General features: G+C 43.2%; 1 protein-coding gene and 2 pseudogenes across 3 annotated transcripts; all 3 read left to right on the top strand.

Annotated features, from left to right (window-relative positions):
* The first annotated feature begins 36497 nt into the window (after positions 1 to 36497).
* VEGFC (vascular endothelial growth factor C) lies at positions 36498 to 108950 on the top strand. Of its 3 annotated transcripts, none has more exons than XM_066632543.1 (7): positions 36498 to 36757; positions 80243 to 80462; positions 86354 to 86544; positions 92583 to 92734; positions 96324 to 96433; positions 96704 to 97037; positions 107694 to 108950. In XM_066632543.1, the coding sequence occupies exons 1-7, from the start codon at positions 36611 to 36613 to the stop codon at positions 107806 to 107808; spliced, it is 1269 nt and encodes a 422-aa protein (XP_066488640.1). In that variant the 5' UTR covers positions 36498 to 36610; the 3' UTR covers positions 107809 to 108950. The 3 variants fall into 3 exon arrangements, with proteins under 3 accessions (XP_066488640.1, XP_066488639.1, XP_066488641.1); XM_066632542.1 differs by having other exon boundaries at positions 80240 to 80462; positions 107694 to 108949; XM_066632544.1 differs by lacking the exon at positions 36498 to 36757 and adding an exon at positions 38454 to 38499 and having other exon boundaries at positions 80240 to 80462; positions 107694 to 108949.
* Positions 101018 to 101134, top strand: LOC136656636 (5S ribosomal RNA; annotated as a pseudogene).
* Positions 108951 to 115444: 6494 nt separating the features above from the next.
* On the top strand, positions 115445 to 115564 carry LOC136656603 (5S ribosomal RNA; annotated as a pseudogene).
* Positions 115565 to 144179: the final 28615 nt, after the last annotated feature.

The following is a 144179-nucleotide window of genomic DNA, read 5'->3' as shown; positions in this document are numbered from 1 at the left end:
GACTTGCCAACAAAGCACACACTACATTTGGGGGGGGGGGGGGAGAGAGACAATCATGGAGGTCTTGTTAAGGTAGGGAATATTTCCTTACTCTGGGCCAAGCCTGCACTGCCCCATTGAGTCTCCTCAGATCAGCACCAACCATTTTGCCGGCGCAGAACCGAGGAGAGTAAAGAAAAGCTAATGAGGGACAGAATGGGGATAGGATCCTAGCGCATGCTGGTGCTGCCAGGATCTACCCCATTACACTTCCCACCCAACCCCCCCATTCCGTCACTCCCCCATTCCTCTCCCTCCCTGCCCCATTTCTTCCACCTCCTGCCCTCAGTGCCAACTTATCAGCACTGGCAGTGGTTGATTCCTCTGTTGGCGTGTGCAAGCAGCCACCAGCCATGTGCAACATTGCAGCAGCACTTCTGCCATGAAAGCAGCTCTTCCATGGGCAGAATGCTTAGTTAGGAGTGGGACATAGTTTATGTAAGGTAGGCATTAATCTGTATGCCCAGATATTTGAACAGTTTCTAGCAAATTCATATATGAAAACTTCATGGTTTCATTCCAATTTAGATGAATATTTTTATGCTTTGGAAAACTGTGACCTGGAAAATCACAGTGAAACAGACACTTGTTATTTCCAAAATAAAACAAAAGCAGTAATTAATTAGGCCTGCCAAAATGTTTGGATATAGTTCAAATGGGAGACTACTTCTCTTAAGCCCCCTTCTTACATCTAGTTCTACTATGCCATTCATCCTTCGTTAGACTGCTTGATTAAGGTATACTGGATACAAGTGAGCACTAAAGAAAAGAGAGAGAGAAAATGGAAGTAGTTCTTTTGTAAAAAAAATTATATATGATTTCCCTACTGCCAGGAATATTTCATTATTATGCAGGACATAATATTCTTTTTTCAGGACAAGAATATAGTTGTGGACTGCTTCACAACCATTCACTTAACGACGTACCACATATATGACAGTGGTCAAAGCACAACAAAGAGGCTGTTAATGAGGCAGTCAGGTCTCCCATAGCCTGCAGCAGGGTGTCTGTTTACACCACAAAGAGGCTCTTAACGCAAAAAAGAGGCAGTCTATCCCCAGTAACCTGTGCAGCCAGGGAGTGTCTGTTCACACAGCAAAGGTACTAGATTGGGTTGAATGTTCACTTAATGACCTAATTGCATAACAACATGGATTGGAGAATATATCCCTGTTGTTAAGTGGTGCACACCTGTATTCTCATGAATGCAAGACTATGCAAGTCTTTTTGCATAGGTGTTAAGGTACGATTTGCTACCTAGACCATCAGTCCATCTAGGCCAGTATAGTAGTGTCTTCTAATAGACAATCATTCTTCAGAGTCTTATAGGTCATTTGCACCCTACTACTTAAGATTCCAGGATTGACCCTGAGACTTTCCAATTGAAGTAGAGCCCCTCCCTAAATTTCTTAAACTATCACTGTTCCTAAACCCCCCACAGATACCTAAACCCTCAGATAATGAAATCTGTGGGTCCTCACCCACAGAGCCTCCAAACACGACTAGAGCCTCATTCCAGTCATGTATGGATCCTTAATGAAGTCTGTAGAGGCAGTATGTGGCCTCTATGGACTTCGGAAAGACATGTGGAGGTCCTAGAACAGCACTTCTGGTTTTTGGTTGAAAACTAGAAGTGCCCTTCTAGGCATCTGGAGGCCTTTCTGAGTCCAACAGAGGCCAAGTGTGGCCACTGTGGGTCTCAGAAATGCTCCCAGGCATGACTGGAGAACATCTCTGCTTGCATCCAGGAGCTCAGGTCTGGCCCTAGACCATGGGTTTGGAATCCACAGTCTATTAAACCATGGATAATGAATCTGCGGATAATGAGGCTAAACCTGTAAATAGCTTTCCTTTCCTTACCTTCCTCCCCGCCCCCCTAAAAAATCTGCTTCTGGAGGACAAGACCATAGGCATAGGACATGATGGGGAAATCAATCACCTGTGTGCTCACAAAAGAGCCTTCCACATGCACAAAGCAATGTTTGGGAAAAAGCTGCAGTTCTATACACACCTGCTTGCATCATCACTACACAATATGCATGCAAGTTCAGGCTAAAAGACTGCAATTCACTCATCACATAAGTTGGCAATGAATACACAGGTTGCTTTCTTAACTTCAGTAGGTGTAAAGCAGCTTGAGTGCAAGTACTTTGATTTAAACAGCGCCTGGAGGTCATGGCCTTTCTAGCTTGATGTAAAAGATCAAGAGATAGCATTTCCAATATTGCACAAACTAGTGGAGGACTAGCTACCATTTCAGTAACTGGTAATTATTCATATTCTTTAATGTTGGCTCTCTTTTGACTTCATAATGAAAGTATGTTTCCAAGCTTATAGACAAAGAGATACATTTATGTTGACTGTTCAACTGCACAGCCTTAAAGTTGGTTTTATATGAAATGAGGTCTCTTTTTTTTTTTAGCTAAATCTCTTCAGCTTTATAAATGCCCCCGAACAAATCCTTCCTGTTTTGCGTAGAAATAGGTGATGAATACAAAGCCTCAAGCCTATCAGCAACTTGGAACTATTTAAAATCAGGGATAAGCAGCAAATTATAGGTCAATGTTTAACAGCTGAGCTTGGATATATAATATGTACCAAAGAGTACCAGGCACTCAAGACATCAAATGTCAAAGGGTCCCTTTAAGATGCTTGTACAAATTGCCGCATGATTCTGTGATCGTTAACAGATTTGTAAGATTACAGGGAGTGTGGTTGCTGCTGAAATGCCAGTACCTTTATTCATTTACCAGCCGCTTTTTGAGAAAAAAAAAGTCTGCTACACATGACACAGAAAAAAAAAGATTATGTATTCCCTAGAACAGTGTTTCCCAAACTGTGAGTCGGGGCCTGCTAGTGAGTCACAAGCCAGTTTTTGGTGGGTTGTGAAAAGCTTTTGAAACAAACAAACCTTTGCAAGCATCCTTGCCTGTTTTGTAGAAGAAAACTGTTAGCTGGAATGCTAACCTTTGATAACAGGTAATCTTCAAGCCCCCAAATTAAAATGTCACGTTTTCCAATTTTCTGTAGTAATTGTCATGCCGCAGATCACATGTGAACCTGGTTTCAACCTTTTGTCTAGCCTGGAAATGCCAAACTGCGCATCTTCCTCTCCGTTTTAGCCTTCTGGGTTGGAATGACACTAAAGGTTTGGGGGGGAAACCCCATTTCTAGGGAGAGTCTAGCATCCTAGGGAGCACAGGACCCTGATTATTAAATAATAATTTATTATTAGTAATAAATAAAATATTTCTTTCTAGATTCCTTTTTTTTTTTGTCTAGTGGATCAGGATAGATTTTTGCTTTTTAAAAAGGGTCCTGGTGCTAAAACGTTTGGGATGCAGTGCCCTAGAAACAATGGAATCAAAACTTTATTTATTGCATAGAAGGCCTTAATTTGCATAAAGCAATGCAGTGCTCCTGCAACCCTAGCAGCCATTAGGTCAGTAAATGTAGTCAGGATGCAAAACAAAGTTGGCAGCCAAACCAGACCACTTTAAGCAAGTGATAAGATAGCAAAAACAGCAGACACTCCTACATTGACCACGGTAACACAGTGACACCCACCAGTCATGGTGTTGCATGCCAATTAGAGCCCCGAATTGCCCATATGAAGAAGTAAAGAACAAGGCCACATCCAGATCCTAACCCCCTTTTCAGCAACTAATCTGCCCCTTTTCTCTCCTAAGACTTGCTCCAGCTGTTTCACTGATGCAGTCTGAGGAGACCCATTGCAGACTGGAAGGCTTACAGAAGCATAAGGGAATTTAAATTCCCTTTCGCCTCTGAAGCCTCCCAATCTTCATAGGTCTACTCGGATCTGCGCCAGCTGTGGTTTTGTGGGACCACTTAATCAAAAAAAAAAGTGCAGTTTTTAGATTTCATAAACATTAAATCTCTGAAAAATTTATTCTCTTAATCCCTCTCACCCATTTACAAAATATTTATAGTTTCTAAAAGCCTTTGTTGGTCTGTTTTACCTCTTCTTGATGATCACCAATGGCCTCCCTCTTTCATATAGTAAATCACCTCCAATGAATATGCTGCTTAGTGGTAAACTTAATGGCACCATGAGATGACAAGTAACAGATAGGGAAGAAGGAGAAAAACAGGAGATAATACTGGGGGGGGGGGAGAAGGGGGTGATTAAAAGGTAAGAAACAAAATTATAAATTAGACCTTACTAGGTTTAGTCATCTCTCCTATTTGAAAGAGAAAAATAGCTTTAAGCATTTAAGAAATTTAAGCACGGCCAATAGCAGCCTATGACATTTGCCACTCAAGATAACAAATAATTATTAAGAATATTTATATACTGCTTTTCAACCAAAAATAGCTCAGAAAGCAGTGATAAACAAATAATGTGTAATCCTGGGGAAAAATAACTATCTGTATTTATATTCTTTAATGTTCACTGTTAGTTTAGAAATATAATTAAACTGAACAACAGAATGGAAAATGGAGGGTTGATCTCTGCTAAACAAAATAGTGGTGTCCTCAGTTAGAGTCTTTTGGAAGCATTCACTGAATATTCATGCAGAGGAGAGAGGGGAGTCCCATGGAATCCAGCAGTGATGCAGTGTGTGAGAGGTTCGTGGGAACCACACTGCTGGCATGTACAGCAGCTGATAGCAATCTATCCAGGCTGATAGTATCATGCTGCCTGGGTTGCTGGAGACCTCTTGCACAGGCTCAGCACTATAATATCTGTACAGCATGAACTCAACCCTCCCACCACAGTAGTGCAATTGGTAACTGTGTCATCATAAGAATTCATGAGTAGCCTTGCTATATGGAAATATACACTCAGTCCAGCATTGAGTCCCCAACAGTGGCCAACCAAATGTCTCTGGTAAAATCACAAGCGGCCAGGCTTTGTGTTGATAGCTATATCCCAATTTATTTGCCTTCTACATTTGTTAGGACATATCACATGCAGGCTCCACTTAGTCATCATGGCTAATAACTATCGGCCAATAGTTACTTCTTTACAAAGAAAAGATATACTGTTTAGGACTTTTCAGCCTGGGGAAAAAAGGTGATAAAAGTGTAATTGAGGCTTATAAAATGATGCATGATGTGGAGAGAGAGAGAGAGAGAGAGAAGTTTTTCTCTTTCTCGAAATATGGAACCAGAAGCCTTACAATGAAGCTGACCGATGGGAGATTTCAAATGGACAAAAGGGGTTCTTCACATAGCACACAATCAGTCTATGGAATTTATTATCATAAGATACGGTAATGGCCACTAGCTTAGATACTTTAAAAGGAGGATGAATTTATGGAGGCCAGGTCTACCAATGGTTACTAGTAATGATGACTATGCACCTCCTTCAGGCTCGGTGGCAGTATGCCTCGGAGTATCAGTGAGTTTTCTCTCCTGCTTGTGGCCTTCTCAAAGGCAGCTAATGGGTTCCTGTGGGAAGCAGGAAGCTGGATCAGATTGGAATTTGACATAATCCAGCAGGGCATTTCTTATGTTTTTTTGTTTTTGTTTTTTTGATAGACCAGTCCTTCATGAATTTGCCAACTCCTTTTTTTAAAGTCATCTGGGGTAGTGGCCAAAACCACATCTTGTGATGATGAATTCCACACATTCATTATGTCCTATCTGCAGAAGCTCTCCCCTCTCAAACTACCACGAAAGAATTCATACTCATCTGCCTCTCAGTGGTATCTGAGATCGAGAAATTCAGCCCCCTATTCTCTCTCTCACACACATAAACACACACACACACACACACACACACACACACACACACACACACAAGGACTATGTGTATATCCTTGTGTAGCTTGAGGTTGAGGTTGAGGTATGTGTAGCTTTAGAACAGGCATTTCATTATGTGACATTTTAGATAGACAGACTTCGAAATCTTCGTTCCCATTTCAAATTAAGTCTATTAGCTCTAAGGTCACCGCTCAAGCATTACTTAAAAGGTTTAAATAGACTTCCCAAGGAGGCTCATTTCAATTCCAATGAATCTTTGCACAAGCAGAACTGCACCTTGTTTGTAATGCCTGGTGGGGCACTTAAAGCTTCTTTTGTTTATGAAGTAGTCCAGTGTAAGTAATTTGCTTGAGTAAGAGATCTATAGCGTGTAGGTTAAAGGTCTTGCTGGCCTGTGACCCAGAAACAAGAAATGCCCGTCCTTTGTGTGTACATAATGTTTGGCCACTTCAAATCTGGTGCGTAATCATTCGTGTGCTTGTGCGTCTACAGCTTTGTGCCATCTCAGTTGTAATTGTTCCTCAGCGTTCCTTTTAAACAGCCCCATAGCAGGGGCTATTGCACCTTTGAAGATGCAGTAATGCGGAAGTAAATGTCATGTTTAGCTCAGCATTTAAGATCTCCAAGGTAAATGATATACTGATGATTAATGCTGGCAGGGCCCCAATGGGTTAGGTCAGGGGTCTCCAAACCCCGGCCTGGGGGCCAGATGTGGCCCGCAGCAAGCCTCTTTCCAGCCCAGGGACAACCTCTTGTCCCCTGAATACCTCTGGCCCACTCAACTGAACATGACCAGAACTGTGCTCTGATTGTGTCTGGAGGGTGTTCTGAGGGCCAGAGAGGTTGAATGAATGAGCCCATTCATTCATTTATTCATTCATCAAAGTTCCATCTCTAATTTATTTATTTAAATTTTATATTTAAATTTTTTTTCCGGCCCTCAACACCATGCCAGATATTTAATGTGGCCCTCTGGCCAAAAAGTTTGGAGACCCCTGGGTTAGGTAATCAAGCGGTAGCCTGTCCATTCACTGGTCACAAATAGCGTTTCTCTTGGAAAAATTCTACAATAAATAAAGCCATTGGATGACTCCTGAATAAAACCTCATTGACTTGTCTGCCTAATTTTGGAAGATCTAGACTTAAGTCATTTCAGGAATATAATTGGAAAAGCTACTATGCCATGGAAAATGAATTTGAGATTGCAGAAAAAGTTATCTATTCAAACAACAGAACTGCCACGAGTCATCCTCAGGGTATCTGCTGGCAAATATGACCAGGGCTTTTGGGCAATTGGGGCAATTTTGCCCAATTGGACCGTGCACATGGTGGGGGCCCTGAGCTGCCCTTCTGCCCACCATGTGCCCACCACCCACGCTGCTTCCAAATGGCCTGAAACTGGATCACTTTAGAAGAAACTCCCTCCCACTGCTGCTTCAGATTGGCCTGAAATTGGGTCATTTGGGGAGTAGCTCCCACCCACCTCTGTTTCCAGTTGGCCTGAAATTGGTATCATGCAAGTGGCAGCAAGCACGCTTTGCTCTTTCGCCAACCTCTTAGCTCTCAGCACCATCCTTTCCACTGTCTTGCTCTGGAGTGGGCTGCTGCAGATGGGGCAGCGACAGGCGAGAGTCAAGGAGCACTGCAGGCTGGGTGTGCACTATAGCACTAAAGCAGTGGCTCTCAAACTCTCTGGAAGAGTTTGGGAGCTACTAAGTTCTTGCGTGGGTGGGAGGGGAGGGGGGAGGGAGCAGGGGTGTGGGAAGGCAGCAGCGCCTTACATTTACCCAAGCCCCTACAGCCTCCCGGGGGTGCAGGGAGCCTGGCACGACCTGCAGCAGGGCTCCCTGCAGCAGTGAAAGTACATGCGGAGCGATGTAGTGAGTAGTGCGATCCTGGGGATTACGACACTGCCTCCTCCCTGCCTCCAGGCTGCCCCTGCCCCTTAAGGGGGCAGGGGCCAGGGCTCCACTAGTGCAGAGGTTGCTGTACCAGCCTAGAGTGTAACAAACGTGCTGTAAGCACATTTGCGACTACTCTGACAGTGCTGGTGGGAAGGCTTGTGCTGGCCTGCCAGCATTGTATCTGAAGGAAAGGTCACTGATGGAGGTGTTTACTCCACCGTGTAGTGCATGGGCAGAGAGGGCAGCAGGAGTGTGGAACGGAGGCAGGGAGGTGGCATAACAGAGCGGAGGAAGGTGGAATAGGGTGAGACAAGCCAAGGAGGGGGTGGAATCGGCAGAGGACACTTTCGTTGTATCCTAACCCCCTTCCTAGGCCTGGAAGCACTACATGGAGCTGCTCAGATTTGTGCCAGTGATTTATCTGGTGCAGATCCAAGTAACCCTATTGGACAGGCTGGACATTACACAGGTTAAGGGGAAAAATTTCCCTTAATTAGACATCTAGTCTCCTTACCTGCACTGCATAGGCCATGTGGCCTCACTGCATCTGCGCAGGTTCAGGTTGGGCTGCCCAGCTGAAGTTTTGGTGACAAAAAGGACACTTCCAAAAAAAAAAAAAAATCCAGGCTGATCTGAATTCCTTTCAACACTAATAGACTGATGTATAAAATCTGAAATTTGCAGGAGCTTGATGCAACATAGTTTGACTTCCCCTTGATCTCGCTGGGAATTAATGTAGTTCCTAGAGAGGAAGTGCTGAAACATCCTTAACTACTGTGTTGCTATGTCCGTGAAAATCGAGCATAAATTCATCTCCTGAAATACAGACTGTCCTCCCGTCGATACCCATACTGTAAATTGTCTATAAAAAGTCAGCTGTTTATTACTGACATATGGTTTGGATTCAGCAAAAGGGTAATAGACACACCCTACCCCCAATAGCTTGCAGCAATATTCCAAAGATTTTCACAGCAGACACTGATGTTTAAAAATAGCTACATGCAGTTTTTGTTTTTGTTTTCATCTCCAAACAATATTGTAAAACTTATTTGGAGACTATACTAAACCCCAAAGAAGAATGCCATTCCATATTTTATTCAGTGATTACTCAGATCACTTGCTCCAGAGCAACAGAGACAATGGAGACCTGCAGCCCAATCCTAACATGCTCTGGAACAGGCAGGCCAGCATGCCTGTGCTGTATCCAGTGCAAGTTTCAGGCAATCAGAAGCTCAACCAGGGCAAATTTTCCCCTTACCCCAAGGAGAGTCACTGCAGTCCCAATAGGGCTACTTAGATCCGCGCCACCTCCAGAGGTGGCACAAATCTGAGCAGCCTAGGACTGCCCTGGGTCACCTGGGAACGGGTCAGGATCCGACATAACTGCCAGGTCCTGGCCCTGCCTCCCGCTCCCTGGTCACCCACCCTCCACCTCCCCGAAAATGCCTCCCTCCCTCCTCTACACCCTCCCCACGCCTCCCTGACCCCTGCACTGGCCAATGCAAACTTACCTTTCCCTGGGGCCCACGTTGATGTGGGGAGGCTGGCGTGCCTCCTTGCACCTGTCTCCCTCCTCTTTCGGTGACACAAAAGTGCATCTCCTTTTTAGGACTGCACCCCTGGTTGGATGAGGCAGGAGAAGGTTAGTCTTTCCCAGCTTTGTCCTCCAGGTTTCTGAGTGATGCAGCAGTGAAGATTACAGGAGCAGGGAAGTGGGATTGTGATAATCTATCACAACTCTTACCTTCCTTTCAGGTGCCCTGTTCAGTAGTTCACTGGGTTTGAGTATCTTCACCTAATTCTGAAAAGGCGAGGCAGGATTGAGATTCTGTTGATGGTCTATCCACCCTGGCTCATCAGTCTCCCCACTGATTTGGTTGGGGTGATCTTTGGCATGTTGTTGGAGTGCCTTGCATGTTGGTGCTGAGAGACTTAAACATCCATGCCAAGGTAAAAGAGCAGTTCAGGATATACCCACATTTCACGGGCCTGTCTCAGTTAATTTCTGCTCCAACACATGTGGTGGAATACACATTAGTATTGGTGTTCACCACTGGGCAGATGGATGATGGTCTGGGTGTGGAGGATATTAAAATCTCTTCTTTGGCATGGACAGATTGCTTTCCAGTAGGGTTTAGGCTGGTCATGGTTCCTCATCTTGACAGGAATGGGGGACCAATTTGTATAGTTTCCTCCAAGAAACTTATGGATCTCCATGGGCTCCTGTGGCTGTGGGGAATTTTCCCACTGCTAGGGCTGGACTTTCATCCAAAATCGTGGTTGACCTCTGGAATGAGGAATTGGGTAGGGCCATGGATTTTATTTCTCCTGACCAACCTCTGCCTTGTTGTGGAGCCAAGGGCCTGCCCTGGTTTTCTGAGGAGCTGCTGGTAATGAAGCAGTTTATCTTGAACAACAGTGGAAAAAAACTTTGATGACCAAACACAGGTTAGAGCCCATTTTAGGGCCTACTCTGGTGGTGATGGCAACAAAGAAAGCTTTTTTTTTCTGCCACCATTGCATTTACAGAGAGTCATCCAGCCAAAATGTGTGAGGTTGTTTGGGCTTATTTCATCTAGCCAGCTATGGTGGGAAGGTGACAACCTGGTGTCTTGATATGACCAGTTTGCTAAGAACTTCACGTTAACAGTTCCGGTCCCTTTATCATGTACTGCTTTAGGATGTGGATAGGATTATTTTAATTGTGAGGCATTCTGCTTGCCCTCTGACCCTTCTCCAGCTTGGCTCATTAAATGTGCCTGGGGAGGGATTAGCTGAGTGTACTGGGTGGGTGGTTAATTCATCCCTGAAGAAATACTGCCAGTAGCACTGAAGTGGGCTGTGGTTCACCCTTACTGAAGAAGTGTTCCCAGAGCCCACTATCCTAGATAATTATTGGTCAGTCTCAAATTTCTCATTTAAATTAGTAAACAAAGTGGGTAGTAAAGTAAACAAGTGGGTAGTGGTATCTCTGATTATCCAGGCCCTGTTCAGTCTGGCTTCAGATCTGGTTTTCAGATGGAAACTGTTTTGGCTGCCTGGAAGGATATTCTATACCAGGTATTGTTCAGAGTTTATCCTTGTTGCTCTTGCTGGACTTCTCAGCTGCTTTTGACACCATTGACCAGGCTGTCCTCTATGGTGGCACCACAATTATGGAACTCCCTCTTTACTGAAAAGGGAGAATCAACATGGCTTCTGTAAGGGTAAGTCTTGCCTCACGAACCTTATAGAATTCTTTGAAAAGGTCAACAGGCAGGTGGATGTGGGAGAACCCATGGACATTATATATCTGGACTTTCAGAAGGTGTTTGACACGGTCCCTCACCAAAGGCTACTGAAAAAACTCCACAGTCAGGGAATTAGAGGACAGGTCCTCTCATGGATTGAGAACTGGTTGGAGGCCAGGAAGCAGAGAGTGGGTGTCAATGGGCAATTTTCACAATGGAGAGAGGTGAAAAGCAGTGTGCCCCAAGGATCTGTCCTGGGACCGGTGCTTTTCAACCTCTTCGTAAATGACCTGGAGACAGGTGTGAGCAGTGAGGTTGCAAAGTTTGCGGACGACACCAAACTTTTCCGAGTGGTGAAGACCAGAAGTGATTGTGAGGAGCTCCAGAAGGATCTCTCCAGACTGGCAGAATGGGCAGCAAAATGGCAGATGCGCTTCAATGTCAGTAAGTGTAAAGTCATGCACATTGGGGCAAAAAATCAAAATTTTAGATATAGGCTGATGGATTCCGAGCTGTCTGTGACAGATCAGGAGAGTGATCTGGGGGTGGTGGTGGACAGGTCGATGAAAGTGTCGACCCAATGTGCGGCGGCAGTGAAGAAGGCCAATTCTATGCTTGGGATCATTAGGAAGGGTATTGAGAACAAAACGGCTAATATTATAATGCCGTTGTACAAATCTACGGTAAGGCCACACCTGGAGTATTGTGTCCAGTTCTGGTCACCGCATCTCAAAAAAGACATAGTGGAAATGGAAAAGGTGCAAAAGAGAGGGACTAAGATGATTACGGGGCTGGGGCACCTTCCTTATGAGGAAAGGCTACGGCGTTTGGGCCTCTTCAGCCTAGAAAAGAGACGCCTGAGGGGGGACATGATTGAGACATACAAAATTATGCATGGGATGGACAGAGTGGATAGAGAGATGCTCTTTACACTCTCACATAACACCAGAACCAGGGGACATCCACTAAAATTGAGTGTTGGGAGAGTTAGAACAGACAAAAGAAAATATTTCTTTACTCAGCGTGTGGTTGGTCTGTGGAACTCCTTGCCACAGGATGTGGTGCTGGCGTCTAGCCTAGATGCCTTTAAAAGGGGATTGGACAAGTTTCTGGAGGAAAAATCCATTACGGGGTACAAGCCATGATGTGTATGCGCAACCTCCTGATTTTAGAAATGGGTTATGTCAGAATGCCAGATGCAAGGGAGGGCACCAGGATGAGGTCTCTTGTTATCTGGTGTGCTCCCTGGGGCATTTGGTGGGCCGCTGTGAGATACAGGAAGCTGGACTAGATGGGCCTATGGCCTGATCCAGTGGGGCTGTTCTTATGTTCTTATGAATTAAGAATTGTGCCCTCCCTGTTGGCCTTCCAGTGGAGCTTCAAGGTGTTTCTATTCTGTCCTGCCTGCTCTCTGCTGTGATTGATGGTTTTTGGTTACTGTTTTACTTACTTTTTGATTTATTGTATTTAATATTTTGTGGTTTTAGTGAAATTTATTCTTGTAAGCTGTCTTGGGCCCTTTATTGTAAAAGGGGCAGGTAGGATAAAAAATATTTTTAAAACATAAATACATTTTGGAGCACAAGCCTGAGCGTACATGTGGCTGTCGCAAATCCCTTTTGCTGGCCTGGAACTGTCACAGACATGTCGTAAGGTGTGTTTGTGCCTCCTTAGGAGTAAGGGAGGCCAGTGCATGGACATGCGCTGGCCTCGTCGCACCATATCCTTGCCAGGCAGGCGTGAGTTCACACTGGCCTGGGGAGGCTGGCATTGGGGGTTGGAAAGGATGTGGGAGGGCAAAACGGGGGTGTTTTATGGCACGGGGAGGGCAGAGTTGGGCAGGCAGTGGGTGGACCAGACCTGAGAGGAGTGTGGGACTGGCCTGGCCTCCAGCATTTAGGCCAGATCCTAACCCCCGTCCCGAGCAGCCCAGAATGACACTGGGCTGCTTGGATTTGCGCCAGCTATTTCACTGGCGCAGATCCGGATAGCCCCATTGAGGTGGTTGGGGTTGTGCTTGCTCCACCTTCAAACCTATGCTGGATACAACACAGTCCAACCTACCTGCCTGTTCCAGCACTGGTTAGGATTGGGCTGTGGCTGATTGAAGTAAGAACTGCTCTAGAATAAACTCTTTAAAAAGTATGCATGTTGCTTGTTTCACAACACAGGGATCCATTGCAGTCTTGAGTCGTCGTTACATTGTTACCATATTACTTCATGCTTATTTTTCTTTACAAGACAATATCTTCCAGTTTTAAACAAGCTTAAGAATAAAAGCCATTGAAAAGGAACTAATACAATGACTGCACTTTGAACAGGAATTATTAAATTTTTATTATTTTCAAATGTGTCCACTGAGATGTAGATGGTTGTTGTTGTTACAAACTTAAGTCTCTTGGAAGGCATAAAACTAAATACATCCATATGATTCTTTTGGCACGTTTATGGGGCGGGGGGTTAATGGCTTTTCAGTCGTGAATGAATACTGTTGCATTCATATAAAAAAATTGAAAAAGGGATTTTGTGTGAAAAGTGTATCACATCTACATATCCTACATGTTTAGTTCCTTTACATAAATACGTAGTTATTGAAGAAATGTATGGGTGCAGTAGATAGGAACAGGAATGTGACTGGATATTGGACTGAATGAAACCTTCAGTCACTTCGATCCTGATATGTTGGTCAGTGTCACATTTTCTGGTATCCCTGAAGAATGAAGCATCTCAAACATTCCTCTTAATAAAGTAAATGGCAAGGGATGCTTTTTGTAGGACAGCACAAAATGTTCTTAGGAATGTAGCCTTTGGGCAACAAGAGGGTTGTGCCATCTGGAATTCCCCAGTCTGCTTTAATTGTATATTAAATTATTAAGTAATACAATTTTTGAGGGGGGAAAGAAGTTACAAACACAAACAGATCAGTTCACAAAAATCTAGGCACTAGTACCAGTATAGTTTTTTCCCCCCAGATGCAGTTATGACAGATTAGGGAGGGTCCACATATACTCATGTCATCATTAGGCGGGCTGTTTTCAGTTCAGATATGCATGTGAGAATGTGTTGTGCAACTCTGCTTTCAGCCAGTTGCCATGACCTAAAGCTGCTGTACATGATCGACTGCACTGAGGGAAATTTTGCACAAACAAAAACTTCCACAGGCACAGAACAGTCTGTTTAAACTGAAAACTGTCAAAAATATAGTTGTGTGAAATGGCTGTTACATGCTGGAGAGCTCTCTCTCTAGCTTCCAAATAGGGCTCAGAGGATTACAACTCATAGTGGTTGACATTGTTCTTCAGCTATTGGGTCCTTATGAAATTGTACATCCAATAGTATGCAAACTTTGTTTTTGCTAGCTTTAGAATGACCATCAGAATTTGTGATAGTTCAGTGGGAAGCCAGTGTATTTTTCAGAATATAACACTGGAACCTGATGGTTACAGCAATCTCTGTCAATTAGATGAAGTGTGGCAAGTCATGTCTATAGTCACTTTGATTTTTTAAATGTCTGAGGAGAACTTAAGCAAATTCCTTCAGTTTGTAGAGCTAGAATAAGCGAATGAGTCTCCTCAGACTGGCACCAGTGATTTTGCTGTCACAAGTCTGAGGACAGAAAAGGGGTGGGGCAGCTGATGCCAGAGGGAATAGAATCTGGTGTGTATCATTGCCACCAGATGCACCCTCTCCCACAGCCTTCCTGCCCATTACGACTGTCACAAAAGGCAACAAGCCATCCTGCACAGCCTGCTTGCTGCCACAAGCAGAGATCAGCCAGAGTGGACTAAGGATGCCCACCAGCACTGGCAAGTCGGTACAGAAGGTTGGCAGGCAGGGAGCAGAATGGAGTGGGGAAGGGAAGGAACGGAAAATGGAGGAGGACAGATTGGGGCCAGGAAGGAGGTGTTAGCACACACCAATATCCTGTCTCTCTTCCTGTCCTCAATCTGCCTTTAAGGAAACATCTCGTTTTGCTCTTAGTTGTGAGAAAACAGACATTAAATAAGGAGCTGCTAAGGATACCAATGCATGTCTATGATTACATCCAGCCCACTACAGTCTTCCTTGATAGACAGAAGGCCTTCCAAGGCTAAAACATAGACCTTTGCCAGGCCTACAACCAAAACACCTGCATTCTGGAAATACCAGATATGGGATCTGAACAATGCAAAACATGTATTTTGCTACTTTTTTCCAGTGTTCTTCAACTTTAGGGTCAGGACCTCAGTGGGGTTCACAAAGCCTCATTTGTGAGGTCACAGCAACTTATGGAATGAAAAAAATTTAAGACCACCAGACTAGAGCGCCACCAGGTAAAGGGGGAGGCATTTGGTGTATCCCTTCAGGTACCAGGAGATTTGTGTCCCAGTCCTGCTCAGGTTCTGAGCAATTGTGCTAAAATAGCTTTTGCTAGTACCAGGCTTCATGGTAACCTTTTCTGCTCTCTCTAATAAGAATATTTTGATACAGTGAACAGTGCTGGAAGGGTATTACGGGGATGGGGAGTGGGCAGTGATGGAGGCAGGGGTGGGAGGATAGTGTTGGGGGGGCAAATTGATGGTGGGCCCTCAGTTTCATACTTTGTTTGTTTGTTTGTGTTTGTTTGTTGGGATCATGGCATGAAAAAGGTTGAAAACCGCTGCTCTAAAGCAGGGATGGCAAACATTTTGGCAGAAGGGCCACATCATCTCTCTGACACTGTGTCAGGGGGCAGAAGAAAAAGAATTTACATTTCAAATTTGAATAAATTTACATAGATGAATGCATTAGAGACAAATATGAATGAATTTTACTGACCTTATTTATAATACACATGAGAACTATAATATAAGCACACAGAACCACATGAGAACTATGGACGGTTTGCCACATACCTCTTGCACAGTGAAAACATACAGACCAAGCCAGAAACACATGAAGACATAGGTTGTTCAGAGGCAATTGGGGGATGGTGGTTTAAAATAATGTACAGGAAAAAGCAGAAGACACATGCAGACTATAAAAGGCCTTGCTCTAACTCGACCCACAGTTTGCATTCGGCATTCATGACCAGCAGTTGTGGGTCAGCACAGGCTCCAACAGTCTCTGGCGGGCCTGAGACTCATTGGAGACTGGGGGCTCCATGTGGGCTGGATTGGGGGTCCCTGCTAATGGCCAGTGAGCCAGGATTTGCCCACCCCTGCTCTGGAGTAATGACCATCCTTAATAGCTAAAATTAGAGGCAATAAGATTCAGGTCTTTAAAGTAGACACAACCTCTGCTGGAAGTCTTTGATATTCATCTCAGATGTTTGGCGACCCACTGAGTTTAAGATTACACTGTTAATTCATAATGACGATTTTGTTATTAGAATTTCAGCTGTAATTTTGCACACTGATGACTGGACTGGACTGATTTTGAAAAGTACTCATAGTCCATCTCTCTCTCTCTCTCTCTCTCTCTCTCTGTGTGTGTGTGTGTGTGTGTGTGTGTGTGTGTGTGTGTGTAGGCACTTTTAATATCTAAATATTCTATATGCTCATGATACTGGTATCTGCTTGCTGTACCTGCCAGCATTAAGATAATTGCAGGCCAGTAGACATCAAGTATGGGACATTGTAAGAGTACTCAGAATACGTCATCCTTGGCACTTTTTTATTAGCATAGCAAATCTTTGGATCAGGCCATAAGTAAACAGAGATATGGAACTAGGCAGAACATGTAAGTAAGGAAATCATCTTGATCTTGTTAACGTCCTGCTAATGTGATACGTTAGTGTATGATGTACAGAGAAAAATCTGTATAAATAAGTAATATAATTGAATCTTTCTGAATGCACTAGACCTAGGAGTAACAAATTAAAAGTGGTAACCTATTTTGTATACAGTAAATTGTACATATTTTATATTTAATTGTTCTGGTATAATATCAATTAAAGCACAACCCTATTGGGCTTGTACACTGGCAGAATGAGTGTTCCACCAGCACAGACTGTGCAGAGTAATGTGCTGCTGGTGAACTGGTACGGAGGTTGGAGCCTTCCTCCAAATGCTGATGGGTTCGCAAAAACCCGTCGACACAGGTGGAATTGCAAGAGAGGCAGGACAGGGTGGGCGAGGGCAGGGGAAGGTCATAATGGAGTGGAAGAGGACAGAACAAAGGCAGAACAGGGTGTGCAAGGGGGAATGGGGTGGCGATGGAGCAGGGGAAGACAGGTTAGGTCTGGGAAGGGGGTGGGTTAGGCTTCAGCTGCTGAATCCAAATCCCCTTCCAAGAACCGAGTGGACCTGTGCCAGCAATTTCACAGGTGCAGGTCCAAGCAGACCCATCCACACCACAGAGGCTTACCACAGGGTAAGGGGGAAAACTGTTTGCTTACCCAGAGAAGATCTTGGCAACTGCCTCGTCCTCCCAGCAGGATGCAGCAGTAGCCATTATAGTGATGGCTGCATTAGCAGTTGGAAAGGATAGGATTGGACCATGAGTGACTGAATAGTATGATACCAGTCATGTGACAGCAAAACATTATTATTATCTATTACGTATTGAGGTACTTTCATGGTTTCTGACCCAGGACCCATTTGGCCATACTTTGGCTGCCACCATTCCTTCCAGGGTTCTCCAAACTTTTCAGTACGAGGGCCATATCATAGCCACATCATATATTCTGTACATTTTGGTGGGCCGAAAAAATTCAGTTTTATGAATGAATGAATGAAATTTAAATGAATGAATAAGTTTTCTTTGGGTCTTTATGTAATCAGCATGATATGATTCACAACAAAAGAAAAATGTGACAATTACAGAGAAATAATGCTATGCTTAAACTAAGAAATGAGTAAAATCTACTGGTGGGCCAGGTATGGCCCTCAGGCCACAGTTTGGAGCCCCTGCCCTAGCTTACCAGGGCTCCACTCTCTACAAGGCCTTGAGAGACTAGGAACTCTTCTCTTGTGGGTTCTCAGCCCTTCCATCTCACCCTCTGGAAACCTGAAACTCTGCCAGAACTTATGTCAGAAATGAAACAGAATCAATGCAACTCTTCAAATGAAATTGGGGACAGTTTGGCCAATATTACAACTTTGGCAGCAATATTTCTCTCAATTAGTCCAATAATACAATCCAGCTGTGCTATAGCTCAGTGATTTCAGCCCTATCATTTAGCTCTTCTCTGCCAACTCCAACGGCGTTGATGCAGTCTTTAAGAGTGCTTAACTCCTCCCCTTAGACTTTTGAGAGGGAAATTCAATACTAAACTGCTCTTCCTGCCTTTTTCAAACTTAAAGGTTTTGTAAACTCATAGCTGAATTTCTGACTATTCTTTAACCTTACCCATGACACTTTTAAAACACTATCTTCATGCATGGCACTTTATATTCAGAGAAAGTTTAAACAAAGCTTCCTGAAACAAAAGGGACAGATCTGTGACTGTGATAATTGCTTTTAGGGTGCAATCCTAACCCACTTTCCAGCACTGACATAAGGGCAATGCAGATCCAAGGGAACGAACATTCCCTTACTTTGAGGAGGGCTCCATGAGTACCACCCAACTGCAGGGTGCAGCACATGTCCCATTGGCACTGCTATGCCAGTTCTGGAAAGTTGGTTAGGATTTGGACCTTTAAGGGTGAAATCTAACCCCTTATGTCAATGCTTTCCAGCACTGACAGAAGGCCAATGCAGCTCTGAGGTAAGGGAACACATATTCCCTTACTTTGAGGAGGCCTCCGTGAGTGATACCCAACTGCAGGATGCAGCACACGTACCATTGGCACCGCTATGCCAATGCTGGAAGACACTGACATAAGGGGTTAGGATTGCGCCCAAAGTCAGTTAAAATCTGACTTGTGGCTTAGATACAGTTGGCTGTTGTGCATGTTGATTAATGTTTGTATAAACCATAAGCTCCTTGGTTATAGGACACATCTTCTTATACTTTGTAAAATGCCAGGTTCCTAGATGGCATTTTACAAGATGACATGAATGAAGTGAATAATCTGAAATTGTCAGACATAAGGTTGTATCCAAGGAAAGTGAGTTCTGATGAAGTACCACTGAAATCAACAGGACAAGTTAGTCATGAGTAACCTAAGTCCCATTAATTTCACTGGTGCTTAGTCAGGACTCGCTTTGTTTGGGTACAACCCATATTTAAAAAAAATTAAACATGACTAATAAGTATCACAAACTTTCTGTAAGAGAATCATATAATTCTGGGCCTTTAATAGTGCAGTCTTTTGATGTATTCATTATGGAGCACAGTAAGTATGACACTGATGTATTTGATTCTATTGTATTTGCCACACAGTATTAAAAAACAAAAGAAAATAAAATAAAGAAAAACCTTCTTTGGAATAAGATATTCTATTGAAGGCACATTTAAACAAACCAAGGGGTAAAGCTGCCTGGGAAAATGAGATTTAAGTGTCTAGAAAACTAGATTAGCTTTCTCCACTTCATCTTTGGTGAAATAAAGTAGAACTGAGATGTTTCAAAGCTGGCAGATCATGGTGAATTCCACTTTATCTTTGCATTAGTGAATCGGAGAGCAGAGGCCATAGGCCCTGTGGCCCTTTTATTGTTCCCTGGTTCCGCTGAGTTGAGTCTTATGTGAGAAATTCTATTACGTATGTCTACAGAAAAGTTAAGGCTTCACTAATCGCTTTGCAGTTTATAATGGCCCTCTGCCAATCCTATCGACTCCTTCTGGTTATTGGAGAGCCTCAAGTCCTTATGATTAATGGCATGTGACATCTGATTTTTCTTTTTTTAACTTCGGTGAAGAAAAAGCAGCACATACAAACTGGATCACAATGAAGAAATCCTCTAAGTATGTACTTCATTTCAATGCTCAGAATGTCATAAACAACAAAGCATATTTGAGCAGCTTTTATCTGCAATGCATCTACTCTTGAGAGAGTCCCATTACTCCTGAAGACTTACAGTGTCATATCATACATTTCTGGTTAATTAAATGCTGAAAAAAATACAGAAATCATGGCTACTGTTTTTTATAAATTTGCTTCTAACATTACAAAGCATATATCCTGTCCTTTACTCAGCTTGGTTGATTTTTTTTAACACACAATCTGAAATGTTTATAATTGTAAATAAGAAAGCATAAGCGACTCTCAAGTAGTTTTACCTAATCACCGTAATTCTGAGAATGTGAACACAGATTTATGACAGTTGTTCATCTGCAGCTACATTTTGTGATACTCTCTACTGGGGGTTTCAAAGATTCTATCATTAACCTTCTAACATTCTCCCACTGAATTTCTATTTAGCCCTATTAGAGTCAATGAGATTATCATTGGCCACAGTCCAGATACTGTGACTTAAATGATTTGTGGATTGGACTTTAAGTCATGATGTTACACTAGACACAAAGATAAATGGGTTCTATAGGTGGTTGTATAACTATGATGATTAAGTCCCAGTGGCTTATTAGATGCTAGGGAGAAAAGTTGATAATTTATGTTTGACTTCACTTTTATGTCTATGTGAACAAATAAGTTCTTCCTGCTCATCCCCTTTAGTTCCTTCATTGCTATTCATCAGCGTCTGACATCTAAAATCAGCCAACTTTGTATTTCTTGACAGGCTGTAAACCACTGTTTCTCATGTGGTTTTTAATTACACACAACAAAAAATGCGTGCCATGAATAAAATGAATTCATTTTTCTGCTGGTTATTGTAAAGGCTAGGAAATGAGAACTCTATATCCTTAACAAAGAGCAGTGTTTAATTTTCTGGTCAATAAAAAAAGTAATTATTTTGATATCTTTTGATTTTCTTTTTTGGGGAGCGCACTTTTCTCAGAGTATTTATAAGAGAAAATGAAATAATAGACTTTATTAGATTCCACTTCAGATCAACAGCTCCCACTGGTACTAACTGCTAATACAAAGAAGTGTTTGAAAATGGCATTACAGTATTTACTCAGAAGTAAGCCCATTGTGTTCTATAAGACTTAAGCTGGATCCTATCTTACTCAGCAGAAACAAACACCTCTACACTGTCTTCCCCAGAATATATGGTTTATACAAAAGTGTTGACTAAAAAATAATAATAGATTTTTTGAGCTTTAATATAAATTCATGTCATCTATGATGGTACAAAGAGTGGGTTGAGGATAAAGTAAGGTCATGGTAGCCCAGTCCTATGCTTACTCAAAGTTACAGGCCAAAGTTACAGCTGCTGAAGCAAGCATTCTGGTGATGTATGGCACTTTCTGGCAGTTGCAAAACATGACATGACAAAAGAGAGGGACTAAGATGATTACGGGGCTGGGGCACCTTCCTTATGAGGAAAGGCTACGGCGTTTGGGCCTCTTCAGCCTAGAAAAGAGACGCCTGAGGGGGGACATGATTGAGACATACAAAATTATGCATGGGATGGACAGAGTGGATAGAGAGATGCTCTTTACACTCTCACATAGCACCAGAACCAGGGGACATCCACTAAAATTGAGTGTTGGGTGGGTTAGGACAGACAAAAGAAAATATTTCTTTACTCAGCATGTGGTTGGTGTGCGGAACTCTTTGCCACAGGATGTGGTGATGGTGACTGGCCTGGACGCCTTTAAAAGTGGATTGGACAAGTTTCTGGAGGAAAAATCCATTATGGGGTACAAGCCATGATGTGTATGCGCAACCTCCTGATTTTAGAAATGGGTTATGTCAGAATGCCAGATGCAAGGGAGGGCACCAGGATGAGGTCTCTTGTTATCTGGTGTGCTCCCTGGGGCATTTGGTGGGCCGCTGTGAGATACAGGAAGCTGGACTAGATGGGCCTATGGCCTGATCCAGTGGGGCTGTTCTTATGTTCTTATGACATGTTGGAGTGTTGGGCTGGCTGCAGCTGCAAGCGGCCCAGAGCCTCTGGACACCTGCCAGCCCTGGTAAGCAACCCTAGGAGGGTTGTGCAACCCTAGAGGCAGGGGAGGGTGGCACGGGCAGGGTTGGATGGAATGGGGCAGTGATGGGGCCGGAGTGGGTGGCAGATTGGGATGGGAAGGGGGCAAGATCCGTTTCAACAGTGTCCACTGAATCCATCCTCTTTCCTGGCCTCGATCCACCTTCATAGATCCATCGCTTGCACTAGCAATAGCACTGGCATAGGTCTGAGTAGAGTTGATGGGCTACCCTGGGCTTACCCTGGGGCACCGGAACAAATATTTCTTTACCCAAAGGAGGTTTCCAGTGGCTGAAATGCCCCTGCGGGATACAGTAGGTGTCACACTGGTGCCATTGCATCGCCACACTGAGATTTATGATTGGGCTGTAAGTTTCATTGATTGAATGCAACATACTCCCAGGAAAACGTGGATGGGATAACAACCTAAGCATAGCACATTGAACTGACCTGTCTAGCTCTTTTTCTATTACTTACACACCTTGAGTCCATTAGTGCATGGGAACAGATGTACAGGGTTATGCCAATATCCACGTTTCCGATAAGACCAAAAGGTTTGTAAGGATGCTGCTTAAAAACTTCCTTCCATATAAAAAAAAACTAGAAGAATGAAGATACTACATTAAGGCTGCAATCCTATCCACACTTGCCTGGGAGTAAGCTCCATCAACTATAAAGGGACTTACTTCTGAGTAGATACACATAGAATTGGGCTCTAAGAAAACTATGGAGAAGGGTTCTTATGTGAACTACACCTGTAATCTGAAATGGTACAGCCCCTATACAGATTTACCATTTCAGTTTAGGCCAGAATATGTGAACAAGGTTTGCTAAGGCAGACAAAACATTTTGCAGAAGTTTTTGGATGGATATTAGAAGTGTTATAAAATGTTCCAGGAGATCCACACTCCTCAGTTCCACTGATGGTTGTGCCTCCTACATAAAAGTATATGACCTTGGGGAATTGGAGTACCACTTCTGTGGCAGAAGAAACCCTACTGGTGAATTGGGAAGAAACAAATAAACCAATCCAACTTTTCCATGTTCATGGTAAACCTCCCTCTGTGCATCTGTTAACAACTCTGTTCTCTTCTTTCTGTGAAGGGCAAAGGTTAACTATCCCCTGAGGTTTTTAATTGCAGATTCTTTATTTTGTTACTTAAAAAAAAAGCTATTAAGTTGATATGGCTAAAATTACAACAGTTTAGTTTAGCGCTTGTGGAAACAAGACAATCTCACATAAGGTCAAGTGCTCAACCCAACCTGAAAGAATGAATAGTGTTTCAATAATCTCAGCACTGTGCATATATCACTCCAAAAAAATTGGTGAAAATCTGAATATTTTCCTCTAGTATTGACTTCTTTATTGTGTGAACAAGGAATGTTTTCTTTTTTTAGTTTACTCTGTTTAGTGAGTCAAAGTTCTGTTTGACCTTCACTAAGGCTGCAATCCTATATAATCCTGTTTAATCCTGTTTAACCTTCACTAAGGTTGTGATCCTATATAATAGTGATTCCCAAACTGGTGGGTTGCGACCCACCAGCCAAGGTAGCCACTTTAAGAAGTGGGGAGGGGAAAGGTAGCAATGCAGTCCCCAGGATCGCACTGCTGCTGGGGACGGGAGGGTTTTTTTCACTTACCTGCAGCCAGCACTGCAGTTCTGGGGGGAGGGTCTAGGAGGTCCTCCGCAGGTTTCCCCAAGCCTCTGTAAGTCTTAAAAAAGAAAAAATGAGCACTTCTGGCTTTCACAACAAAAGGATAGTGAAGAAGATGCATTGAAGCTGGTTTATCAAGAAAATACGCTGAATACTGGAGATGGTGATAGAATAACAACAAAGCTGGCTTATAAAAAAGATCTAATGAAGATCAGGAAAGAAAAATGGCAAAGCAAAGTGCCCCATGGCTGTACATAAAAGACACTGCAGGAAATGCTGACAACAATAAAACCTAGCACTGGCTAAGAACAGGTAGATTGAAGAAGGAGACAGAGGGATTAATTTTGGCTGCCCAAGACCAAATGTACTAAGAACAAATGTACTAAGAACAAATGTATATAGAGCCAAAATTGAGAAAACATCTACGGACAGCAAATGTTGCCTGTGTAAAGATGCTGATAAAACCACCTGGTCAGCTGCTGCAAGAACACTGTGCAGACTGACTACAAAGAAAGGCACGACAGAGTTGTGACAGTAATTCATTGGAACATGTGTAGAAAGTATAAACTGCTTCAAGTAACAGCTGGCGGAGCCACAAAATTGAAAAGGGAGTAGGGAATGAAGAAGTCATTCTCTGGGATTTGTGCTCTGGGAGTGCTCTGGGATTTTAGAATACAAACCAACAAATATCTGCCACACAACACACCAGACATAACCATCATTGATAAGATGGATAAGAAAGTCTGGATGGTAGACATTGCAATACCTGGCAACAGTAGAGTAGAAAATAAAGAACTGGAAAAAATCACCGAAAATAAAGATCTGCAAATAGAAATTGAAAGACTGTGGCACAAGAAAACGAGTAATACCAATAGTCATAGAGGCCTTGGGTGCTATTCCAAAACAGCTGGAAAAGCACTTGAACATCATTGGGATGAGCACATGTACTATCAGTCAATTACAAAAGACCACCCTTCTAGGAACAGCACATATTATTAACAGTATTTATATACCGCTTTTCAACAAAAAGTTCACAGATAAAAATCAAATAACTAATGGCTCCCTGTCCCAATAGGGCTCACAATCGAAAAAGATGAAAAGAACACCAGCAGGTAGCCACTAGAAATGAAAACCAAAAAATAGCTAGCTGTCCTAGCGAAGTACTCAAAGGGTGGATATAAACAAAATCCAGTCAAAAATAACATGACTGTGCAAAAATATAATAATAATGTTATTGTTATTCCAATACATACATTCCATACATTCCAATACATACATACATGCCCAAACGCATCCAACAGATGGGAACATTTCAAGAATGCCGTTTACAACACCGCCTTGTCCATATTCGGCAAGAAGACCAACAAGGCGGCAGACTGGTTTGAAGCCCACTCTGAGGAGTTGACACCAGTCATTGAGGAAAAGAGGAGAGCTCAAGCAGCATACAAGGCCTGTCCCAGTGAGCGCAACCTGCAGGTCCTCCGAACTGCTCGCAGCAAAGTCCAACAGACTGCCAGGAGATGTGCTAACGACTACTGGCTCCAGCTCTGTTCCGAGATACAGATAGCAGCTGACACGGGCAACATCAAGGGGATGTATGATGGTATCAAGCAGGCCCTAGGTCCAACACAGAGGAAAATTGCCCCTCTGAAGTCTGCCACAGGCAAGGTCATCCAGGATCGGGCGCAGCAGATGGAACGCTGGGTGCAGCACTACTCTGAGCTATATTCCAGAGAAAATGTAGTCACCAAAGAAGCACTGAACAACATTGAGTGCCTACCTGTGCTGGAAGAGCTTGACAGTGAACCAACCCTAGAAGAACTTCACGTGGCCCTGGACTCCCTTGCCTTTGGCAAGGCACCTGGAAAAGACAGCATCCCTGCTGAAGTCCTAAAATGCTGCAAAGAGATCATCGTCACTGAGCTGCATGAAATCCTCTGTCTCTGCTGGAGAGAAGGTGGAGTACCTCAAGACATGAGGGATGCAAACATCATCACGCTGTACAAGAACAAAGGTGACAGGGGTGACTGCAACAACTACCGCGGCATCTCTCTCCTTAGCGTTGTAGGAAAGCTGTTTGCCCGAGTTGTACTAAAGAGGCTCCAGATACTTGCAGAGAGCGTCTATCCAGAATCGCAGTGTGGATTCCGAGCCAACAGGTCCACCGCTGATATGGTATTCTCCCTTAGACAACTGCAGGAGAAATGCAGGGAACAACGACAGCCACTCTTTATAGCCTTCATAGATCTCACAAAGGCTTTCGACCTGGTCAGCAGAGAAGGCCTCTTCAAGATTCTCCCCAAGATTGGATGTCCACCCAGGCTCCTCAGCATCATCAGATCTTTCCACAAGGACATGAAGGGCACTGTTTTCTTCGATGGCTCCACATCAGACCCTTTTGACATCCGAAGCGGAGTGAAGCAGGGCTGTGTTCTTGCACCAACCTTGTTTGGGATTTTCTTCGCTGTCCTGCTGAAGCAGGCCTTTGGAACTGCAACAGAAGGCATCTATCTCCGGACCAGATCAGACGGAAAGCTCTTCAACCTCTCCAGACTGAGAGCAAAATCCAAAGTCCAGCTGAAATGTCTGCGTGACTTCCTCTTTGCCGACGATGCAGCTGTCACTACCCACTCTGCCAAAGATCTCCAGCAGCTCATGGATCGTTTTAGCAAGGCCTGCCAAGATTTTGGACTGACAATCAGCCTGAAGAAAACACAGGTCATGGTTCAGGATGTGGACTCACCTCCCTGCATTACAATCTCTGAGCATGAACTGGAGGTTGTCCATGACTTTGTGTACCTTGGCTCAACGATTTCCGACACTCTTTCTCTCGATACCGAGCTAAACAAGCGCATCGGTAAAGCAGCTACCACGTTTTCCAGACTCACAAAGAGAGTCTGGTCCAACAAGAAGCTGATGGAACATACCAAGATCCAGGTCTACAGAGCTTGCGTCCTGAGTACACTTCTGTACTGCAGCGAGTCATGGACTCTTCGCTCACAACAGGAGAAGAAACTGAGCGCTTTCCACATGCGCTGCCTCCGACGCATCCTCGGCATCACCTGGCAGGACAAAGTTCCAAACAACACAGTCCTGGAACGTGCTGGAATCCCTAGCATGTATTCACTGCTGAAACAGAGACGCCTGCGTTGGCTTGGTCATGTCGTGAGAATGGATGATGGCCGGATCCCAAAGGATCTCCTCTATGGAGAACTCGTGCAAGGAAAGCGCCCTACAGGTAGACCACAGCTGCGATACAAGGACATCTGCAAGAGGGATCTGAAGGCCTTAGGGATGGACCTCAACAAGTGGGAAACCCTGGCCTCTGAGCGGCCCGCTTGGAGGCAGGCTGTGCAGCATGGCCTTTCCCGGTTTGAAGAGACACTTTGCCAACAGTCTGAGGCTAAGAGGCAAAGAAGGAAGGCCCATAGCCAGGGAGACAGACCAGGGACAGACTGCACTTGCTCCCGGTGTGGAAGGGATTGTCACTCCCGGATTGGCCTTTTCAGCCACACTAGACGCTGTGCCAGAATCAGAACCACCTTTCAGAGCGCGATACCATAGTCTTTCGAGACTGAAGGTTGCCAATATGTTATTCCAATATTTCAGACAATGTAAGGTCCTTCTTGGCACAGGGGCAGGCTGGGCCCTATTTATTGCATCCTGCAAGGTCACTTCTGACAAGGTCATCATTCCTTGATGGGTCTTAGGAGAGATGTGCTCCTTTAAGCATCTCTTCAGGGGAGAAGGGCGAGCTGTGTCAGACCTTAGATCAGATCTTAGGTGAGTCAGATCTTAGGAACCTCAGAGGGAACCCCATTGTCCTTCTCCACTGGCCCAAAGTAGCTCCATCAATGGCCAGGCTGGGGTTGCATCTTGATTGCCAGAGGGAGCCTCCAAACCAAGCCCTCTAGCAGCATCTCCACTAGCCCCACACCACAGATCAGGCAGGGGTTTACATCACCTTCTTGGGTTTCTGCCCCTTCCTGGAAGGCCCTCCTTGGCTCTATCCCAGGCTGCCCATAACCCTCATCCTGCTTATTCACTCCCTATCTCCCTCTTTCTGGTCTCTGAGCCTGTTTTTATTAGCTTTGAACTCCTTTTAATGTTTTTATTTAACTGTTTTCTTGTATTTTATTTTTTGTTGACAACCACTTTGAGCACTGGAAAAGCAGTATAAAAATTTTTTGAATGAGTGAATGAATGAAAGTGCAGCACTGAAGGGGTATGCACCACCCTGGAAGAACTCTGCATCCTTGGCCTCCTGGCAGGGCCAATGCCCAAACCAGTCAACTGGTGAGCCCAGACAACTAATATTGTGTCAAGTGTCACTGGAGTTCTCGGAGCAATGCCTGGAAATCTGAAGAAATACCCCAACATTCTTGGCTTTGAGCAAATTACACTAGTTCAGTTCCAGAAAACAATGTTGCTTGGAACAGGAAGAATCGAATGACAATACCTGTGCCATTAGCCAGGGGTCTATTCAATCGGATATTTAGGATTGAATCCTAAAGAGGCCCAGCGCTAGTGCTGGGCCCTAGTGCAGGTGCTGGGTGCCATAAATGCGCGTAAAGCATGTTTATGGCACCTGATGAGTAGGAAGTGCTGGTGTTTGGGCCTGCACCAGTCAAGCGCTGGGCCCAGTGACAGCAGAAGAAGGACACGCTGCCCCGGGGTGAAAGCAACCACCGGAAAGTGGTGTGGTCTCTGGGGCACAGGGGGAGGGTAAAACGAGGGTGGGGGAAGGAACTGGGGTGGAAGGGGCGGAATTGGCGGAGAGCTCCGCAGTATCCTGAGCTCAGTGTTGAGCTGAAAGGCAAAATAGCCAGCACAGACTTGAAAATTCCCATTTTAGGGCTTGGGGTTTTCCCCCCGGGGAAGGGGAAGAAAATCCCCTTCCCCTGAAGAGACCTCCAACTACTTCCTGGCACCTGCTGGATACAAACAAAGGTAGCCACATTGGTGCCACTGCTCTGCAGGCAACAAGAAGCTCAGGACTGAGCTGCTAGCCCACTGACTAATCCAACCATGCATTTGATATTACAATTTCATTCGAACACATTTATTCATACCTCAATTACAATAAGCTAAAGCATGGAAAATGACTTTTAGAAATATTAAATGGGGTTAAATTTTTGCTCTAAGAATGAATAAAACTAGAAGCTGTATTAAATAATATGTTTAATTGAAAGGAGTTGTGCAGGTTATGATATAATCTGTTCGGTGTTCTGCGGCTTTGGGGCACACTGTATAGGATTTCATGTTTTGGTCTGCAAAAGGGTTAGCTTATTTCCTGCTATTCCTTTTGTATTTCTTCCATGAACCGAAGTGCAGGAGTCAAGAATTAGCTCATTACATCTTTATTGAAGCGTAAGGTGTGGTATTGTTAGTGATCTGTTCAGACTTGCTTTTTTTATAAGGATAAATCTAAATCCCTGATACAAATTATTTCTATAATATCATAATGACCTATTATTTGTTCCTTTACAGGTCTGCCTATGAATGGCATATATTGTTAGTACAACAATGTTTTGTTTTTTTTATCAATATGTTACTGTTACAAAAGGGTGTCACCCAAGCATGAGATTAATTAGACAATAGCAACAACAGCTGAAACTCAAAGTAGGGACATGCAGACAACCCACATGCAAATACTGTTGAGGAGGCAAGCCACTGTTCAGTCTATAAAACTACTTGTCTTCTGGGGAGCTGCAACACAGAACAGAAAAAGCAAAACTACCACTGTGCATGCTGTTCTTTGTCATGCTTACAATCCCTACTTTGCATTCCATCTGTTGTTACTGACAAAACTCAATGCTTAGTGCTTTGTCTCTTTTTGGAACAGCAAACAAGGCCTCAGTTGTATCTATGGCTCTCTTCCAAGCATGGAAGAGAACCATAGAATCTCAGCCTATGATCACTACACTTGATGCTTAGGATATCAGCCTAAAGTAGTGTTTCTCAAACTGTGGGTCAGGACCCACTAGGTGGGTCCCCATTCATTACAATGTTTATTTTTAATATATTAGACGATGCTACCATGGTATGTGACTGCCTTTGGGTAAATGTTACAGAGCTGTGCTACTATGTAGCTACTATGCATATTATTTTAACAATGATAGTAAATGGGACTTACTCCTAGGTAAGTGTGGGAAGGAATGCAGCCTAAGATTTTTAAAAAATTTTCCTGCTTGATGATGTCACTTCCAGTCATGACATCACTTCTGGTGGGTCCTGACAGATTTTCATTCTAAAAAGGGCATAAACCTAACCAGTTCTACTCAGAAGTAAGTCCTATTTTTTCAGTGGGGCTTACTCTCAGGAAAGTGTGGTTAGGATTGCAGCTTGAGGCCCCAATTCTATCCAACTTTCCAGCAGCAGTGCAGCTGCAATGCAGCCCTGAGGGAAGGAAACAAATGTTCCCATACCTTGAGGAGGCCTCTATGACTACCTCCCCATCACAGGAAGCAGTGCATACCCTATTGGCACAGCAGCACTGGCACTGGAAAATTGAATAGGATTGGGCCCTAAGTCACTGCACTTGATGCTCTTGAGCTAACAAGTGAACCAACACAAAATAAAGTTTATGAATAGTGATAGTTCAAAACAAAATTAGATTTAAATACTGTCTTATAACCACCAAGCAGCACAATAGACACAGTTTGCATAGTGGAAAAGGAATGAGAAAAGCAAAGAACACAGATAACACTTGTTATATGTTCTGACTTCAAGTTTAGATTTAGCATAGTGCTTAATAATTGGATAGATATTTGTTTTCAGTCCCATCCTTTTTCTATCTTATAAATACTAGTGGTGGGTGGGACAAAATCTTTCAGTCAGTAATTTGCATGTTTGAAGAGCAGCATGGCAAGAGTTGTAAAATGTTATGGGAGAATGTGTGTTGTTATATTACCTCCAAAAATTTTCCCTAAGGAATCTGGAGCTATTTAAATCACTGTATGGTTCTGATTAGGTACTACAGCAATTGCACATGTCTTTTTGGTAAAAAGAAGTACACCTCAGGGTTAAGTTTTATTGCTTTTATTCTGGAGTTTTGATTCTGAACTGCATCACTATATAACATTTTTAATTGGCTTTCAGGAAATTAAATCAAATTTTCAAGAAGTATACCAGGACTTCTACAGAACTTCTAGCCTCACTAGCAAAAGCCTGTGTTGGTGGATATTTTCATAGGTCACAAAAATATTGTGATCCTGTTGGCCAGTAAAACAGAATCCTTGTCTGATTTCTGACATCAAAAAAATCAGGGCCACTTGTCTACATCTGATCATGATCATCAAGAAGCAACTAATTTCACATGCTACAAAATTAGACCGGTTACCTTCCCCGTCTATCTCTAATAAGCCTAGATCAGTGGTTCCCAAACTGGTGGGTTTCGATCCACCAGCCTAGGAAGCACATAGATCTGGCCCCTTAAGGGGTGGGGAGGTGCAAAGGCAGCAATACGATCCCCAGGATTGTGCTGCTGCCAGGGGGAGGGAGTTTGTTGGATTTTGGGAACCACTAACTTAAATATTTCTGACCTGTCTAATCCAAAAAGACCTTGTTGGAATTGGCTTGCTATTTTTGAAGATTGCTCTGAATGGGGGTGGGCAGCTTGCTTTGTATTACAAATAAAAGATCGGTGGTTGAAAATTGGCATATTTTAGTTGCTGGTCAAACTTCAGGCAATGAAAGTTCACAGCATATGTAATCATATTACATTTTTTTACAATTTTCTTATGGTGCTTTCAGATGTGAAAAATGTGAGCCAGCCCACAAATATATTTGCAATATGTTATTTTGCAATGTTCGTGACATGAGGGCTAGAAACACTTTTAAAGAAGCTGAAGTTGAAATTCTGTCAAAAACATGTAGGTCATATAAAATTGTTTCATGGGCTGCATGTTGCCTGTTCCTGCTCTGAAATCTTTACCCAGAAACCCTGAAAATGATTATCATTTCCAACTGAAATAAAATTATTTGTAATAGTACTCAAAATATTTGTTTATATTTTCTGTGTAGTAAAGAGAAAGAAAAGAACTTCTAGAGGTGGCATACATAAAGATGCTTCCAAATGGCAGCCTCTTTGCAATGGTGGCATCAAACTAAAAACTATATCAAGGAAGAAGAAATCAGTGAGAGAGAAGGTTGGAGTTGCCACAGCCAATACAATAATACCTCCAATAACACAGTTTTGCTTAGTGCTAATTTGTTATAGTACTGTTTGTCCCAGTATATCTGATGGCCTTTCTACCCAATGGGAGTAGTGCATTCTGGGACAATCAGTACCCATTTCCAGCCTATTAGATTAACTTGTTTTCCAGCGGTTCCCAGACTTACCAAGGTCATGGCACTGTGCGGTCACAGTGCCCTGTTGTGGTGGCATAATCATCTAGCTCTCATAAGTAGCATCATCTTGAATTGCACAAGATTACACACAATCTTGAGCAATTCAAGATGGTGATGCTCGGAACAGCTGGTAAGAAGAAGCCACTGGGGGGCATCCCATGTCATCCTATGAGTTTGCCACAGTGCACAGTTTGGGAACTATTGGTGTAGCCTAAACCTCTGTATTGTGCAGTACTCCAATTTTTGGGAATATATACATTTCAATAGAGCTATTACTGTATTGTACCAACTAAGAGCAACCAGTTGTTTAAGGCACTGCATATTGTATTTGAATTACATTCTGAATACATGTACAGACCCACACCATCTAGAAGCAACCTATCTGTGATTCCTATTTTGAGGAAAATTTCAAGTTTCTTAAACTATCCAAATAGACAACCAGAATTGTGGTGCACTATAAACAGACTATGCTGTCTGGATTAGGATTAATGTAATAACTGATACGTAACTCAAATGAGATTCCAGTATAGTTTAATGCAAAGCAGAAGTAAAATAGCATTAGCAGCATTCTTGTAAATGCCTTTACTTTTCAGTATTGCATCCCATATGTTCTGCAGTGAAAAGTCAAAAAGCACAGTAATAATTATGCTATGACTAGCGCTGAAATGTTTCCTCACATCCCACCCCTGCCCTTTCAGCTCATGTTTCTTTATTTCTCTACCCATCTGACATTTCCTACCATTTATATATCCTTCTTCTGAAATGGCCCCATGTTTCAACAACCGTGTTCTCTTTATGCATTTGTTCAAAACATGTGGCCATATCAGGTATGTCTAGACAGTACAGAGGAATGTGCTTGACAGATGTACCTTGTACATTACAACACTAGCATGGCTTAGATTTTAGTAGCAGTACTTGAAGATTCCATTGAGAAAACTCTTTGAAATTTGTCTATTTAAATCTCACTTAGGTTAAGCGCAGCTATCACAGCATGTGCAATGCTTTGTAGAGATGTGCTTATCTGGTTTTAACAACCAGAGCTTGTGTATTTGCTGAAATCCACTTATGTTCTTAAAATAAATTTGTGTAGACCTAGCAGTGGCCTTATGAGCTTTGTTTAGCTACAGTCATGAACCAAATTACTTTATCATCAAAAGAGAAATTCATTTTTGGGTTCTATAGTAAATATGCATATTACTGTACTTCACCTTTGTTTCATATCTACTTTTTAGTTCACAATTCCATATATTTGACAGAAGACAGTGAAGAATGTTAGATTATTTAATTGACAGCACAATCCTATGCATGTCTACTCAGTTGCAAGGCCCAATGAGTTCAATGGGCCTTATTCCTAGGTAAACAAACCCTACTGAACCCGATGGCACTTACTTCTGAATAAATATGCATAGGATTGTGCTGATAGGGTTTTCACATACATGCATTTTCCATGCCTAGGTTTTGATTTTATTTATTTATTTATTTATCTGTAGTTCTTCAATACACATATGGGAATTTGATATAATTCATCCATGACTATTTAATTTTTCTGTACATTTTTTGGAAATGTGGCAGTTGTGATTAGTATGTATGTATAACAATACTTGATAGTTGCCAAGTCATTACTATTTGGTTGAATAATTATTTTGTATTTACCTAGCAAATTTATTACGAAATAGGATTATGCTAATAGACAGACCTCTGCCAACAGCCAGTCCTTTGATGCAGTGTCACACTGCTCCACTGACGCTGCTTACACACCAGGTCTCGTGACATTCCTTTCGGCAAGTTTGCTACACCTTCTACTGGTGCAGGTACTGCTGTGCCAGTGGATCTCAAATTTAGGCTTGTGCTCTGAGTGAAGTTAGTCATGACTAACTGAGGGCCCAATCCTAACCTCGTTAGGCCGATGCAAGTCATTTGTATCAGCCTGGGGTTGTCGCAAATGTGCGGTAAGACATATCTGTGAAGACTCAGGAACTGACCGCTGGAGGCCATATCCAGCCTCCGTGGCACCAGTGTAAGCTAAGTTCATATCAGCAGCAGGCCGTTGGTACAGGAGGAAAGTAGGGGGAGAGCGAAATGGGGGTGTTCTAGCGCAGGTGGTGGGTAGGCTGGTGGGCGAACTGGGTCCCAGAGGGGGTGGTGCACTTAGGCTGGATCCTAACCCCCTCCCAAACAGCCCTGCCTTACATTGGCCTTACACCGGCCAGCTCAGATCTGCACCATCTATTTTGGTGACAGAGATCCAAGTATCCCTACTGGGGCAGCTGCCGCACAACACAGGGCAAGGAGAAATGATTCCCCTTACTCTGAATTGCATCGCAGCCAGCCCAGCCTTTTGCTGGATACAGCGCAGGCTGGACAGCCTGCCTGTTCCAGCACAGGTTAGGACTGGGCTGTAACTTTCTTTGGGCATGATCCTGCAGAAGGTGTTGCAAACATGTCATAAGACATGTCATGTCACCTGGCAAGTAAGCAGTGCCTATTAAAGTGGTGTACAAAAATGAAATATTTGGTGGTGTACAAAAATAGAAAAATTTCCTGCATTACAAAACAGAATGACAAAATGCAAATAAATCTACAGCATTTAAAAAGCCTCAAAGAACATAAAATTAATGTACTAGCATCTTAAAATATCTATTATCCTTGGTGGGCATTCCTGGGCAGTGGCTGTTGTTGTAGTACGACCACTAAAACTGATCAACTTGACCTCCTCAAAGGATAGAGCCCAACAACCCTTCCAAGATGACTCTGGCCAATATCCTAACCAACTTTTCAGCACTTAGCTGTGCCAATGGGGCATGTGCTGTATCCTGCTGTTGGGTAGCAGTCACAGAGGCCTCCTCAAGGTAAGAGAATGCTTGTTCCCTTACCTCGGAGCTGCATTGCCCTTCCCTTGCTGCAGGAAAATTGGTTAGGATTACACCTTTTAAGGAACAGGCAGATGCAAATGAGAAAAGGCCACTTCTCAAGGTATACTGGCCATAACTACTTAGGACAGTGGTTCCCAAACTGTGAGCCGTGGCTCCCCAGGGAGCCACAGAATCCTTATGAAAAACTTGTCACCCTATAAGATGTATAAGATTGTAGTCGTAATGGGGAGCTGTGGCCATTGACCCAGTAACTCAAGGGAGCCACCAATCAGAACATAAGAACAGCCCCACTGGATCAGGCCATAGAGTTATCTAGTCCAGCTTCCTGTACTAGTGGCCCATCGAATGCCTCAGGGAGCAAACAAGACAAGAGACCTTCATCCTATTGCCCTTCCTTGCATCTGATGTAGCCCTCAGGAGGTCAGCAGGGAACCTGCCCTTAATGAAAAGGGGCAAATGCACCAGGCACGGAGCTTCATGTGTCTCTAGGACTGTGTGGAAGCCTCTCTGAGGCTCCAGATGAGGTTGGAATCTGTGCTTCCAGTTGGCTGGAAGCACAGTTTAAGAGCCGGAGGAAGCTTCAATGGGCTTTCCCGGTGCGTCCTGGAGTCATGCAAGGCTTCATGCGCTCCAGGTAAGTGGGATTTGCGTGCAGGGGGGAGGGGGACAGCATGGGGGGTGCCACTGTGGATCTTTGCCCCGGGCCACAGGGAGGTCTGCCACAGCAGGAGGTTGCACATTAAGCATCATGGCTTGTAACCCGCAATGGACTTTCCCTCCAGAAATATGTCCAATCCCCTTTTAAAGAGGCATGTAGGCCAGTGCCATCACCAGATCCTGTGGCAAGGAGTTCCGTGGGCTAAGTTTTCCCCTGCTGGAAAAAGTCTGGCAACTGCTATCTTGAGGACTTTGTGGGCAAAACCAGCACCTTGAAAGCTGCAGCAAGAGCAGGCTGGGGGTGGGTGCGCAGGCGAGAAATAAACCGGCTCCCTTGCCACCTGTGGTCCCATTCAGACAGGCAGCAGAATCTCTGCACTGAGGGCTTCTGAACTCTCTTCAGCGGCACAGAGACTGCCTCACAGCACGGTGGGGAGTGGGGTGGGGAAGAGCGGGAAGGGAGGTGGCAGGACAGGAGCCCTTCCCTGGCGGGGAGGCCGCAGGGTGTGAGGTGCAGCCGCCAGCCAGCCAGCCAGCAGCAGCGCTTGCGCCCAGGCAGCGCGTGGCTCGGGCTTCCCTCGGGGCAGGGCGCGCGCGCGCCTCCCGTCTCACATTTCCCCGTCTCCATTGGCAAGGCGAGTGGCTACTTGCGCAGAGGGCCGTGGAGAGGGAGGGAGGGAGGGAGGGAGCCGGCGAGGGGACGAGCCCGGCTCGCTGCCTTCCTTCCCTCCCTCTCCCCCGCCAGCCACACTCGCTCGGAGACGCAGGCAGAGGGCGCCTTCGCCATGCCCGCCCCCTGCGGTTGCTGGTGCTGGTGCTGCCGCCGCCGCTCCTGCTCCGCTCCACGCGCTGAAGAGGCTCCCGCTGCCCGGCCCCTGCTACTGACAGACGCCCGGGGAAGCGCGGAGGAAGCTGGACCTCTCCCCCGGCGAAGCCGCCGCTGCTGCTGCTGCGACCCCCCACGGGCTCCGCTCCCCCTTGGCATATAGCCCCCTGGGGGGCTGCTGGAGAGGAAGCCTTCCTTGGCGCGCCTGGGCTGGGAAACTCCTTGGCCCGCTTCGGATGCCCGCTCTCCCGGTGCCTGCCTTTACCTGACGGACCCCAAGCAGCTGGTGGGGGGAGGAGGAGGAAGGACGGACCCTGGAGGCGGAGGGGGGCACTGGAGGCACCTTCTGCTCCATCCCCGGGAAGTTTCTGCTCCGCCGCTGCGCAAGCGAGCGGGCGCCCACTGCGCGGTCTGCGAGGCTTCCACTCCTCCCGCCCCCTGCGCACCATGCACTTGCTGGGATTATTCTCTCTGGGTTGCTATCTGGCTGCTGCCGCGGTGGTGCTGCTGGGAGCTCGCGAGCCCGCCACGGCCGCTGCCTATGAATCCGGGCAGGGCTACGATGAGGAGGAGCCCGAGCTGGCGGAGGCGAAGGTAAGCCGAGGTACCCAGCGAGGCCACTCCGCTTCCCTCCGCCCGGCCGAGCCCCGGGCATCATGTGACCCACCACTTGCTGGGGATTAGGGAGCCCTCCGTAGCCACCCGTGCTTGTCACCCTTCTCTGGAACATCAGGGTGGATCAAAGGACGGGGCCCGCCGCCACTCCTCCTCCTGGTGGTGTGAGCTTGGCGTGGATCGAGGCTGCGCGTGGCAACGGTGTTGGAGCTTCACCTCCCCAGAGTCAAGAAAGTGGGTTACGCATCACAAGAGGATGGGGGCTGCTTCTCGCTTTGAGCTGCGAAGGGTGCAGTGTAGGGGGGGAGGAGTCAACATTCTGCCCCCTCCAGTTTGGAAATCTTGGTGCAAAAAAAAAAAAAGTTTGGAGATCTTGGTGCAAAAATAAAGTTTGGCGATTTGGGTGAAAGTATTGTGTTTGGTTTTGGATTTAAATCCACAGGCAGTCTGACAGCCCAGCCCTAGCTATGTCTACTCGGAAGTAAATCCCACTATACTCAATAGGGCTTACTTCCAGGGAAGTGTGGATAGGATTGCAGCCAAGGCCACAATCCTTGCCACACTTTCTTAGGAGTAAGCCCCATTGATTGTAATGGGACTTAGTTCTGAGTAGGCATGCATAGCATTGGGCTCAGAGTCTGCTATGTTTTTTTTGTTGTTGTTGCAGATATGTGAGTGATAACTTTTTGGTGAAAGTTTTGTGTTTGGTTTTGGATTTGAATCCACAGACAGGCTAACAGCTCAAGCCCATCCATGTCTACTCAGAAGTAAATCCCATTGCAGTCTGTAGGGCTTACTCAGATAAGTGTGGATAGGGTTGCAGCCAGAGGCCACAATCCTATCCACACTTTCCTGGGAGTAAGGCCCTATGATTATAATGGGACTTAGTTCTGGGTAGATGCGCCTAGGATTGGGCTCAGTCTGCTATTTTTTTTTTGTTGTTGCAGTTTTGTGAGTGATAACTTAAGTCTTAAGTATTTATTTTTTTAACTGGATTTGGACTTGATGACCATCTGGTCCCTACAGTTCCACTTTCTCAGTGAGATAAAAGAAATGCAAAAGGTGATTCCTGAAGTGCACACTTAAAGCAAGCAATTCAGTCCCTCAGGATGTGGGGACCCCTAACCCTAGTTATTTCTTCTGTTATCGGTTGTTTGCTTAGGACTCTAAGTACTGTAGAGACAGATAAGAACTCAGATTACATTGCTGCTCAGAGAATTCACAAGCCAATTTATACACCAGTAAAGGACAGACTTGGTTTGGGGAATGCAGCTTTAGTGCCTCCCTGGAAGCATATCATTGATGATGTGACATCCCAGTTTCTTTATCAAGGGAAAAGCTGTGGATCCGCATGTGACTCTGTCCTTAGGATGAAACATGTGTGTTCCTGAAAGCTTCCAGTTTGAGATCTGAGTAGCTGCTGGCTAATAGCTATGAAAGGATTTGGGGAGATTGCTCCGAATGGCAATGTAACTGCAAAGAAGATTCATAAAAAAAGATATAACAACATTAGACTCTGTTTCCCATTTCTAGATGTCTGTTTTTGGTGTTTCTGAAAGCAGTCATAATTTATAGAGAATGACATGGTTTTCAGGAAATTAACTTGACCTTTTACATTCGAAAGTGCTGTCCAGATCATTATCAGTTGCCAACCACAGATTCCTGGAGTTAGAAAGTTCAACCTAATTCAGAGTGTAAGTGTACCTAGATAAGAGGAAAATGTAAGTTGTAACCATTTCTTTTTTAATTTGCTACTGGAGTGAGTTTGACAGTGTTGACTTTGTACACAGTTCATATATGCAGTGTTTGCTTGTCTATAGAAAAAGCCTTCACACTGTGAAATGTGTTTACAGAAATGCCTTGCACAAACATTTCAGAGTTTTTATACAAGAGATCAGCTACACTTCTGTTGCTTACCTATGTCTGCAATATGTGGACAAAGCCATATGCAATATTTGTTTATAAGAAGTTTCTTTGTACAGTATATTGTCCACCTTTTTAATTGTCCATAACAATCTGGTTATTTCAAGTCATTGCTGTCTTTGCTGAGCACACTTTGGAGGATAAATGCTTGCTTGGTAGTTTTGTTCCTGCCCAAATGTGTGACCACAGAACTAGTCCACTTAAGTAACGAATTAAACTTATCAAGAAAGCTGTTTTCCAAAATTGCCATAATGTAAAAAGAGAGAGGATGCCAGAACCCTACTCAGTCTTCTCCAGTGTAAATGAGTTGTCAGCAGGGCCTAGGAGAGGGGGGTAAAGGGGGTAATTTGTACATGGGCCCAGGGTCATAAGGGGGGCCCAGAAGCCTAAGGAGGGGGCCCAGAAATTTCCTGAGGTCTTATATTTTCCTCTCTCACCCAAACTCACTGACTTCATGGGATACTGGGTGTGCAGTGATAGCTGCTGCCACAAGTCATATCTGCTGAACCAGAATGCATACATGAAACTCCTTAATACAGTGTCAAATCTGGGAAGAAACTGGCCTGCTACAGTACCTCTTTGGCTAACCATGAAGAAGTGTATAGGAGTTCAGGGATACAGCTGTGGGACCACAGCTACTGCAGAAGCAAGTTTTGATATGCACAGGACATTTTCCATTCTAGTGTGAACCTAAATATGATGATGCTAATTTTTCAGCAAGATTTTCTATATTTTAAAGATTTTAGAGAGACTTTGGAGTGTCTTTGGTTTTCTGTATTACTGTATTATGCCACATGGGTGGGTAGACCTGGGCTCCAAAAACTTTTCCAGCTATCTCCACCCTCTCTCCACCCTTTTTTGCCCCTTCCTGCCCCCATTCTACTCACCTGTCACCACCCTCCCCTGCTCTGTTTCACCCCTCCCCACTTTGCAAAGGGGCCCAAAAGAAATTTTGTACCCCCTGATAAAATTCCTCTCAGAGCCCCTGGTTGTCAGAACCTGAATTTGACTATTTTAAAAAAGTAGTGTGTAGCATAGATAAAATAATTTCTATGTCTTAGAGAGTACTGTGCTCTCACGTAAACCTGTGGCAAAGTTGGATAGTTTGGGAGAGAACATATGTGGCGTGTATCTCTGGTATTTCTGAAGTCTTAAACGTCCATCTACATTATCAAACTCCCCACTCTTCTGTATGAAATACAATGACTCTTGAGAAACCTGGATAATAAAGCAAAGGAAGTGATGTGTATGTTGGATTAGTGATGTGTATGTGAGATCAGCATCAAGTAGATTATATTTTATGTTTTCTGTGTGAAGGGTGAAAATCAGTGTTCCATGTGTAGGTATGGAACACTTGCAGGAGGGGTGGTGAACACACATTCCTTCGAGTCTGGATTGAGCAAATTTTGCTCCCTCAGCTGTCCACGTGCATGAATAACATAAGTGACTTCAGTAGGACAGTTCAAGTAAAAAAAAAAATTGGAAGGGTTTAGTCCCTGTTGTCACTGTATATTTGTCCCTATGTGCTGAGGGAAGGCTGTAGGAAAAGTCTGAAGGAGTTAGGATTAGAGAAGTAACCTTTAAGTGATCATTTCAGGGAAAGTGTGATTATGCTGTCAATATGAAAGTCATTTTTTTCTCAGTTCACTTAAAAATGAAAACAAAAAGTTATTTTTGGGCTTTTTTAAAAAAAATTGTTTACTTCACTACATTTTCTTCACTTATGCTATATTTTTAGCTGTTGAAATAAAAATGAATACAGAACATGTAACTACATTATACACTCCATATATTTAATAGTGACTATTTGCAGGTAGCCCAATCCTTACTGCGGTGCCACAATGGTGACCGCTGTATGCAGCTGCCCACCGGGACTGCCAGATGCCTCCTTGGGGAAGGGGGACTTTTGTCCCCTTCCCCCCCCCCCGAGTAAGTGTGCAGGGGCCACAATGGGTCTCCTCCAGTAATGCACCAGCTATTTTGCTGGTGCAGACTGTAGGAGCTCCATGTCAGGCTTTTCAGCCTGACATGGAGCATAGGATCCAGCGTAGCAGTGCTATAGCTTGCAGCTGCTGCATGTTGTGTTTGGAGAGGAGCAACCAGAAGGCAAACCATTGTTCTGGGTGGGCCTCCCGTCTGCTTATGGGTCTCCTTGGACCCACACTAGTGGGATGGACTAGGAAAGCGGAGGTAGGATCCTGGCAAAAGTAACTGCTGTCGAGATCCACCCCCGAACCTCCCTCTTCCTTCCACCCCAAACACCCCTGAACTTCCCCTTCCCCATGCATGACACAGCCATGTTGCTGAGTTATCGGGATCTGTGCAGACCAGGCTTTGCAGGCATGTTGAACTGCTACCGATTTGCAGTAGTGGCTGTGAATGGCCCAGCAGCATGATGCTTGTGCTATTGCTGGGCCTATTGGGAGATAGGGAAATACAGCTAGGGCACATGAGAGGGTGGTGTAGGGGATAAATTGTACTGAACCCAAGGCCAAAGGGGGCCTGGCAGTCAAAGGAGGGGGCCCGGATATTTCTTGGGATCTTACATTTTCCGCTCACCAGTACCCACTGCCTGCATGGGATCCCTTCACTGCGCAGCCTCCACTGCTGCCAATGTGCCAGCTCCAATTCAGCCTGCTGCAAAACATTCTGGGTGCCATACTGTGGTCCACATGGCACCGATTGCTGCTGCAAACCATATGCAATGGGCCAAGGAATGCATGCTGACACTCCTTAACACAATGTCAAATCTGGGAGGAGACTGGCCTGCTACAGTAGCTCTTTGGCTTGTGGATTCGCTTACCGTTTGTTGAAAAGCGGTATATAAATACTGTTGTTGTTGTTGTTGTTACCATGAAGGAGTGTATAGGAGCTCAGGGTCACAGCTGCGGGACTACAATTGCTGCAGAAGTAGTAAGTTTTGATACCCAGAAATTTCCTGGGATCAGCTGGCCTTGTGGAGAGTGGCAGATGGGCCGGCTAGGAGGCCAGGTCTAGCAGGGAGGTAGACCTGCCCTGTTTTGCTGCCTTCCCTCCTGTTTTGGAAAGGGGCCCAAAACAAACTTTTTACACCCTGATAAAATTCCTTTGAGGCCCTTGATATGACAGCTTATTGAGAGAGGTCTATAGAACTAGGCTGTAAAACAACTAAGACCAAGCTAAATACAGTGATGGAAGACCTGACTTTTACATGTGAGTCTGCTCCAATGTGGGAGAGCTATTCCTAAGAGCACAGGAGACACTGATCCTTCCCCTGCCATAGCTCCGTTTCTCACAGTCTGTCTCTTTAGACTGGCCAACCCACAGCATGGCACATGCCACTTTTTATGTAGAGAATCTTGAACGTGCCACACACCCGTGGCAGGGTGTCAGTCCGCTGGTGAAAGTACCAGCTGGTGCACCACTTGAGTAACACCCCAGCAGGCCTCATTCAAAACTAACCACTGGGTGACCCCACTGACTTGGCAGCCTTGGCAATGGATGGGGAGGAGGGGTTTGGTCCTGGGGGAGGGCCGGTGGCCCTGTGGGTGTGCGGGTGGGGAGTGGGGTGTGGGCCCAGGATCCGGCTGTTATGCTGGATCCTATCCCCGTCCCCAGGCTGCTCTTATCAGGTGGCACAGATTTGAGTAGACCCATTGGAGCTGCTGTGGCATTATCCAGAGTAAGGCGAATTAGAGTGCAATCCTATGCTCTGCTGGAACAGGCAAGCCAAGAAAGAGGCTTGTGCTATATGCAGCACAAGATAGGGGCCCAATGTGGCTCAGCCAGAAGCAAGGGGAAACTTTTCACCTTACCTCCAGGTAAGGTTCCCTTGCCCCTATGGGTCTTTTCGGACTTGCACCACTTCTTGAGGTGCACAAGTCTGAGGAGAGTGGAGCAGCTTGAAGCCACTCCAAGCTTCCCAGGATTGGGATCCGGCATAACTGCCTGATCCCAGCCCCGCCTCCCACTCCCCGCCCACCTGCCTGTCCCCAAGGCCACCCACCATGAACCCTCCCCCTGCCCAGTAATGCCTCCTCCCCCGTCTCCTCCTTGCCCACCCCAGAGCCTTGCATCAGCCCAGGTGGGCCAACGCAAAGCTCGCTGCAGAAGCTGCCGCAGAGGCTGGATTCAGCCTCTGTGCGCCGGGATGGCTTACTCCCAAGGAAGCGCAAATGTGCTTTATGGCACGTTTGGGACCCTCCTGGGCTGGCGCAAGGGACTTGCGTCGGCCCAAGTGAAGGGCAGGATTGCACCCTTACTTTCCCTTGCCTTGGGCCGAGCCATAGCCACCCCAAACTCAGTCTGGATACAGTGCAGGCTAGCCAGCCTGCCTGTTGCAGTGCAAGTTAAGATTGCACTGTGGGGTAGTGAATTGTGGAGAGGTAAGAGATGGGGAGGATCCAGTGCCCTTCACTTGTTATCCATTTTACTCTTAAAATAAGCCCCATCCACTGTGTTATATGTTACATATGTGACTATATGTAAAAGCTGACCTGCATTTATATTATATTATAAATATTCATACAGTATACCACTTTTCAACAGAGTAGTTCACAAAGCAGTTTACATAGGAAAAAAAAAACACAATAAATGGTTCCCTGTCCCCAAAGGGCTCACACTCTTAAAAAAATACAGAAGAGACACCACCAACAGCCACTGGAAAAGATAGCATGCCAGAATGAAGAGGGACAGTTTCTCTTCCTCTGTTGAAAGAGAGGAGACAGGTCTTTCCCATCTCTTCCAGCTTCATCTTTAGCCTTCTGTGTATATTGTGGCTGTTTGTCTTGTTGCTGTTCTTAATTTTATTAAGCCAAGACAACCAACCTAAGCACACATTCCAGAAAGTTAGTCTGGCTGAACTCAGTGGGACTTGCTGCATTTTTTCCATATATTGCCCATGTTATACAGTGAGTAAACTCATTGAGGCCAACTGATATCATTTCTCTTCTTCAGAGAAATAGTAAAACTTGTTATCAGCAAAGTATGCATGTCTCAACTTTGCTTTTGAAAAATATGCTTTACTGTTATATTTTATTCTTTAAGTTCCCAGAGAACCTAATGGCAGGGTATAAAGTAAATACATAAATTTGTTGTCTGGTGTTTGACATCATGGAAGTTAAAGGAGGAAAATATAATCTACTAATAATAACTTTTCATTCTATGTTAATTTTATTCTTTGTGTTTCTGTCTGTTCACTGGCCAAAGTGTTGGGTTCATGTATAACAAGGAAAAATTGGTAAAATAATTGTGCAGAGCTTAAAATAAGAACAGGTCCTTTTGAACTGAATTGCTGCAGGGAGTACAAGGAAGAGCCGATGATGGATTATAGCGTACTTTGCAGTCTGTTTTTAGAAACAGCCACTTTGACATGCCAGTGCATGAGATTGGGTTTAAGGGATTTTATACTGGCACAAATACACTGGTGCCTTGATGCCACCATTAAACTCAACTTTTGGACCCACTCCTGGTGTAGCAGCGAAGCAATTAATAAATGCCCCTGTAACATAGCATACCAATTGATGCTGTGATGGTCCTGCAGCTTTTTCTTTTTCTAACATCAACATGTCTTGATGTTACTGTAAGTTATAATAGAGATGAGTCAGCAATTTTGAAAATCTGAATTTTAACCTAATCAATGATGTTTTACTTACTTCCCTCTCATAGATTGAAGTAATGGAGGTACATGTAAGCAGATCAAGTTGTACTTCAGAGGACCTGGTCTTTCCTACTCTTCCTACTCTTCATACTATTATTATGAAACTGTAAAGTATTCTTGTTAGGTTTTCCCTTCTTGTAGAATATCAAATTATTAATACATTTAAGAAATAAACTGCTGAGTTTTATTTGTTCAGACCATCTAATCCAACAGCTCTCTACACTGAGACAGGTCTGGGTGAATTGAAAATCACTGCTATCTTATCCCAAATTAATGGAACTGTTGGCTCAGTCCTAATCTTAATGTCTGCTGGCTGCACCAACCTAGATCACTGCACTGGCCCAGGGTGTTGTAAATATGCCATAAAGCATCCAATGCAGCTCAGGAGGTGGCAGGAGGTCGCCTTGGGGTAAGGGGATATATTTCCCCTTACCTCAAGTAAAGCCCCAGTCACCCCTATGGTGCTATATCGCTGGTGCAGAACCAGGAAGCCCTGTGTAGGGCTCCCTGGGAAGGGAGTTTGTATGCAGTGTGACCCACCCCCGCTGATCCCATCCCTCCTGGGCCTGATCCCTTCCTCTCTTTCCCTGCCTGGGAATATCCCCTCCTTACCTCCAGAACATCCTCCCGCAGCATCCGCACCACTCGGTGCAACCTGTGTTGGCCAGCTCTGGGACAGGATGTGGTGCAGCCAGGCCATTGTAGCCCTTTGCACTGGCCCAGCCAGCTTATGAGTTGTTGCAGATATGCCTTACGGCACGTTTGCAACACTCTGAGCCAGCGCAGGAACAGCTGCGCTGGCTCAAGAAGAAGTTAGGATCGTAGTATTATTTGCTAAAGCAAAATGTTTTCTGATTAATGCCGTTTTCCACATGAGCACATCCTGGTGTCCAGTCAAGCCATAATGGCAGCATTTGAGACACTTCTCAGTGCAACTCTACATACTGCGATTGCTCTGAAACACTAGTATTACATTCATATTCCCTATAAGTCCAGGTGTTGTAATAAGTTTGTTTAGGAATGTGTAGAGGGGCACCATGAGCAAACCCCACTGCTGATGTTCACTGTAGCACACCTGCCTTTCCATGTGGACAGTGTTTGCCTGTGCAAAAAAATTATGTCTACAAGGTGGGGGATAGGCCTATGTCAGTGGTGGTGGAACCAGGACTTGCCAGTACCTACCTACCACCACACACCTCTGTACATGCTTGTTTTAATGCCTGAATAGGGCTACAGAAAACATGTCAAGTGTGGATACCCTACACATGTATATAAGCATCTTTAAACTCTTGTGACATGTCTGGAACCAGGATACAGTAGTGGACTAGATCCAGCAGGGTCCTTGAGTAGTTAAATGTAGCCACTGGGAAAGCATTGTTCTATTTTCTAAATCCTTTATTATATAGTACATTTGTGAGAACACAAAAATTTTGCAACCAGTAAAAGAAAAATGGGACGCTGCTTCATAACTCCAGACACCTCTGTAAACATTTCAGAATGAAATTCCCAGTAGACTTTTGGCTAAAATATTCAGCAGATACTTTGGCTTTTTCATTGATTTGTGTCATAGTGTAGCTTTGTTACTCATTTCATCATTCTGGAATGCATTGTACTAGTAACAATTACAAGAGATGTTGCTGTATTGGTTCCAAAGAGAGAGATAAGATCCCGAACTGTTCAGATAATTACTTTTATTGGACCAACTGTGTTAATAGAACAAGACTTTCAGCCTCTACTACACTGCACAAAACCTCTCTGTTCAGGATGATGCATCCCAGCACAACATAGTGCAAAAGTGGCTGCCAATTCTGACTCTTTAACTCCTGGCCAGATGTGTGCACGTGAGAGAGAAATGGGTGAGACAGAAGAACAGCCATTGTAGGACTATATTTATGATGGCAGGAAGGAACCACAGAGTACTAGTGGTGGTAGTGGAGACATACCAAGTTGCATCCTAATCTTTGACAGAATAGTGCTTGTCATCAAAAGTGCCTTTCATGAACAGGAGTCTCAAAGTGATTGCACAATTCTCTATGCATAAAAGCATATAGGATGATGGGGTTGAGTTCTACCAAATGTTAGGATCTCTTTAACCATAGCAGACAACATGAGTAACCCACACATAGCTGGCATGAATGGAAGAAATGGAGAAAAAGAGGACAAGAAGTCCAGGCTCATGGAGAAGATATAGGTGTCTGCTTCCCATTTAATTATTTACAGAGAGGTTCTCTAACATTTCATTTACCCCATTGTAGGCAGTTTTGTTAAATGATGGACTTTCCAAAAGGGTTCTACATATACTTCTGGAAACTGTCTCACCAGATGTAAAATTGGTTCTGTGTTTTGCTAACACAGAGTCTGTTTGCTGCAACATACCAATAGGGTACTGTTGTTTTAAAAACAAAATCTTCAGCTATACTTGCATCTAATAAAAAATGACTAACAAGCCAATCCTATGTAACTCCCTGTGTGGTGATGCAGCTGTGCCAACGGGGAATGCGCTGCATCTCATGGAGGAGTTTAGGGCTGTAAAGGTCTTGAGGAAAGGGAAAATTTGTTCCTTTGACCCAGGGTAAGCCCTCACCGCCCCACTGGGTCTATTCGGGCCTGCTCCAGCTATATAGTAATTTTGCTGGTGCAAGCCCAAGTGGACTTGGGGGGGGCAGATGAGGCTGGGAAGGTGGGTAGTATATTGGTGGCCCTGCTGCCACTACCAGTACTATCCCCTTCCCAGCCTCAATGCACCCACCTCCCCACCCTGATCTCTACCCCAGTCCTCCACCCCCCCTTCTGCCCCTGCACTGACTTACTGGCACCAGGGCTTTTTCCCTGTCTGCTAGCGTGCAGACCTGGCTGTTTGCAGCGGTGCCCACCACTCTAAATGGCATAGTGGTCTTTGTGGAAGCTGTAAATAACTTTACACAGCAGGAACAGTAGTTCCTGCAGCATAAGGACCTACTAGGATTGGGCAGTAATTAATATTTTTGGTTTGTTTGTTTTGCTGTTCACCAAAATGGCACATACGAGGTATGTCTATTAAATAACGAGACTGTGATTCCACCTAGTAAACAAAGCAGTCAGAACTGGTTATAACTGCATGCGTAGTAACCTTGAACATGTCTGAACCTGCATGACAAGCAGCAACACTCTATGACGTTCAGTTGATTGTGAGTTGCCATTTAGTTTGGTTGTGTTTTCTATGGAGTGCCAAAAAAATGCTAAGTTTAAAAGTTGAACAACATGTCAATTTGAAATTTTTAGTAAAATTGCACAAAACACCAACAGAATGTTTTCAAATGCTTACTACGGCCTATGGGAATGACTGCCTGTCTTGTGTGCGTGTGTTTGAGTGGCACAAAAGATTCAGCGAGGGATGTGAGAATGTCGAAGATGATGAATGCCCTGGACGACCTTGCACTTCAAGAACCGAAGAAAATGTAGAAAAAATCAGTCAGATTGTTCGAAAAGACCACTGACTCAGTGTTCAAATGAAAGCTGAATCCGTGAACATTGACAAAGATAGCGCATGGAAAATTTTGCGTGAGGATCTTAACATGAAGAAAGTTTGTGCAAAGATGGTCCCAAGGGTTCTCACACCAGAGCAAAAAGAACGTCGCAAGGAATGTTGTGTTGACATTCTGCAGCAACCTGACACAGATCCAAACCTGTTTCATAAAGTAATCACTTGTGATGAGACCTGGATCTTCCAGTACGATCCTGAAACCAAAAGACAGTCAATGCACTGGAAAACACCGTCATCACCAAGAATGAAAAAAGCTTGTCAAAGCAATTCAAAATTCAAAGCAATGTTCATTGTTTTTTTTCGATATCAAGGGTGTAATTTTGGAAGAATGGGTTCCAGAAGGCACAACAGTTAACCAGCATTATTATAAGGAAGTTTTGAAAAAGCTGAGAGAAAGAGTCAGAAAGAAATGGCTGCAACTGTGGAAAAATGGTTTCATTTTTCACCAGGACAATGTGCCTGCTCCCACAGCACTTTCTGTGAAGCAGTTTTTGACCGACAGTCACATTACTACACTTGAACATCCTCCATATTCGCCTGATTTAGCACCTTGCGACTTTTATCTTTTCCCAAAAGTTAAATCAGTGCTTAAAGGGACACATTTTGAGTCAGCTGATGCTGTAAAGAAGAAAACGGCAGATATGTTGAAACAATCAACAGAAATTGATTTGCTCCATGCCTTCGACCAGTGGAAAACAAGACTACAGCGATGTATTAGTGCAAATGGGGAGTATATTGAAGGGGCAAACATCAAATTTGTAATACCAATAAATAAAGGTGAGTTATTTAATCAGTCTCGTTATTTAATAGACATACCACATGCTTAGCTTTATGCTGATACAGTATGATGGCTTTTTAAAATTTTATTGTTACATTTCTATCTAAGTAATAATCTAACAAGCCCACCAGCCACTTGCTTGACACAACGCAAATTCTAAACTGTGTTACAGAAGATAATAGCCCGAAGATGAATCTTGACAAATCGAAATTATGCTTGTGGATGCTCCTTGGATACTTGTGGAGATGAAATTGTCTGTGACTAATGGAGTTGTCGTTTCTATGTAAGATAGGGTTCAGAGCCTGGGGCTCTTGTTTGACCCAGCCTTGCTTTTTGATAAGCAGATTATAGATATAGTGACAAGTGCTTTTCATTATCTTACTTTGCTCTTCAGTCTACACCCTTATCTAGATTATGGTGATCTTATAGTACTGATTCATGCTTTTATAACCTCCTGACCTGACTTCTGTAATACATTGAATGCAGTGCTGCTCTTGTAGATAATTTGGAAGCCCCAGCTAATGCAAAATGTTTCGGTCTGCCTCCTGCTGGGCGCAGACAGATGCACATATATTCAGCCTATTTTGCACTGGATTCCAATTGCACTAGATGCCAATTTGAGCTCAATTGAAGGTGCTAGTTTTCACCTTTTAAGCCTTTCATTACCTGGAGTCCACAAATCTTCAAGTCCACCTCTTTTTGCATTTCCTTCATTTGCCAAGTCAGACCTGCTTCTGATTCCACTGCTGTGCAATGTGTTAGCAATTGCATTCAGCTTTTTTCAGGACTGTGTAGTGATCATGCTTCTGATATTCACAAAGCCTGCTATCTGGTGGCTTTCTGGAAGGGGTGTAAAATGCACGAGCAACCTCCACAGGTACCCCAGTGTGAGTAAATTGGCCCAGGGCATGCCTGGAATAGGGTGGTGACTGGGGCAGGGATGGGAGTATGTCTGGTTGGGAAGGATGCAGATATTGGCAGCGGCAGCTTGGCCAATATCCTATCCTCCTTCCAAGTCTTCAACAGCCTACCTACCTGGGTCCACTTGGACTTGCACCAGCAAAATCACTGGTGCAGATATGAGTAAACCCATCAGGGCAGTGGAGGTTTAACCTCAGGTAAGGGAACAATGTTCCCTTTCCTGGAGGAGACTTCCCAGGAAGTATTGCGCCCCCCCCCCCCAGGATGCAGCATTCATTCCAGTAGTGCAGCTTTAATGGAGGAGAGATTTGAATAGGTTTGGACTGTTAGAGGATGATTTGATCCATCCAGTATTTGGAATCATGTCTTGCAGTTTTGTGGCAAATTGTAATATGCATCAATACAGTGTGGGTAGGGCTCAGTCTGAATATAAACCAGCCAGGAAAGATGGGAATCTGGAGTGGTAGGACAAGTATGTGGGAACCTAGTGGGATATCTTGCCTTATGTCCATTGCTGGATTATATTTGCCCAGGTAGGCACATGATTCCTCCTGACTGCTGTCATGAATTGACTGTTATTATGATCCTGAGAATCTTTCCATGTCCCCTTCCATCCAAGGTATATAACTAGCTATTACAGCTGCAAAAAAATCTGTTCTTGAAAACACTGAAACATTGGAATACACTTGCTTTAACTTCTTTCTTGGTAAGTATTTGTTCATACGCATGTAAAATATTTTTCATCACTTAACTGAGATTTCAATTAAGTGACAGGCATCTGAGAAATATTCTAAGAATTACCATTTATAGTTTCACATCATGGTTAGAGCTGAGAGGGCCTGGGGGGCAAGTTTCTTGGTCACATTAATGCAGCTTTCAATCAACTCTGTGTATGCAATGTACCAATCAACTGTATCACTTCCGCATGCAACACTTTTAAAGCATGTGGTTCTATGAATAACAGATTGCTTTCCATGGCCCAGATGTTCAGTGTAAATACAAGTTGCTTTGAAATATTCTGATTCTACCTTTATATCACCCTGTATATGCTTCTGTCAGCTAATTGTTTATACCTAGTAGTATAGTGGTACTGTGTGCTGTTTAACATGACTGAAATATAGTCCTAGCAAGCAGTTACTTGCAGTATGATAGGCATCTTGCCTCATTTTTAAAGGAGGTTTCCAATTAAAAGTAAAACCTATAGCAACTTCTCTCTGTATATATATTTTTCTATAACTGGGAAATTTGTGGCAAGAATATTTATGAAACTTAAACAGAATTTAAACACAATCTTAGGTGCTTGTGGGGCCGGTGCAAGTTCCTTGCGCCGACCCAGAAGTGTTGCAAATGTGCCATAAGGCACGTTTGTGCCTCCTTGTGAGTTGGCTGGGCCAGTGCAAGGATGTGCGCTGGCCTGGGGAGGCCAAATGTGGCCTATGCACCAACACAGCCAAGGCCAGCACAGGGGTTTGGGGAGGGCAGGGGGAGGTAGGGTCAGTGGGCAGTCCGGCCTGGGGAAGGGGTGGGACCAGGTTCCTAAATCCTGGCCCTGGCCCAGTGTGCATTACATGGGTCACTTGTATTTGTGCCAGAGGTTTCACTGGCACAAATCCTAACAGCACCATAGGGCTGGTTGGGGCATTACTTAGAGTTGCACCCTAGCCCATACCTAATTTGCACTGGATACAGCGCAGTCAGCCTGCTTGTTCCAGTGCAGGTTAGGATTGCGCTGTCAGTGAAGTAAGTTTTTGCCTATGGAGAAAGTAAGACTATAAACTAGGTAGTTACTCTTAAGCCCTTTGTGTCTTCAGGGAAAATCCAAGACTTAAGGTGGGTTCAATTTTACTTACTAGCAATTGTTAACAAGCAGTTTTTAGAAATGGAATTTCCTTTGTTATTTTTTTTTCAGCTATTTATCAAAAACTTGTGTGAAGAGTGTAGATGGACAGTCTATGACGTGTCATAGACTCTATGAGAGCCCAATCCTGTGGTCGATGACATGGCGCTGTGCTGCCGACCACAGTCGCAAACGTGCCGTAAGGCATGTTTACAGGGCTCACTGCCGGGCTCCCGCCAGTGCTAACCCAGTGCCAGCTGGTGCTGGGCTAGCATGGGGTGGTCGCCCAGGTTCTGTGGCTCAGCGGTCTCCGAGACCGCAGAGCTGTGGAACGGGAGGTGGGGGTGTGGCTGGGGGCAGGGAGGATGCGTTTTGGGAAGGGGGGAGGCTGGTGGGGGGTGGAGAGAGGGCGGAGGGAGGCGTGCCAGGGGGCGGGCAGAAGGCGTGTTGGCGAACGGGCAGAAGGAAGATCCACAGAGCTCTGCTCCATGGTGTTCGTGCAGGGCTGTGCACCAGGCTGCTTACCTTACTCGGGGGAAGGGGACGAACATCCCTTTCTCCCAAGGTGCCTCCCGCAATAGTGCAGGTGGCACTGGATTCTGGGCACCCCGGGCAGCTCAGGATTGGGCTGCCCGGTAGTTAGGGTAGAGCTATTTCTCTTTTTTTTTTTTCCTTTTTAAGTAAACTTGTTGGTCCTCTTGTTGAGTATTGTGTCTTGTTATTGACATATGTGTTTAAGAAACATAAATTCAGGTTAAAGCACAGAGAAAGAAAATCAGAACATGAGGAGTGAACCTTCTCCAAGAGAAAAGCACTATGGCAGTTTTGAGCTTGGTGTGAGCTTTACTGAACAGCAAGGAAATACCACTTCACATACTCCTAGAAGAACGTAATATCTCTCTCTCTCTCTCTCTCTCTCTTTTACCTATATACAGATAAAAGATCAAGGCATACACATTCTGTGTACCCCCAAATGTTTACATGTGCACAAATACAAGTTCTCCTTTCCTGGCTTGATTAGGACCTGCAAAGAGTAGCTGTAAGGAGAAAACTGCTTTTGAGTGTAGAAAACAAACTGCCCTGGGCAGGTTTCACCTTCTCTGGGAAGCCCCTGAATTTTGATACCTCCCTTTTCCCATAGAAATTCCAACCCATTAAATAAAGAACTACTTTTACCATGTACAACATCATTTTTGGATGGTTTAGGTGGGATGGGTTATGTCATTCCAATTTTATTATAGTTCAATCTGAGTTTCTTATGGATGTTTTTAATATTTGGTAACTCTTACAACCATATTCATTGTTTTAAAGAATTAACTAATGCAGAGTATCTGTGCACACCAAAAATTCTTATTACACACATGAGCATTTTAAACTCAGATAAGTGACCCAATTTTGAGTGTACATGAACATGAAACCTAAAACTATCTATATTACTTTTCTCATTCCCTTTGAGCTCCTATAAATAACTGGAGATGCAGAAATCCATTCAACATCCCGATAGAGTGAACTAATTGCTTCCAGATATGGGATGAAATGTCTGGAATTTTAATGTAGTTTCTGTCATACTATAGAACTCAGCATTGTAATAGAAAAGACAGATTGACATTGACATATATGACATTTCATTTGTTTTTATATTCATTCTGTGAATATTTTATTTTTAAATTATTTTTGTAAAATAATCATTTTCTTATTTTTCAAATAATTATTCTAAAAACTGCAATTCGTATATGTAGCCTTTCTAAACAGTCCAGTGGCAGTTGATCAAGTTATTGTTTGTGTGTTCAAATGAAATGGCTTTGCATTAAATCTGACTTCCTGAATTGTTTGCCCACATTTGCAAAACGACATACAAATACTATTGGGGGGAATGATTTCTTGGGTTAAGTATATTAGGCCTATTTTATGACAGACATGCTCTTTAATTCCACTCTCTGTGGATGAGAATGGAATTCTCATCCACAGAACAAATACTTTTTTCATAATGTGTCTGCACATTCACAAAGTCTGATCAGGAGAATTATATGCTGCACTCCTGAAGCAATCTAATCTGACTCTTGTGGCCATATCAAATTTTACTAAAGATGTGGGGGGAGAATATGCCCGCTTTCACTGAGAAGAAAAGAAAATTGTTTTCGAAAATAAGAAGCAAAGGCATGCCACACTTTAATGTTTTATCTCTCTTTTGAAGTTTGCATGTAATCCCCCAGTCATATCTGGCTACATGCATATGAAACATAAAATTAGATAGTACCAACTCCATTTTTTAGATAAAAAGAGATTTTGGAAATTGAATGGTTCAGAAACAAATTTCTGCAGTTCAGAAATCCTGGGCCATGTAGAGGTGTTTGAAAATGGTGTTAAAAATTTTAAGTTATAATGAAATAAATTTAGAACAAAATTAATGAAAATGAAATAAATTTTACTCAAAATAGAACCATTGTGAGGTCAATCTTGTGCTCAGTGGCATGGCTTCGTGCCACCGAGCACTGTCGCAAACGTGCCTTAAGGCACGTTTGCGAGCCTCTCTGCCGGGCTCCCGCCCATGCTAGCCCAGCGCTGGCCAGTGCTGGGCTATCATGGGGCGGTCACCCAGCTTCCGTGGCTTGACGGTCTCCTGGACCGCCGAGCTGTGGCACAGTAAGCAGGGGCGGGGGTGGGGAGGAAGCGTTCTGGGAAGGGGGGAGGCTGGCAGGGGTCGGAGAGAGGGCAGGGGGAAGCCTGATGCGGAGGCATGACGCAGGGAGGGGGCAGGCTGGAGGCGTGCTGGGGGAGGCAGTTCCGCGGAGCTCTACTCCGCAGAATCCAAGGCGCTCGTGGAGGGCTCCGCTCCCTACACAAGCGCCTTTACCTTATGGTAAAGTGAGTAGCCCCACTGTGGGGCTGCTTACCTTACCTGGGAGAAGGGAACAAAAGTTCTCTTCTCCCAAGGCGCCTCCTGCGGCAGTCGTTCTCAGTCAGCTCAGGATTGGGCTGTGAGTTGATTAAGACTTTGGTTGCATCCTAGCTTACCAGAAACACACAGTTCTAATTATGAGCTGAACTCAACTCTCCTCTAAATTTTGCCTCAACTCATAATGGTTTGCTGCCAGTCCTTTTGTTTGCTTGTTCCCTGTTCTCCTTCTCCCTCCCTTCACAAACTTGTCACATTGCAAAAGAAGGCAAACAAACGGCAATCAAGGCTAAAACTGAGTCCTGCTTCTAAGCTGCCTCTGCATGATATACTGACACAGACACTTCGAAATTTAGGATTTAAATAAATAATTTCTGACTCACCATCAGGAGCTGTCATGCACTGTGGGACTGCAGGTGCAAATGACTAAGGCCAAATGCATGCACTAGTGGCTCACCCAGGCCATGCTGGAGCAAGTAATTGGGGCAGGGAGAGGGTGGGCAGGACTGGTTCAAGGACGGGAGGGGTGGATCTCCATGTCAAAATCCTATCCTCCTTTTTCCAACCCAGCTAAATTGCTGGAGCAAGTCGAAGGAGATCCAGTGGTGAACAGGCAGCTACAGGGAGGTAAGTAAAAAATATTTCTATTTACCTCTCCCAAGCCATCCAATCACTCCCTCTCCATAAGGTGCAGCGTATGCTCTGTTAGCACTGCTGCATCACATAGACTGGTGGGGGATAGGATTGGGCTGCCTGAGTGCATCCTTGGTTTTTGCAAAATTCATGGTGGCCCCTTCCCCCCAATTTATAATTTTGAGAAGGGATGGTGAGAGGGAAGCTAGTGTATGAGAGAAAGTTGGTGATGGTGGAAGAGCTCATCCAAGCTGGTTCTTCCTTGTCTGTGCAAAATTCTTCAACAAGAAAAGACAGCTCCAGCCTTTTCTGCATCGAGCTGGGTGAGGTTCCTCCATCACCTGTGAGTTTCCATGGTAAAATCCACTTCTGGCTTCTAGAGTGCTATCTGGAGGACAGAGTAGAATAAAGTTGATTGTCAATTGGTTTGACTATATGTAGGAAGAAAGAAATCATTATATTTCCATTGGAACCTCTAAACCTAGTTCAGACATAATGGGAAATTCAGATAGCTGCAGTTTGTTCAACCTACAAATTGGTAACAAACCATAGTCTGAAACCATAATTTACCTAACCCTAGTTTGAATCTTTAAATTCTTGAATCTGTATCTAATGGGGAACTGTGATTTAGTTCAAATCAAAAATGGAAGTTCTCAGTTGTTTGGCAACCTTCAGCCTCGAAAGACTATGGTATAAGACTAAAGCACCCGGTATTCCCAAGCGGTCTCCCATCCAAGTACTAACCAGGCCTGACCCTGCTTAGCTTCCGAGATCAGACAAGATCAGGCGTGTGCAAGTTCTCAGTTATACGTAACATAAGAAAGGAGGGAGGGGGTGCGAGCCAAAGTCTCATATCTGTTCTTTATTGTAGTGGAAAATCAGGATTTCTTGTTTAATCTTGAGTCCTATGCTCCTTTTTTTTTAACTACATTAAACCTTGCCTTAACTTAAAAGCTCAGTATTTTCTTCTTTATAAAAATTAAACCCACAGACATTCTGTAATGATTTTTCTTATTGTTTCTCTCTATTCTTTTTACAATATTGTTTAGGAATTTTTTCTTGGTCTTTCAGAATATTTAACATTACTTAATGAAAGGAAGGTTAGTTTTCTATATGAAACATTCCATTCTCATGTAGTTACAGTGAAAACAATAATGGTTTGGCAGTGTATTCTATCTCTTAAATTCTTCATTGTGAATTTTATATTGGCTTATAACTTGACCAAATTTGGAATAATATTCCTGAGCACAGCAGGAAGGCACATCACAGATACAAACATGTATCTATAGCCAAGCAGAGGTCCCTTCTGGAAAGTGTAGAAGTGGCATGATGTTTGTGTTAAATATTTTTGAAAACATTTTAAATGCTTTCTCTTTTTCTTTCTGTTGCATGTTATTTTGTATGCTTGTTCTCAGAAATTACTAAAAAGCATTTGTTATAAAATTTCTAAAACAATAATAATATTAGGATACAAGCAGTTCTGAGCATTTGTGCAATGTCTGTGCATGAAAATTCTCATGGAATTTGTTTCTCTCCTCTCCACTCTTTCTGTGTCTCATTTTCCCCATTCAACTGTCTTTCACTGTGCCATGCTAATTATGATTGTTCTGGAGCTCAAATAATTTGCATGGTGTAGTGATGGAGGACTATATGAAGAGATGTGAGGTATGCATCCATTTTCTGTTCCCTGCAGTAGACTCTCATATATTGGTAGGTGTCTGCAGAATAGGGCTATGCTGTGCCTACTGTTAATATTTACTTAACACTCCCCCTCCCCAGTGGTTAAAGCACTTCACATACTGTATATTATCTTGTTCCATCAGTCCTGTAAAATAGGTTAGTGTTATTCCATATTATAATTGGAGACTGAGGTTGAAAAAGAGTGACCGGCAGAGGTGAAATTTGAACTGGGGGCTCTGAACATCAAGCTGTTTCTAGAATACACCAGAAGGCCTGCACTGTATCCAGTGCAAGATAGAGGCCCAAAGTGGTTCAGCCGGAGGTAAGGGAAGGTCCGTGCTGCTCAGGAACAGGGGCTAGGATCCAGCATAACCCACTCCCCGCCTGCCTGCCCCCAGGACCACCCTCTGCCCACTCTCCCCCTGCCACAAAACGCCTCCCTCCCACCTCCTCCGCACCCTCCCCAGACCCTTGCATTGGCCAAGTTCAGCTGATGCAAGGCTCCCCGTCGAGGTTGGCGCAGGGGCTGGATTCAGCCTCCTTGGGCTGGCACGTATCCCTGCACTGGCCCAGCTAACTCTAGAGAAGTCACAAACAAGCTTTCCATCAAGTAGAAATAAGGGCGAGCTAGGATTGTGCCCTTAGAGTTTCAGCCTCAATTCTATAATAAAATAAATTTTTATAAGCAATGAAAATGGTAAGTGCTGTGTAATTTTTACTATAGGGGTTGTGGCACTCATAATAATTTATTCTGGCATTTTATAGCATCCACGGTAACTAGGAGTCCTGAACCCATTATGACATATGCCAGGCAAATGTCAGTAGACAGGTGGCATAAATCTTACATATTCATTAAATCAAATATATTTTATTGGAAATAGGGACTTTCTTTTTCAAAATGTATTGAACTATAGCTTTATTTGAGTACTGTGAAAAGAAAGGAAATATTCATCTGTCATAATTCTGATGGTATAGAACTTGAAAGAAAGATACTTTGAACTTGAAAACATTTTGGCAAAGTGCTAAATGGATTATGTCATCAGCAGTTTTTCTTGTTCATATCTGGTTTATTCCCTTTTCCATTATATCCAAAACCTTTGTTAACTATCAAGGAATACTGGATCTAATTCATTCTGGATTATTTTATTTTACTATGCTGAAAAACTGTGCTCAGTGTTCAAGGTTACTTTTTTCTTGTTGTGTGGTGGTAGCATTTATGCAGAATGTTGATATAAAATAAGGTAAAATTCTCTGAAGGAGATTAGGCTCTTCCCCTGTTTGGAGACGAGACAGAAAAAAGATTCAAACAGAAATACTATCTTGCTCAAATTAGTGTGTCACAGAAATGTTAGTGGTACAGTTAGGGCACAATCCTAACCCCTTACGTCAGTACTTTCCAGCACTGGCATAGTTGTGCCAATGGGACATGTGCTGCATCCTGTAGTTGGGGAGCACTCATGGAGGCCTCCTCAAAGTAAGGGAATGTTTTTTCCCTTACCTCAGAGCTGCATTGCCCTTAAGTCAGTGCTGGAAAGCACTGACATAAGGGGTTAGGATTGTGCCCTTAGTGGTACAGAAATTACATAATGAGGCACACAGGAAAGTATAAATAGGTTCTTCACATGTGAAGTTGAAATCACCTTTATGCCTTTCTTATACTATGTGATGATGCTGATGCATATATTAAGAGCTTCTGAGCTTTCCCATAAGGTATGTGTGGAATTGTTTTCACGGGAATGCCATGTTTAGCAGCATTTCTGTGCCAGTGCCTATACATATAGTCCAGAGACCCCAAAACGTAGTTACTAAGTGGCCAGTGACAACCACTGTTCTCTTTCTGATCTCCCGTTGACCCTGTTTATCAGAACCAAAGGTAACCATCACTCTCACTGTGTTAACAATCCAGGTCCTTTCCTAAATTATCTGCCACTTAGGTTTGAAAAAACAATTGGAAGCAATGAAAGAGATTCCCACTACTTCCATTTGTTTTCAAGGCCTGGCTTGAGATGAGAGAAAGTAACTGTTCTTTTCCCCAATTCTTGGCATGTTCCAGAGAGCTCCAAGCACGGTAACAGGTCCCCAGTGGCATAGCTAAGGGGGTGCAGGGGGTAGCAGTTGCATCGGGCAACAAGCTTTAGGGGGGGCAACAAGCTGAGCTTGACACTAGTGGCCAAAATTGTGAAAATCTTGGTATATACGAATAATACCATTATGTTATATATCATTGGAAAGGTAATTTACTGCAGATTGCAATGAAACAAACCACATTAGAATATCTCTATTCTATCAAAAGTTATGGTCAATTACCCAGAAAATGAAAACACAACTCTCTTAAGGAACAAAAAGTGGATTTCTTTAACTCAGAACTGACCTAAGAGACTGATTGTTCTTACAGCCAATGAGATGTTATTATGATACAGCATGGAACCAATACGGTGTTAATAAGAGTCAGCTCTCATTTCCATGTATCATAAAACAGCTAGTCCTGCTAACTGGTAAAAAGGCACTTTTTCAAGTGGTGCTTGTCTTATATTTAGCAGGGAGAGAATAACAGTCCCTCTTCACCCCAACACAGTGTCTCTAACCAATAAGGGGCACACCTTTTATTTATTTATTTAATTAATTAAATTTGATTTTGTTTGGGGGGGGGCGTACAAAATCTTCTTTGATCCCAAGTAGCAGATAAATACCTTAGCTATGCCACTGGCTGGGGGGAGGTGGCAGATCAAGTGAGTGGTGAACTGCAGGGGGGGAGGAGGTAGTTCCCCCCCAATTTGTACTTTTTAAAAAACCCGGGCACGATATCACTTCCAGTTGTGACATCACTTCTGGGACATCATTTTGAGCTCTGCACCGGGCTACACGTTCATTAGCTACACCACTGCAGGTCCCTCTCATCTCTGACAAGGTGTGAAGTCATTGGTGACCACAAGTAATTCCTGGCTATTGAGACCAGCCAAAATTTGTAGACTTCTGGTACAGTAGCTTTCAGCACAGTAGCAGAGGGCCAAGACTGTAAAAAAGCTTCTGGTGAAACTTCTACCCTGATTCCTGTGGCAGAAAAAGAGCTTGTCTTTTACAACATCTGAATATTTTCTAGAAACGGATATAAAAAGGGGTTTGGGCACTTGGAGCAGAGGGTTGCAAGGTTCAGGTCCCCTTCTATCTTCATCTCTTTCCCTTGAAGGCAGTTATTCAGACTTCCTTCTGTCTTCCAATTCCCTCCCTACCACTGCGACATGCCTCTCTGAACCTCAGTTAAAGTCTGTTTAAGGATTTTCTGGATCTGGTCAATCTTCTGTGTTTTTTTTCTAGTTGGAAGTGTTACTAGCATTGCAAAGCAACATCATAAAGCCTTTGTACATCTCCTCAACTTTATATCAACTTGTTTGTTTCTTTGTTTAGCACCTATATTCGATAGTACCTGATGGAACAGAAAAGAGATGTTGATTTTGTCCAGCAGCTTGCAGTCAGCACCCGATGGATAAGAGAATATTCTATAGGTACAGGGTTAGCAAGAAGAGATGTAGAATGCTAAGGTTCTTAATGCGAAGATTCTTAAGGACTCACGACTGCATAATAAGAAAGCTTGGGAAAATAAATTTATTTTTATGAGGATTAATCCAGTTGGTGTCTTATGCACACTATGATGCACATAACAGGGTGACCAGATAAAATGGAGGACACAGTACCTATACATTTAACTACAGTATAGAAGACTGAATTTTAGCAGGTGCAGCTCAGCATGGAAGGGTTTAAAAAGCTGTAGCTGCCAAAATTCCCTCTTCTACACAATGGTTGAAGGTAAAGGCACTCTGTCCTCCATTGTATCTGGTCACCCTGACATACAGCTGCCTCATAAATGAAGCTCTTTACTTGAGGAAGGCCACCAGTGGTAAGACAGCCGACTTCTGTGCAAGGAGCAGCGTGTGCAGGACTGAGAGCCCAATCCTGAGCTCCCAGGGCACGCGGCTGCGGTGGCACTGAAAACAGCTGCTGCCACATCCTGCACGCCCAAGGCAGCCACGGGCGGCACCATGGGAGAAGGGGACTTTTGTCCCTTTCCCCCAGGTAAAGAAAGTAGCCCTGCAATGGGGCTACTTGATTCAAATTCAAATTACGAAGCTAAGAGCCTTCATGTCAGGCGTCAAGCCTGACGAAGAGGCTCAGGATTCGGTGGAGCAGTGCTCCACTGATCCCACCTTCCTCCCTCCCCACTCCCTCCCCTGGCATGCCTCCCCCCACCCTCTCCTCGCCTCCTGCCTCCCCATCATGTCTGCTCCCCACCTTTTCCCTGCCCTCCGCCCGCCTCCCCCCTCCCTGGAATGCTTCCTCCCACCTTCCCCCATGCCCCCGCTTTCCTGTCCACTGCTCAGCAGTCCATGCGAACACCGAGTGGCGGAGGCCGCAAATGTGTTACGGCACGTTTGCAACAGTGTGCGCTGCAATAAGCCGGTGCGCAAAGCTCAGAATTGGGCTCTAGAGCCTGTAAAAAAGAGAGAGCTGCACCAGTCTCAGACTGAAAAAGCAAAGAGACAGTCTTTAAAAAGTGTTGAGAAAAGTTATACTCTTGCTATTTGCTCTATGCAGTTTCTGCATGGGCTGCACACACTTTGAGAGTAATATATCCTTCAGCTGAGGCATTAGTCAGTTCTTGTTTCCTGAATGAGGTGTTTCTTTATCTTTTGAGATAAAGAAACTCCTTATTCGGCAAATGAGACATGATCACTGCCTCTGCAGAAAAGCATATTATGCTCAAAATGAGTGAATTACAAATGGGAATGCAAATAGAGAATACTATTTTCTTCAGCACCTTTTGAAGTTTGATGCAGCCCATGTTATAGTATAAGCATGAACTAGAACAAAGCAATATTATAAATAAAACATTATAAATAAAAACCTCAGGTCTTTGAAGTCAGTGCTGGTAATTGACAGGGGGTTGTTTGATCAGGCAGTTAGAATACCTCACTTAAAAATCATTCCTTTTGTCTCATAACTCTGATGTAAAATAAGATACTGGTAGGACTGGGATTAGTAGAGCAACTGAAGACAATAAAGCGAAATGTAACACAATGCCTATTGTTGGCACACCTGTATCAGATTTCTAACCCAATGAGTGATTCTTGAATTTCTGCTTGAAATGCGCGTCCAGTGAAGGAATTAGAATCAAAAGTATTCATAGACATACTATGAGTTCCAATTTCTTCTTGCAGGTGTATCTGCCAGATGTTGGAGATGTTGGAGGTGTATTGTGTAAAATATAACCTAACCTGTGATCTATGGAGTAGCTTATAGATCTACTCTATGCTTATAAATTTACTCGGGGAGCTGCAACTTTTTCCTAATAGTGGCACTACCTTGAAGTGCACCTCATTATTTTTTCTGATCTTCAGATTGATGCTGAATATAACACTACAGTACCTTCTAGTAATGCTGAGATGTTCTGAACATCCAAAAAATGACATAGGGCAAGCTGGGATGTTACTTAGGGTAAGAGGAAAAATATTTCCTTATTCTGAAGTAACCTCCAGCCTGCACCTAAGCTGAGTTGGATACAGCTGAGGTCATATGTTCCTGCCAGTGCTGTGAGTAGCTTTGCATCCAGGTGGCAGCTTGGTACTGCTTGCTGCACAGTAGAGTGCAAAACTGGAAGTGTGTAGTACCTGCAGGAAAAAAGCCATACAAGTTTTTATAGGATTTTGTACAATAGTCCTTGTTCAATTACACATCTGAATTGGACGGAGGTCTTTGTCACTAGAGCTCACCCTGATATTCCTCTTGTCTGTTGCTTGGACTACAGAAATCTGTATCAGCACAATCCTATGCACTGATGATGATCATCATCATGTGTCCCCAAAGGGCTCACAAAAAAAAAAAGAGAGAGTTACCAGAAACAGCCACAGGTAAAGACACCATGCTGTCTGCTCAGCATGCTGTAGATGCCATGCTGTCTACCTTACTCAAAAGTAGTTTCACTGTGTTCAGTGGAGCTTTCTCTCAGATAAGTGCGTATAGGGTTGTAGCCTATGACAGTCAGCACTGAGCTGTGTGGTTCGGGCGTATTTGTTGCACTGTATTGGCACATCTGACACTCCCAGAATGTGGAAATACTCACTATTTCATTCCCAGAAACATTTAGAAATTTTTTTTTTGCCTGTGTGCAACTATCATGTCTGTGTTTTTACAAACCTGCAAGAGCAGCACAATTCTCATGCTTTTCTTCGCTCTGTGGGGAGTCTCACAAGTAGGGTGACACCGCCAAGTATTCGCAAAAGTGAAAGGCATGCTCTAGATCAGAGGTTGGAACACTTACTGAAGACAAGAATGTAACCAGTGATGTGACCCGCTGCTGGGAAGCACAGTTCACTCCCAAATTCTTGGCTTCTTTTAGGTGTTTTTGAAATTCTGTGACCTTGAGATGAAATGCAGAAATAATTTTTTTTTTTTGGTAGTTAGTTGTGCTGTAATTCTATAGGAAGGCAAAAAATAGATCCTTATGTATCTCATTCCTTATTTCAAAGTGTAATATTATATACATTTGTTTCTGATCTTTTCTAATTTGATTCTAATTCATTAAATATCTTACATTATCACATTTTTCACATTTTAGCCTGTTTTTAATATAATGTGTTTCTCCCATAAAATAGTTGTTTGCTAGTACATTGACAGCCCAGTCCCACTGGGCTCTTACACTGGTGGAATGAGTGTTCTGCCAGCATTAACTGCTTTACAGCTGTTGTAAAATACATTCCAGCAGCATGCAGAGTGTCGGCAGTGGAGGATCTTTGTGAACCCACTGGCTCATATAGGAGAGGTGAAGGTGGAAGAGGGAAAGTAGGACGCAGAATGGGTGTAGAGGTTGGTGGAATGGGAAAACATCAGACAATGATGGGTGGATTCGGTCCGAGAAGGGGGCGGGTTCAGTGGCACTAGCAACCACCAAATCCAACTCCCCCCTGAAAGATGCTCACCAAATAATTTTGAAGGAATGGTCAATGACTAATTCTGCCATTTTCAACCACTGTGCCGTGACACATTGGTGTGCCGCAAATAGTCCCTAGGTGTGCCATGGGAATTTGGAAGAGGTCATTTATTAGTAGGGCCATTTCGGGATGTGATTGGCAGCACAGTGTGCCTTGTCAATTGTCAGAAAACTGGTGGTGTACCTTGACCATTCTAGTGCCTTGCCAGTGTGCCAAATCTCTGGACTAATTGGTCTAAAATGTCTGGATCTAGTCTATTTCCTTCCTTAAATGTTGAAATAATTATATTCTTCTTTTTGTCTCTTGGAGAATTATAGTTAGCCTATCAAACTGAGGACACAATCCTACCCAGGTCTACTCAGAAGTAAGTCCTGTTTTGTTCAATGGGGCTTACTCTCAGGAAAGTGTGGTTAGGATTGCAGCCTGAAGCTTTTTAACCTTAATGATTCAGTATTTCATTTGAAAGTATGTTTCATAATATGATAACAGTTCAACATAGAGATAGCAGAAGAAATTTGATTATACACACTAAGGCCACAATGCTGTATTTCAAGAGCTAATGTCTGCTCAACCCATACAGCTGTTTTCAAAGAGTGGGAGAAGGATGCACAATATAGTACAGTTCTCTTGAAGACTGAAGTACAAGAGTGAAAGTTGTTTATATTAAGTGCAACATTCTGCATTTCGAGAGTAAACTTCAGCTCAACTCTGCACCTGCTTGGCACAGAGAGCAAGACAGATGTAAAAGATACTATTTTTTTTATTCTTTTCAAAAATTCTATCCCCATTTTCTTCCATTAGGGAACTCAAATCAACTGGCACTGTAGAAAAAGAAATAATCAAGAAAATATCCTGATACACCACAACTTGAATCATTGTGGCATAGGTGTATAGATTGATGTCCATTTGAACTCAGTTGTGTGCCAGCTTCAGAAAGTATTTTTTTTAATTTTTGTTCGTAACATGGTGCTTTATGTTTCATTTTTATCCTATTTTGGCAAGTCATACAGTTAGGGACAGTGGTGTCGCTAGGGGATAACTGCCGGGTCCCAGCCCCGCCTCCCACTCCCTGACTGCCCACTCCCTGGAATGCCCGCCCCCTGCCCTTCCCCCACCCTCCTCTGCCCCAGAACACCTCCCTCCTGCCTCATCTCCACCTCCTCCCTGCCTTCCCCAGACACCTGTGTCAGCCGAGCTCAGCCAATTCAGTCTTCCTTACACAAGCCACCACAGAGGCTGGATCCAGCCTCCGTGCCCCAGAGTACCTCCATTCACTGGCACAGCTTGCTCCCAGGGAGGCACAAACATGCTTTATGACATGCTTGCGACCCTCCTAGCCTTGTGCAAGGGACTTGTGCCAGTCCAACACAAGGTTAGGATTGTGCCCTTAGTGTGAGAGGTTATCAACATCTCATGTTGTGCTATGGGCAGAGCAATCCTAGCTTTCCCCTGAGCCAGTGCAAGTCCCTTGTGCTGGCTCTCGAGTGTTGTAAACGTGCTGTTAAGCATGTTTGTGGCTACTCAGGAGCAGTCTGAACCCACACACGGACATGTGCTGACCTAGCAGTGCCGGACCTCCACCTGGAGAAGTAATTATGTGCCAACCCCGGCAGGCCGGCACAGGGGGCTGTAGAGGGTGGCAGGAGGGCAAGCCTGAGAAAGGCATGGGACTCACTTTGGCAGCACAGGCTGGATCCTATCCCCTGTCCCCAGCCCAACCAGTGTTACACAGGTCGCTTGGATTTACACCCATGAAATCGTGGGCACAGATCCTAATAGCCCCATAGGATGGGATGGCACATGACCTGGGGTAAGGAGAATAAAATCCTGCACCTATCTTGCACTACCTTGAACAGCACAAGCAACTCAGCCTGCCTGTTCCAGCGCAAGTTAGGATTCTGCCCCAAATGTCTGGAAATGAATAACTGATATATAGTGTCCTTTGCCCATACATATTTTTTGATGTCTTGCTGGAATCTTCTCTGTGGTATAATGCTCTGTGGAGAGCCAGAATGGGTGTTCTGGTGTTGGACTTAGTTCTAGTGTTTGACCTGGAAGATTCAGGTTGAAATCCCCGCTTAGCTCGAAGTTTCACTTGTCTAATCTGTCACCTTTATACGTGGGCTTTTTCTTCATCATTTGATATGTATTTAATATAATATAATCTGTTACATATTTAATCTATTTGAAATATTTGTCAGAATAGGCAACCTGACATGGTAGGTGGTCTTCTGATTAATATGACTGTTCAGATTTGTAAACTGTATAAAGATTGTTTAACAATTCTGAATTCATGCCCTATGACATTAGACCATTTGTTTTGGAACAAAGTTCAGCATTTGACTTGCAATACTGTTGCATGTTACTTCATGTACTATGGAAATTATTTTTGTCCCAAGAATTGCTCTTTATATATGACAACTTCACATAGTTTCTGTTGTTAAATATTTGGACTACAGTTTACTTGTGTTTAGTCAGAGTTCTAACTAATAACATTTAAACACTTGTCCAAAAAGAATGTTGCTTATTAATCTGAAGCGTATTATAAACAGAGGTAAGACGTAAGATGAGTTTACATATATAATTTATTCTCTCATAAAAACATCCAGTGTTGTCAAAATTCAGTTACAGGACAGCATACTGGGAAGCTGAAAGCAGCGTAACACTATTTTTAACAACCCAGGACTGCAAATCTTCAGGAACCTTCAGGACAGGAACTTGTCTGTTTCATGCTATATAAAGCAGATGTAGCCTCTGCAAGACTGGGGGACCCTGAGTCTAGAGGGCTCTGCCCTCAGAGTCTTCTAGATCCTAATGGATTCCTGATATCTCTGAATTCCTTTTAATATGGTTAGTGATCCTGTTGAGGTCTTGGTTGACCTTTGGAATGGGAAAACACCTGGGACTGTTAATTCTTTGCCATTCTCTTCCCGGTCACAAAAGGGAAGTGCAAAAAGGATGGCTCCTTGGTTTTCCTCAGAGCTGCACATAATGAAGCAGTTGGGAAGACAACTGGAATAACAATGGAGGAAACATGTTCTCAATCCAACAGAACACAGCTTGAGCTCATCTTTTCACCTATTCCATGGTAATGACAGTAGCAAAGAAAGCTTTGCATCCACAGAGAGCTGTCTGGTACAGCTATTCTGGAAAGTGCAGAGCCTATTACATCTTATTACAGGCAAGCGGCACAGAAGACATTTTGGTTGTCTGCTGTGACCTGCTGAGATACAGACTCCGTGTTAGCATTTCCTTATGAGGTACCTGAGTGTCCTGTGATTATGGAGACATTTCAGTTTTTTCCGCCTGAGAATGTGGACAGGATCCTTCAAGGAGAAAGGTTGTTTATGTGGACTCTTGACCCTTGCCCAGCCTGGCTCATAAAAGCTTCCCCTGAGATGGGCTAGACAAGTGAACAGGGAGGGTGATTCATATTTTTTGGCAGAGGGCAGAATTCCATCTTATCTAAAATGGAAGTTCCTAAAAATGGAAGTTGTGCACCTCCTATTGAAGATTTCCCTTGATCCCACTGTAATGGAAATGTGCATGATCCCTCAAGCAGGTAGAGTGTGGTGTCTACAGTGGCCCCTTGCTCTGTCAAGCAAGCATGGGGTTAAGACCAGGGCCTCCAGGGTCTTAGAGTGCAGTGAGTGTGCTACACAACTGCAGCCACTTGGAGGCAGAAAGGCCCTCGGATTAAAAGCAGCACCTTCAGGAAGATAGATAGATACTTTATTAACGGTCATCCGACCAGCTAGTCACAAAACAACACAACAAAATACACAAAATTAAAACCAACATCCCTTTACACATATATAAAATCATAAAATCATCAATTTATACTCTCAATTTTCTTTCTTATCAACTGTGCAGCATGACAGAAACGGGCCACCCTGAGCGATATATCAGGATTTACATCAGACATCAGAAAGGCAAGCTGCTCCTCCACCTGCATCCCCGTTACAGCGCCAAAGATCGGGAAAATAAATTTAGATCGCAAATCATCATACTTTGGACACTGCAGAATAATGTGGGCAGTTGTCTCCACCACATTATTATGGCAGGGGCACAGTCTCTCTGAATAAGGACGCCTTGCGTAACGTCCCAAAAGAACTGCTGATAGGAGTGCATTGCACCTGGCTTTAGTAAAAGCAATCCTGAATTTTGGAATAACGATGTTATAAAAATATCTGGCAGGAGAAAGCATAAGAGCTTGATCCCCAAGAAAAACATATATAGAAAGTCTGGCTCTTGCAGATCTCGTTTCAAGATCCACCAACCTCTGATGCAAAATTTCTTTTGCGTCTCCCAGGCTCATCATTGTTAAAGACTCAGGGGAAATATTGCAAAAATTAAAGTAATCCAGGCACCTCTTTTCCCAGACCTTCAGGAAGGAAAAGGGGTATGAGTAGTAGAAGGAGGAAAGCTTGGAGAAGCAAGCAAGCTAAACTGATGGATTAATGGACTGTAGAACTAATGGGCTAGCTGATGGATTACTGAACCTGTTGACTGACCAATGGATTAGCTGACTAACAGACAGATGGATGAATGGACTTCTGAGGACTGTTGGAGACACTGGGATTGGTGTGTGGCTGCCACGCCCAAGACCTGCTGAGGACCAAGTTGTTGCTGCAGTGGCTGGAGAAGCTGCTGGCAGGAGAGGGGAGGAAGGTGGACCTCTGCAGTTTGAACAGGCGAGCTACCCTGGTGGTAGGGTCCAGCAGTGCTGCAGTAGAGAACTGGGGCCATTGTTGGGGAATTACGGGGAGCTATTAGCTTAAAGTGGGCATAAGTTATCTAAGGGAAGCTTGAACCTGTAATCTGGCAAAACACCTACCATGTTGGATATTATCAACCAGATTATGACCTTCTGTTCTTAGGAAAGCATGTAGTGCTAATCCAGCACCAGGGATTCTGGGAAGAAACTGTTTATCTTTTATGTCCGACTTCCATCCTGAGTTTGAGACTGAAACAATAAGTGGATAATCTTGAGTGGAAGCTAGACAAGGGAAATGTGCCCCTGTTGCTTCTGCTAGACCTCTCAGTGCGTTTTGATACCATCAAGCATGAAATTCTTCTGGTCTGACTGGCAGGGCTGGGGCTGTGGAATACTGCATTGCAATTCTGTCTGCTATGCTGTTTTACATCTACGTGAAACGATTGGGGGAGGCAATCCATAGCTATAGTGTCAGTCTACTGATGACCCCCAGTTGTATATATCTTTGCCTTCCTGAGCTGAGAAAGCTGTGGAGGTCATGAACCTGCATTGGGAGTCAGTGAAGGACTGGATATGGACAAACAAACTGAAATTAAATACATACAGGAGGCCTGCTCAGTCAGCAGTGGTGTGTCAAGCATTTATAAATGGGGTTGTGCTCTGCTTTCAGGAGCAGGTTTGCATTTGGAGAGTATTCCTGTACCCAGCTTTACTCCTTGATGTCCAGGTGGTATCAGTGGCCCAGAATGTGCACCAGCTGTGCCTTTTTCTGTCTGAGGTTAGCTATGCCATGGTGGCCCATTCTTTATTCACATCAGGATTACTACAACATATTGTACATGGAACTTCCATTGAAGGCCCTTGTGCAACTAGGGCAAAATACAGCTTCTCAGACATGAGACAATTTGGTCAGGTTTCATAACTGTTGTTTCAGTTGCATTGGCTCCTGATTTGTTTCTAAGCACAAACTTTAGACCTTTACAGCCCTATATAGCTGGAAGCCAAGGTACCTGGAGGACTTCTCCATAGGCATCTACCCATCAGTTAAGAACAGGGAGGGAAGCTCACTTGTGCATCTTATAGCCCTGTGAGGTTCAGTTGATGATGAAACATGAAATGGCTTTCTAAGTGGAAGCCTGACAAATGTGGAATTCCCTGCCTTGTACTATGTGGCTGTTTCCTTCCCAGTCAGTGTTTCTGCAGAAGCTGAAGGACTGTTCTTTGCACAGACCATTTCTGAGTTTATTTTACTTTTTTGTTCCCCTGTTGGATCTTGTTTTCTTTGCTGCTGAGTTTTACTATGTTCTTGTACTAACAATGTTTTTTAATTGATATTGCAAGCCACCTTGAATCTCCCAGAGGCAGAACGATGGCTCTTGCCAAAGACAGAGCCTGTTGCAAAGAAAGATTCAACAGTGTGGATATGTTATATGTTAATACTTTTTAATTAACTGTAAGAAAATAATTTATTTAGCTTGTTCTAGGTAATTAAAGTTAATTATACTTCATAAGAATACTTCAGTCCAAGTAAATTTTACAATTTTTTTGTTTTAAAGTATGTGAAGAAAACTCAAAGCATATTAGATTAGCTATTCACATCTCTCAGCATAAGGGTTATATTTTTGGTATTGTACTGTAACAGCAGAGGTGATGGAAAGAAAATTCTGGCCATTGTCCTTGTACCACTTTCTCTCTTTGGAAGGAGCAGTATGGCAAGAGAAATACCAGCCTAGTCACAAGCACTAACCTGAGAATAAATGGGGGCAGGGAGCTTGCTTCCTCTCCACCCACCACCATCAGAAAGAACTCTGTTCCAAGTGCCAGTTGCCTTGTGAAAGCAGTAAAAAGGGGAAAGTTCTCTGGCCTCTGACCATAGAACAAATGGCTCAGCATGGTTGCACCACTTCTATTGCCACAAGAATACAAGCAAGCAAAGATGAGCCTGGAGCCACCTATAAGTGAACATCTGCCAGCAACTAGATACCTCACCAAAGTTTACAAATACCTGCTTCAGAATACAAATTTGTCCAGTTCATAATGTTCAGATACATTGTTAATTGAGTGTCTTTTTACCCCAAAAGTTTGACTTGAAATAGAAAATGAGATTCCTTACATGCACAGCACAGGCAGCACTCTTTATTATTAACCCCTTCCTTTCAAGGAAATTTACTTTGGTTGCTCTGAGTTACAGGACCGGACCACCCAACTGAGCAACTTTCTGATTACTAGAGGTGTTCTTAACTGTTTTTATTTTTTCAAAGACTTCATATTTTTCCCCAAAGAAAAAGTATAGAAAGATGTTATGTGTTATTTATTTTTCAAAGGGTGCATTTTTATAAATTAAAGAGCTTTAAAAGTGTACTAGATGGGTGATATGGGTGGCATAATGTCAGCAGATGCAGCCACAGTCTTTACAAAGTCAATTAGATGTTAGAAAATGGTTTTATTTTTTCACTGATTTTGGGGTTTTTTATTTTTTATTTTTACCAAGAGTAGAAGTGTAGAAAGCAGCGTTGCATGTTTTTATCTTATCACCTAATAATCACACCTCTACTGATTATTAAGTACAGTGTCTTCTTTTTCAGTCAATTTTGCAAACATTTTAAGCAGCTGCTGTCTCTCACCCAATTCTAAAATCGTCTCTTATTCCATAGTGTTTGTGTTTTGGTGGGAGATGTGGCCGTGATAAAATTTCCAGGCAGCCATCAGCCACGGCTACTGCTAGGAGCTATTGCTCCCAGGGGGCAGTATAATCAGATGCATACATGTTGCAGAACTGGTACACGTTTTACAAACTGTAAGGCAACCCTTAGAAACACATGAACCTTTTTTTAAAATACTCCTCACAGATACATGCAGAAGTACAAAGCCAGTACAAAATTGAACTGTGGAGAGTTCACCCGTCGCTATTAAATAACTTGCTTCTTTGTTCCAGATATTCCTCTATCCTTTTCCCCCTTTGTTGCTCTTCTCTTATGTCTTTTATCTTAGTTTGTATCTGAGGGTAGGGCCTGCGCCTTCTTCTTTTTTATGGACAGCACCCCAGCAGTAATTGCATTTCAGTTGTTACTTATATGCTTGCCATGACCTATCTTGATAGAAATGTTTTCTGAAAAGCAGGATGATGTATAACTCATGTTCATATGAGGGCTAGTTGAGGCCAGTCAGAGGAAGACCAGCCCCTGTAGTGTATTCATAATGAAAAAGGTTGTATGGCTACCTTCCTGGAATTTTCTTCCATTTTTAGATTTCTCTTCTTAGGTTCTTTCCCTCCTTGCACATTTAAGGATCAAGCTCTGCAGTAACTAACCTACAGGCTAATCCTAACTTAATTCCTACACAGCGATGCAATAGTGCTGGCATGGCTTCTGATGACCTACAGGGGATTTTGAACTGCTGGAGGTCTCCACAGGGTTAGGGGACATTTGTCCACTTGTCCTGGGGTAAGTTCAGTTGTTGGCACTTAGCTCCGTGAAGGCAGATTAGACCCAGGAAGGGGCTTGGGATTCAACGTGTGCCGCTGCTGGTCCCATCCACCCCCGAACCGGATTCACCTTCCCTTCATCCCATCACCACCCTGTTCCACCCTCTCCCTGGCTCGTTTAACCCCCTCCCTGCCTCCTTCCAAATCTCTGCATGGCCTTATCTACTCTGGCAGAGTCCATTGGCCCACCAGAGCATGAGAGGCAGCTATGGCCTCCCTACTCACAGGCCCACTGTGCTGGTCAGCATAGGCCGCTTTACAACAGCCATAAAGCAGCCTCCACCGGTGCAACGCGAGATAATTCAACAGGGAATGGAGATAGAATTAGGGCTCTAGTCTTACAATTATTGATTAAATTATTGTTTTATTTAGAACAATAACAGGTAAGTACTGAGAATTTTATTTAAGGATGAAGCATCACACAAGAAATTATTTGACAGGGCCATTTTTGTAAATCAGTTTTAAAAAATGGTTTATTTGCTGAGAACTGTTATGTTTTAAATCAGGGTGTCGAACATAAGGCCCATGGGCTGGATATGCCCCCCAGAAGCAATTTATCCAGCCCCTGTTGTAATTGGGCTCTCCTGAAATTATGAACAATATTTGCACATTTTCTCTTCTGTCATTCCTGCAATGGGGCTTCTCAAATCTGCGCCAAATGTTTTGAGCTCCGCCGATCCCAGCCCCTCCCACCCTGGTTCCTCCCCAAGGCCCACACCACTGCTTGGAGCTCTTTCTTAGCCAGCACTGGCTCTCATCTGGCAAGATGAGCACTGGCAAGAACTGGTGCTGGGCCAGTGCCGGTACTATCTCTGCACAGGATGTCACAGATGTACGACACCCGGCACTGGAGCTCACTGCTGGGTACATAAGAAGTTGCCTTATTCTGAGTCATTGGTCCATCGAGCTTAGTAGTATCAATATTCAGTGTCTCAGATAGGAGTGTCTCCCTGCCCTATGGGGAGATAACAAGAATTGAACTGGGACCTTCTGTATGCAAAGCAGATGCTCTTCCACTGAGCTACCGTCACTCCATATAGGCATCTGTTCTATTCTGTAAGTTGTATGTGTTCTTTGCTGTGTTTTACTCAAGCATTCACTGAAAAGTATGTATTCTATTTTATAAGTTCTGTGTCCATATATTGTCACTCACATAAATTGACTTCAAGGGTCAAACTACTACTAAATAAGTGAGATCAAAAAACTAAAGAAAATATTAAACATAACAGCTGCTAAGAGACCAGTATGATATAAGTATGCAGAAGAATGAATTAAAGTCAGCAAGAGGCTTGGTGTTCTGCCAGCCACTTCCTGGCTTGTTTGAGTTGCACACAGGCCCGTGTATGCCCCTAATCTGCCTGTTGTTTACATCTACAGGCATAACAACTCTTCAAATATATAATTATACAGAGTAAGTAAATCATGTAGAAAAGTACATACTACTATGACCATAGAATTAGAGCACGGCAAGTTTACCTCATCTTTTGATTTTAAATATCTTTAATTTAAAAAGATATTTGATAGGTTTGTTTTCATATCTCCTTTATCTGTATCATGCCCCACCATCCTCTCAGGCCTTTTATATGCAGTTGCTATATTATTTTGTGTTTATTTTATTTATTTTTAAATGGCCTGTTATTTTCCAGGGTAATGCCACTGACATATTACTTATTTACCATATGCTTCCCTTTATGTTGGATTCATCTTGTAATAGCTCTAAATGTATTTTCAAAAAATACTGTGAGAAAGGTATGGAGAACTTGATTGCACTGTGTGAATAAAGTACACTTTTAGAGGAATAAATTAAGTGCAGTGACATCATATCTGTCCAAAACTAGATGAAATAATGTTTTTGATATTTTTGTGAAGTATCATGTGACTGTTCAATTCCTGGCATGTCCAAGTAGCACTGGGAAAGGCTTCTCTCTGGAATCTGGAGACTCAAAGCTAGTATGCATAGGCAACACTGAGCTAGATGATCCAATACGATGTATGGCAGTTTCCTATGATAACAGGGGACATTTCAGTCCCCTACTATATTCTTGCATTTGTTTATCAATTATACTCTCCCTTCCTTTGGGGAAAGGCCATAGCTCAATGAAAGTATTACTTCAGCAATTTTTCAACCAGACTTGAATGTGCTATGAATGTCCACAGGTGTGCTGCAGGAGTTGGGGGAAGGGGTGTCATTTATTAGTAGAGCCATTAGAGGATGTAGGCCCCCTACTGGGAGCACGGTGTGCCTTGTTAATTGTCAGAAAAGGATGGTGTGCCTTGACAATTTTAGTGTCTAGTGTGCAATGAGATGAAAAAGTTTAAAAATTGGTGATGTAGAAGATCCCAAGTTTAAATCCCTGGTATCTGCAGGCATCTGCAAACCATAGAGAGCCAGGCTGTTACCGTGCAAAAAATACTTAGCCAGATGGACAAATGGTCTTATTCTGTATAAGGCTACTTCCTGTGGTCTCCCATCAGCAGCTTTTCCATTTGTGGAAGGCTATACGCATGGGAAAGCTGGCTGCTCCAAGTAATGTATGTAATATATGGGACCAACTGTGCCCTATTCAGATAAGGAAGTAGATGGTAATAAAATTGTGCCGTACTTTTAAATAAATATTTATATCTTGCGCTATCGACAATTTCATCAATATCTGCCACTGTGCCCAAACAGGACTTATATTTCAGCGCTTCAGTGTAAAGTTGTTTTATTTCCATCATTGCACATCATAATGTTGTTAGTTAAGAACCAAAAGTTAAGCACTGGAATATGTTTTAATGCAAAAATTATTCTCCGTTCTTAAGAGAATGTTTAAGGTGACTTTTAATAATCATTAATAGGCATTTTAAAATGTCCGTCTTCTCTTTATTTTAACATTAACATATCCCAGTGTCTTTAGTTGATTATAATATATTTCAGTTAGCCAACTTGTCCAGTATGAAAAAAACAAAACAAAACACAGAGGTTAATGATAGACATCATTTTTCCATTAAAAGCTGTGTCAACAAATACTTGAAAATGAAATCCGCTGACAACTATAATCATTATAAATGTATTTAGTTTTATTCTTGCGTGGCCCACCATCAGTTACTTAGTACAAGTTCAGCCAAGTATTAAGTATTTTGACCTTTATAATTAATAATGAAGGGCACCAGGGATAGTTTAAATAAAACAGTCAAAGTGAAAATATAAACTACATTTTACTTTATGCCTTAGCCAAATTCGTGACCATTTCTTTTAGCAAATTATAGTCTTGCTGTACAAATATATACATTCAATACATTTCTTCCTGTTATCTGTGCAATGCTTGAATCACTTATACTGGTTTATTTCCTCTTGAAGTAGTTTACATCCTAATCTTAAACACTGCACCAACATATCTATCTGCAGTGCTATTAAAACATGACAAGACAGGACAAGGAGGAATTTCATACATTTCTAAAATTCTTTGGACATGAGGACATAAAATAGTTTATATATTAGGTTCCTTGAATAATTTTTTCAATGTCAATTACAGAAAACTGATTTTAAGAGATAGTTAACAATTGCAGCTATCTGGGACTGGAATAATCTCTACCACTGAGATGGTAATACCTCACTTAAAGTTGTTTAATTCAAAGTCATTTCATTATAAAGTTGATGAGAAAAAATAATCGATTTCTGGCCGGGGCCACTGTCTGTGTGGAGTTTGCATGTTCTCTCCATGTCTGTGTGGGTTTTCTCCAGCCCAGAAAGCTTATATTTATTTTAATGTTTAATATTAGAAGTGTTTTGGGTCTTTATTTAGAGGTTTAGTGAATTTTTTGTGACCAGAAATAGACTGTAGGAACATAACTTTTTACATATATCAGTTAGCTGATATATGTAAAACTGATTTTCTTATGTCATTTAGCTTAGGTCACAATCCTGACTTGCCCTTGGGCCGGCGAAAGTCCCTTGTGCCAGTTCAGGAGGGTCACAAATGTGCCGTAAGGCACGTTTGCGCCTCCTTGAGAGTTGGCTGGGCCAGAGGCTGTGTTCAGCCTCCACACCAATGGAGGGAGCGAACTTTGCGTCGACTGAGCTCATCCGACGCAAGGCTCTATGGAGGGCAGGGAGGAGGTGGGAAGGAGGCATTCTGGAGCAGGTGGGCGGGGAGCGGAAGGTGGGCATAGGATCTGGCCATTATGCTCGAGCAGCACAGAGCAACTCTACTTCAAGCCACTGTATTGATCTACCTAAGTGGCAGGAAAAATCTCAGTACAATAATTCTCTAAAGCAGCCATTTTCAACCACTGTGCCGTGGCACACTGGTGTACTGCAGATGATCTGCAGGAATGCCACAGGAGTTTGTGGGAGGGTAATTTTTTTAGTAGTGCAATTGGGGAATATAAGCTCTGCATGAACAGCATGGTTTGCCTTGCCAATTGTCAAAAAACTGATGGTGTGCCTTGACAATTTTAGTCCTTGTCAGTGTGCTGTGAGACGAAAAAGGTTGAAAATCACTGCTGTAAAGCAGGGGTGTCCAAAGTTTTTGGCAGGAGGGCCACATCAGTTCTCTTGACACTGTGTCGGGGGCCAGGGAAAAAAAGAATGAATTTACATTTAAAATTTGAATAAATTTACATAAGTTTACATAAATATATTAAAGATGAACTTATACGAATGAATGAAGGTCTTGCAATAGCTCAAGGCCTATAAAAGGCCTTGCACAAAGCAAGGCTGGCCTTTTGTTGGATGCCGCTACTGCATCACAGACATGAAACAACAAGCAGTGGAGGGAGCCCTCATTCCACAGCTCACGCGAGAGGTCAAACAGTCGCCCTCACGCTGAGATCAGTTGCATTGGGCCAGAGCAGGCCCCAACAAATCTCCAGAGGGCCAGAGGCTCATTGGAGACTGAGGACTCCCTGAGGGCCGCATTGAGAGACCTCGAGGGCCGCAAGTGGCCCCAGGGCCGGGGTTTGGGCATCCCTGCAAAGTATGGCATTTGTTATGGTATAATGCACCTTCAAAAACAATTTGTTTTAATCTGAAAAAGAAAACTCTCTTTAGGTGTTAAATCAGCATAGCAAGCAAAGTAGTTTCACACTGTCTTCTGTGATAAATAGGTCTCTCTTCTCATGCTGAGGTTTTCCATAGTTATGTGACGGAACTCTACTGCCAGTTCATACTTTTTCATGGGCTTTTAACCCACTTCTTACAACCTTTTTTCTCTATATTCATATGTGCATGTACATACCTCAACTGCAGATAACAGTTCATGCACCTGATTAAAGTGGGTTCCAGTCCATGAAAACTTTTTACAATAACAGCCAAACCTATCAAGGGCCTAGCAGAACACGTGTTCCACTGGCATGCATTGCAGCAAAAGCACCATGAAGTACTTTACAGCAGCACAAGGCCCAGACGTGCTAGAGGGGAGGCTATAACCTTCCCGCTGGCACCAGCAGAGCAACAGAGGTCCACCAGAACAAATAAGTCCAGCACAAGTGCGGGGGAAGGACAGAACTCGGAAAAATGGGGCAGGGTGAGTGGATAGGGCCCAGGAGGCAGCAAGATCAGCCACACCGGTGCACACCAAATCCTGAGGCCCTTCCCAGGCCTGATCTACCTGCACAGATCAACACAGACTCACGCTGCAGATTCAGGTCGACCCATTATGGCTGCTGGGGCTTACCTCATGGCAAGGGGACAAATGTTTCCTTACCTGAAGGAGACTTCCACAGCCAAAAATCCCCTGCAGGATGCAGCATAGCCCACATCAGCAGCGCTAGATGGGGATTTAGACCCAAATCCTAACCAACCTGGCATAGTAGTGCCAATGGGACGTGTGCTGCATCCTTTAGCTGGGTGACACTCACGGAGCCCTCCTCAAAGTAAGGGAATGTTTGTTCCCTTCCCTCAGAGTTGCATTGCCCTTATGCTGGTGCTGAAAAGTGGGTTAGGATTATGCCCATAGGCTGGATTTGGCTATCCATTTTAAGATACCACAGTTATGGTTATAAGAATTTTATAACCCAAAGAAGTTGGCATGCAGTTTATTTCCTCTCTAGTTTCTTCCATTTATTAGTCTTTACATTTTTTTTGTTCATATTTCACTATGATTTTTCATTCTTTCCCTTTGCATTTTGATATAAAGCTGATATAAGACTTTTAAAAATTGCTTGGAGAAGAAGTTTGTTGACTTGTTTGTTTAATGACTTTATATCCTGTCTTTCTCCCCCTTATGTAGGCGCCCAAGTCAGCTAACAGAAAATATATAATCATAAAACTATCCTAAAAACAATTTGGAAAAACCTATAAAAACAAACTACAGGACACAGAAAACTATAAGCAAGTAGCACATTAAGAACTGGAATTCTCCAGACTTCTTCCTATTCTAGGGGAAGAAAATGCAGGTGTTCACATATGTCATCTTAAGCTTGGAAGTGACATACGGAAGCAATAATATATGCAACTTCTGGGGTAACCTTTACAACTTCTCTCAGAAACAGATGTGTGTATTACATTTTAACATGCATCTTTAACAGCTGGGTGTGAGCCCTTACCTCTTCCAACTTTCTAAAGGTTAGCAGTCCTCGAATTTTCTTATTCATACAAAACAGAGGATATACACAAGTGCCAGGTTTCATGTTACAAGAGGAAAGCTGAGGTGATTACTCAGTTGAATTGCTTTCTTTAAATAAGTTTAGAACACAAATAATCAGATAGGAATTCTGAACCCCATTGACCTCAGAGAGCATGTTTAGCAGAACAGGTTAGCCTGTGCTGATTTATGTAACTCTTCAGCATTCTATCTGGTGTGGGCTGAGATGTAAGGCAGCAGAACATGGTCTAATAGCTAGCAGTTATTAGAGGTGGGACAAAACGGTGATAACAAAATTAAAGCACATAATGCCGCTTTCTGTCTCACTTTTGTCAAAACAAAACAAAAACTCAAAATCTGTGAAAAACCATAAACCATTTTATTTGGTTTTTGTTCATTATTTAAAGGGGGTGCATGGATAATGACTGTGGCTGCATCTGCTATACCACCTATATAACTTACCAAGTACACGTTTAAAGCAATTAGAATTTATAATTGTAAATTTTGAATAAAAAGACATAACACCACTCTGCACGTCTAACGTTTGGAAAACACCATAATCCATGAAAAAATAAAACCATTTTATCCCACCTTTAGCAACTGTATGATGAATTATAAAGTAGCAATTATATAGCACACTGATCCATGAGGTCTGCAGGATATTTTTTCATGCCATGATTACATTTGTTGAAAAGCGTCATTTGTTAAAATCACATATTTCATCCATTTTCTTTATTCCAATTCATTTTAGTTAGTATTGTTTTAATAAGCAGGGAGACAATATACAGCCTTGTCGTACTCCTTTCCCAATTTTAAACCAATCAGGTTTAAAATCTGGTTCTAATGGATATTCAGTATGCCTTCAGAAAGCAAGGAAATGGGCAGAAGTGGCAGATGGTGCTCTCTCCCACTCCCTCTTTTTGGGTGACATGGTAGGAAGGGTTTGGGCTCTCTAGCACTTCTCAAAAGGAGGAAGTATAAGCCACTGCTTCTTTCTGTGCTCTACACCCCCCCCCCCTGCCCCAGACAGCCCAGCAGAGAGAAGTAAGCTCCTGAGTCTCAATCTCTACCAACAGGCACCTAGAGGAGGAACATAGATATGCAAGTGTGCAGAAATAGCTGTTTGTCCTCCCTGGACCCAACAATCTGGACACAGTCCCAATGAAGCACCATGAAAAAAAGCAAACATTTTACTGCAGTCAGCATTTGAGGAGGATCTGACTTTCCCTTGTATTTAGAAACAATACAATTTCACCTTTCTATAATTGTCTGGATGAAATGAGATGTCAACTTGTCTATAACACAGAATCATAGGAATGCTTTATTTGTATATCAGCAATTTTTAGATCTTGTTTCACAGAAGCCTAGTTATTTGCATTATATTATTGCAGTTCAAAAGTATGTTTGTGTCTGCATTTCAGAGCCTTTTTTGTGAATTGATGAAATTGTTTAACCATTACAAATCTAAATAACCTCAAAAGTGGCGCTACGAAACACTATAGAAGAACGAGCGCTTCTCATTATTGTGTGTTTTTACTTTTTGTTATTTTATTTTTAAACACTGATTTTTCTTTAGCTTAAGCTGCACCATTTTCACTGCATGCTAAATCTTTGTCATGGAGTTTCAGCAAGATAAGGAAACAGCAGTTGAAGTCTGTCTTGAGTTCAAATGTCAGTGTGCTTTTTCTTCTGCAGTGAGGGAACATGAACACACAGTTCCACTGCATATTTCCTCTGTAAGAAGTGTTTGGGTTGTGGTCTTGTTTCGTTTTGTTGCAGTAAGATACAAATGGAGTACTTTATCTAATGTAAATATAGCAGATCATAATACATCTAAAATGTGTCTAATGTGAAAAGTAATTATTTTGTCCTATTTCTTCAGCAGACTTATGCAAGCAAAGAGCTAGAAGAGCAGTTACGGTCTGTCTCCAGTGTGGATGAACTCATGACAGTACTTTATCCAGAATACTGGAAAATGTTCAAATGTCAGCTGAGGAAAGGGAGCTGGCAACACAATAGGGAACAGTCCAGCTTCGATGCAAGATCAGAGGATTCAAATCCAATAAAATTTGCTGCAGCGCATTATAACGCAGAGATCTTGAAAAGTAAGTGCTGGAAGTTTGGTGTTTACCAAATACTGTAAATCAAAGTGCTGGAGTATATAGGCTCTGTCAAATACCCTTTGAAATCTCAGCACTGAAAAACAAAAACTGCTAAGACATATTAATAAAAGATTGAGGACAATCATAGCCCAAAGTTGCTTGGATTAGAGTGCTGAAGAGAAATGGAAACTAATATTAAAAAGCAGAAGACATTTGGTCCAGTTGATACAATTATCACCTTTCCTGATGCAGCCTCTAGGGTACAGCAAATTAGTTTTGTGTCTCTCGTGACCTGAGGAGCAGGATATAGTATCCCATTCCTCCTGGGAAGTCCAGAGAGTAACAATTAAGGAGCACTTAAATAGGCCTGAGTCTAGATGTTCTTCAGTCAGGCTTTTTTGTGGTTTCTGTGCTGGCCTATTCATAGGTTCTGTGCCTACCCAAAGCAGCATTCAAGAACTTTCTAGAGCTCAAGCCCAGAAGTATATATTGATGCCCTTCCCCCCACCAGGAGAACAGTTCTTTTTTATGTCTGCCTTGATGGACAGGATACTTGCATTTGTGCTCACTTTTTTCCCCCAATGGCACATTGACAACAATGTGGAAAATTTTAGGTGGAGAAATTTCTCCTCAACAAGCTCTGTGAACCCCTCTTTTTTTTTTTTACTCTCTTTTAGTCACGTGTTTTTCTAGTTTACCATTTCTATTGTAAACAGTGACTATCATTGCATTTTCAATTACCCTTTTGTTTTGTCCATGTACATGTGGCACCTCTTTGAAGAAGTGCTGGACTGTGGGCATAAAGTTCCCACCTGTGATGACAACAGCAATTTTGGGCAGTGTTTCTCCAAACCGTTTTGACCGTGACCCTAAATACAGTCTGGCAACCCATGTAGTTATTATTAGTAATAATAATGTTAATGTACATGTTAATAATAATAATTCTAAAAATGCTAAAGTGCTCAGCAATTACATAATGATTATCACTGAGCTCCAGCGTGCCGAGAAGAAAGCTGCGTGGAGCTTCAGTTCCAGCTGCACAGCTTACAGGGAAACTGCTTCCTGTGAGTCCCAGGAACATCCACACGACTCTTCCTAGTTTGCGAAACACTTGTTTCAGGGATGGCAGTAAGCACTGTTTAAGGAAAAACATACGGTTGATTCCTGCTTTCATTATCAACCTTATACTAACCAAATTCATAAGCTACTCTTCCAGCCTATGGAGCATTTTGGAGTGGCACCCATTCTGAGAGTTTTCTCTTCATTCTAACTCAACTTATGCAGAGCATTTTGAACCTTTGATGTTCTCTGTTTCTGTCCCTCAAAATGGCCTTTTTGGTGGTCAGTACTTTGGAAAGGAGGCCTACGGAACTTTGTGCTGTACATTCAGATCCACCTTATTTTTGTGTCAGCACAGACAATGTTATGTCATGTCCTGATCAGTCATTCTTCCCTAAGTTTACTTAATATTTCCTCTCAACCATAATTTGGTTTTTTTGGTCATCTTTAAAAACCATAAGAATGAGGATGAGTGTACCTCCTGCAATGGATGTCAGGAGGCATTTGATCTTTCTGGACAGAACAGCTGCTTTTCAAATCAATTTAAGACCTTTTCCTTCGTGGAGGGAGGGGTTGAAAAAGACCTTTTTTGTTTGCTCTCAATTTTTTCCATTCTTAAATTGTATTATGAGCTGGCAAGACAATCTCTCCTGTGTGCTGTTAGAAGTCTTTTTAACTAGAAAAATTGCCACAATTTCTACTTTTTCTAAGGGAACTTCACTACCAGAACTACGCAAAGCAGCTACCTTGGCCAGCCCATCTGTGTTCATGAAACACTTTGTTTTGGATATAAAAACAAGCTCTGACTTTGTGAGAGTTTTCCTTGACATTTTTTCCATAAGAACACCAGCACACATCTCTGGGTATATCAGCTTGTCTCTCTCATATGTGTAGAAGTACAGGGATTGTACAATACAGGCTTTTGTACAGGCTGTGCAATAGGACGTTTGGGCAGATGTGATTGCCCAGAATGTCTTGGTTCCCAGGTCTACCCAGCAGAGGAGCCTCACAGAGGTGGAACGAAAAGGTCCACTCATCAGTGGACAGATCCATCCGAACCCTGGATCTGGCCACTGGACCAGCAGCCCTGATCTGGATCATATTCTAGGGCAGGGGTCTCCAAACTTTTTGGCCAGAGGGCTGCATCAAATATCTGGTGTGGCATGAAGGAAAAAAATTTAAATATAAAATTTAAATACATAAATTAAAGATGGAACTTAAATGAATGAATGGGCTCATTCATTCAACTTCTCTGGCCTTCAGAACACCCTCCAGACACAATCAGAGCACAGTTCTAGTCATGTTCAGTTGAGTGGGCCAGAGAGTTTCAGGGCACAAGAGGTTGGCCGCGGGCTGGAAAGAGGCTTGCTGCGGGCCGCATCTGGCTCCCGGGGTCAGGGTTTGGAGACCCCTGTTCTAGGGCAACAAGGCTGTTTCCATGCCAAAGCCCTGTCTGAAGTGAAAATTCAAAGGGATCTAGAACCATCAGTGTTATCCAGAACCCTCTGGAGCTGCTTTATTACCTTGCCCGGAAGTGGTTAGAGTTAATATGGTTGGATCCAAGGAGGATTTATTCAAAAGGAGGCAAATCACCGCTTGCCTTAGTGGCACTGGGAATACCCCTATGCATCAAAGATGAAAGATATCTGCCAAACTTCTTCATTGCCTTCAGCTCCTCCGAAAACCAGGGAGCCACCTTAGGTCTGCAGCAAGCAGTGATCTCTTACCACCACCAGCCCTAGCAACAGGAAAAGCCCCCAGAACTCTCATGAATCTTTCAGGATCAATCAACTTCAGGGGCAAACCATCACATCTGGCCCACTACCTCTGCAGAGGTAAGGGGCCACAATCAGCCTAAACTCTACCAGGACGTGATCTGCCCATGACAAAGGAGTGATCTTCATCTTCTACACATTCATATTACCATCATTTTGCCCACCAGTAAATTCCAGATCCAGTGTGTGTCCTGCTACATGCATTGCAGCAGAAATTAACTGAACCAAACCCATAATTGCCATAGTGATCATGAAGTTTCTTCTATGAAAATTTTTAAACTAAGTTATCTCCACAGCTGTTGCAACCTTGACACAGAACAGTTTGATAATAACATTGCTGTATGCTTACAGTTGCAAGACCTTTTATGTTTCACATAACTTTGTCCATAGAAGCAGTGGCATCACTAGGGTTCGTGTCACCCCCCATGCAGGATGCCAGCGCGTCACCCCCCATGCAGTGGGCGGGGCAACAACCCAAGTGGTGGGCGTGGTGATGTACCATCGCCCCACCCCCACTGGTTTTTTGGCTGTACCTTTTGATAGAACACAGTTATGTCAATTCGGTTTGTTTCATTGCATTCTGCATGAAATTACACATTGATTGATATATAACACGATAGTATTATTCCTCCAAAATGTGATTTTAGTGATTTTGGTCACTAGTGGTGTCACACCCCCGCCCCGGGTGTCAACTTACTAACACCTTATTGCAGCAGTTCTCAGACTTTTAGCACTGGGACCCACTTTTTAGAATGACAATCTGTCCAAGACCCACCAGAAGTGATGTCATGGTGGAATCGACATCATCAGGCAAATTAAAATAAATAAGTATAAATAATTAAAGTAAAACAAATAATTAAATAAGCAGAAGCCAGCCCTGTTCCACCAAGTGAATTTCCTCTGTAGTCTGCCTGCAATGTCTGTCCATCCCCAATCAGGAGGTTTTCTGCCCTACCCAGTGCCCAGTTCAATTTAAGAACTTCTGTTTAAACCAGATCACTGTCAGGATCCACCTGGCTTTGCAGGTCTCAAAAAAGTTCATCTTATCAACTAAAGCCTCTATTTTGATCCTTTATATTGGGGGGGGGGAGGCTGCCTTCTGGACCACTTGTTTAGCTGCAGGTGCATAGGATCAGGACCATTCTGGTAACCTTGCACTCTCCTTCACCTGATCTTCCACACCAGCCAAGGGACGTTTGCTTACTCGTGAGTAAACGTAACCATGAGACTTAGTTTTGCTTTCCATAGAGCTCAATACATTCACCTGCTTGAAGGGAGGTACTTCCTTCTCAGGTGTTTTTGGGGGCTGCATTCATTGGATCAGGACCATTCTGGTGTCATTGGCTTCCTCTCAGCCTGCCCTTTCCGATGGACTAAGGCAAGTTTGTTTACTCGTGAGTAAGCACACAATACGGCTCACTTTCTATAGGGATCCATGCATTTTTGTTCTCCAGTTTTTTGGCCATAACTTTTGCTAGAAAGGAGATATTTCACTATGGTTTTTTGCATTGTGTTCCACTCAAAATTCCACATCCAACGGTATATAATATGATGGGGTTACTCCTAACCACCGCGATTTTAGTATGTCACCCCCCTGTGCACGTCAGCCGGTGCAGCCCGCACCCCCCACACCTCCCTGGCGACACCACTGCAGAAGGGAGAGGGATGGAGGAAATTAAGTTAAGAGAGAGAAGTGAAGGAAGAAATAACAGAAGCAAAAACTAACACCATCTGAAAATAGAGATGCAATTTGGTGTTTAAGGGCGCAATTCTATCCTGCGCTATCCAGCGTAGGATTGTGGCCAGAAGAGGCTTAGCAGAGGCAAGGGGAAACTTTTCCCCTTACCCCTGGGTAAGGGCTGCTGACCCCTATGGGTCTCCTCAGATTTGCACCACCTCTGGAGGTGACACAAGTCTGAGGAGAGCGGAGTGGCTTGAAACCGCTCCATTCTCCCCAGGAATGGGAGCTGGGATCTTGCATAACTGCCAGATCCCAGCCCCGTCTCCCTCTCCCTGCCTGCCCACCCCTGGGGCCACCCACTGCCCTCCCCCTACCCAGGAACGCCTCCTCCCTGCATCCCCCTACCTTCTCCTCTTGTGTCTGCCCAGCCGGGCTGACACAAGACTCGGCGAGGAAGCCACCAAGGAGGTTGAATTCAGCCTCTGTGTGTCGGCGCATCTTGCGCTGACGCAGCTTCCTCGTAAGGAGATGCAAATGTGCCTTACGAGGGTTTGCGACCCTCCTGGGCTGGCACAAGGGACTTGCATTGGCCCAAGGTGCAGTTAGGATTGCGCCCTCAGCCTTGCTTGCTGCAGTTTTCTTACTAGAAGCAAGATACAAAACACAAGTGCTAGAGGCCCACAGCCAAATCTTTGGTTGGCTATCAGAATGCAATTCCTCACCTCTGGTTATAGGCCTTTGTTTCTAACTTTTTCATTTCTTCAGTCTTTGCTTCCTTTGCCCATTCTTCCCTAGTCCCTCCTGCATGCTACAGTATTTTTTAGGTATTGAATAGCTTAGTTCAAGGGTGTCAAACATGAGGCCCACAGGCTGGATGCGGTCCCTGGAAGCAATTTATCTGACCCCCCATTATAACTGGGATCTCCCAGTGTAATAATTGGGCTATCTCGTATCTTTAAATTATGAACAGGATTTGTACATTTTATCTTCTGTCATTTGCAGCTAATGAGTTTCTATGGGAGAACAAAGTGCTTATTTCTGGCCACATCTGGTTAATGATGTCACTTCCTGCCCTCAGCAGGCACCATGAATGCTGTTCAGCCCACTACATGAAACGAGTTTGACAGCCCTGGGTTATTTAATGCACCCAGAGATCATTCTGGCTTGCTGCATGAACTATTTGCATTACTGACCTTCCTGTTAAAAACTGGTATAAAGAGAAGTCTGCATCTTCTAACAATTATATACACAAAATTAAATATATTATCTTGGTCAGTTGTAGCAGAGAAGCACATTTTAACAAATTTTGGGGGCATCTGATTTTTGAATTATTTTAAAAACTGTTTTATAACCTATGAGCTTTCCCTGTAACTTGGCAGGTATTGATAATGAGTGGAGAAAGACTCAATGCATGCCACGTGAGGTATGTGTAGATGTGGGGAAGGAATTTGGAGCAACAACAAACACCTTCTTTAAACCTCCATGTGTGTCCATCTACAGATGTGGAGGTTGCTGCAATAGTGAAGGGCTGCAGTGTATGAATATCAGCACAGGCTACATCAGCAAAACGGTAGGTTGCCACCTCAGAGACATTTGGACCTTGTTTTCATTTCTAAGGGCCCAATCCTATCCAATTTTCCAGTGCCGGTGCAGTTGTGCCAATGGAGCGTGCACTGCATTCTGTGTTTGGGAGGCAGTCACAGGAGCTTCCTCAAGATATGGGAACATTTGTTCCCTTACCTGGGGGCTGCATTGCAGCTGCACTAGTGCTGGAAAGTTGAATAGGATTGGACCCTAAGGCTTGTATCCAAAGAATCCTAAATGGAAGGAGAAGGCATTAGGGCTGTTCCATGAATTCTTGAGCAAACACTAAGAAAAGATTTCTTACACTGCAGCGTGCCACAATACATTGTGAGTTGTGTTACAATACAAGAAACAAGGTGATACAATACAAAAAGCAATCTGAAAGGCACAAGCTGTATCCCATGAACTCTGGTGGGTCATAACAAGATTTTGAAAAGAGCTTGTGCAAAGTCTTGTACAAAAAGTTGCACAAACAGAAGTACTTGGATGGGGGGGTGTCACTTCTCTCATGTAACACTCTTCCACTGTGAACAGCAGAGGCTCTGCTAATGGAAGAGTACCTTTGGATCCAAGCCTAAGTATCTGCATGTCACATGCATATTCAGTATCATTTGCTGCTTGTATATATTTTGAAATATGTTGCTCTGTTGTTCACTTTTTTTTCTAGAACATTAATAGGCTCTGCATTTGCAGCACAATCTATAAATATAAAGTCGCATAAGGGGGTAAGGATTTGGTAGGCACCCACTGCTGTCGAAATCGCCCCCTTCCTGGGTCCAATCCATCCTTCTGCCCACCCTCATCACAATCCCATTTTGCCTATCCCCATCCTGTTCCACTCAATCCCCTTCTCCCTTCAACCCCACACACAGTCTTACCTGAGATGGCGGGCATCCATGGTCCATCACCACACATCACACATACTCTTCCACTTGCCGCTGCCAATGGTAGCCAAGTCACGCTATCCGACTGAGGGCACAATCCTAACCCCTTATGTCAGTGCTTTCCAGCGCTGACCTAAGGGCAATGCAGCTCTGAGGTAAGGCAACAAACATTCCCTTACTTTGAAGAGGCCTCCGTGAGTGACACCTAACTGCAGGATGCAGCACACATCCCATTGGCACTGCTATGCCAGTGCTGGAAAACACTGACATAAAGGTTTAGGATTGTGCCCTGAGTCACACTTGCAACAGCCAGAATGTATGCTATGCTGGCAGAATGCACAATCTGTTGACATAGAGAATCCTTAGCATTGTGTACAGTGCGGTCCTGTGCATTTTTATTCAGAAATAAGCTGCACTGACCTGAATGGGACTTACTTCCAAGTGCATATAGGATTGCAGCCTTGATGTTTTACAATATGCTTTGTTTCAAATTTTCCATACACCGTGAATGCCAGGATGTGGCTTGGGAGCATGTTGGGCCCAATCCTATCCAACTTCCCAGCACTAATGTAGCCATAACAAGGGGGCATGCGCTGCATCCTGCAGTTGGGGGGGGGTCACAGATGCTTCCTCAAGCTAAGAGAATGTTTGTTCACTTACCATGCGGCTGCATTGTGGCTGCATCAGCACTGGAAAGTTCAATAGAACTGGACCCTATTTAGCTGTTTCCTTATATGTTATAGGGAACATAAACCCTATGATTAGACATAATCTAATCAATTAAGTTCACATAATTATGTCCTGCTATGTTCAACATTCAGAAGAATATGAACATGTGTTCCAAGTCCCTCCCTTAAATATTCATAATTATGGATGATTAAAATATTTTATACCAGTCATTGAATAAAAAACAGCAATGAATTTGAGTCTCTTTTTACTGACCTTCAATATTAGTAAAGTGCAGGTCATGCATCTTATATTAATCTTATTTCTGCAACCGTGGGTACTAGAAATATTTTTAAAGCAAGGATGTGAACCTTCAAACAGAAATCTACGGATCATGTAAGAGTGAATAGAGAACCAACATGACATCTGAACATTCAGGTTCTGGAATCACTCAGATCACTATAAAGGCATTAATATTTTTTCCCAAGGGACTCCATAGGGAAGACATTTCTCAGAATAGATTTAAAGAAAGTTGATGAGTATTTTCTCACAGAAGCAAGCAGACAGTTTTAACTGTCTTTTAGCATTTGAGACATACATTAAGTTCACGTGCATAGTTTGGAGATATATGCACTGCTGGAATGCTTGAGTCATTTGTGAAGTATGGGACTATTTTCCCATGCATTTTTGTTCCTTTAAAATAGCAACACAGATGAATTCGCAAATGTTATTGCTATTAGCATGTGCATTAAATACAGTCCCTCATTTTCTTTTGATTTTGTTCTATGCTTTACAGTGCATCTTGATTTCACTGATAAATGGCAGCATTCTATTATAAGCAAAAGTGAATTGGATGTATAATTTCCACTTAGAGGCTGGCTATCAATTAATATATACAAACTTGAGAATCCTGCTTAAGGAGACAATCCATTAAAAGTTAAACAGTGATCGGTTCAATAGGAGTTCAATCAATCAATCATTGATTTCAAAAGGAGTGTTACCATGTTCTTAAGTCTTTCCCCCTGAAATCAATACAGGTGGAGCCTTGATATCCATGGCTAATGAAATCTATGGAACCTATAGCCCTCTGAACGTGACAGGAGCAGAGCTCTGATCATGTCTAGAGGCATTCAGAGGACCAGAGAGGCTGCACGCAGCCTCCCCAGTCCTCTAAAGGCCTTATAAGGCCTTTAACCCTCATATCCAGTTTCCACCAAAAACCGGACATGACATTCTAAGACCACCTTCCCCTGCCCTCCCCCCCTCCTGGAACACCTCCTCTATGCCCCCACTCACCTTTCTGCCACCCTGCACTCACCCGGAGTGCTGAGTGGTGTCCAGCCGGCCTCCAACCAGTGCTGCGGCAGCTCTGTTGTTGGGCCATGACTAACTATCACAGATGTGTGACATGTTTGCTGATAGTGCATTCTGGCAGTGGACCAGCATGAGCCGTTCATAATTGGGCTCCAAGTCCCACTGAATACAGTGGGGTTTGCTTCTGAGCAGACAATTTCTGCAATGGTGAAAAGTTCACAGTACAGTATCCAACTGGCTGAGCGAACAAACATGTTGGTCTGCATAAGATACACACTTGTTCATCATCAAATAATCAGCATTAATTGCATTAATTAGTTAAAGAAAAGGAGCATTAATTGACCTAATAAATTAATCCATTTCAGAGGGTTGTACATGCAAGTTAGAATGGAGAAGAGAGCATGAAACTGAGTTCCAGACATTGTAGTTTGATCTAGAGCACTGTCAGTCGTGACTAAGTCCCAGTGAAATCAGTTCAGTTGTTCTAAACTTGGTACTGTATATTGATTTCAGTGGAGCCTTTTTGTGACTAACTTGCTGGATCTGGGCCGCTAGCGGCAATAGTTAATATCATGGTTTATTGCAGCAACTGAACCAGAACCTTAGAATTCCATAGTGCAGTGGTTCCCAAGCCTTTTAGGACCAGGTTCCACTTTTAAAACAACATTCTGTGAGGACCCACATAGCTTTACAAGACCAAAACAAAAAGTTTCACTTTACCAGCTTCTCAGGCTTCTGTTTTTATACTTTTTTCTATGTTGGTGATGAGAACCGTCTTCTATGGTGTTTGCTGAGTTCCACATTCATTGGAGTGGGATCATTCTGATGGCCTTGCATTCCCCTTTGCCTGGCCTCCGATGAGAGCCAAGACATGGTCGCCTACTCATGAGTAAACAAACATGTGTAGCTCAGTTTTGCTTTCCATAGGGCTCAGTAAATTTTCCTTGTTAGCTTGGGGAGGGACTTCTTGAGTGTTTTTTGGACCTGAGTTCATCAAATCGGGGCAATTGTGGTGGCATTATATTCTCCTCAGCCTGCCCGTCAAAGTGGACTGAAGTACATTCTCCTACTAACAAGTAAATGTGCATGTGCAGCTCAGTTTCACTTTTGATAGGGTTTAATACATTTTCCTTATGTATTATCAGTTTCATGACTCACCAAACATTGGATCACAACCCACAGTTTGGGAACCACTGCTATAGGATGAAGTAAATAGGCTGCAATCTGAGACACAGCTGAGAAGAAGTACAGCTATTCCCTCACTCTAGCCTTGCTGTCACCAAAGACTGCTCTCTCCAATTGCGTTGCTGAGTGTATCCCTTTAACTCATCAACTTAGACTGCAATCTTATACATACTTTCCTAGGAGTAAGCCCATTGAACACAGCGGGACTTTTGAGTAGACATGTTTAGGATTGTACTGTTAATTGAATATCACTTGTGGTTATGAGCCTTTTTTAACTTAACCCATTTCTGCCCAACCCTCTGGTATACACATTTGAACACTGTTGTGTATATGCAACGTTGGGCAGAAATGGTTTAATGCAATGCAACCTATGAAATTGCATGGTCTTGTCTTTGTCGACAGGCAACCAGATGGAGATTGTAACGTACCTCTGTGCAGAGAGCACAAAGACTCACTGTGTCCTCCTCAAGGGGTTGTGTAATTTATAGACCCTATCTCCTCATGCATGCTGACAGATATTTCAATATTTATATATTAAAAATTCAGGTTTCAACATTCCATTGCACTCTCTTAACATTCTGTCATACTTTAATGTGACCTGGAGAAACCTAGAACAGGACTAAATACAGATATTTGTTTATTACAATGTTTAATTATTTGCTAATGATACCCCATGATACCCCAAAGGGAACCTCCAAGGTGGGTTACCCCAAAGGGAACCTCCAAGTATGTATATGTACTGTATATTATAGTATAGTATAATAGTTTATATACACCTGTATAAAATAGTATAAACAATATGTATGGAGTCATGAACGTTTTTATGTACACAGTTTTTTAATGCAATATCTTATTGTAATCTCTAATGCACAAAATCCAAAGGCTTGCTTAGTTATCAATATGTCCTGCTGACTCTTGTGGAACAAAGTAGCACTTGTGGAAAAAATTACAGGTTGGCCTTCTGTATCCATGGATTCAGGACACACAGATTTCACTATTTGCAGGTCCTGAACTCACGGGTTCAGCCTGACCTGGACCCTCTAGAGCAGTCATTTTCAACCTTTTTTGTCTCATGGCATGCTGACTAAAATTGCCAAGGCACACCATCAGTCTTTTGACAGTTGACAAGGCACACCATGCTGCTGATGGGAAGCTCACATCTCTCAATGGCCCTACTAATAAATGACACTCCCCCAAAGTCCTGCACACCTGCAGACCATTCACGGCACACCAGTGTGCCATGGCACAGTGGTTGAAAATAGCTGCTGTCTCCCAACCCATCTGTTTTCTGATGTCAAGACCAGTTCAGGGTTCTAGATGGCTATATGTAGTAAATCTATGAGCTAGGTTTCTAAGGAGTAACTTTAGTTTGAGAGAGTGGAAGCTGGAGTCTGATGTTTACTAGCAAAGGCTGCAGTCCAGACTTGCATATACAAGGCTTTGCCAGTCCAATATCTGCCATTGTCTGCCACTCACAGGGACCAAAATTGCAAGTGTTTTTTTCTTCTGTTGTTAGAGAGTTCCGATACTCAAGCACACAGTAGTTTACTAACTATAACCTAGACTGGAGAGTCCTGGTTCTAATTCCAGAAACCCTGACACCATTTCCTTAGGTTTACCCCATTTCCCATAGGTTGTCGTTAATTCTTACTGAAGAAAAGGAAAGACACATATTGTGGTAATTAAACTTGTGATGTTGTATCCTTGCTCACTTATACAGTAGACTTCACCCACAAAGCTTGACCTGCTACTGTCTAGCATGAAGCAAAACTATGGCACCTTGACTAAGGAAATAAACTCTTCTTCTGAGCAATTTCTATCATGAAAAAATGAACTTTTTTAGAGTTGTACACTAATAATTATGTGAAAAATCTTTATGAAGAACAATTTGCATTATTTATTATGCTCATTTTTGCTATTAATAGTGCCTTGATTTATAAGTAAGGTTTTCTTTTCCCTTTCCCTTTTGATGCAGTTGTTTGAAATAACTGTGCCACTGTCTCAGGGTCCCAAACCTGTAACAATCAGTTTTGCCAATCATACATCCTGTCGATGCATGTCCAAATTGGATGTCTACAGACAAGTTCATTCGATCATTAGACGCTCCTTGTCAGTATCACAACCTCAGTAAGTATAAGACTCATGCATTTCTTCTTGTATTATTAGAAAACCTCTAAAATTAGTTTAAATTTGTTGTCCGTTTTGACAGTCAATCAAAATTATTGGTGCTATTAGAGCATGTTGGATGGAATCTACAGTTTTCTTTCCTGTGGAGTATGGAGGAAACATTTTCCTATGGAGTATTTCTTTCCTGTGGAGTATGGAGGTAGCATCCTGTGGATGCTACCCAATGTCAACTAATATTATGAAGTTATACAAAACTTCAGATAAATATGAGAAAACAAGTTTGTAATGTGATTTATTTAATTTTAGAAATGGGTTATGTCAGAATGCCAGATGCAAGGGAGGGCACCAGGATGAGGTCTCTTGTTATCTGGTGTGCTCCCTGGGGCATTTGGTGGGCCGCTGTGAGATACAGGAAGCTGGACTAGATGGGCCTATGGCCTGATCCAGTGGGGCTGTTCTTATGTTCTTATGTAATGCAAAAATTCATGCAAAACAGAATCCTGCTTCACATTAGCTTGAATCATGGAAGGGCTGTAGTACTTCAGATTTGCAGCAAAATCATCCAGTGCAACTAGTTTTCAAATACATATATAAGCCAATACAGTGGCTCTTTGGCCAGAGTACTGAAATCTGGATAAGAATCTCAAAATTTGTTTCAGTATCCCCAAATACAAGAATCTTTTTGATCTCATCCCCTGCTTTAATTTTAAATTTAATATTTTTGTCATCATTTGCTTCTTTTCCTTTTGTTCTTTGCAGGTTGCTCTATTTTTATGACATTATCTTATGGCAATGTTGCATAATTTGATATTGTGCATACTGGTTTCCACCTGTCTCCTGTGACTTCTCTTATGTTTCACTCTGTCTCTTTAAACTGAGAAGATAACACGGGACTCAAAAACATTACCAAAATGAAGTTTCTCTGGTGGGCAGGGTGGGGAAGGATTCAGCAGCTTTACTTGAATGAAAGTATACCTGCAATGAGTTGGGGAAGATGTTTACATTAGGGCGCAATACTAAATGGTCGTTAGGCCAGCCCAAGTCTCTTGGACCAGCCTGGGAGGGTTGCAAATGTGCCATAAGGCAAGTTTGTACTTCCTTGTGAGGAAGCCAGGCCGGCACTCCAAGAAGCGCCGGCCTGCGGAGGCTGACGAAAGCCTCCGTGCCAGCTTCCTCCCAGCAGCTTGCGTCAGCTCAGATGAGCCAATGCAAGGATGAAAGGTAGGCAGGGAGAGGCAGGGAGGAGGAAGGAAGGAGGCGTTCCTGGGCGGGAAGAGGGCGGGTGATGGGCAGCCCTGGGCGTGGGTGGAGCGGGAGGCAGGGCTGGGATGCGACAGTTATGCTGGATCCCAACCCCTGTTCCCGGGAAGAATGGAGCGGCTTCAAGCTGCCCCACTCTTCTCTGACTTGTGCCACCTCCAGAGGTGGCGCAAGTCCGAGGAGACCCATTGGGGCCAGTAGCCCTTACCAAGGGATAAGGGGAAAAGTTTCCCCTTGCCTCTGGCTAAGCTGCTTATGGCCCCTATCCTGCACTGGATACAGCACAAGCCTCCTCGCTTGCCTGTTCCAGCGCTGGATAGGATTGCGCCCTTAGTTACTTACCTTACAGTCACGAGCACATTTTGGCATATCAAAGCCAATTGACTTCATTGGACTTATGTGAACCTAACTCTGTATAGGACAGGGTTTGGTCATCTAAAAGTGTAAGAAATGCTGAAACTGGTCTAGTAATGGTGGCCAAAAACCACTGGAAAAGTTCTGTTGATTAATCCAGCTCTCAGTATTCGGAGGCAAGTTAGGGCCCAATCCTATCCAACTTTCCAGCACTGATGCAGTCACAGTGAGGCCACAAGATAAGGGATCAAATGTTCCCTTACCTTGATGAGGCTTCCATGATTGCCCCTCCACTACAGGCTGCAGCACATGCCCCGTTGGCATGGCTGTAGCCATGCTGGAAAGCTGGATAGGATTGGGCCCTTAGCCATTACATTTTCACATTTCCAGCTGGATCCTAGCCCCCTTGCAATTGGGGAAAATTGAAACAGAGGCAGTGTGCTGGCTTGAAACATCCCACAAAAATAGGACTGGGCTACCCTTTGCCACAGCAGAACACTATCCCCGTCCCTCTCCCTTACTCTCTTACAAAATAACCGGTGCAAATCCAAGGAGACCCTTTGGGGCCTTGGAGACTTGCTTCGGGATAAAGGAACAAAAGTTCCCTGACCTCGAGGAGACCTTGCAACTGTTTCCCCCCCCCCCCAAACAGGATACAGCACACAGTCCTTTGGTGCAGCTGTATTGGCAGTGGGGGGTTTAGTTAGCATTGAGCTCTAAAACTGGGGCAGGCCTACTCTTGGACATGGATTTTCAGTCCAGGCAAATATACATGTAGCACCTTTTTGCACTAATGAATTATGCAAATAAGGGTTGGCTCACATAAGATCTTCTATATGCATTTGCTGCCCAAGATGGGCTAAGGAAACTGCATTTAACATCTTTTGGATAATCCATTTCCAGTCAAAAACAACCAATCCTTCAAAAATATTCATCGTCTATACAAACTGGATGTGACATTTCCTATTACAATGAATGTTGTGCTGCAGTGTGGAGGAAGTTTCCCAAAATGAAAGAACAAATAGCCAGCAAATTCCACTGACTGTGCTTAGAAGACAGTTGAACTAGTGTACAGTGTTCAATCAATAATGCCAAAGTTTATCATTTATATTAGGGGTGGACAAACTTTCAACTTTTGGGATCCTGGACCTTTAACAATTGTACAGAAGAGAGAATTTCAGCAGGGGTAGCTTGTCATCTTGCTGAAATTCCCTCTCCTACATCATTTATATCATTTATCATTCCCACAGCCCAATTCTATGCTTGGGCATAAGGGTAGGGGAAGGGAAGGGCAGAGGGTAGAATGGAGAAGAATGGGGCAGAGTGGGTGGATTGGGCCTGGGAGGGGTAGGATGAGCGGCATATCCTAACCCCCTTCCTGGATCTGATCTGCTTGCATGGGCATGTGCCAGTGATATCACTGATGCAGGTCCAAGTTGACCCATTGTGGCTGCTGGGTCTTAGCCAGGGGTAAGGGTACAAATGTCCCCTTACCACGAGGAGACAGATCTTCAGCAACCAAAATTTCCCTGCAGTATACGGCGTAGCCCACACCAGTGTCACTGCATTACCATGTGGTAATTTAGTTAGGTTTGGGCTGCCAGTCTTGTCCTTACGTGAGTTTATACTTTTCATCTTTAATAATTGTTTTATTAACCTCAGCTGTTAAAATGTGTATCTAATTTTCCTTTGGAAACTTTTTAGTAAAGCAAAGCATGGCATTTTCATTATGTAATACACTAAATCACTGCCTGCATAATGTTATGAATTCTGGCTTAGATTAAACTGAATCCCATAATCTTCCAAACTTTATAGCAGCTTTGTTCAAACTTGGAAAGCACTGTGGACAACACAGTGAATAGAATGTGAATGAAAGCAAAGATTTCTAAAGCTGTAGTTGTCTGCTGAAGACGCATTTACAGAAGCACTTGCCTTGCATTTTCATTGTAATAAATATAGTATATTTCATCCCTAGGTGTCATGTGGTAAACAGAACTTGTCCAAAAAATCATATCTGGAATAATCATATTTGCAGATGTCTGGCACAACATGACTTCAGTTTTTCTTCCCACCTTGAGGATACTGGTAAGCAAATATACTTTGACGATTATATGCACTTACTGAATTTTATTTAAACAAAAAAAAACTTAACATAAACTTCCTAAGGGAATTTTAATCCTTTGTAACTATTGACAAATACAGCATAGTTTACTATGTTTGCCTCCTCCACATTGATTTTAATATGGATTGTTCATTATTCTTTAGCTCAAAAATGCAAAATTAGCAGCTGTGTTTTCCATTTTTTGCAATGCTTGGAGTGGATTTTACTTTTCCCAATGCTTGCTGTGCTCATAGACACTGCCGAAGAATACCATGATATCTGCGGACCTAATAAGGAGCTTGATGAAGAAACCTGTCAGTGTGTCTGCAAAGGGGGAGTGAGACCGTCCAGCTGTGGACCCCACAAGGAATTAGATAGAACATCATGCCAGTGCACGTGTAAAAATAAACTGTTGCCTAGTTCATGTGGACCTAACAAGGATTTTGATGAAGAAAAATGCCAGTGTGCATGTAAAAGAACATGTCCTAAACATCAGCCACTAAACCCTACAAAGTGTATCTGTGAATGTGTGGAATCTCCAAACAAATGCTTCTTGAAAGGAAAAAGATTTCATCACCAGACATGCAGGTAAGGAAAATAATGCAACTATGTCTTCCTAGTCCTGCAGCAGGTATGGTGTTATTTTTTATAACTTTATTAACTGTTTTTGTAAAATTAATAAATTGTAATACTTATATATATTTTTTTCTTAAAACTGAATACCTAGAGAAAAGGAAAACTTACTGTGAACTCCTGTTCTCTGTGTCTCCCAGAAGACATTCTAAAGCATCAGGATAGCACCTTAACCTAGAACATTCTACAGTCACAATGTGTGTATATCAGCTCTTTCTGTGAAAGGGTAGGAAGCCAGCTCCACTCTGCCAGACTATACTGAAGTCTAGCAGTAACCACTGTACCTTTGATTTTAAAAGTACAAGTTAACAGTACTAAGTGATGCAAATTAGGAAAAATTGGAACACATAAAAGATTTAAAAAGAGGGAGAGGAACTTACCTGCTGAGCCCATAAATGATGCAAATACACCCATTAGCTACACCCTCCCCCACATCCTTCCTTTTGTCCTCACAACTAGTCTGCAATGTAGGTTATTATTAACAGTATTATTAACAGTATTTATATACCGCTTTTCAACTAAAAGTTCACAAAGCGGTTTACAGAGAAAAATCAAATAACTAAATGGCTCCCTGTCCCAAGGGCTCACAATCTAAAAAAATGCAAATGAATACCAGCAGACAGCCACTAGAACAGACAGTGCTGGGGTGAGGTGGGCCAGTTACTCTCCCCTTGCTAAAAAAAGGAGCACCCACTTGAAAAAGTGCCTCTTACCCAATTAGCAGGGGTAATTAGCAGTCTCTCAGGTTAGACTGAGAGACTGTGGCTAGCCCAAAATCACTCAGAAAGCTTCATGGCTGAGCAGAGATTTGAATCTGGCTTACCAGGTCGAAGGGCGCAATCCTAACCAAATTTCCAGCACTGATTTAGCTGCAATGCAGACCCAAGGTAAGGTAACAAACATGCCTTTACTTTGAGAAGGCCACATTGTCTGCCTGGATGCAGTGAAAGCCACATTGGCACAGCTGTGTCAGTGCTGGAAAGTTGGTTAGGATTGCACTCTAATTCTAACACCAGAACCACTACCTTTCTGGCTCTCAAACCTTTCGCCTGGTCCACCCATGACTACCCTAGAATATCCTCAATATTCCTGCCTTCATGCATCCTTCCCTCTTTCTTGAACAAAGCAATGTAAGCTATCCAGGTAGTCCCATATACCTTGATAATGGAGTCTAGAGTAGTGACAGTATAGCGATGACAGTCCCTTCTGAATAACCCAACTTATTCAGTCATTGCCATTCAGCCTCCAAGGTGTCAGCTGGAGCAAGCTCAAGTGGGGATGAAGCACTAGGTCCTGAGAAAGACGGTCCTCTTAGGGAAGCCTCCAGCACTTGTAACTGAATGTGGTGACCATGTCAGGCAACCAGGGACATCTGGGCCAATGTGATGCCATCAAAATCACTACTTCTATCTACTCCTGAATTCTCTGGAGCAAGAGAGTAGTGGAAATAGTAGGAAGCCACAGAACAGCCATCAGCATCACCTGAGGCAGCAGGGGATACAAGACCTGAATATCTTTCCAGATTTCCTAGCAAGATGCTAGGCATGTGTGAGCAATGCCAATCAGCATTCCCTCTAAGGGATTCGTGCTGGTACATGGACCCCTTCAGCAGCTGTACAGTGTCATGACAAGTCTCACCACTGCTCCAGATGTTTGGCAATTAAGTCATTACGTCCTCGCGGAACTTCTAGGTTGTCGAGCTCTTCTCTGCACAGAGCTCAGCTGGGAGGTGTGCAGCCGTACCACTGTGCACCTTAGAAGAAACACTGGTGCCAATCTATTAAGTGTTGACAAGGCTGAGGAGAAGGTGGCTGGGGCAAGGCATCAACACAGTGCTTGCTACAGGGAAGTGGACCAGGTAAAGCAAGCCATCCTCTCTGCTGCTCTCTGAGATCAGTAGGAAAAGTGGTATAGGGGCCTGGTCACGAGGACCCCAGGAGGTAGTTGCAGTGCTAATTGGCAGGTATAACCTGTAATCACGAGTAGGACCTTTACCAGTCTCTCAAGCAGTGGCTTATGGTCCAGTATTTATGGGTTCTTACCAATTACACACATAAATTAAACTGATCATGAAGCTGTCGTTGTCAGTCAGCTTCTCCCAGAAACCTTGACTGCAGAAGATGTCCAAAACACAGTTTTCTGGTCCAGATAATCTCCTGAATCTCAAAGAATTCTGGTATTTCTATAGGATTCTTCCAGAAGTCACATGTTCCTGTTCCTACAAGGAACTGATTACGAAGCTTCTGGCTTGGACCTCTGTGAATCTCATTGCATCTGAGGGCGCAATCCTAACCAACCTTCCAGCACCGAGGTATGGGGACTGCAACTTCAGGGCAAGGGAACAAACATCGCCTTACCTTGAGGAGGCCTCCGTGACTGCCCCCTGACTGCAGGATGCAGCACATGCCCCACTGGCACAGCTATGCCAGTGCTGGAAAGTTGGTTAGGATTGCACCCTTAGTTCCTTTAGTTCTAACTTTGCAGTCAGTCACCATTTGGACTCTGAGCTTTGTATTCAGTATCAGCCCCTTGGCCCCTACTAGATATTCTTCTGCTGCTGCAGAAGGACAGTGACTTCAATTTCTCTCATTTCACATGTTTGCTAGATCATGCTTTAGAATTCATCAAGTTAGATCTGATGCTTATTAAAATGAAACAGTGAGCAAATTGTTTTCCTAGGCTTAAGATAAGTCATGCCACTTGTCATGCATAATGGCCTATGATTTGCTCAGTAGACCTATGTACCTAGATTGCTTGAGTAATCCATGTTTGGAAATATAATACCAGTTCCTAAAGGTGAACATTGCTAACACTTGTAACCAAACTGATCTTTCAAGAAATGCTGCTTTTTTGCAGCACCAAAGCACCTCAGCTTCCCAACCTCATTGGTTTAAGATAGTCAAAGTCAAAATTGTTTATTGTATTGGCTAATAGCCATCACAATGAAATAAAATATATATAAGTCCAGGTGTACATCAAAATGCAGACAATGATGAAATAAAATCAAAATCAGGCACAAGGCACCTACACCTTCATATTAAGGGATCTCCTTTACAGTCTACCGCTGTGGTTTAAGATAATATCCCTAAACAGTCAACTGGTAATAACTTTTAAAGGAGGTCATCTGATTTTAATTTAAACTCTCATTAATTTATTTTGTACGCTTCAGCCAATATATTGTGCCAAATGTGCTAAAAATCCACAGGGAGATGATCATGAAGTGAATGGTAGACCATCTTTTTTGGATTAAACAGTCTAGTTGCATTTTGAAGCTCTTTCTTTCACGTTATGTGATAGAATTGTGGTTGGAAAGCCTTCATGCTTGCCTGGATAATGATGATATATAGGCATGGATTGTGTTAGCACTTGGATTAATTCTGTTGTGGTTGTGTGCTTTGTATTTCAGGCAGGACAGTCTGCACACTCAAGGCTTTTTTGCATCCTTGAAATGTGTTTTATGCATGTTATTTCTATCTTGGACCCTACGGTCTGCCACGATTGTTGGTTTGCCTGCAACTTAGATTTGCCAACTATTTTGAAGTGAGCCACCTTAAGTAGAAATCAAAAACCTGAGACACATCTGTTTAATTTGCTATCATTCTTCCTTCTGTCTTAACAAGCTAGTGGCCCTTGCAAATTAAAAGGGAAAAGAACTGAGCCATGTGGGCGCTAATCATAGCTTTCTCTTTTTAATACAGTTCAGCACTGTCACTGCTACATATTTGTGTTTCATTTTCCCTCCTATTCTAAAGAGACTGGTTCTTAGGTTAGATAAGAGAACCACAGATGTAGCCTTTATAACATTCCCATCCCCTAAAGAGCAGCACTGTGAAGGCTGTATGCATGGTCTGTCCCCAAAGCCTGCCTCTGGCCAAGACAGATGGCATCAAGGCAGGGCTAAGGGGCAGCCTTTGCAGACCAGATAAAGCAAAAGGAGCAGCAACTGTTACCCTGCACATGCCCGATCTCATCTGATTTCGGAAGCTAAGCAGGGTCAGGCCTGGTTAGTACTTGGATGGGAGACTGCTTGGGAATACCAGGTGCTGTAGGCTTATACCATAGTCTTTCGAGACTGAAGGTTGCCAACCATCAAAGCAAAAGGATTGTATTGTAGACTCCATCCCAGAGAATACAAGCTTTCTATACTAGACTGAATGGAATGCATGAGAATTCCACCTTCTGGATAAATTAAATAAAAGAAACCCTAAAACTCAACTAGGAATCAGGGAACCCACTGTCCATACTGCTTCAGGAAAGCTTTACTGGTTTTTTGAGAAATACTTTGAGAGCTGGCATGGTGGGGGCAGTGCACAGAAAGTTGGGTTTGAAAAGAAGCCTAAGATGAATTTCCTGGACACCCATAAATTATATTGTGGTGGTTTAGCTATGTCAGGACCAGCAGGAGTGAATCATTTTAATTTCCCTTGCTGGATTGTTGTGAATAAATTAACCATACATGCATGTATATAAATTGATTTCTCATTTCCTGATTATCCAACATACGATGAGCTGTCCACAAATTTTGGCTGACCTTGCTAGTTGCCATTGAGGGAAAGGAACGTATCTCAACTGTGACATCATGCTTGAGATTCAGAGGTGCTTAAACTGCAAGAAAAAGCTATCACTTTTCTCCCTAGCTTGAACGTGAGGAGGGGAACCTTGTGCCTGACATGATAAACCTTGAAAAGGCTCAGAAAGGAGCAAAATATTTTGATGCTTTCTATCAAAGTTCACCATAAGGTCAGGGAGATTCCCTGTCATTCTTCAAAAGGGAGAGTGGGGGCTTTCACTAGAATAAGGCATGCACCTGCCTTTCAGTAACAAGCTGTCTGGTGAGCACAATTGTGGGCTCCTCACAACTGAATATATGAACTAGCTCCACTCTGAAGTACTGCATTCAAAATAGTGTGAAGTGATAGAAAAGTTCTATGGGAACTTCATTGTGATGGTTAATAAAGTATAAAGCTGTGGTTTTCAAACTCGCAGGGAGTTTGAATCCCACAGTAAGTCTTTGCAGGGGCGGGGGGAGGTGCACTTGCCCAAGCCCCCTGCAGCCCCCCGGGGGTGCAGGGAGCCCTGTGCTACCTTCAGCAGGGCTCCCCGGGTCAGGGAAGGTGACAGCGGAGCGATCACGCCCTGCTCCGCTAAACCAGAAGCAGTGCGCAGTCGCCCCACTTCCCCTTTTGACCAAGCTGCAGGGACTGGGGTGCACCCTCCAGTCCCTGCAGCAGCCGTCCCTGGCTGCAGGGAGCCAGGCGCGAGTGCCTGCAGGGCTCCTTGGGTCAGGAAAAGTGAGAGTGGGGCGATCGTGCTCCGCCTCCGCAAAACGGAAAGGAACAGGGACGGTGCACCCCAGTCCCTGCAGCCCGGTCAAAAGGGGAAGTGGGGTGATTGTGCACCACTTCCAGTTTAGCGGAGCAGGGCGCGATCGCTCCACTGTTACCTTCCCTGACCCAGGGAGCCCTGCCAAAGGTCGTGCAGGACTCCCTGCACCCCCGGGGGGCTGCAGGGGGCTTGGGCAAGTGCACCAAGCCCCTGCAGCCCCCTTGAGCCTCCTCCTTGCCTCCTGGCTGCCCCCGCCCCTTAAGGAGAAAGGGACCAGGACTTCAGGCTGGGGCATCGTGACGCCCCAGTTTGAATACCACTGGTACGAAGTATATGTTGCAATACATTAGTGATAAGCATGCCTGTATGAACCGGCCCAATTAAAAAGCACGGCAAAAATTGAACATTATTATTAAAATGATTATGATGATTAGTAACTAGTTACCTGAAAAAGGGTAATATGTCTGATTTGTTAAAAACATGCCAATTTTTTTGATACAGTTCACACTACTAACTGGGTCCTGTGGCTAAATGTCATATGGATAACATACAGGAGAACACCTACAGCTGGACAATTAATCCATCATGGATTGTTTTTCTTCTTAGCCTAGTTTTTAATTAATATGTCAAGAATATGTCTATGCCAACGATTTGTTGTAAAGGTCTAACAGGCATGATGTAACTTGAGTTTTAGAACTGCATATAGCATACAAATGAGCTGAGCCAGTGTGACAAGTTATAGAGAAAACTGCACAAGACGTGGCAGGCTGGTCCATAATTATTTTAGCTTCTGTGTCTTCACCAACTTCCTCATAGCTGTATTAATTTGTTGAAGGAATTGGCTATAATGTAACTATAATCCTGTTACAAACGTGGAATGCCAATCTTGTTTGTGCAGAATTCAGTCCCTTTCAAATCTCTTTTTTTCTTCATATGAAACACGCATTTCTCTGGTTTTTGCCATCGCTGGCAGCCTTTAAGGCAGAGGTTCTCAAACTGGGCATTGTGATGCCCTAGCCAGAAAAGCCCTGTTGCTGCCCCTTAAGGGCGTTCCTGGCATCACACTAGAAAAGGGCTAATTTTGAACTTACCAGGGCAGTGCTGGCCCTCTAGAGCAGCAGTTTTCAACCACTGTGCCGTGGCACTCCGGTGTGCTGCAGATGGTCCACAGGTGTGCCGCAGGAGTTTAGCGAGGGTCCTATATTAGTAGGGCAGTTGAGGGATTTGAGCCTCATACCAGCAGCATGGCGTGCCTTGTCAATGGTCAAAAAACTGATGGTGTGCCTTGACAATTTTAGCACCTTATCAGTGTGCTGTGAGAGGAAAATGGTTAAAATCACTGCTCTAGAGGGTGAGGGGAGCCTGCAGCTTCCTCTGCAAGGCTTTTTGTGTCTCAGGAATGTTCAAAATGGTAATTGTGACCCAGTTTCACAGTGCAAACTGGTAGTGAGTTGCAATAGACGTTTTGAACACTTCTGTGGCATGGGGAGCCCTGCAGAGTGGGCCAAGGGCTCCCTGCACTGTCCAGAGGGCCAGCGCTGTTCCCTGTAAGTTCAGAAATAGCCCTTTTCCCCCAGGGATGGTGCAGTTCTGAGAGCACTGCCTCCGCACACACTTATAGGAGCCCAAACAAGAGAGTTTGGGAACTGCTGCTTTAAGGATTTGCTGTCGCTGTTTGTAGCTTCACCATCTGTTCACACAAACAACTCTTTCTGTTTAAGTTCTTAAAGCTCTGTTATGTTCTCACTGGGAGATGAGTCTAGAGAGGAGAAATGCCTGAACTCCTACACTGTTTGTTCATATGAACATTATGATAGTACTATCGCTCCCCTTCCCAAGGTGTGTTTATCTACTATATTAGACCAGCAGTTCCCAAACCTACTGTGGTCATTGTGCCCTTCTTTCATGGTGGCCTCTGCTTCCTGGTTCTTCTGGGCACCACCATCTTGGATTGCGTGAGATATCATGCAATGCAAGATGGCAGCACCTTGGAGAGCTGGGAGAAAGTCCTCCTGGGACATCCCATGGCACCCTGTGAGTACACTGTGCCATTGTGCACACTTTGGGAACCAGTGATATAAACTATAGCTATTGTGAACTGCAGGTTGTGGAAGCAGCTTTCCAGGCACAGTTCTCTTTGGTAGAATCAGGGTAGGGAAGTCAATGGGGGGTGTGTGGAAACAGAGGAAATCATTTCTCCTCTCTATCCTGTGCCTCCCTCCCACCACTTCTTCCGCAATTTCTTTTGTGAGACCACCCTTGAAACACTTTATTTGTAAGCTGAAGTATGTGGAGAACTTCACTGGAGGGATGTCAACAGAGCATCGTGATATTTCTGTGTTTTATAAAAACAGAGAGACAAATCTGAAAACAAATTTCACACATAACTGTGTTGAAACATGAAACGTATACTTTTGCTTTTGAGTCACTGCCAGTGTTTGCAAAAGCCAAAGACTAGCACTTTATCTACGTTACATACCAGAGGCTATTTGGCATTGTCAGCATGAGGTTATATTGGGTCAACCTGTTCTAAAAACAACCCGAAGAAATTATCATGCTACGACGTGCTTGTTTATAGCTTTTGTTCAGCGGTCCTTATGGAAACAAACTAATCACTGATGCAAATATTTATCTTGTAAATATGAAGTGTTGGCTAGCGGAAGACTGGATTGCTGTCCTGACTGAACTATTACAAATTTTATCTATCTTTTTTCATTGTCTTTTTAAGTTATCATAAAAGCGACACACCTGTTCAACTCTTCATTGCTTCTGTTGATGCCATACAAACTCTGCATGAGGAGAAAGTGTGCTTTGGCAGTAGAGGCTCTAGTCCATATTACAGAACTTGACTTTAAAAAATGGAAAAGAAAGAAAAAAAACTCTGATCTGTTGGATAGCTCCATAAGTTGCAGGATATGAACCCTGCAAATAGAAGTGAAATAAGAGAAAATGATACGTTACGTAACCATATATTGTTAGCCTGTATAACGAGAGAGGTTTTTAATATTTTAAGTTCACTATAACAGAGTGATGCAGTGCCCTATCCACAAGACCGCATTCCTATTTGTTTTGTCATGTAAGAACCTTGCTAGGTCAGATCAAAGGCCAGTCCACTCTAACATTCTGTTTTCCACGATATCCAATCAGATGCCTCCAGGAAGCCCACACGCAGGGTGTGAATGCAAGAGCCCCCTCCCCCACCTTTGCATCTTCCAGCAACTGGTAGTGTAGCATACTTTGGAGGGTTGAAAGGCAGGGTATAAATGCGTAGAAATAAATAAAGATAAATACTGCCTCTGAACGGGGACTCATTACACGACACTGTCTGGTATCTCTCTGTCCAAATGCTCTGTGGAGATTGGATAGGGAATCCTGATGCCAATGCTGGTTCGATGGGGTTCTTTTCCCTGACCTTCCTTCAATCAATCAATCAACAGTATTTATATACCGCTTTTCAACTAAAAGTTCACAAAGCGGTTTACAGAGAAAAATCAAATAACTAAGTGGCTCCCTGTCCCAAAAGGGCTCACAATCTAAAAAGATGCAAATGAATACCAGCAGACAGCCACTAGAACAGACAGTGCTGGAGTGAGGTGGGCCAGTTACTCTCCCCCTGCTAAAAAGAGGAGCACCCACTTGAAAAAGTGCCTCTTACCCAATTAGCAGGGGTTCCTTCCTCTGCTCTCCTTCGCATTCTTCTTTTAGGGCGCAATTCTATCCTGTGCCGGAACAGGCAAGCCACGAGGCATGCGCTGTATCCAGCGCAGGATAGGGGCCATAAGTGGCTCAGCCAGAGGCAAGGTGAAACATTTTCCCTTGCCGCCGAGTAAGGGCCTCTGGCCCCATAGATCTCCTTGGACTTGCGCCACCTCTGCTTTTCCTTCCTGCTCTCTTCCACTCCCCCTTCACCACTCCATCCTCTACTCTCTTCTCCTCTCCTGCCTAATCCTCCTTCCCAATCCATTTCCCGTCCTCTCTTGTTTCTCACCAGCCACCTTTCTCTGTCTCCGTTTAGTTTCCTCTTGCTTCCCCCCTCTGTTGCAGTTCCCTTTGAGAGCTGATGCTGGCTTGGCATCCGTTTCAGCTGATGAGCAGCTGGGAAGCTGACACTCAGCCCTGGGCTAGAGGTGTATGGCAATTATATCATCAACACTGGGTACCTCCAAGGCAGATCCCAGTGAGCCTTGGCATACAAGGCTTGTGAGTAACTGTGTGTACCTTTGGATCACAGAGTATAAGAAAGGAACAAAGGGAGCTCAATAATTATACATCCACAATATAAATCAAGATACAAACTTGTTGTTACATTTGCTAGAAAGGGATGTCTAGTGGCCTCTTGCTTAGTTATGAGGCAGTACACAGGGACATGCAACAAAATATTGCAGTGTGTTTCTAGCCCCTGACAGAACAGGAACTTTCCAGTACTGTTTTGGGTGCTCAGGCTGTGTGTGGAAACTAAGTTGATTTCTTACATAAGTTTTATAAATAAATTTAATTCACTGAGGATTTCCCTTCTATTTATCAAGGCTTTCATGTACTCTGAAAGCTTCTTCTGCATTAGTGGCAGGTGAAGCCAGGCTCTTCCTCTACCCACAGGGGTCTTCAGCCCTGGCAAATCTTTAACACTTGCTGTAATTTCTCCAGCTTCAGGGACAAACTTCTCCACCAACTTCAGAGGTCCCCAAAATGACTTGTTTTGGCCCAGAAAAGTCTTCTTAGCTTTTAAGCCATGTTTAAGGCAGTGTTCCATCACTACAAAAAACTGCTGAAGGGGTACATAGAGTCCAATGTCCTTCCAAGATTAAGAGCAGATTCAATCAAGCCCTTTATACTTAGTTTAACCATATTCATCAGGTTCATGCACTCATTAGCCATGAGATAGTTGGAATGGGTGCAGCCGCAGCGTGGTCCCAGCTCCGGCATGGTGTAGCTGAGCAGGATGAGCAGCAGGCTGGGGCAGGGGCTGGGCGGCCCTCCAGGTGCTTTGGGGCTGCAGGCCGGGCCAAGTGGCTGAGGCGGCGGCACCCTCCGCTCCGCGGCCCGGGTGCAGGAGAAAAAATGGCGGCGAGTCGGGGGGCGCCTCCCACTCCTCGGCAGCCGGGGGGCTCTCCATGCTGCTCCAGGGGGGCGGCCCTTACCCTCCCTGGCTCCCCTAGGCGGTGGCGGGGCGGGTGGGTAACTTTCTCTGCAGCGCAGCCTCCCTGCCTGGCTGGCCGGTGCCGCCCACCTCCCTGGCTCCATAAGTTTTGTAGCTTTTCCAATTCCTGTTTTTCTGTCTTGTTCCAGTTGCTACAGACCACCGTGTACAGTGCGAACAAAACGTTGTGAGACTGGATTTTATTACAGTGAAGAAGTGTGCCGCTGTGTACCGACATATTGGAAAAGACCACTTATCAATTAGCAAAGAATATTCCTTCCAACAAATTGGTGTACACTTCTTTCTTGGTTTACCTTTTTTAAAGACTGCTGACTTTCGGATTTACTGTGCACCAGAGACATTGTGGGACTATCAGAGACAGACTCATTTGTGCTCTGACAAATGTGGAAAATGAATTTAGAAAAAAACTGAGACTCTCTTCATATAAAGAACTTACTAAGGACTTGATTTTTTGCCAATGACCAAACAGCCTAGGTTTTCTTTCTTGTGATTTTTTTTAAAGATAATGACTATATAATTTATTTCCATTAAACTATTGTTCTGCATTCCTGTTTATAGCAGTAACAATTGTTAAATCTCACTGTGATCAATATTTTTATATCATGCAAAGTATGTTTAAAATAAAATGAAATTGTATTATATGCTGCCGAGAATGTTCAGTCTATTATCTCGTTACCGAGTCTGTACAGCTGTAATACAGCAAAATTAATGGTGGCTTTGAAATGTTTTTCTAGAATCCTGCACTAGAATTTCTAACCCGTAAAAATAAGTGATTGGATTAAAGGAAGAATATTTGAGGTAGCAATAGTTCTTTGTCAAAAAAAGTGAAGGAAGAGACCCTGTCCAATGAGGGCTGAACACAATAGTTAAACACTTACCAAGATGAAAGCAAGATGGAGGGAATGGGTCAATTTCCTTAATACCCACTACAACAAGAAAAACGTAGCAAGAAACTCTTCCACTCAGTGTGGGGAGCATGGAGGGAGCTTTAACCCCACCTCCTTCTATACTATTCAGGGAGCCAATCCTGATAACTCCCTGCAATTTACAGCATCACAGCACTCAGGTTTAGGACCAACTGTGTAACTTGCTACACACCCACCACTGAACTTTCTGAAGCAATGTGGAAAGGTGGGTTGTCTTCCCTCTTTATGCTGTACCACTGATTCCTCATGAGGAACAGGATTTTTAAAAATTCCTTCTCTGCACTATTGCTCTTGGGTTGGTGATTATCCATGGTTATCTGCCATTATCTTCCCATCACCACCACTTCCACACCAACCATTGCCATTGCAAGCCTTTTTTAACCTGCACTCTGCACTTATCCAATGCTGTCAGTGAATTTTATATTGCATAAAGCATAAGCTTGTTTTTGTATGAAACTAAAACAACTCAATAGTCAATTATGTATATAAAACATTTTCCAAAATACATGTTCATTTACAGCAAAGTTAACAACATGCAAACAAGTAATGTGATCTGGTGTGTGATTTTTTTTTTTTCAACTGCAGCCTAGGGCACCTGTGAAGCAGAGTGGAACTGCAGCTAGAGAAAAGGGCTGGGGGGGCTTTTGGACTTTGACCTCGCTGCACTTTTGCTTCCAATCTTGCAATGGGAGATTGCAACCATTGCAACGAGAAAAAGAGAAAAAAGCTTCAACTGAAAATTGAAGACATTATCAAAAGCAGGGGGACACAACAAAGCCCTTAAGTCTCCCAAGACCCTGTGACCACCTTGTCTGTTTTGCATCTCCTGAGAACTTTTATTTTTAAAAAAAACAACTAAAAACCTTAGTCGACCATCAGGGTAATGTGCAACTTGGCTCACAGGAGTAATAGCTCTGATCAAGGATTCCCTTGGGGGAAAAGGGAATCCAGTTTCCCACAAAGGATTAATTTTAATGAATGGGACTATTCTACAAGTTCAAAAAGATGTACTTATGGAGTTGCCTCTTCTGGTAGTCAATATCAAAGTTTTTGAGTGCACCCTTTGAGTGTACAGTGGCTTGTACTTGTATCCCAGGTGTAGTCTGGTCCCACAACTATGTGGAAGTAGTTACTGATATAAGGAGAACACCTTGAAACCTGGATAGTAAATCTAGATTACTTTATCACAGAGGTGCTTAACAAGACTCCCTCCCTTTGAATTTTCCCCCAGATTTGGGTGTTCTGCATTCCCTGTTTCTGGCCACCAGCTCTGTGTCATTTCATTAACTGATATTTTAGACTTTGTAAAGATTGTTATGTATATACAGTTTATCCTTCCTATATTCCTCTTCCCTGTAAATCTGCTGCATAAGCAAATACGCGCATTTGAAATCCTGAACAGTCTTTTCTTGAGAATACATTTATGTCATGAACAGAGCACCACTTGTATTTTCTGTTTGCTTCTTCCTGGTGTTCCTTCACAAGTACTGCTAGTTTAAAAAAAAAAAGTAAGAATATCCAGGATTTTCATATTTTGACCAAGTGATATTTTAAAATCTGTAACCTTTTGACACCAGAAGTACTTCTGCTCCAGCTAGCACATGAAGGAAGAGCAGAGATAATCCTCAAACTCCAATTATAGTGAGCATGGTTCCTGTGACTGTGGACCCTGGTTCAGCTCTAGTTCCTAGATTTGGGGGGGGGGGGCATATTGTTTTTTTTTCCTCTTTGGGGTTGGCACCAACTATTGTTGTGGTTGGAGATGCAAATCTGAATCTCCACTTCATCATGCTTGTGTTTTTTTGATGCAGGCACACACTCATGCAAGCCATCATGTTCAGACTGTGCTACTTCAAAAAACACAATTGGATTACTTGGTGACAACCAATTAAAACAAAACAAATAGAGGCAAAGTGCGCATTCACCAATTCCAAAATTAATTAGAAATTCTCCCTATACAATTGAAAGACAGATGGAATGGAATATGGAACAGAGTCAACCCATGGAAGAACAACAAAACAGAACTGAGGAACTCCACCCATCAACATTACACTATGGAAAAATGTATATGCCAAACATCTATCTTTGCTTTGTTTTTAGACTGACCTTTAGGAATTCAGAACACTATTGCCTGAACAGTTTTCTATCTTTCAACTGAAATTTCATATGCCTGCGGCTTGTAAAATGTGATTTCACTGGAAGCAGGAAAAGCCTTTCAACACTCTAGCTGGGAGTGTTCCTTATATATCACTCGTATGATCTTGAAAAGGTAAGTCTGTAATCTCAAGTGTCTCATTTTTTTCCCCAGTTTTATCCTCAACAAGAAAGTAATTCAGAAATCTTTTCAAGGTAAATTAAAATTGTCAATCATACATAAACTCCTGCATGAATAGGACAGACTTGAAATAGCCAGATTTCTTTTAGTTGTGGAGAAAGGAAGTAGCATATTTACATTCCTACAGGCGTGCAAATAAGCGTCCATTAATTGCTTGAGGCAAATGGAAATTGGCCCTAAGTGCCTTCTCACCTGATTTGCACCCAACTAAATATTATTGCCACTCAGTCAGCGACATTGCATACGTTTTACAGAAATAGAACATTACCTATGAAAGAAAAACCAACAACCAAATACTACTTAACTCCCCACACAGCAGTGCAGCAGCGGCACAGTCTTCATTGTAAGTCAGGGGTGCCCAAAACCTGGCCCTGGGGCCACTTGCGGCCCTCGAGGCCTCTCAATGCGGCCCTCAGGGAGCCCCCAGTCTCCAGTGAGCCTCTCTGGCCTTCTGGAGATTTGTTGGAGCCCACACTGGCCCGACGCAACTGCTCTCAGTATGAGGGCAACTGTTTGACCTCTCGCATGAGCTGTGGGATGAGGGCTCCCTCCACTGCTTGCTGTTTCACGTCTGTGATGCAGTAGCAGCAGCAAAGGAAAGGCCAGCCTTGCTTTGTGCAAGGCCTTTTACAGGCCTTGAGCTATTGCAAGACCTTCATTCATTCATAGAAGTTCATCTTTAATATATTCATTTATGTAAACTTATGTAAATTTATTCAAATTTTAAATGTAAATTAATTCTTTTTTTCCCTGGCCCCCGACACAGTGTCAGAGAGACGATGTGGCCCTCCTGCCAAAAACTTTGGACACCCCTGTTGTAAGCCATGGGGGAGTTTTGGCTGCTGGATGTCTCCTCAGGGTAAGGGGTCATACGTCTCCTTGCCCTGGTGTAAGCTTAAGCAGCTGCTATGTGTCAACTCAAATCTGCACCAAGCTGATAAGGCCCAGGAAAGGAGTTTGGATTTGATGTGCACCACCAATGCCAAACCTGCCCCCCCGTCCCAATCCACCCATCCCTTAGTCCATGTCCCCATTCTGCCTTCTCCAGCCATGTTCCAACCCCTGCCCCATTCCACCCCATGTTGCCAGGCTTATTTGCTGTGGTTGGCCTTCTGTGGTCTGCTGGCATGCACAGGAAGACTCTGGCTAGCCTGCAAGGAGCTTACACTAGCATCCAGAACTTTACAGCTGGTTTTTATCGACCAATACCAGTAGAATGCACATTTTGCTGGTGTGGCAGCCTGCTAGGAACAGGCTGCAAATCTCTCCTTTATCACACCATTTTATAGCAAAAGACTTCCCTGTAATGAAACTGACCAAACAATGACCACATAGGAGAGATGACCAACCCAAAGTACACCACGTTCCTCTTTTTTGTAGAGAATCTTGAATGTGTCGTTCTAAGGTCCATATAAGGTGTGTCCATTGCCCTTCCTCACAGCCCAGTCCCCCTCTCCCTGCCCACTTTCTCACCCTCAAAGATTATCTTAGCCGGGATCTCTTTGTGGACGATTTTCCTAAAGATGGTACTCTTCTCCACCTGGTTGGGCCACCTGGGCTTTGCTGATATCATTGGCCATCACTGCACTGCCCCACTTGGCCCCCACCACCTTCTACAGCCCACACCTTGCCTCTTCAGCCCTCTACCAATACTGGCCTTCTCGGGTCAGCAAGTGGCCAGTTAGTGGAATGCAGCTCACTAGCATCTGTCCTATTGGCTTTCCCTCCTGTCCATTGTTCTTTTCCCGCCCCTTCTCCGCATTTTCCAACCAGACCAAATCAAGCAGAGTAACTGTGGCTGCCCTGAGTGTGCCCATTGCAGCATTAGAAACTTGGGGGCACTTAGAAAGTGCCCACATGCCTCAGGTTGACCACCCCGTTATAGGACTACAATGAGTGTGTTTGCTAGAACAGTTTTTTTTTTTTTACAGAGGCACTGCCCACTTGCTTTATTAGAAAGTAGATGTTTTCTTATTGAAAGACTTACACATTTTCAAAGGTCAAGAAGTTAGTATTTGAGCCACCAAAAAAAGCACTGATTAGGTGTCTACACCTTGAGGCTAAGAAATGCAGACTGCAGCTTGTAGTTATTAAATGTTTGCTGCTAAGACAATCAACACCCGTCAGAATCAATTAGGTGCCCCCCAAAAATCCATTGAAAATAAAGCCAAATAGAATTTTCACCCCATAGGAAGCTGACATTTGCACTGGGGTGAAAATTCTACCCCAGATAAGTTTGAGCTCTTGGAAAATAAATAGTACACGTGAGTTGAGTTGGCATCCTTCAGTCTCGGAAGACTATGGTGTCACACTCTGAATGGTGGTTCTGGAACAGAGTGTCCTCTCCAGTGCGCGAAGCCTGGGTAAAGTAGGTATGGAGGATAGACTGTTACCCATGCAGCAAATCCCCCCTCTCCACGTCGCTGAAATGGTCCAATGGAAAGGCAGAGGCCAATACGGTTGGTTCCAGCGGCGTTGCAGGAGTTGCCAGAATGTGACTGTGTTCAGCCATGAACTGCCTCAGGGACTCCGGCTCCGGATTTTGCCTCGAGGTTGACTCCTGAAGCCTTTTCCATAACTGGATGTAGCCACAAGGCAGTGGAGGTTTGAGATCAGAGTTTTCCTTCTCTCAGATGAGCTGCCTTCCCAAGCTGATGAGCCCCATCTACCCAGTGGCTGTTTAGTCGCCTCTTACGACAAGTACAGCCAAACTGAGGGCCTATTCTTATCCCCAGCCCCCAGGGGAAATAGTACACGTACCTCGCTAAATTTTTGATATGTTACAGACCAAGGTGTTGTACAATGTTGTAAACGGACAATGATTCAGCACCCTAACATCACATATTTTTTAATACACATATAAGGGAATAAAATATTCCAAGGATATATTCATGCAGAATTGAATTTATACTAGTTTTGTTCACTTCATTACTGCTGGTTTGCTTTTACTTTATATTTTTTAATGTTTTCATTGTTTTTCTTTTGCAAACAGCTTTGCTATTATCCCCTGGAAAGTGGAATATAAATAGAGAAAATAAATCAATAATAGAGATCTAGGAATTGACAGTGACTTATCACAGTCAACACTGTGTTTTTCTTTGCTGGTTATCTCCTGAGGACTTCATCTTTGGAAGGAGCATCTTGCTTCAATTTAGCTTTTCCTTCCTATTTGTCTTGAAGTTGAGTCTGGGGAATTGATATGAATTGCAGAATACTGATTGATTAGTAATTACACTGCTGATTATTGAGTGAAGCAGCAATAGGGCTTGGGAATCCTTTGGATTTTACACGAGAGCCCCAGTGCTTTTAAACAACCATTTTGTTTGATAGAAGCAAACCTTTTTGTTCATTCTTAATGAATAAAATGAAAGTTGATGCTGGTTGGAATTGGCATCACCAGATTTGCACAAAGGAAGCAGTAAGTGAAGGCACAAACAGTTGAACAGCCAAAGGCATGGGCAAAACAGTGGGCATATCACCCAGCATCTCATTTAAATTTTTTATCCTGAACCCTGTACCTTTTTAGGCAAGGCATCAGGCTTCACAGAAACCTGCACAGGATTGCTGGTCTAGGAATATGATTCTCACTTAGGGTGCAAGAGGTCCCAGGTTCAGAACCCAAACAAGCTCCACAGTTTTAGAGCCAGGATAGTGTAGTAGTTTGAGAGCTGGACTCAAACTAGAGATCCAGTTTCAAATCCAAATTCAAAAAGATCCAGTTTCAACTCCCTGCTCAGTCATTAATAATAATAATAATAATAATAATAATAATAATAATAATAATAATAAAGGTATTTCTATACCGCCTTTCTTGGTCTTCAGATTTCTCCTTAGACTTTATTTAAGGTGGTTTACATAGGCAGGCAATTTAAATCCCCGTAGGGATTTTTACAATTTGAAAGAAGGTTTCTATCTTTCAAGAAACCACAACATTCAGATGTTTCTTTCTTGATCTGGTCGCACATTCTGGCCTCCATCCTCCCACGCTCAGAGCAGATGGAATAACTCGGCTCAGCTTGTCAGCTGCTTCAAGGTGCACAGTGCCGGTGGCCTCAAACTGGTGACCTTCAGATGTTATCTTCAGGCAAATGGAGGCTCAACCCTCTAGACCAGACCTCCTGCCAGACCAGACCTCCAGGAAGTCATGAAGCTTCCTGTGTGACATTGGGCCAGTCACTAACTCTCAGCCTCACCTACCTAACAGGCTTGTTGTGAGGACAAAAGGATGGATGCTGCTGTGTGCACCGCCCTTACCTCCTTGGAGGAAGGATGGCATAGAAATGTGAAAAATAAAGTGTTTTGCCCACGTTATGCATTACACGTAAATCAGCTCTCATTTTTAACTTGATATGAGAAAGACCTCTCGGAGTGGTTAACTGCAGAAATTCTAATTGTTTTATCTCAAGACTGTGCTGCTGCTGTTTTCAATTAATTAAATAACATTGTTGATGCTGTTTATGTTTTTAAACTGTAAGCTGCCTTTGGGCTGAAGAATGGAATATAAATATTTGTAATAAATAAATAAACAAAATTATAAATAACAGACTGACACAGCCAAGTCTTATACACACCCTGCACTACTACTCATAGCCGAATAGTATTTTTTCTTTTATACTAAGTCAGTAGCAACTGTTACCCTGTGCATGCCTGATCTTATCTGATCTCTGAAGCTAAGCAGGGTCAGGCCTGGTTAGTACTTGGATGGGAGACCTCCTGGGAATACTGGGTGCTGTAGGCTTATACCATAGTCTTTCGAGACTGAAGGTTGCCAACCATATGAGATACTATCTAATGTTTTGATGTAAAATATTAAATATGTGATTGTTACATATACTATGTTTAAATTGTTTTGTGCATTTTATCTTTTTTTTACAATTGGATGCTTCAAGCATTTCTGGTTTCTGATTTAAAATTGGTTCTTTTTGGCATCTGAGTTACACAGTGACACTCTAAGGTTGCAATCCTATGCACACTTACCTGGGGGTAAGCCCCCTTGATTATAATAGGACTTACTTCTGAGTAGTCATGTGTTGGGCTGTGAGGGCCATATTTAAATGTTTAAAGGCCTATCCAGCTTTTCAGCCCTGATGCAGCTGCAATACAGCCCTGAGGTATGGGAACAAATGTTTCCTTACCTTGAGAAGGCCTCCATGCCTGCATCCCCACTGCAGGATGCAACACACACCCCATTGGCATGGCTGCATTCATCCATGGTCATGGATGCATCAGTGAATAGGATTAGGCCCTAAGACATAAGAACATAAAATATTTGCAAGTCAGTCCCAAATCTTTAAAAAAAACAAAACCTTCACAATACACAAAAGGAGTTTATTTATTTATTTATTTAAAAGTATATATACCCTGCAATTTTTTTAGTCTCTGAAATGCCCCAGCCAGCCAACAATCACAAAATGGAAAACCTTCTTCAGATGTTATACTAGAAACATTAAAATCGATGTGAGCCATTTGCACAGTTAGTCCTTTTGGATGGTCCTTGAAAAGATGGTCCTTGAAACATCCAACACTAGATCTATTCTTCCCTATTCAGTGCAGAAGAGTTTTGGCTCAAAAACCAGATGCTTTTGTAATTCCTTTTTGGCTCTGACAATCATGAACTATGAGCTATTGGGACACATCCTACTACCTATCTTAAAAAAAAAAATGAAACCATTGGCCAGCAACTGTCGGTTTGGGATCTGATATAAAATCTACCTGTTCCAAATCTACCTGCAGTGCAAGACAGGAAAAGAAGAAGTAAAACACACTGTACTGCCATCAGATCAGTCCTGATGCCAGAAGTGGAAGCGGGTGTAGCAAAAGGATGGTGCAATCTGTTTAATGGATGGTGCAATCTGTAATTAAAATTCTCAAAAAAATATGCCAAGTCCTGATCAATCAACCCAATGCTTTTTCACTTGTTGAAGAGAACACTGGAAGCAATCTTGCTTCATATTTAGCAATTGGACAGAGTAGTCCTTGTACATGTACATGCAGTGAAATACATTTATGTATGACTATCAGAGGTTACTATATGTATAAGATTCATGCAATTTCCCACACAAAAGCCTTCTGTGTAGGAACTGCATAGTTCCTTCCTATGTAAGAACATTTACTGACTAATGTTAAGAGAACCTTTAATGGGAAAACATTTTGAGATATCCGATTTGTTTACACAATTAGTTATCCTGGGTTAACAGCCATTAATTTCTGTTTGTTTACACATCCACCAGAGAAAATTAGAGGCTGAAGATAGGAAAAGAATCCCTGATAAAATCAGAGGCTCTTGACTCATCTCATTTTCATCGCCAGAAAAGTCTTCATGTAAACATGAACAGTTATTTCTGGTGGACAGAGCTCGATGGAATGCAGAGTTCCTGAAAACAGAAGTGACCTGTGAAGACAGTGAGTGTTAGATGTGGGGCTGATGAAACGCCCTTAAGATCTTGCCTTCTAGCTGGGGGATATGTAATTCAGTGATACGTCTCCAGGCCAGTTCATAAAAACAAATGGTGCTTCTTTTCTCCACTGTGCACTCTGGTATACAGCCAATTGGAGAAACCTTAGCATAACCTTAGTCATTAACACAACAGTTGCAGTGCAATAATTTCCATAATAGCAGTGGTTTGAAAAAGGCAGCCTCAGTCATGTGAATGGGTACAGTTGTCCTCATGTAAGACAAGTTTCTTTGTTCACATCCTTCAAATCCTATGTTAAAACCCACCTTTTCCATGAAGGCTTTGGCAGCACACCCTGGTTCTCTTCCCCTCCTGTAACTAAGCTTAAGCATGCATCACTGAAAAATTTGTAGATGCTTCCCCATTTACCTCTGCCATTTCCCTTGTGTCGATATCTAGATTGTAAGTCTTTAGAGCAATGATCCATCTTTTCACTCTCTGGAAAGCGCTGTGTACATTGACATCAAAGACATAATAAAGAGATTAGTTCACGGATGTTTCCTCACACAAACATATAACCAAGTATGCAATAAGTGTCTTTTGTTTCTGAGGGCCAGACTTGCAACGCAACAATCACAGACATTTCCTTCTGTATCCTTTCATCCTGTGTGTACACACCTATTGGACAGCCAGCACTCTGAATTTGCTATTGTGGACTACTAATGTTGGTATTCTATTGGGAACGCAGGCTATTTGGAACCGTTCAAATACGTAAACGTGTCTCTGATTCACTCTTCTCAACACTTTCCATTACTTTAAGAATCTGCCAAATATTATATAATTAAGTGGAAGACCTAATCTTCCTCCCATGTCAGCGTAAATCACTGGAAACAATGTTAAGCATACCCTCTAGGGAGTCCTAACCACAAATTGTGCTGAACATGTTTCAAGGTTTTCATGCCATGATAAAAAATTACGGGCCGATACTATTCATCCTGTTTCAACAAAGGAAAATTAATATGGGTTCTTACTCTGAAAGGAAAAAATGATATCAAGGACCAGCATTTTGCCTTTGAACAAGGCTTTACAAATGTAGTACTGTTCCTTTAGCTTCCTAATATCTGCCTTGACCCCCTACAACTTACACTATGCTGTATTCAACATTTTCAGACCCACAATCTTCTTTTAATTCCAGCCACATAGTACCTAGTTTTAATTTTTTTTCTATATATTCCCATCCTTCTTTGCATAGTCTTCTCTCTCTTTTTCTCTTAGCCTGTCTTCTCTCTCAAAATCTGTTTAAAAAAATAGAGGTGATATAATGCAGGGCATTTCAACCTTTGGTTTGTTTGTTTTGGCAAATACACCAAGTGTCACCTTTTGCAGGTACTAGAGGTGGCAGTTGTGCACAGAATGGATGGCTTGCCCCACAGCTGGGACTTTATTCTGCACCCATCTTCCCCCACACCTCTTTGAGGAACCAGCCAGAGTCACATCTTGTTCCCTGGTGCATCATCATCCCAGTCATCTCCATTGTCAATGGGGTTAGACCAGGTGGGGCAGTGCTATATGAACACCAGAGCAGTGGGATCAAGTGCCACCTGCCACACTGTGGAATAGCCAGAAGAGAGAAACAGCCCCAGCTGTCAAGAGAGCACATCAGCTGGCCAACATCCTGCAGCAGGAAGCAAAGAGGGAACACCAATGGAAAAGCTACAGTAGGCAACTGCAGCTGTCACAAACAAGTTTCAAAAAGCAGAGAGAGAGAAAAAAAACCTGGATTAAGTATCACATTATTGGTAAAGAACTGAGGCATGCATGAACAGACAGGAAGTTGAAGTGGACTAGTAGGCAACATAATGGGAGCAGAAGCATTTGAAGCTTTTATCACTATTAGAATAATTTTAATAAGAAAGCAGATGGGTCTCTAAAAGGTTATGGCCCAATAGAAGGGACACGCGCACTGTTGCAAATGTGCTGTAAAGCACATCGCAGCAGCTTGGAGGCCTGCAGCACCAGTGGCAGGGCCTGCACCACCTTGCCACAGCAACTTAGAGGCCTGCGCCCACCAGAGCAGGTAGGCTCTCCACTGGAATGTGTGCGGGTGGGGAGGCACTATGGGGTGGGGACTGGTCAAGAGGGGGGCTGTTTAGGCCCAAGAGGGGACTGGCACAGCAGCCATGGTACCGCTGCATCCTATCTCCCCTCCCAGGCCTGAAAGGTGTGGTATATATATATATAGGTGTGGTACTATCTCTATTTCTAGAGGTAGTGACAAGAATTCATCTTATCTTGAAGCACCCAGGAAACACCTATAGATGGTAGAGTGATGTTGCTGATACAACATACCTTAGGTCAGTGGTTCTCAAATTCTCTGGTAGAGTTTGAGAGCCTGTAAGTTCTTGCTTAAGGTGCAGGGCAAAGGCAGTGATGCAATGCCCAACTTCACGCTGCTGTGGAGGGGCAGAGGAGCACACTTCCACTCATCCCCACCTGCAGCAGCCTCCCGGGGGTCGGAGGGGTCCGCTGCAGCCTCAGCAAGGCTCTCCATGCAGCGCAGACCCCTGAAGAACGCGATCGTGACCACTTCCTGTTTCTCGATTGCAAAACTGGAAGTAGTCGTGATCTCATTCTGCAAGGGTCTGCACTGTTTGGGAGGCTGGCCTTGGGTTCCTCCAACCCCTGGGAGACTGATGCAGGTAGGGGTGAGTGGAAGCATGCCCCTGCATCCTGATCAGAGGTGCGATCCAGGGGATTGTGTCTCTGCCTTCCCCCGCCCCCACTCCTCAAGGGGGCGCCCCAGTTTGACAACCACTGCTTTAGGCTGTCAGCACATAATGTCATTGTCTGTCCACCAGTGTAAAACCATTGGAATAGTCTTAATCTGGATCATTCACTGGTACGATCTTTCCGTAGTCACATTTACAGCATACATAGGGATGGGCAATAAAAGCAAATCGTTCTACTACTTACAAAAGTGATTCCCTGTTTTGTGTGCGGGCTCCAAAAACAATTCACACTGAACATTCTGTTTTTGTTCATTTGTGGTGATGTGCAAAATTCCAGTCATGTTTTTAATTATGAGAAAAACATATCAAGGGTTATGTCATAGGGAAGGATTCAATCACCACCATTTTATGAGAACTTTTTTTAAAATTACAAAGACTGCAGATCCACAAACAAGACTCTTAGAAGTAGTACAGTCTTCCAAAGACAGTCCCGAAAGCAGTGATTTTCAACCTTTTCCAGCTCATGGCACACTGACAAGGCACTAAAATTGTCAAGGCACACCGTCAGTTTTTTTTACCATTGCCAAGGCACACCATGCTGCTGGTAGGGGGCTCAAATCCTCCAATTTACCTTCCCGAAATAAATAAATGACCTTCCCCAAAGTCCCACGGCACACCTGTGGACCAACCATGGCACACCAGTGTGTCACAGCACAGTGGTTGAAAATCGCTGCCCTAAAGCCTGCAATCCTCTGCTCATACAGCCTTCTATTTAGCTGAAATTTCTTAGATGTACATATACGTCCAGGATTGCCGCCCAAACATCCCCCACTAAATAAACTTTATGGCAGTGTTTCTCAAACTGTGGGTCAGGACCCACTAGGTGGGTCATGAGCCAATTTCAGGTGGGTCCCCATTCATTTCAATACTTTATTTTTATTTTTATTTTTAATATATTAGGCTTGATGCTACCATGGTTGTGAGAATTGGAGAAATGTTACAGATGTGTACTTTTAGCAGGCTACTCTGTATATGCTTTTAACAATGATAATAAATAGGATAGTAAATAGGACAGCACTTCTGGTGGGTCCTAACAGATTCTCATTCTCAAAAGTGAGTCCTGGTGCTAAAAGATTGAGAACCACCCCTTTATGGGATAAAATATTGCTTAATACTTGTTCATATACTAAAACACCCAGTATCTGTTTTCAAGCAGCAGTTTAGAAATGCACTACTGCAGGATAAGACCCTTGCTCATTATTATTATTATTAACATATATTATATATATGTTATATAATATATATTAACAGTATATTAACAGTATTTATATACCACTTTTCAACTAAAAGTTCACAAAGTGGTTTACAGAGAAAAATCAAATAACTAAATGGCTCCCTGTCCCAAAAGGGCTCACAATCTAAAAAGATGCAAATGAATACCAGCAGACAGCCACTAGAACAGACAGTGCTGGGGTGAGGTGGGCCAGTTACTCTCCCCCTGCTAAAAAAGGAGCACCCACTTGAAAAAGTGCCTCTTACCCAATTAGAAGGGGTTAAGCTAGCATTCTTCAAGGACATGGGAACATTGTGCTTCATTTACCTATCATGTACACAGTAACTAATGTGGCAGAATTTGCCATTGCAACCCACGTAGGTCTGCCCAAGCAAAACTAGACAGTCTCATATCATTAATGTCAGTCAGACCAGCATTTCATTTTGCAACAAAATACAGGTTTTCAGTTTATGCCCTGTTCCAGTGATTTATTACAGGCATGGGAGCACTGATGATTAAGAGCCGCTTCCTTCATTTAGGGGCAAAGGCAGATTTGTCCACACATTCCTTCTCATTTACATGAATTTTGATTTTTTCAATTTTGCTTGTATTATATTATTATTACTACTACTATTAAATGTGCATATGCACACTATGAGAGACAAATGTCTCTTTTGCCATGAGTGCACAGATTGGAACAGATCAAGCACGACACAGATCGATATCCTCGCCTGTGTATAATGCTCATGTTACTATGCACTTCTTATGAAACGTATGGTTTTTGTGCCACAGAGCAAAAATTAGCATGTGAAATAGTGCAGTGCATACAGAAGGATTTCTCAATCATCAGTCTTCATTCAATGTAGTTAGTGGTCAATGCAACAAACACAACCTTTGCCAGCTTTTACCACACATGCATATCAAAGACACCACAGTCTTCCCCAAACTTGGAGATAGGAAATGACTGTGGTATCTCAGATAGGACTTTGTGGGAACTACTAGCAAAAGCTAATTCCTTAAGATGGTAAACTCCCATAGCTACTTTGATCAGGGCTAAGATTAAAATTAGATTTTATTTTCTCTCATTCCATAAGTTGTAGCTTGTCCGAGCAGATCAAAGCAGACTTTTCAACTAATATTTACACCCTCTCCTGATAACATACCTGAACTCATGCCTTCTGATGTTATATCATATCCAAATCCATTCACAAACTTCACATGTTAGCAAAGGACAAAAAAAATGCAGTCATTCATAGATTTGAAAGAATCCAGATGTTTCCATTTGTACCCCCGTCATTGGGATGTACATTTTATTTTTCTGACAGAATTTAGTTTACTTAAAATGCCGCTTTAATACATTTTTCCTTTGAGAAATATCAAGGAAGGTCTCAGATTCTGAAGAAACATACATGTCTTCTCACGCACTGAGAGGGACAAATGACATTCTTAACAAGGGCAAAAGTCATCAAGTAAGCCCCAGAATACCAGTCCAAACAGAATGCTATATAAAAGGGCCAAGGGTCAAACAAAACACTTTTTCCAGGTTTCTTTCTCTATTCTGCACACTAGCTCATGACATTAATTCAACTATCGCTACGTTTCAAAACTCTGGAAGGGTAGAGCTGGTTACTGCCATATACGAATTGAAAGGGAAAACCCAACGATTCTTGGAAAGAAGTCAAAACAATATTTCAAAAGTTTCAGTTTAAGACAAAGCCTTCATTGTTTCATAGAACAGTGCATAGCCTTTCTGAAATAAATTCATACCTTTCTTCTATTATAAACAGCATTTCTTTTGTATGTACTTGACAAGCCCAGCCACCACCCAACCAATATTTGATTCACAAATAAGAACGATCCATAAAGCAGAAAACAGACTTTGGAGAGCAAAGTTAAAATCGCATCCTTCAGCACTCTGCTTCTCATTGCTTGCTATGCCCTTGGAATGAAGTTATATATCTGGTCATCAGATCCTTTTGCTACTGCATGGCAACTATTTCCTGTGTCTGAATCTAGTTCAGCACCATTTGGTGGCAAAATAATATTTTTGCAGATGTGCTTTGCTGTCCGTGACACACATGGATTCTCTTTCCTTGCCTCCCCCCACTTTTTAAACATATTAGGCCGCATCCCGGTAAAGGCTAATAAGGAATGTGGAATAAATGACTTGCAGGCGCTGTTGGTTAATTGTACAATAGAGGAGGCTCGCTTGGATATAGGGCCAAAGTCTTTGTGTCATAGTAAAGGTGGCTGCTGGTGCGTACAATAATTTGGCTCTGAATAACACCTAGTTAGGTAAATTAAGCCTTGCTTCTTGTCCAGGCAATTCTATCTATCTATCTCTTCTTGCCACTTGGCTCTAAGCTAGGACAGATCCCTGATGTGCATTTCCATCCCTCTGAGACAGGCATTCAGGGATGAGGATGCCAGCCACTTCTCCAGAAGCTGATTGGTTCCTAAAGAACAGACAAAAAAATTAAAAAATAAAATAAAAAACAGCAATGCTGCTAACCAAAACTGCAGAGCTCTGCCCAGTCACCTAATTGCTTCCAAGCCTGCTAAACAAAGAAGACATCCTTAAAAAAATGCTTCTGCCATGACTTTATCCTTCCATGCTTGGTGTCATCTCTTTCCAGCCCCGGCTTAAATCATTGTTTATTCATTCATGCATGTTCCATGCATACCCTTCCAAGGAACACAGAGCAGCGTGTTCACAACCAAGCTAGGCTGAGAGATAGTGACATCCAAGGCCACACAATGAGCTTCAAGGCTGGAAAGGATCTGAAGCTGGGTAGGTGATAGGGTAGCCATGCAGCAATGGGATATTACAGGACAAACTCTACAGGCTGTGACGCGCACACACCCCAGAAGCTTAGGCTTTTAAAAGGCGTTCAAAGAACTGGTTCATTTCAATAAACAGATGCGTTTTCTGTGAGTCTTTCAACAGTGCATATGTTTGTGCAATCAATTACACTTTGCAGGCAGCATTCAAGAATTCTGCCACTAGTCTCTCTTAAGCTATGACACTTTCTGGCAAGTCTTCTAATTGTTTTGGCCTAACAAGGCTATAAATTTCAATCTAGCAGTTCTTTTATTTATTTTACTGGACCATATGTATTCAGAGCTAAATGTCACAATATTAAATTCAGCCTCTCTTAGTAAATAATTAACTTTTTTTGTTAACCCTTGCATACTTCTGCACCATAGTCATTGGCAGGAAAAAAGAAAACTGTGGAAGAGGCGCTCCGCCATATCACAGAACTGACACAAACACGTACACGCAGGCTCATACAGCCCCCAGGGTTATTGTGCCTAAGGGTCAGTCATCATGGCTGTAGAAACTTTGTGAACCTGCTGCAGTCAGTAATGTCAGAGGGCCGGTGACATATTTCTTCATATTTCTTCATAGTTTGCATATTTCTTCAAGGGTTTAAGTAGTGCTTCCAATTCAAATCTTTTTCTTTCAGTTGCCTAAGGGCCCAATCCTATCCCACTTTTCAGCACCGGTGCAACCACAATGCAGCCCTGAGATAAGGGAAGAAATGTTCCCATACCTTGAGGTGGCCTCTGTGACTGCCTCCCCACCACAGGATGCAGTGCACGTCGCATTGGCAGAGCTGCACCAGTGCTGGAAAATTGGATAGGGTTTGGCCCAGAGCCAACTACAGTTAACATCATACGTCAGCGTCACAAGAGCAGATCAGTACTGAATTGGACTGGAATGAGCTGTTATATGCAGTTTGTGAGCTTTCCTGCAATTGCCTTATTTTAGTGTTAAAACAAAATGCAGCCTCCGGGCCCAGTCCTATCCCATTTTCCAGTGCCGGTGCAGCCGTGCCAATGGGGCATGCACTACATCCTGTGGTGGGGAGGCAGTCAGAGGCCTCCTCAGGTTATGGGAACATTTGTTCCCTTACCTCGGGGCTGCATTACAGCTGCACTGTTGCTGAAAAGTGGGATAGGATTGGGCCCTTAGGCAACTGAAAGAAAAAGATTTGAATTGGAAGCACTACTTAAACCCTTGAAGAAATATGCAAACTTTTGCAGCTATTTTTCCACTCAAAATCCCCTTCCAGCTGCTTTTCCCTTCACAGGGGAAAAGATAAGCACCCTTATTTTTTCCTCCACAGATGGAAAATCAATTTGGGTGGCAATTTTGAACTGAAAAACTGCCAGTAGGGAAAGCCCCTCTTTTGCTGCCCCTGCGTAACTCACAGCCTCCTATAGTTGCAATTATCATTGTATTACTACTGTGTTGAAAAAGGTTACAGCCCAAGAAGGGTCTCCATTGCAGTTCAATTGTCTGAAATCAGCTCTGTTCATTCTTCATTAAAATCCTCCACTATGCAAGATGGTACCTTATAATGTGTCAGAAGCACCCATATTCCCAACAAATAAGGAGAGAAGGAACCATTTACACCACCCTGAGCTCCTTGGAGGAGGGGCGGTATAAAAACGTGAAAAAATAATAACCATGGAAGGCTGCAGGGTAAGAGGAACAGAAGCACACACTGCATACAGTTATGAAGGCATCACAAGGCAGGACAGAGGTTTACCACCTGTTGGCTTGCAAGACTCTGGTAAAGAATGCTGCCTACTGTGCAAATCAGAGAGGTATGAGGAATCCCAAAATATAATTTCCGTTAAGCCTTCTCCCTGTACACCTACTCCCTGTTTTTCATTGCAACAATTAAAATCTGGTGCCTATTCTAATGATGTCTTTTGTTTTGGGCACCATTCTCTGCAGCAGCTGGCAAGGATCTATGGATCTCCAAAGAGCTCCTGAATTTTCTGAAGAAGCAGGCCTTCGTTAATGCACAAGGCAGACCTAAGAAATGCAGTTAATCCCCAAAGGGACACATGCCATCAACATTTGAAATGTATTCCACCTCTCCATTCATCCACCTGTGACTGCATTCGATCATGATGCTCTGTTGTAACTCCATTGTTCCATAACACTATAGTTGCTGATTTTTCTGTGCTGAAAATGGCATGAGAAATCTGACGACTGAATCCTCTGGCCATTTTTATCATTCTGAGAAAGCCCGTCAAATCTCAAGAGAGCCTCAAAGAACAATTGTCTTGCATCAAGGAAGTGAAAAAGGAAGTGCCAACCCAGTGGAAATTTATTTAATACACACTTGAAGACTGCTGAAATAACAAAACATCTGGCTTGATAGGCAAACAGGGCACACACCAGAGCAGTGGAACTAGATTTACTTGAATTCAACTTTGCTACCTATAAGCAAGCGACAAAACTTTTGCTTTTTTCCCCAGTCATTCTCATTTTTAAAAAGCGAGGAGAAAAATGCAACATGGTAATGAAAATCGAATTTACCATCCATGAGAAACTCTTCTTGACTTTGTGCTTTACAGGAAATTGACTCAATGAAGAACTTGGGCATTACGCAGCTCAAACACTCTGCAAACATCCTAAATCGTTTTTCATGACCCTGAGTTATTAGGAAATCCCAAGCCCTTAACACATGGTGTTAAAATAAAGTCCTGACATGGTTGGAATATACATTAGCTGGGCTGCATTCATGGGAATATTTTAGCACATCAACCTTCCTTAATGGCTAAGAGGAGATGCTGTGCTGAATGAATGTAGCCATAAGAGACAATAAGATCAAACATATTTCCTGTCTTTGATGGCCTATTTGACAATAAGAGTACAGTCAAAAGATCCACCTTTCAAGGTGTTAAAGAGATACTGGTACTTACAAACTACCTATCAGAGGGCAGCTAACCACTTTTTAATATTTAATAACTGACTGGAAAGCTACATGGCTCTTATTAACTTACCCGCAATATAGATCTGCGTATAGATTAGATTTAGAATCTATAGAAATATAGATTTCCAAGGATTTAATAAATTTTAATCCTCTGAAAACATGGGTAGCTCAGGCTTAAATAAAAGTGTCTATAAATTATCAGGTCATTTCAGATGTTACAGGAAAGCAACAAGAGAGGAAATGTGGACAATATACTTGCAGTTCAAAAAGGGTGCAAAGGGAGAAGTAGGGCCTCTCTCCAGGGGAAGCCTGTATATGTTTCCAAAGTGGGTACAGGACACACATCTGTGCATAGGGTTGTACCCATCATATCTTACCAAAAGAGAGAAAAACAGAACTATGATTCACTCCCACTTACTTTGCTGGCACTTCGGCATGACATCCAAAGCCCTCTCTCTGTATAATTTTAGAGAATAACTGATATCTTCCGAAGTTAATGGTAATGAAACATAATTCTCCTTCCTTTTTGTTGTTGTTAAGGTTGAGGACAATGCTCCGTCCACCTCTCAGATTATTTCCCACTCTTCAACATCAGTGCTATCTCAATCTGTCCCACAACACCATGTACCAGAACAGTTTGCTATGCTCCCTATGATACCTTCTCTCCACATGTAGCTGGGAGTGAAAAACCTATGGGGGAAAAACTGGGTATGCACTGTTAAATCAAGCACCCATGTGTAAACACAGCTGACAAAGAACTCAATATAACAAAGAGGTCTATGATAAGGAGCATGAGACAGGATACATGCGAGAACAAAATGTTTTGCTTCAATGAAAAAGTTTCCTGTCCATGCCAAATAGATGAGGTGGGATGAGCAGGGGAAAGCCCCGGGACAAAGTACAGAAAGACCCGTGTGTGTACATATGCTCTGGTTGATCTAGATGTGAAAAATATCCTGGAAATATTATAGAATGGTTCAGAAACTCAAGTGCCAATTGCTATCTTTCAAAGCTCTATCCAGCACAGGATAGGAGGTGGATCCAGCACAACATGGAGTAAGGGGATATTTATCCCCTTACCCTGAGTAATACCCCAGCCACCCCAATGGGGCTACTCAGATCTAAGCCAGCTAAATCACTAGCGCAGAGCAGCCTGATATAACACTTGGGAGGAAGGTTAGGATCTGGTCTAAGTGGTGGAGGCCAGTCCCTCCCCTCCTGGGCCTGGTCCGCCCACCACCTGCCCTCCCCACCCCGAAACACCCTGTTCTGCCCTCCCCAATCCCTCACGCCAACCTCCCCAGGCCGACGCAAACTTACCCCTATCCAGTGGGGTTAGGGTGCAGGGAGGCTGGCACACATCCTCACGCCAGCCTCCCCGATTCCTAAGGAAACACAAACATGCCTTTTGGCATGTTGCGACACTGCCGGGCCAGCACAAGGGAATTACACCAGCCCAATGAACACTTAGGATTACCCTCAATAAATACAATGGGCTTACTTCTGAGTAAGGTAAATAACACTGTTTTCAAACATCTCTAGGTATGGGCCTCACACTAGCTTAATCCAGCCCTGTCTTCTGTCCTGGCATTTTGGAGGGAAATCAGGACATTTTTATTTGGCCTAAACTTTCATTGATTTGGCTTTGATGGATTATTGTCCTGGCTCTGTGACACCATTGACTGCTCATTTTTATTTTATTTTATTGATTCGTTTCATTTGTTATTTTCACACCATGTGCTAAATTCAATATGATTTTGTTGCTTTCGAATGTTAGTAAATTATGAGCTGTCTTTGAGCTTCCCTTGCAGGACATGAAAGGGCAGGATAAAATAAATGAATTGATATGATGCTTGCCATACATTCTCAGCCTTTTGCCACTTATCCACCTCTTGCTGCCAGCTCACAGGGCCCAGGCAGCCTGTACTCATCCATGTGCATTGTGGCAACTAAGAAAAACACACAAAACCCTACTGACACGGAGGCAAGGAATTTATATCATTCCCTATAAACTTGCCCATCAGAAATGGGGAAGTGAGAGATACTGAATCCAGATTAAACCAATATCCACAAGAGACCATTCTTAAACCTAACTGCCTTTGGAAGAATGTCTTCTTGAACTGTCCTGCTAAAAACACAGATAAACAATTCACAAGTCATTGACATGGATCTGGCAAGTTGTTCTTTAAGGGAGTGCATGGCCTGCATTACAGACCCTGCTAATTCCGGGGGGGGGGGGGGGGCTGCAAAGACTGTGCCAGAAAGCGAAGCTAAAGAAAACAAGAGGCTTTTTGACCATGGGTGAAAATGTAGGACACAATCAACTGCAGGTAAGAAAAGAAAATTACGAGGGTAAAGGAAGATGGGGGAAGCAGGAGCTCAACACCTAATAATTGACACCACCACCCTTGAACCATTGTGTCTGTTGAACTGGGATCAACCTGAGATGGTAGTTGCTGACATCCCTCAAGCTAGGGAGTTCCAGTCAGGAAGTGCACACCTCCCTTCCAGGTTAGCAGAGAAGCCCAAAAGCCCAGAATCCCCTTTACACCAAACAACTGCAGAGGGCAGGCAGTCTAGAAAGATGGAGCAACCAGCTTCCTCCTGAGTGAATCAAGTTCAGAAAGGTAAGCTGTACAATAAAAGAATTTTTTTCTCAGATGGAGTTAAAAAGTACACCAAAAGAAAAGAAGAGGAATAGAAGCAAGAGAAAAAGGCACATTCAAGGAATAGGTAATGGTACAGGCTCAAGATGGGAGAATTAGGGCAAAAGTTGGCATGGAATTTAAAAGGCAATTAAAAATAAAACAAAATTCTAATTCATATTACTGAGAACTTTTCTTATCCTATGATACTAGTCCAGGATATTGATCTTTACACCTGCACCTAGCAGGGCAGAAGGACAACCTCACTGATGCATCCAATGCTTGGATGAGAGATCAGGGCAAATGCACACAGGGGTGGTGGTGTATGGCCCCACTTTATAAGGTGGGTGTTTAACCAGGTTTTACTTGTGGATACTGTGGGTAAACATTGGTGGGTGCTTACCAGGTTTTACCTGTAGATACTGTGGGGCCACCTGACTTCATGACTTTACTTCTTGTGGGAATCAGGTGGGTTTCATGGTCTAATGACCTGGATCAAAGTCAAATACTTTGTTTAACAGTCATTTGGGAGGGGGGGAGAAGAAGGGCAAACCATAAACTATGACAGTAATGGGAAAACTTAGCTACTGCGTTCAAATGACTCGGTAGCCATCACAGAAGTATCTGACGTGAACTGGAAATTCAAAGTAGGTGAAAAAATAGGAGAAAATTCAGGGAGTTTCACCACATGGGGCTTAACTTAATGTCTTTCACAGTGAAAGAACACTTCAGCAAAACGTTAGCTACAATATATTTGGTCCCTTCTCTTTTGAGTCGCACTCCTCTTTGCTGATTTCTGACTCTTCTTGCCTTTGATATGTGGGCAGGATTTTTTTAAAATTGTATGTATAGCGCTTAACTTTTTGAAGCACTATATAAATAACTATTGTTTTATATTAATTTTTAACTCATCAGATTTATTCAGAATACTTTCATAAAAGTTAATAATCATACTTCATGTTTCTGGTGTGTGTGTGTGTGTAAAATAAATTACACTTCAAGCATCTTCCTCATGTTACGGGATCACGGAGAAAAACATACCATACTTTGGACGCTAGACACAATTTATTCTACTTTAATGTCATTAATCTTAGTTTAGTCCCAGGTTACTGATATAACTGGCAAAACACAGCTTTTGTTTTCAGTTAAAGGATGAACATAAACAGCCAAATGTGTGGAGCTTCACAGTATCTCTACGCATGTGTGATACAATGTCATAGGCAATGATCCTTCGCAGGGACTTCTGGTTTGTCTCTCCTGGTAATTTTAATGCCCATCATATCTTTCCACCTTTTACTCTGATTTTATATTTAAACCTTTCACTTCTGAACTTCGAAGAATTCATCCCATTACATATCCCAGAATCCTGCTGTTCTGCTTCTTGTTTGGAAAAAAATAAACCCAGTACATACATACTATTACGTAAATAAACCAAGTTTAAAGAGACACCAGCATTTCTTGCCGATATAAAACAACACAGGCAATTGCCTTTCCAAATATTGTGAATGAAAATATTACACATTCATTCACAAGACTCCAATTAGGATTACAGCACCACCTAGTGTGTTGGCAATGCTGTCCTCTGCTCTCTCATTACACACTCTCATTTTCCATTAGGTATCAGTCCCGCTTTGCTTATTGTAAAATAGACATGCAGAAAGAGAAGTTCTCTTTCCAGCAACCATCTTTTTAAAAAAGACTGAACTATAACTTTATTTAAAATTTCACTATAAATTGCTTGCAGTCTAGCTGCTTCATTCTATAAAACATTCAGAATAATATGGCTGCCTGACAGAGGCGGGTTGTAATTATAATTGCATTTATTGGCCTTGACTTGGCCTGGAAATCAGGGCAGACTTTTGGCCAGCATGAGCATGGCCCAGTTCATGAAGGACCATATTTTAGCCTTTGGTTCTGTCATCAACATCCATAATTGTACTGCTTATAATATGCAGTTGAATGTTTTAATGTTTTCACAGAAGGTGGATTACCTTTTCCTGATGCAGTCTCCAGGTGCAGATTCCTGTTCATGAAAGGTGTGGGAAGGTAGCATTTGTTGAACCCTATTTGTCTTGTTCTCCCAATGGTAGGGTTACCAGATACAAAGCAGGGGCAGAGTGCCTATATTTTTAACCATTGTATAGAATCAGAAATTGTGGCAGGTGCAGCTTTTTAAACCCTTCCATGTTGAGCTGCACCTGCCAAAATTCCCTCTTCTATACAACAGTTAAAGGTATAGACATTCTGTTCCACTTTGTGTCTGTTAACCCTACCCTTTGGCCTCCATTTTACCCCATTCTTCTTTTACTGTGCTCAACTTCACATGACTCTAGGATACTTGGGTATATTGTAATAAGCTGAAAAATGAGTTTTCTTTCATGGAACATCTGATTCAAATGAATAGAACATTTCTTTTAGAAATACATTTAAGCACCAAATTATATGGACAGAATAGCTTTTTCTCTGCTCCCTAATAAACTGTAGAAGAGAGTCAGGGTGGTGTAGTCATTCAGACATTGGACAGACCTGGAAGATCTAGGTTCAGATCCCTGCTCAGCCATGAAGTTTCTTAGGGGAACTTGAGCCAGACACACTCTCTCTCAGTGCCATCTACTTCACAGATGTTATGAGGACAAAAGGAGGGGAGGAACTATGTACACCACTCTGAGCTCCTTGGAGGAAAAGTGGTATAAAAATGTGATGGATGGATGAGGTGGCATGGGAAAGACAGATGATGTCTGCTACTCCTGCTAACTGGGTAAGAGCCACTTTTTCAAGTGGATGCTCCTCTTTTCAGCAGGGGGAGAGTAACTGGCCCACCTCACCCCAGCAGTGTCTTTACTAGTGGCTGTCTGCTGGTGTTCTTTTGCATCTTTTTAGATTGTGAGCCCTTTTGGGACAGGGAGCCATTAGTTGTTTGTAAACCACTCTGTAAACCACTCTGGTTTTTTTTTTCTCTGTAAACCACTTTGTGAACTTTTTTTTGTTGAAAAGCGATATATAAATATTGTTAATAATAATAATTAATAATAATGATGATGATGTATGTTCCACACAGTGCAAGATGGAAAAGTATAAAAGAAGTACAAAATAAGGGTAAGAATGCTATTTCTACACCTTCTTAATCTTGGGAATTCTGAGATGAACATCTTAACAGTACCACTACATGGCCTATTTGAGTGTATTTAATTAGCACCCTGTTAGGTTGGGGTCTTAGGGCCCAATCCTATCCAATTTCCCAGCACCTGTGCAGCCGCAATGCAGCTCCAAGGTAAGGGAACAAATGTTCCCATACCTTGAGGAGGCCTCTGTGACTGCCTCCCCACCACAGGATAAAGCACACACCCTATTGGCATGGCTGCACTGGCACTGGAAAATTGCATAAGATTGGGTCCTAAGAATAGTTTGCCCAGGCCAAGTCAACAGAGTGTATTCATGGACTCCCATATCAACATGTGCATTTGTAGTACTAGTAGTGTTCTCATCTCCAAAAGAAACTTACTGTGTGTGAATCGAGGCTGCCCCATATTTCTCACCCCTCAGGAAAAGTGGAGCATATCAAGATATTTGTACATCACACAGCTTCACACATATTGCTTACAGAAATAGCTGGCTCATGGCAGGACACCAAACCGAATAGCCTGTGAATCAATCAAAAGAAGTTGAATAAAAAACTAAAAACAGCTGTGTAATCAAAAGGGCCCTAAATGCATTTTTACCATTTTAGAAGTGTAATGTATACATCACATAAGTCCTGGAGAAAGTATTCATTGAAAAGACAGTAGAAAAAGGCATCAAGTGAGAGATAGTTTACAGTGCTATCTGTGATATTGCAAGGTTAAAATACATCCCAAAGTTTAAAGGGATTGACAGTCTCCCAACTGTGTGCTATCATACGGTATGACTTCAAAATCTATTTTCAGAGCCATGGATTAGAAAAAGACTTGGTGGTGTTCACATTTAAGGGTTTCTGACTGAACAGTATCATTGTGGCATGTGTCAGCAAACCCCTCATCTTAAAAATAATCTTATAAGCCTCATTAACTTTTATGTGCCCTGATTGCCATTTTACAGACTGTGAACAACAATTTATTTGTGGCTCTGTTTCCACTGAATTCTACAAATTCTGACCCATTATCCTTCCAAAATAAAACTTCATCAATTTTAACAACTGCACATAAAACATCTGAAACATAACAATATTTTACAGAGTAGAATTTAGGAGTATTTTTATAAGGTTTTCCATATAATTTATCTTCAGCTTTTCCATATAGTTTATCTTTCAGTTACTGACAAAAATAACAGTTTTGACAGCCAAACTTAGGATACTTTGGAATCCTCAATTCCTATTACATCCCTGTACTGAAGAGGTAAAGATAGTCAACTTCTGGCAAAACTTTTATTTAGATAAGTTAATATTTCAAATCAAATCCTGATTGCCATGTAGTTATATTTCTTTGTTTCCATCTGTATCAATATTATTAGGTCTCCTTCAGTAAAAAGGCTTAGTACTAGCCCTCTTCCATACTATGGATGGAAACATGGAGGGGGAGGAGAGAAGAATTGCTCTTGTTGACTCCCCCCCCCCATGCTCTGCCAAAGATTGATTGAGGATAAATGGGGCTGTTACAAATATACCATGTAATATAACATTGACTGAAGTAGGAAGCCCGACATTTGAATACAGATCTGTATCATTGGATCATAGCCACCAGCTTGACCTGAGCCATTTGGCTTTGTCCTCTGGACTCTGCTTATGATGGATTTTTTTCCGCATTTTTTTCTTTGAGGGCTGTATGCTCCCTTCTCCAGCAGAGCACAGTTACCACTTCCTTCAGACATACGTGCAAGTGGGTCTTATGTGCAATGAGGGTCATTTCAGACCCTCAGTTTCACAAGCCTGTGTTATCAGTGGAAACAGATTAGCAAGAGTACCTGAGCAACGTGCAGGGACCCTCCTGTTTAGGAGAGTAGCTAGTGTTGCGTATGAAGCTTCTGTCTCTATCTTGAATTTGGTACTAAATACAAGATTCATAATCCCAAAGCACTCAATGATGTCTCAGTTTTACCACACTCTAGAGCAGGGTGCCCAAACCCCGACCTGGGGACCATTTGCAGCCCTCGGGGACCTCCAGTCCAATCCTGGGGGAGTTCCCAGTCTCCAATAAGCCTCTGGCCCTCTAGAGACTTGCTGGAGCCTGTGCTGGCCTGACACAACTGCTTCATCATGAGGGCAACTGTTCAATCTCTCCTGTGAGCTGCGGGCCAAGGGCTCCCTCCGCTGCTTGCTGTTTCATGTCTGTGATGCAGCAGTGGCAGCAAAGGAAAAGCCAGCCTTGCTTTGCGCAAGGCCTTTTATAGACCTTGAACTATTGCAAGACCTTCTTTCATTTATATAAGTTCCATCTCTAATATATTCATTTTTGTAAATTTATTCAAATTTTAAATGAAAATTAATTTTTTTTCCGGGCCCCTGACACAGTGTCAGAGAGATGATGTGGCCCTCCTGCCAAAAATTTTGGACACCCCTGCTCTAGAGGTTAAGGCATCAAATCTGACATCACAAGCATGATGACAGGCAGAAAAAGCAGTGCTCCTTATTGGGACGGCCAGTTTCACCAGCATGTGAACTGACCCCCAATTAATTTGGATGGTTCCTATAATCAGTGCATTCCGTTCTGAACAGCTAGCACTCCAAGGGGAAGGCAGTTCCTCTCTCACACTGTTCATTAGATTCATATCTTTGCCATTACAATATTCAAGGTTATTAAAACCAACTACCCTATGCAAGTATAAAAGAGAGCAAGGATGTTATTGTTTCCTTGACCTTGACACACAGTATATTATCCTACGTCAACACATTTTAACATCGTGTTTGACTACGTTGCTGAAAGATGTGGAAACAATAAAGACTACTAGATCTTCTTGTAAAGAACATCTTACTGCACTAGCCAATAAAGTGAAAAAGCAGCTCATTCCCTATTCCTTACTAAAAAGAAATATCCTGTAAAACACTAAATAAATCTTAGAACTTTAAAGTCTAAGAAGTCCAGTCACTGACTTTTCTTGCACTCCAAAGATTTCAGACCACAATCAACTAAGAGTTAAATTAGAAGAGTTCTAAGAGGGTGTAAACAAGCCCTCTAGCATAATCTTAATGTTGTATGCATGGTTTAACATAAAGCTAGGGATAATGCAGCAAACAGCAGATCATCTGTGTAATAATTTTATTTTCATTCATTCCTTTTTGCAATCTATAACAAAGAAATAAATATTCACAAGCTTTTATAGTATCTACAAAGTTGCATCAGAATGGGCTAACTTCAGTTTGGTATGGTCTACTTTATTTTTTACAAAATTTTCCATGGTCTACTACTGCATAGAATTTGTAAATATGTTCATATTCAGGATATCTTAACACAGTGTTTCTCAAACTGTGGGTTGGGACCCACTAGGTGGGTCACAAGCCAATTTCAGGTTGTGACCCATTAATTTCAATATTTTATTTTTAATATATTAGACTTGATGCTACCATGGAATGTGACTGCATTTGGGGAAATGTTACAGATCTGTACTTTGAACAGACTACTATGTATATACTTTTAACAATGACAGTCCATGGGTAAGTGTCATTGTTCCTTATTCCTGGGTAAGTGTGAATAAGTTACCCACTTATTCCTGGGTAAGTGTGAGTAGGATTGCAATGTAAGATTGCTGAAAATTTTCATGCTCAATGATGACACTTATGATCATGACTTCACTTCCGGTTGGTCCTGACAGATTCTCATTCTAAAAAGTGGGTCCCAGTGCTAAAAGTTTGAGAACCACTGTCTTAACAGTTAAAGAAGGGGGTGTCTAATCTGAGTTAGGTGAATATGCACTCTTAGTTAAGAATGTAACAAGTGCCTTGGCTGGATCAGATCAAAACCAATGTAGTACAGCATTCTTTGCAAGAATTCAAGCAAACAGCAGGTACTACACAGTCCACTGGAAATTCACCAATGATCCACTAATGGACTGCAGCTCTAGTATTTGCCAACTCCTGTATTAGATGACCCTGCTCAGCATTCCTTTACATAGTTTAAAAAAAAAAACTAATTTGATTCTAATGGGACTCTTACTTCTAAGTGTTGTACAGGGTCTATAAACATAGGGAAAAGGTATGATGACAGGATATCCTGCCTACTCCCTATCACGTAATTGCCTACCTAAAAAAATAAAGCAGAAGGTGATTTACACCCCATAAGGTTAATTGGAATCCTTTCCATATTTCCTTTCAAGAGGGCAAAAGCATTATGAACATTTTTAAAGAAACAATTAGGGTGCAATCATTATAGGAGTCTAAAACAGATGAGTACCTCAAATATCATATTAGTAAAAATGCCATCTTTCCCACAGTCACATGTGTACCTATATCATAAGATGGGGAGTATAAACACGCAGTTCCTGAAAAAAGGAAAATTGTACTTTAATTGATGTTTGCTTGGCGCTACTTAACATACTTATGTCAGGGTAAGAAAAATATTCGTTGGCGAGCTTTTAGATCAGCAATTCCCACATGGGCTGTGTTGTAAGGAGTCCACCTAGAAAAGCCAAACAATGACCTGTGAGATGTAGCTTTGGGGATGGGTGTTGATGAAAAGGTTTCCTTGTATTATTTTCATTGTGTTTCCTGCTTGCCTCATCACTAATGATTTTGCAATGAGCCAGAAAACACATCAGCTTTTTTTTTTTTTTTAAGTATCTTAAGGAATTATTTCCTTTGTAACTTGAAGCTGCTACATGGTAGCTTATTTAAAAAAACCGGCCACCAATGTGTGTTATTAAGCGCCAAATCCTGGTCTCGTTACTGAAGGAAAATCGTTAATTTGACTGAACAGCCATAACCACGAAAATTATCTAAATAATTCTGTGGAACTCTACTTTGGATACATTAATTTCCCTTCATTGTCCCTTTTGAATTGAGTAAAAAAGCATCTTCTAAGGAATGCTTCTTTTATATTTAGTTGTTTCTATTTCTAGTTATCTATTTATGATTACTGGGCTGGGGCACCTTCCCTATGAGGAAAGGCTACAATGTTTGGGCCTCTTCAGCCTAGAAAAGAGGCGCCTCGGGGGGACACGATTGAGACATACAAAATTATGCAGGAGCTGGATAGAGTGTATAGAGAGATGCTCTTTTCCCTTTCACATAACATCAGAACCAGGGGACATCCACTAAAGTTGAGTGTTGGGAGAGTTAGGACAGACAAAAGAAAATATTTCTTTACCCAGCATGTGATTAGTCTGTGGAACTCCTTACCACAGGAAGTAGTGACAGCATCTTGCCTTTAAGAGGGGATTGGAAAAATTTCTGGAGGAAAGGTTCATCATGGGTTGCAAGTCTTGGTAGTTTCGTGCAAGATAGAGGTAGGCTGCCTCTGACTGCCAGATGCAAGGGAGGGCACCAGGAAGCAGGTTGTGTCTGTTGTCTAGTGTGTTCCCTGAAACATTTGGTGGGCCACTGTGAGATACAGGAAGCTGGACTAGATGGGCCAACGGCCTGATCTAGTGGGGCTCTTCTTATGTTCTTTTGTTCTTATCCCAGCATAGCATCTTTCCAATAAGTGTTTGTTGTTGTCTCTCATGTTCTTTAGGGACAGGGAACCATCTTTTAAAAATTCCTTTTGCTATGTAAATCACTTTCTATGGGTGTGGAAGGAGAAGCAATGGGGAAAGTAGATAGAGATTTGGACCACCATCCCACCAATCAGTTAGCCTCATGGAGGGGTTGGCCCTTTAAAAAAGAAAAGAAGATCAACTCTAGAAATTAAAAGCAAGTTTGCAGGATCCTCTTGATATTGAGGAACATTGGATAGGTTGCCAAGTTGGCCCTATATCAACTTTGGCAGAACTTACCAAAATAAAGTTGATGCAGAATAGGGGAGCTCTCAGAGTTCCGCCAGTCCCACAGCTCTGCCTCCCACCTCAGTTCCTCCCCTCACCGTGGAACGCCTCTGCATGCCCCCTCACCGCCGCCCAGAGCTTACCTAGCTCTGGGCAACATCTGGCTGATACTGGGGTGGCACAGCGCTGGCTCTTCACAGTGTCACAGATGTGCCTTACAGCACATTTGCAACACCCAGCACTGGTGCTGGAGCTCAGTGCTGGTTCTGGCCCTTTCCAGCATTTATGTAGCTGTAATGCAGCATGGAGGTAAAGAAATAAATGTTCCCTTAACCTGACGAGGCCTCCATGACTCCCACCACCACCACAGGATGCAGCAAACACCCCATTGGTGTGGTTTCATTGGTGCTGCATAGGATTAGGCCCTGAGAATAAACGAGTGCCTTTTGGATCTAACTTTGATGAATTTGGAGATGGTTGTCTTGTATAAAATGATACTCAACAGGAGACATCTAGGTGAAATGCCTGCCACATTCCCATACAATTATAAAAGTCTCATCAACAATCGCTGTGCTTTTGTGTTTTGAATCCATATGTTCAGAACAATTTTCAGGAAAAAGAAAGATGGAAAAATCTACAAGGGAGTAATTCAAGTGAAATTACTAAGGTTTTTATGTATTAATGTTTTTGGTATCCAGGTTCTCATTTAATTACTCATTAAATACTACTTATGCTGAAAGCCATTTACTATCATCAGGATAGTCATCATCAAAAGGATAATGTGAACAAACAAGGCAAAAGATTAAAATCAATTCACCCACCAAACATGAGTAGAGGTGTGTAATTGTTTGTGGTTCTGGTGTTGCAATTAGCTTAATTATCTTTCTGGCTACACTTCAATTATCTATTATCTTCGATGGACTAAATCAGGTGGGGAATGAATATCCACTTCAATGCAGTATATTTTGGCACCGAATTTAACAAAAGGTATGTTCAATTACCTACTGCAGAATGAGGAAGGGGAATAATAGCCGTTAAAAACTTATACTAACGCAACGCTTCTTTTTGCAGTGCAACAGGATTTTCTTTTATTCAGAAGTTTGTTAGTCCATGCCAATGCACTGTGCAGATTTTTATTTGCACTATACATGAAAACTGTTTCAAAAAGTGATTTCAAGAAGATAGGATGCTTTAAACTATTAATAAAACAGTACGTGTAATCAGGCCTAGGAGGGAAGCAGGATTGGCGGTGGTGCCACATGTCAAATCCCAAGCCCAGTGGTTCCCAAACTTTTTTGATTGGAGGCTCCCTTGACCTACGGAGCCATTGGTCATGGCTCCCCATTAGGGCTACAATCCTATACATGGTATAGAGCAGTGATTTTCAACCTTTTTCACCTCATTGGGAAGGCACTAAAACGGTCAAGGCACACCATACTGCTGGTAAGGGGCTCATAGCCCCAATGGACCTACTAATAAATAACCTTCTCCCAAATTCCCGTGGCACACCTGGAGCCCATTCATGGCACACCAGTGTGCCACGGCACACTGGTTGAAAATGGCTGGCATAGAGGGTGGTGGGTTTTTCACAAGGATTCTGCAGCTTCCCTGGTTAGTTTCCCCAGCTCCCCAGGGAGCCATGGCCCAGTTTGGGAACCACTGGTCAAGCCCTTCCCTGGGCCTGATCCACCTTCAAGGAGCAATGTAGACTTGCGCCAGCAATTGAGCTGGCACAGATCCAGGTTGCCTCATAGTGGCTGCTGGGGCTTACTCTAGGGCAAGGGGACAAATGTTCCCTTACTCCAGGGAAACCACCAGCAGCAAAAAATCCCCCATGGGATGCAACAGAAGCCACACTGGCACCACTGCATCACTGCACAGGGATTTAGGTTCTATTGGCTGTTAATGACATAGCATCATGTTGGGGGGGGGCGGGGGGGCAGGATTTCCAAGAATAACATCAGTCAGACTGGGCAGCCCTAACTAAGTCACTCCCTCTCAACCTTTTATGCAGCAAGATAATACATGTGAAGTGCTTTGTACATTCACAAAGCGCTATACAAATGCCAAGTGTTATTGGCTATTAAACACAACACAGCTAACAGCAGTAACACCCTAGGGACACAATACCCATTGAACAGTCAGTCACACATATCTTTTCAGTGAGGGAGGTTTTACATTCTCTATAAAATGCTTCCCCAGCCCTCCTAATGCCTTAAGGCTTAAGGCATAAAGCTGTCACTTCTGGTTCCCCCCCCCTTCAAAAGGGAAGTGACTTTTTTTTGGCCTAAACTCCCATTCTGAAACCCACAGAGGCAACAGGCAGGTGTGCGCAGCCTCTGCGGGGGCACAGAAGAGCCTCTGGAGGTGAGGGGAGTGCAGCTCCCTTCACATCTGGAGAGTGGGGAAGAACCCCCAGTGTCCACAGATTCAGGTATCCGTGGGGGGTTCCAGGATGGAGCCCCCACATTTACCAAGGTATGCCTGTATCCTTATTCATGTGTACTCAGTAGCGTAGCTATATAAGTACAGTGGGTAGCAAATTCACCGGGCTACAGCTGCTGAGAGGGGCAACATCAGGGGCTGGGGGGCAACATTGGGGCGAGATGCCTTGGGCTGCTGCAGCCCCACCAGGCACATTGGCCAGAAGCCGAGTAGACATGCTTGTAAGGCAGTGGGCTACACTGTTGCCCCACCCCCATGGGGGGGTAAGTAAGTAGGAGGGAGTGGGAAAGCTCCTTGGAGGGGGGCTGGAAAAGCCCCGCCTGAGCCGCCCTCTCTCTGTGTTTGGGCAAGAAGGAGGTGAGGAGACGCACCACGTGTCTGTTGCTGGCGGAGCCTGGACGGGGGTCAAGGTGGCGGCAGCAGGCACTGAGTGGAGAAAGTTTGCAGTTCTGCTCCGCTGTACCTGAGACCTCAGCGGGGCTTTGGGAGGCTTTTGTGGGGTGCTTCAATGTGGGGAGAGGAGGGGGGCATGCCCCATCTCCCCTCACACATGCAGGGCTCTCCTCAATATAGCCCACTGCCTCCTGTGGCCCAATGCGCCTGGCTGGTGGGGCACATGCCAGTTGTGGCAACTGCTTCCGCGCCCCCCCCCCCATGATCCTGACAGGGCTGCAGGAGCAGCCCAGTGTAAGACCTCAGAGGGAATGGAGGTAAGTAACAGGGAGGCAGCTTGGGGGATGTGGCAGATTTTTTATTTTTCACCTTTTAAAAAAAGTGGGTGTGAAATTAAAACATAAGAACATAAGAACAGCCCCACTGGATCAGGCCATAGGCCCATGTAGTCCAGCTTCCTGTATCTCACAGCGGCCCACCAAATGCCCCAGGGAGCACACCAGATAACAAGAGACCTCATCCTGGTGCCCTCCCCTACATCTGGCATTCTGACTTAACCCATTTCTAAAATCAGGAGGTTGCGCATACACATCATGGCTTGTACCCCATAATGGATTTTTCCTCCAGAAACTTGTCCAATCCCCTTTTAAAGGCGTCTAGGCTAGACGCCAGCACCACATCCTGTGGCAAGGAGTTCCACAGACCGACCACACGCTGAGTAAAGAAATATTTTCTTTTGTCTGTCCTAACCCGCCCAACACTCAATTTTAGTGGATGTCCCCTGGTTCTGGTATTATGTGAGAGTGTAAAGAGCATCTCCCTATCCACTCTGTCCATCCCCTGCATAATTTTGTATGTCTCAATCATGTCCCCCCTCAAGCGTCTCTTTTCTAGGCTGAAGAGGCCCAAACGCCGTAGCCTTTCCTCATAAGGAAGGTGCCCCAGCCCCGTAATCATCTTAGTCGCTCTCTTTTGCACCTTTTCCATTTACACTATGTCTTTTTTGAGATGCGGCGACCAGAACTGGACACAATACTCCAGGTGTGGCCTTACCATAGATTTGTACAACGGCATTATAATACTAGCCGTTTTGTTCTCAATACCCTTCCTAATGATCCCAAGCATAGAATTGGCCTTCTTCACTGCTGCCGCACATTGGGTCGACACTTTCATCGACCTGTCCACCACCACCCCAAGATCTCTCTCCTGATCTGTCACAGACAGCTCAGAACCCATCAGCCTATATCTAAAGTTTTGATTTTTTGCCCCAATGTGCATGACTTTACACTTACTGACATTGAAGCGCATCTGCCATTTTGCTGTCCATTCTGCCAGTCTGGAGAGATCCTTCTGGAGCTCCTCACAATCACTTCTGGTCTTTACCACTCGGAAAAGTTTGGTGTCGTCTGCAAACTTAGCCACTTCACTGCTCAACCCTGTCTCCAGGTCATTTATGAAGAGGTTGAAAAGCACCGGTCCCAGGACAGATCTTTGGGGCACACCGCTTTTCACCTCTCTCCATTGTGAAAATTGCCCATTGACACCCACTCTCTGCTTCCTGGCCTCCAACCAGTTCTCAATCCACGAGAGGACCTGTCCTCTAATTCCCTGACTGTGGAGTTTTTTCAGTAGCCTTTGGTGAGGGACCGTGTCAAACGCCTTCTGAAAGTCCAGATATATAATGTCCACGGGTTCTCCTGCATCCACATGCCTGTTGACTTTTTCAAAGAATTCTATAAGGTTCGTGAGGCAAGACTTACCCTTACAGAAGCCATGCTGACTCTCCCTCAGCAAGGCCTGTTCGTCTATGTGTTTTGAGATCCTATCTTTGATGAGGCATTCCACCATCTTACCCGGTATGGATGTTAGGCTGACCGGCCTATAGTTTCCCGGGTCCCCCCTCTTTCCCTTTTTAAAAATAGGCGTGACATTTGCTATCCTCCAATCTTCTGGCACTGTGGCCGTTTTGATGGACAAGTTGCATACCTTAGTCAAGAGATCTGCAACTTCATTCTTCAATTCCTTAATAACCCTTGGGTGGATGCCATCAGGGCCCGGTGACTTATTGATCTTTAATTTATCAATGAGGTCTGAAACATCTTCTCTTTTAACCTCTATCTGACTTAACTCCTCGGTCAGGAGGGGCTGTTCGGGCAGCGGTATCTGCCCGAGGTCTTCTGCCGTGAAGACAGATGCAAAGAACTCATTTAATTTCTCTGCCATCTCTAAGTCTCCTTTTATCTCCCCTTTCCCTCCCTCACCATCCAGAGGGCCAACCGCTTCTCTGGCGGGTTTCCTGCTTCAACATATTTGAAGAAGCTTTTATTATTCCCCTTAATGTTGCTGGCCATGCGTTCCTCATAGTCTCGCTTGGCCTCCAGTATCACCTTCTTACATTTCTTTTGCCACAGTTTATGTTCCTTTTTATTCTCCTCATTAGGGCAAGACTTCCATTTACGGAAGGAAGCTTCCTTGCCCTTTACAGCCTCTCTAACTTGGCTGGTTAGCCATGCGGGCACCCTCCTGGATTTAGTGGAACCCTTCTTTCTTTGCGGTATACACCTCTGCTGGGCCTCTATTACTGTTGTTTTAAGCAGCCTCCATGCACTCTGGAGAGATTGGACTCTTTTTACCCTCCCTTTCAGCCTCCTTCTAACCAGCCTCCTCATTTGAGGGAAGTCCGCCCGTCGGAAGTCAAGGGTTTTTGTTAGAGATTTGCCTGGTATTCTTCCCCCAACGTGCACGTCAAAACGGATCGCAGCATGATCACTGTTCCCCAATGGCTCAGTAACATTGACATCTCTAACCAGGTCCTGCATACCGCACAATATTAAATCCAGAGTCACCTGTCC

This window comes from Tiliqua scincoides, chromosome 6, assembly GCF_035046505.1.
Source record: "Tiliqua scincoides isolate rTilSci1 chromosome 6, rTilSci1.hap2, whole genome shotgun sequence".
NCBI lineage: Eukaryota > Metazoa > Chordata > Lepidosauria > Squamata > Scincidae > Tiliqua > Tiliqua scincoides.
Note: the sequence above shows the minus strand (reverse complement) of the source record. Positions and strands in the feature narration are given on the sequence as shown.

Bases quoted from the DNA above. Each gene is read 5' to 3' on its own strand.
- VEGFC (XM_066632542.1), top strand. From the start codon at position 36,611: ATGCACTTGCTGGGATTATTCTCTCTGGGTTGCTATCTGGCTGCTGCC. The intron at 80,463-86,353 runs GTAAGTGCTGGA...GTAACTTGGCAG, and splicing joins TAACGCAGAGATCTTGAAAA to GTATTGATAATGAGTGGAGA. The intron at 86,545-92,582 runs GTAGGTTGCCAC...CTTTTGATGCAG, and splicing joins CAGGCTACATCAGCAAAACG to TTGTTTGAAATAACTGTGCC.